Raw genomic sequence first — 139127 nt, 5'->3', positions numbered from 1 at the left:
TGAACTTTTCACCTTTCTTTCTTGCGCATGCTCTTTTATACCTTTGGCCTGGGTTTAAGCTTTGGTACTGGTTTGAGCTAGTTTTGGGGAGGGCAGGATGTCTGTCTGAGGCTCCCGCTGGTCTTATCAGCAGTCTCTTATCTTTTTTTTTCCCGCTGACCAAGCTAGATGCATTGTTCCTGACAAACGAATTCTTCTGCTCCCCATCCCCCTGATTCAGTCCCCCCTTTTCTAAAGAGTTAGTAAATTCTTTTACAAATACTTAAATTCTTTTCCTAATGAATTTTTTGGTAGGCATCTCTTAATGTTTTTCCGTGTGCGTTTGACAAAGTAGTTAGGACTGATAGCCTTTTTAGTACTCTATAGTTCCAAATAAGTAATGCGATAGACAGCGCGAGGCAGGTACTAACCAAGGTTAATAAGACAATGATGGGGTGACAGAACGTACTTAGGATACCAGTTGTGGTAGGTGACCACCCGAAAAGTGAGTCCCACCAGTTATGGCTTGCGTCTTGTTTTACTCTTTGCAAGATTCTGCTGATTTCTTGTGTGTCATAATGGACGGTGACTAAGGTCTTTTCCCCGTTTCTTTGGATTTCTCTCAAAATCTCCATGAGGTCCCGATGTTTTACTAATTGCTTTACTAATGTTAGGTCCATCCCAATAGGTGTGGGTAGCAATTTATGGTAAATGGTGTAGTTAGACCTTATTAATTGATGAGATACGACTGGTGCTAAATACGAAAAGTCACACCCAACAATCCTGGCAAAATTACAAATACAAAAATTAGAATGATTCCTGGCAGTTACATTTATAACATTGTCATCTATCATCATAGAAGTGCAGGTAGTTCTTAAGCACACACAGCCTTGACCAATATATACAAGTACAGTTTTTGGTGAAGTGTCTGGGTGGATCTCAAAGTGACATATGCCTTGTTCTGTATCAAGACATATGTCTCTGGCATCAAGCATATTACTTTCACAGATAAATCCTTGTTGTTCCCGTGTAATGCAAGATTCTAAATTTACCATTTGCCATTTTTCTCCTACCATCCAAGCCCATACTCTATGTTCAGAGGGGTAGAAAACTGTCCCTTTATGGTTTAATCCCAATGCAACAATAGGATGAATTACATAAACTGTGGCATTCCGTATCGTAAGGACAAAGGCAGTAGCTATGTTAGTCATTGGGTCATTGGTGAAATTTACCAAGGTCCACCAGGATTGGAGCTTTCTTTCTAATTTAGTAGCATTGTTCCAAACAGCCTCTCGGATCTCAATAGGAAATACACCTTCATTACCTTCTCTTATGATTAAGGAAGCTGTTGACTGCATCCATAATTGAGCTTGTATGCAGCTAAGAGCTAATGAGACATTGTCCTGAGCTGTGCCAAGTGTGTTTAATATCAGTTCGTGGTCCAGGTTGCTGATTTTCACGAGGTCTGGGAGTATTTTTGAGACTTGCCACTGGCTGTTTCCTAATGCTAATAGGGAAGATTGTAGGGGTTGTTTTAATTTGGTCACGTCACTGGTCGCTGTGGCCAATTTATTCATCAGTATCTCTGAATCAATCCCATTTATAACTCCCAGTCCTGTTCCTAGCATGCCAGTCAGGTCTCTCCGCATTCTGCCCTTGAGGGGGGTTTGCTTTTGCAGCCAGGCTGTCCACCCTTCAAGGGATGTTTGAATTAAAGGGGAGCAGGCTGGTTGGATCTCAGAAATGTTAATTTGCATTAGTAGTTCTACACGCTTAAGAGACCATTCTGGGTTAAACAGCAGTAATTGTTGGCCTGTGTTCCTTACTACATAAGGGCCAATCTCATAAACCTTTGGCTCAGATTTAAGTGGTGTGACCTGGGTTTGGATCTGATTGCCAGAGTAGGTCGTAGTAGGCCTAGCCATGGCATTTATCTGGAATTTGAATGAGAGTCCATTACTGCCTTGGCCCCAAAGACAAACCACTTCAACAGTCTGTACTAATGTAAAATTATACCAACAATCTGCTTCACTTGAGTAACTACAGATTTCACGGTGTTTGTCTGTAGGAGTAGTTGAGACACTGATTTGGGCTGCTTTTCTATGAGTAGTCCCGTTAATCATTCGGCATCCAATCTTGATTTTTTCTCCTACAGTCCCCTGGAGCTGCCAAGTTCTTTGTTTTTCCCATTCTTGCTTTGTATACACTTGGTTTCCGTGCATGACTACAGTCAACAGGTTTAGATTTTTAAAATCAGAATATTTCCCCATGAGTCCAGTAACCCGCATAAAGGCTTGGGACCATATGTCTTCTCTCCTATGAGTAACTTCCCGGCTGAAGGTTACAATTATAACTGTGAGAAAAACAATTTTCTGGGTTATACTTGGGTGCCACCCTAACATTTTCATTTTGTTCGGGTAAACTTCAATTTCAGTTCATCATCCCCAGGGGTCACTTTCCAAGGGGTCTCTGGAGCCTTCTTTACTCGGGTATGTTGAATCCAGGCACTCTGTTCTCTGATCTTAATCGCGGTGTAAGTGGTGAGGAGTACCTGGAATGGTCCTTCCCATTGTGGTTCCAGAGTCTTTTCTGTAAGAGACAACATATACATAATCTCCAGGCTGAATGCCATGTACAGGACCGTCCAAGCCTTGACTTCGAGTTCCAGCCACATGTTTTCCAATTTCTCTAAGCTGTTTATCTAAAGCAATCATGTAGGTGGTTAGCGTTTCTTCCCCTATTTGGGTAGATATTCCTTTCTGTACCCCATATGGTCTCCCATAAAGTATTTCAAAGGGACTTAGCTTCTCCTTAATTCTGGGCTTGGTCCGAATTTGTAACAATGCAAGTGGAAGAGATTGGGGCCAGGGTAGGTTAGCTTCTTGCCCTAATCTCACAATTTGATGTTTAATCAAATGGTTCATTTTCTCTACTTGGCCACTCGACTGGGGATGGTATGGAGTGTGGAGTTCCCAGTCTATGCCTAAATGTCGGCTAGTTTGTTGTACCACCCTTGAAATAAAATGTGGTCCCCTATCTGAGGACATTGTGGCTGGAACTCCGAAGCGCGGTATTATTTCTTGTAGTAACACCTTGGTTACTTCTCGAGCCTTAGCGGTCCTAGTAGGAAAAGCTTCTGGCCATCCTGAAAAAGTATCTGTTAGCACTAACAAATATCGATACCCCCCTTTTCTTGGAAGTTCTGTGAAATCAATTTGCCACTGCTGTCCTGGCCCATGGCCTCTCCCAATCTGGCCCATTTTTGGTTTGGGGGTGTTTTTGGGATTAGTCTGGAGGCAAAGGTTGCACTGTCGGGTTACTTGCATAACAGTTTCGTATAAGTTTCTGGCGATAATTTTCTCAATTAAGTAGTTATATAAGGCATTTGTTCCCCAGTGTGTTTTCTGGTGTTCCTCTCTAACTATGGCCCATAGCAAATGAGAGGGAATAACTACTTTTCCTCCTTCAGTGATAGCCCATCCCTCTTGGTTAAATGTTCCCTTTTCATCTTTAATCAATTTCTTGTCTTTTTTATTATATGTTGGCTTACCCTCTAGGGAAAGTTGTCCATCTGGGATCAAGGCTCCAGTTGTTGTTATTTCACCTTTTGCTGCTTCTTTTGCCTCTCTGTCCGCCAGTTCATTCCCTTCTTCTAATTCTGAGCTCACCTTTTGATGTGCCCTTATGTGCATGATTGCTACCTTCTCAGGTAGCTGGACTGCTTCCAACAGCCGCATAATTTCTTGTGCATGTTTGATGTTCTTTCCATGCGAATTTAACAGTCCTCTTTCTTTCCAAATGTGCGTGCACAACTCCAAACGCATACCTTGAGTCTGTATAGATGTTTATTTTCTTTCCTTTTGCCATCTCTAAGGCACGGGTTAGGGCGATTATTTCAGCCTTCTGCGCAGAGGTGTTTGTTGGCAGGAGTCCGGATTCTATCACCTCCCAGCAGCTGGTAACTGCATACCCAGCATGTCGCTTTCCACTGATGATGTAGCTGCTCCTGTAGATACAAAAATGCTGCTAGCGAGGATTTTCTTGTTATTTTCTAAGTCCGTGAGAGATTTTTCTCTCTCACAGAAGAGGTAGCAGGGAATGTAAACAACCCAGACACCTGCAACCTTGAAAAGTCTTGTTTATGGTATAGTAGAAAAATATTTTGACAATGGATGTTTTAGGATTTTAGCCAATCACCCCCAAGGGGTGGCTGGCCCTTTGTCCAATTAGGCTATGAAGAAAAAAGTCTATAAAAGAGTTTGTAAAATAATTAAATAAATCAATCTTGCTGCACAACTCCTGCCTGCTGGATCTTCTCCTCCTCCTCCTCCCTATGGCTGCGGGACACGGTGCTATACCGTAGGAACCAGGCCGGCGGTAATATTTGGTGCTGCCCGACGTGATCTGCACTCTCTGACGTGTCCTGCTGCTGCGAGCCAAGCCGAATCCCTCTAGAGGTACGCTGTTCTCCTTTGCCCCCCGGGACCGGGAGGTCCGACAGAACTGAGAAACGGCAAACAGCAGCTCACAAACCGAAGCTGCGATGCTGGTCTGGAAAGGTGTGTTTAGTATAATGCATACCTCCATTCCTGAAAACTCAGTTCGGGAATTATTAGACTGGGCTACTTTAAAAGGGATTTCCATGGACAGAGATACTGCCCTGGACTTTGCCTTATGGCAGGAACTCGGATGCGCTGTCCGACAGGAGCTCCCGACTGGGGACTCAGCAGCGTTAGAATTATACAAAACCTGGCGTTCATTATTTTTCCTGCTGACAGACCTTGACTGTGATAGCAGGGCTGGCTCGCCTATCTCGGTGATGAGTGACGGAGGAATGTCCGAGGGGGGCCCCGTTGACTGGGTTTCCGGGGAAAATGATAATGGATTCAGAAAACCCCCCCCGGCTCCACAGGCAGAGCTTGCGCCGGCTCACCCTGCACAATCGCAGGACTCCGCAGCCCCCAGGAACCCCGCGCCGCCAGAGGCGGGGGGGTCAGGGCAGCGGGAGGGCGCACAGCCTGCCTTGCCTTTCGGCTGGGGGGTGGTCACGGCTTATCCAGGGCCGCAGATCAGCGGCTTAGCCACTTGGATGCCCAGAGAGGCTCCTAGCTCGGTTCCGTATGGACCTGGATCTAACTTCTTAGCCGGCGTAGCACCAGGCATGCCTGCCCCGGGACTCCTGGGTGTGGTCCGCTGGCCTCCCTGGCGCTGGACTGTTCTGCGCAGTCGCAGAACCGAGCCATCGACCTTTTAGTGCAGCATTTGCCTTTGCTGATGGAGCTGCCAAACTTATCCCGAAGGCTGGAGGAACTCTTCACCCTGCTAGATCGGCGAATGCCCGAACCAGCGCCGCCCGCGCCGCCCGCGCCCCCCCCGCCATCCGCGGGAGATGCGGCTCCGAGCCGAGAAACGGCGCGGCCGGCGGCGAACCGGAAAGCGGCGCAGCCGCGGCAAAACCCGGCAGCGGCTGCGGAGACGCGGCCAGAGACGGCGGCTGCGGAGCAGCGGGCAGGGGCAGCGGCACCCAGAGCGACCCCCGAGAACGGGCCGGCGGCGGCAGCGCCGGGCGCGGCTGGGGAGCGCGAAACAGCAGCGGCAGCGGCGACCGCGCCGAACGCAGCTGCTGTGCCAGAGGCGGCGGCGCCGAGAGCGGCTGTAGCCCCAGGGACGGCGGCAGCGGTTCCAGTACCAGTTCGGTCGGGGCTGGCCGAGACGGCCTCCCGTATAGAAACTGGTGCAAAAACTGCCGCGCAGCCAGCTGCAGTCTGTCCTGTCTGTTCTGCCTCTAGCGAACTTAGCCAAAGTGCCCCTCCACGTACATTTCTGTTCACTCCCAGCACCCCAAAGTTGCCTTTGCCTGATGATTCCTCGTCAGGCAGTGAGGCAGATGAGGCGCTGGCCCCAGGTCGTCAGGCGGCTGTAGCCGCGCGGCGAAGAAAAAGGCTGCGCCGGTCTCGCCCCTGGACCTTTCAGGACTGCACAGTAACAGTGCGTCCGACGCATTATAATCGCTTCTTAGAGTCCCTTAAGATGCGAGCATTGGAGGAGGGTGACTGGAGGTCATTAGAAATCCTTGGAATGCCATATAGATCTGAGGATTCTGGGGGTAACGGGGGAGCTGTTACACTCCATCCACAGGCGGTGCCAGAAGTTCAGGATGGTAGTGCTTCCCCTAAAGGGGAGATCCAAGCTTTCCCAGTGTATAAGGCTCTCCCAGATTCAGGAGAGCATGACAAGCATGAGGTAATTGCCTGGAAAGTTGCCCAGGACCTCCAATCCAAGGTGGCACAATATGGGCTAGGTTCTGCTGAGGTTATGCAGATAATAAGGGTGATAAATACAGATTTGCTTTCTCCATTTGATGTCAGACACTTAGGTCAAATTCTATTTCAACCTGTACAATTTACAGTTTTTGAGAAAACCTGGAGAAAGCTGGCCGGCAAGACTGCATTAGCAAATATGCAGCTCCCTGCTGCTGATCCTAGACAGACAGCAGGAGTGGATGCTTTGATGGGGACTGGTCCCTTCTCTGATCCCAGTCTACCGGGTAACTTGCCCTCTAGCATCCTGCAGCAAGCTCAACAGGTCGGCATGGCTGCCCTGTTGAAAACCATAGAGTTGTCTGCGCCCAGAAAGCGATATACTGAAATAGTTCAAGGCAAGTCAGAGTCATTCCTCTCTTTTGTAGAGAAAGTCGCTGCTTCTCTTGAGAAGCAGGTTGAGGATGACGGGTTAAGACAGTTGTTGTTAAGGCAGTTAGTGAGAGATAATGCAAACGAGGAGTGCAGAAAAATCATAGATGCCTTACCAGGGGATCCTGAGGTCACAGACATGGTCGAAGCCTGCGCTAAGGTGGGATCTGGGAACCAGAAAAGGTCTGCTTTGGCTGCGTTCCTGCAGCCTGTTCACACATCTTCTGGTCGTGAACCAAAGCCACCAAAACAGGTGAAGAAACGGAAGCGGCCTAAGCCGAGCCAAAAAGAAAACACACCGATCCCCCAGTGCAAGAGGTGTGGCAGGCCAGGCCATTGTACGGGCTACTGTAGATCCCGGACTCATGCCGATGGTCGGCCTTTGTCGGGAAACTTCCGCCGGGGTGCAAGGAGGGGGAATTGCTCTCTGATGCAGTCGCTCCCCCAGAGAGTGGCACAGGTACAGGCACAGGCCTACCCAGCCACCCTAGAGACAGCACCCACGGATCAGACGGTCCCCACAGATCAGACGGGTTTGATGTCCACACGGCAGCCGCAGTCGTCTTAGACTCTAGTGGTATTTATAAGGTTCCCTTGGATGCATATGGACCCTTAGCCCAGGGATCCAGTGCGATGCTGGTGGGAAAACCTGATGTTGCCCATCAAGGAATCTTAGTGCACTCAGGAGTTATTGATTCTGACTTTAAAGGTCAGATTTGCGCTATGGTCTCCACGCAAAAACCCCCTGTGACTATTCCTGAAAAGACCTGCCTTGCTAAATTAGTGCCTTTTAAGTCTTGTGTCCCCAGGGTAGAACAAATTCAGGAAGATAACGGCAGTGGATCTACGGGACTTCCACAGGCCTTCTGGACTGCAGACATCTCTGACCAAAGGCCACAGATGACATGTACCCTGGTCCTGCCAAGCGCCCAACCACCCCGGATTCAGCTTCGAGGTTTGATTGATACGGGTGCTGATGTAACTATCATCTCCTTCCCTGCATGGCCTCCCTCATGGCCTTTAGCCCCGGTGGGATCGGCCATTGCAGGAATAGGAGGAACCACACAGAGCTATTTAAGCGAACGGCCTGTGATGGTGAAGGATTCAGAGGGACACACAGCTACAATTAGGCCTTATATTGCTACCACTTCCCATAACCTTTGGGGACGGGATGCGTTGGCAGTTTGGGGCGTACGGATTGGGACAAAATTTTAGCAGGGGTCACTGTGTGTAAGAGCACACAGTATCCTACACTGCCTTTGTGGTGGTTCATCAACACACCAATCCGAGTCAGACTCTGCTCAGTTAGTTGAATTAAGGACTGTTACCATGGCTTTTCAGCGATTCTCACAGGAACCTTTGAATTTGGTTACTGACTCTGCTTATGTAGCAGATATAACCCAACGCTTAGATTATTCCCTTCTGAAGGAGGTGAACAATGCGGCTCTGTTTTCGCTGTTGCAAACCTTGTGGTCTGCAATTCAGGCTCGAGTGCATCCGTATTACATTCTGCACATTCGAAGCCACACCAATTTACCAGGGTTTCTAACAGAAGGCAATGCCAGGGCTGACATGCTGGCCAACCCTGCGTGGGTAGGGCCTCAGCCTGACAGAATTGCACAAGCCAAGGCATTGCACGGTTTCTTCCATCAAAGTGCACATACCCTGCAGAAGCAGTTTCATTTAACGCCAACCGAGGCGCGCGACATTGTCAGCGCTTGTGCTGACTGTCATGGACTCGCTGCACCTTTGCCAGCGGGGGTAAACCCCAGAGGGCTAAAAGCCTTGCAGATTTGGCAAACGGATGTAACTCACATCCCTGAATTTGGTCGGCTGAAATATGTGCACGTGTCTATTGACACTTTCTCCTCGGCTATGTGGGCTACTGCTCACACTGGAGAGAAGGGCCGTGATGTCATTGCCCATTGGAAATTGGCTTTCTCAGTCCTGGGCGTGCCAGCTTCTGTGAAAACCGATCATGGTCCTGCCTACGCCTCGGAGAAGACGTGGCAGTTTTTACACCTATGGGGTATAGACCATACCTTTGGTATCCCACATTCTCCTACTGGCCAAGCCATTGTTGAACACGCTCATGGTACCTTGAAGCGTGTTTTGGACAAACAGAAAAGGGGAATGCATGGAGAAACCCCACAGAGCCGACTAGCAAAAGCTTTGTATACAATTAATCACCTTACAGTACCACAAAATTCAAATAATCCTGTTATTCTGAATCATTTTTTCTCATTGCAGTCTGCAGGCGACAGACAACTGCCCCGGGCAAGAGTCTGGGTGCGAAATTTACTCACTAACCAGTGGGAAGGCCCACATGAGCTTATCGTTTGGGGTCGTGGGTATGCTTGCGTTTCCACAGATACTGGGATACGGTGGCTACCTTCAAAATGCGTTCGCCCTGACCTACGGCACCAGAGTCAGAACAGGCAACCTCCAAATGATGACCAGAACGCCAATCATCCAAATGGCGACCAGAATGTAGATCATCAGCCTAATGACTCTTCTGATGATGACCAGGATGTCAACCATCAGGCAGATGGTCCTTCTACAAGCAGAGACTGGGATGGTCCTTCCACAAGCAGAGACTGAACTTTAAATTTCTTGTTATGGAGTCAGATAGTTAAAGCCTTAAGGACATATTTAGAATTAATAACTGATGTAGATTTCTATTTGGCATTAATAGTAGAGTTGTTATCTTATAAAACAAAAAGGGGGAATTGTAGATACAAAAATGCTGCTAGCGAGGATTTTCTTGTTATTTTCTAAGTCCGTGAGAGATTTTTCTCTCTCACAGAAGAGGTAGCAGGGAATGTAAACAACCCAGACACCTGCAACCTTGAAAAGTCTTGTTTATGGTATAGTAGAAAAATATTTTGACAATGGATGTTTTAGGATTCTAGCCAATCTACCCAGGGGGTGGCTGATCCTTTGTCCAATTAGGCTATGAAGAAAAAAGTCTATAAAAGAGTTTGTAAAATAATTAAATAAATCAATCTTGCTGCACAACTCCTGCCTGCTGGATCTTCTCCTCCTCCTCCTCCCTATGGCTGCGGGACACGGTGCTATACCGTAGGAACCAGGCCGGCGGTAATACTGCTCCCATCAGTAAACCAGGTCTCTGTGTTGTCTAAAGGGGTATCCTTTAGATCCGGGCGGCTGGAGTAGGTGGCTTCGATAGTCTCCAGGCAATCATGGCGTACCGGTTCCCCTTGATTTCCACTGAGAAAGGAAGCTGGGTTGACAATGTTAGTTACCACTATTTCTACATCATCTTGTTCCACCATGATGGCTTGATATTTCAGGAACCTTTGTGGGGAGAGCCAGTGCCCACCTTTCACTTCCAGCACTGCAGACACTGTGTGGGATACCAGTACAGTCATTTTTTGACCCAAGGTGAACTTGTGTGCTTCCTGGATGTTTAGCACGACTGCTGCAACAGCTCTGAGGCACCCAGGCCATCCTTTGGCTGCTGCATCTAGCTGCTTAGAGAAATAAGCAACTGCCCGTCGGTATGGGCCCAGGTCCTGTGCTAGTATTCCCAGGGCGATCCCTTGCTTCTCATGGGAAAATAGAAAGAATGGCTTACTCACGTCTGGGAGTCCTAGAGCTGGAGCTGACATGAGGGCATTCTTTAGCTGGCTGAAGGCCCACGTGGCCTCCTTTGTCCACTGGAGATCTCTGCTTTCCTTTGTAATGAGTTCATATAGTGGTTTCACGAGCAGCCCATAATTGTAAGTCCACAGTCTGCACCACCCTGTCATCCCCAGAAAAGTCCGTAACTCTTTCGCTGTCTGGGGTTTGGGGGTTTGGCATATCGCTTCTTTGCGATCTTGCCCCAAAGTTCGTTGCCCAGCACTGACTTCATAGCCTAGATAGATCACTTTCTGTTTCACCACCTGAGCCTTTTTCTTGGATACCCTGTACCCTTGGAGTCCCAGGAAGTTTAAGAGGCTTACCGTCTAGGCTGTGCAAGCTTCTTCTGTTCGGGTAGCTATTAGGAGATCATCCACGTACTGCAATAGTTTCCCTTCTCCTGGTGGGGCTTCCCAGGACTCTATGTCTTTTGTGAGCTGTTCTCCAAACAAGGTGGGACTGTTCTTAAATCCCTGAGGCAACACCGTGCATGTGAGCTGGGTTTTGTGCCCACTCTTAGGGCTTTCCCATTCGAATGCAAAAATTTTCTGGCTGGCTTCATGGAGAGGGAGGCAAAAGAAGGCATCCTTTAGATCTAAAACGGCAAACCAAGTTAGCTCTGGTTTTAAGCATGTTAACAGAGTGTAAGGGTTTGCCACCACAGGATAGAGGTCGTCAGTTATCTTGTTAACAGCCCGTAAATCCTGTACCACCATATAAGATCCATCAGGTTTACGGACAGGCAGGATAGGAGTATTAAAATCAGATTGGCACTCTTTTAACAATCCCAACTGTAAGAATTTTTCAATTATTGGGCCAATTCCTTCCCTGTCTTCCCTTTTAAGGGGATACTGTTTAATTCTATCTGGTTGTTTCCCTTCTTTGAGTTTGATCTGTATTGGGGTTGCATTTTTGGCTCTCCCAGGTACATCTGTGGCCCAGACTCCTGGGAACACTTGGCTTATTATCTCTTCCCTAATTTCCTCCGCAGGGCCTTTGGTTGTTAATATTAGGCTCAGTATTTCTACGTACTGTTGGTCATTTACCTCCAGAATAACTTCCCCATTCCTAAAAATAATGGTTGCTTGTAATTGTTCTAATAAATCTCTTCCCAAGAGTGCTTTTGGAGAATTGGGTAAATATAGAAACTTGTGAATACCCCATTGTTTCCCAATTTTATATTTCAATGGCTTACAAAAATAAGCTTTTTCAGATTGGCCAGTTGCTCCATGTACCACAATGTAGTCATCCCCCACAGGCATTAAAGCTTTATTTAAAACTGAATATGCTGCCCCCGTATCCACCAAAAATTCTATTTCTTTTTCCTTGTCCCCTAGCTTCATTATAACCAGTGGATCTGCTAGGGTGGAATCCCCCGGTCCTCTTCAATCTTCTTTCACATGTGCAACCACCCTCCCCCTTCCTCGGTTTCCTCTGTTCTGGCAGTCTTCTTGTCTTCTTTCTGGGCACTCATTTTTACAATGGCCGGACCTTCCACAAATCGCGCATTGGTCTCTACCTAGCCGGGGTGGGCCTTGTCTGGGAGGTCCTCGTCTGGGAGGTCCTTGTCTAAGTTTTCCTCTATTCCCTTCTTCTACTACTGCTACTAATCTCCTCATCCCTTGCTTGTAACTTTCTTCTCGATTACTGAATACCCTCCAAGCTGCATCTAATAGAGTTTCCAAGTTCCTCCCTTCTGGCCCCTGAAGTTTCTGCAATTTACGTCTGATATCTCCTGTGGATTGCCCTAGAAACAACGATACCAGCTGTTGTACCCCTACCTCGGTCCCAGGATCCAGCGATGTGTTACGGCGCATTGCATCCCTCAGATGATCCAGGAATTCGGATGGTGACTCGGAAGGACCCTGTCTTATTGCGTACAAAGCTGACCGGTTTAGGGTCTTGGGAATAGCCCTTTCCACCCTTTTTGCTATCCATTCTTGATAACCTTTTAATTTCTTTAATTCAGCTGTTCTATTCGGATTCCAGTGTGGTTCCTGGAGTGGGAAGTAATCTTTTACATCTAATTGTTGCGTTTTGTAATAATCCTCTGCCAAGTCTCGAGCTGTTTTCAAAACTAACTGTCTTTCTGTCTCTGTTAGTCCACCCAATAATAATTGTATATCAGCCCAATCTGGATTATGCTGTTTAATTATAAGTCGCAAGTGCTCAGCAGTACCCGCTGGATCATTTCGGTAATTTTTGGCAATATTATACCATGCATCTAGGTCAGCAGTAGAGAAAGGTACTCTAATCAACATTGTATCCCCATCAGGTGCCACCGCCTCTCTCAGGGGTGCCATCAGTACCTGTTTCCTGGTTTGGGACGAGACAGGACTGCCCGGGGGAGAGGGGGTTGGCGTTGGTGTTCCTTCCAAGTCCGCATCCTCTTCCTGTCTCCTAAGGGGAGGCTTAAGCAAATTGGTTAATTCATCATCATCTTGTCCCTGAGCTGCTGCTTGATAGACTTTGTCTGACCTTGTGCATATCTGGCCTATGCTGCATGAAGAACAGCAGCGCTTAATTCTTCTTTGGCCCTTTTTATTCTCTTTTTCCAGGGCTAGCACCATAGGATCACTGCGGGGTTTGATTCCACAGTCTCTCTGCCATTCAGGGTGTTTTCGGAGAGAGAAAAATGCATCAGTGTAGGAAACTTCTTCCCATTTGCCTTCCCGCCTCAGAAACAGCATTAGCTGAAGCAAAGTATTATAATCTAAAGTTCCATTAGATGGCCATTTGGCTTCATTTTCTAATTTATACAGTGGCCACCACTGGGTACAATATTTTATAAGGGTTCTTTTATTTTCTGTGCCTCCAGCTCCTACTATCTCTTTCCAATGGGCTAGAATACAGCCGAGCGGGCTTGCTCTGGGGATTTCCTTACTTTGTCTGGTTCCCATCCTATTTGAGCTTACTCAAATACTGTGCCACCCTCTTCGGGTCACCTGTATCCTATGCTTTTTGCCAAGCCTGTTTTGCTGCTTCAAATCTCCCTTTTTTTTTTTTATTTTTTTTTTTTTCCCAACTTCCACAAAATCTGCACTGAGCTTACACCCACACACAAAGCAGGGAGTCCTTTCTATCACTCAAGCAGATAGGACACATGAATGGAGAGAGTTTCGTCCCCTAGTGTTATCTCGTTTCCACCCAAATCTTTCTTCACACTCTCTCACAGTTCTTTCCCAATTTTCTTCCCGAACCTCCCAAACCTCAGGCACCAAATGCGACTTCCCACACACAACCTTTAAAATCTCAGGCTCAAAATACAAACTTTACACTGCATTAATACCCATGCAACCTGCCACCCTCCCGTTGAATCAAAGGTTCTGATACATCCACAAGAACAAGCTATTCCACGTACTCTTTCAAACTCTAAATTTTCTGCTGCTGGTTGTTCTCAATCAAGAGCTACTAATCTTCCTGCAGAGGTTCTCCCAGTCAAGATTCCAAATTCAACAAGCAAGCACTCTCCCAAACAAATGTCTCAATATCGCACTCTCAAGCAACACACGGCAACACGCACGCTTCCTGTTTTACAAACGAATAGGTGACCTAATACACATCCACACCCATAAAAGCAGTCCGACAACAACCAATGTCTGCACAGACATATAAGCAACACAACATTCAAACCAGCTACTAGTAGCAAAAATGTTCGCAACACTCGCTTGTAATAGTTTCAGGGTCCCGCTTATATTTTCCCAACGCAGTAACAAGTTCCACCGGGACCCCCCCTTTGGAATCACCCAATCCGCCCTCAGGATCGCTAGCGGCCGCCCTATCGGTCGGCGATTCCCCCTTGCCGGCTCTGGTAGCCGGTTGCTTGCAAGCCCCACCTTTACCCTCACAGGGACTACGCTGTGCGTGGGACGTCTCCTCACGGCTTACCAGCAGCCCTGGCCACGCGTACGACTTACAGGCACCCTAAATGCAAAACATACCGTTTGTCTGCAGCTCAGCAGGTCGTTGTCTGTCCGCTGCAGTGAGCGAGCTGAGGGGAGGAGATCCTCCAGGAAAGCCCTGGGGCGCGCCTAGGATGTCCGCTCCTCAGTCGATCCTGCAGCCGGGCAGAGTTTCTCCTGGCTGCTCGCCAAATGAAAAGCGGAAAGGACTCCACTACTAGAATAAGAATGTCATAGGTTAGCAAGCATAGTCCCGGAAGGGATATCCTTGCTAAGGGGTGCTTACAGCTTCCTCTGGGACCTGATAGAACCTATCAGCTGGCCAGTTTGAATATGGACAATTCTTTAAGCCACTTAAAGTTGTGACCGCCTCTGTGATACACACTTAAGAATAGACAAACTCCCCCCCCAAGCTCTCTCTCGTTTCCGGCGCTGGCACAGGTGGCTGCGGGCCCCGTGCGGGGGCCAGCAGGCCCGGCCAGGCCCTGCTTGGGCCAGGCCGGGCCAGGCCACGGCCAGCCTGGAGCCATGGGTCTGTTCCAGCCATGGAACCCCCCCCCACTGCCTTGCCGTGGGCAGCCGGAGCGGCTCGGAACCCCCCCCTCTCCACTGCGGCCGAGATTCAGCAAAGCGGCACCTCTGTCCGGCAGAGGTCAGGTGACCAACTGCGATAAGCCACATTCCAGCTGCAAGGCCGAGGTGAGATTAACCCTTTTATTGCTGTGAAGAGCTGAAAACCTGAGGGAAGAGAGAGAGGAGATGCTTAAAGCTGAAAGTCTGTTGTGAAGCTATGATATATCAGAGTATCCTGTTGTAATTTCATGAAGATGTGGGGGGTGGAGTGTTCAACTCATAAGCAGAAGCACCTGCGCTGAGATAGGCAGATGCTGACGCAGCTGTAATTTCATGAGAAGTTTGGACAGAGAGAGATGAACCAGATGAACCAGATGAGGACTTTTGCTCCAAAGAGGAAAGGAGAAAAACCTCAATTCCTAGAGATGCTTCCAGAGATAGTCTTAAAGATGAAGATGACCCTTTGCTCCCAGGGAAGGAGAAGGGCCTCTGTTTTTTTGTTTCTGAACAGCTCAACCTTAAAATTGTACCCCAGAAAACTTGCAAGAGTGGACCCTCGAAAGCAGTTGCGGGAAAAGCTGCAAGTCGGGGGAAGGGACTCACATCGTAAGCAGAGAGACTCCTCTTCCTGAATGGACTGAACAATATTTGGAAGTGGGTGGCTGTCTCGGTGTGATACTGTTTTCATAGCATGAGCAAAAAGAGACTTCTCTTTCTAAATGGACTGAACCAGGTTATTATGGAAGTGGTAAACAGACTGAACATCTTAAGGGTTGTCTTTACATTGTCAGTGGGAGACGGGAGGAAGGTGGGGGGAGGAGGAGAGTTCTAAAGGTGGTATAATTTTTTTCTTTTCTTCTTTTAGGTCTGTTAATAAACTTCTTTATATTCATTCAAGTTGGTGCCTGCTTTGCATTTCTCCTAATTCTTATCTCACAGAAGATAAACAGTAATGAGTATTTTAGACCAAACCACTACACTAAATTGGTGTTTCCGCCCGGTTACAAACCCAACCCGCGACAAAGTAGTAAAGTAGGTATGCTTTATTCCAGCGCTGGGACGCACAGGGGATCGCTCCTCCAAAATCATGCGTGCCTACAGCTGCATTCAGCTCGGTATTTATCGGGTTACAAGTTCCATATTCATTAAGTTTCCTAACAAACTCATACATATTCATCACCTAGCCCCGCCCAGCCTCGCTTCATATTATAATGAACTCAAAAGTCATTTACATCCGCATAGCGCTTGCGCAGTGTTGTTTGGTGGTTGTGATAGGGGTCTCCCGGGGGTCTTGTGATGAAGTCAGGGGAGTCTTCCTGGTCTGAACTTTTCACCTTTCTTTCTTGCGCATGCTCTTTTATACCTTTGGCCTGGGTTTAAGCTTTGGTACTGGTTTGAGCTAGTTTTGGGGAGGGCAGGATGTCTGTCTGAGGCTCCCGCTGGTCTTATCAGCAGTCTCTTATCTTTTTTCTTCCTGCTCTGGTATGCTGACCAAGCTAGATGCATTGTTCCTGACAAACGAATTCTTCTGCTCCCCATCCCCCTGATTCAGGGGGTGTGTAGCTACAGTGTAGCGAAGACTCAGGGCAGCGGCAAATGAATGGCAGGGGCAGGGCAGCGGCGGCCCAGCTCTGAGCAGGGCAGGGAAAGGCAGGCTCAGTATCCCAGGGTTTTCCCCTGAGGCACCCGAGCAGATGGTGAAAAAAGTCCCACTTTTAGTGAGGTAGGGTGTTAAATAGGGTCCCAGTACAATGGCTGCTCCAGCAAGCAGAGCTCCACTCACGGTAGAAGGAAGGCAGCAGAAGGCAGAACCCCACAGTGGTGATGAATTCTCCCCACAGCAACTGCAGCTTCTCTCCCCTCCAAATGCTGAGAGCACAAGAGAGCTAGGGGCTCCACCCAACCCCTTTTTCCCAGTCCAAATCTCACAGCATCTCTGCCCTAAACAAGAAAACCCCCGGTAAAAGAGTATCCAGATGGACCCCTCCCCCGAGCTGTCTTTTGTCTCTCTTAAGTATCCAGTCATTATTGTCTCCTAGCAACACTATGGGGTAAAATTCCTTAAGAGAAAAAAGAAAACAAAAACAAAAGGAGAACTCCCAACACCCCAACAAACTACTAGTTTTTTTAACCGATATAATCATGTTAGTCTTCCTAGGATATACCATTGTAGTTCCTGCCAAATTCAGTTGTATTTCTTCCTATTACCTGTTATTGGTTAGACTGAGTAGAACCCCTTATCAAAAGCAAATGGGAAATATTTCCCAAAAGGCTATTGTAAAGAACATGCGTTATAAATATGCATGTAAATTATTTTTACTCATTTGGTGAAATTACTTGTGCATCTGCTAATACAGTGAGTACTGACTGTTCTCTGGGTGTTTATTTAACATACTCATTTAGGTTGAAGTTTTGGAAAAAAAAATTAACCAGTTTTGTTTCCTTTGGAATAGCTTTCACTATCTTGTGGTTTTGCTTTAAAATTTTTTATTTATTTATTTAAATATGCATTTACTCTGGTTGCAGAGAGGAGGTGGAGTTTAGAGCCATGTGGGCATGGCTAGGTTGCTATTCTATATCAGCTACATCATTACTGGGGGGTGTAGCTTTGGGGGGGAAGAAAAGGTGAGCACACCCCTGGAAATGGCACCATTTGTCTCCCTCTCTTCATTGGAGGGGGTTGCTGGGATCAGCCCTTTGCACCTCGTCCTCTGCCACTGCTGCCGCCCATTCCCTTCCCACTCCTCTGAGACCAGCTCTGGAATGTGGTTCTGAAAAGCAGCAAATGCGGCTCTGGGACATAACTCTGAAAAGCAGCAACAGCCACACGGAATGGAGCCTAGCAGAGCGGTCCAAAGCAGTAGTGAAACAGAGTGGAGCCAAGCCCAGTGCAGCAGTCTGAAGCGGCAGCATGTTGCAGCACGGATGATCTAGCTTTTAGGGGTTTTTCCCATCACTGTTATCCATTCTCGCAAGCTCAGGGACGGGGAGAGCCAGGTGCAGGGAGTGCCTGCCATCTTGTCTTTGTCCCAGGGGGCCACATGGACAACCTCTACCACCCCTAGTTCTCTCAGGCACTGGATCGCTTGTTCTATGGCCTTCCACTGGGTTTGCTGCATGTAGCGTTCATCTCCACACATATATCTTTCAATCACGCCTGTCAAAACCCGTCTACAGAGACTGGCAGAGTCAGCCCCCCTTTTCATCGCTTGGTCGATCACTGGATCATGTGACAGGGATCCCAAATGCCTTGCTTCAGCACCATCCAGCATCATATCATCACCTGCAGCATCCCAAATACGGACCATCCAACTTATAATGGATTCATCAGACCATTGGGTGTAATCCTTTCTTAGGCTGTGAAGGTCCTTTATGGACATGGACTCAGTAATGGTTTCTGTGCCTGAGTCAGTTGGTGGTTTTGAGGTTCCTTCCCCTGCATCTTTTGAGGTCCCTTCCCCTGCATCATCATCATCTTTCACTGGGCGATCAGTTTTGGTTGTGTGTTTTTTCCTCGTGACAGGAGCCACTGTCAGTGGCTTAGACTCTCCATCTGGTTTGGGCTTGCTGTCTGGTGTGGCTGCAGTCTTAGTGACTGGGGTATCTGCAGGCTTTGCTGATTTATCTTCCTGTCTCTCTACCATTACCTGCTGCAGTGTGCGATAGGCATATGCCAAAGCCCAACATATTGCAAGGAGCTTGTTCTCATTAGAATTGTCATTGTATTTCTCTTTCAGATATTTCCCCACCTCAGCTGTTTTCTGAACTTGTTCAGGGGGAAACTTGCAAACCATTGGGTCAGAGAATTTCTTCAGGATTTGGCATATATCTTCCCATTCTCCGCACCACTCAGGATTTTTCACCTCTGGGTCAGGTGTCTCATCAGTCACCCTGGAAATCTGAGCTCTCATTCTAGACAAGCTGCGAGACATATGGAGGAAGATTACCAGTTTAAATACCAGGAGGATGGTTTCTTTAACATCCAGGGAAAACTGAATACTCTCAAAGGATAACCTATCAAATTTAAAGGGAAGAGAAACCCCGTCTCCTCCTCCTCTAACAATCTGGGTGCAATTACTAATAAATTCCCAAAACAGGCTACTGAAGCTAGGACTGGGGTTAGGACGGAGAAACCACTTATCATACACACCTCGAACAGCTGCTTGTACCTCTGTCAACTTCTTATAAATCATTATCACCGAGCACAAGAAGATATAAATCCTGATTCGTCTCCCTTCTCTGTAAAATTTATATATCAGGGACAAGATTGGAGCAAGTTGTGGATAGGCAAACAACCCTAGGGACCAAAAAAGCACTAGTACCTCAATGAAGCCTAAGGACCAGAAAGACATGAGTACATCAAGCCAGAGAGACATGAACTCAACCAACATGGTGACTACTTTACTCCAACACAGAATAAGTAAATTCAAACCAAAATGTAATTAGCACAGGTTTTATCACTTTCCTTCGAGCCCGACATTGGGCGCCACTAAATTTGTTCAGGTTTGGCCAAATTTAGAAATATATCCTCTGAGAGAAGGCACAACCACCCCTCCCCCACCAGGTTCGGGAAAAATAAATTTTCCGCAAAGGAAAGGGAAGGAGATAAAACCATTTATTTACCAAACAAATGGGAAAAGGAAAATAATGCTGAATAATAAAATCTCTTGCTGTGGAGGAAAAAACCTGGGAAAGTGTTAGAGTCCTCCCTTTGGTCTCCTCGGAGCTGGGGCTTGGCCCAGGGCCAGGCCCTTTGTGCCTGGTGGAAAGTCCTCCTGATGTGCTCTTAGGTTGAAAGCAGTCCAGTAGAAAAGGGAGAAAATCTGAAATTCCAGGGAAGGAAAAGCAAAGTTCACCTCTCAGTCTCTCTCTCCGGAGAACAAGAAACTGAAACAACTGGCCAAAAGCTGACTGGAAAGCAGCAAGCCGGGTGCTTCCTCCCTCCCCTGCCACAGCTGGGGAAAAAAAACCTGCTATCTCTGGGTGACCTTGAACAAGCTGCAAACTGCTTTGAAATAAAAACTAGGGTGCAGAGCAACCAATGGGTCTACTCACGAAAAACCCCCTGCAATTAAAATATACCATACTGATTTTGCTAAACCAAATAACAACAAAAAATCCTGTTATCAGATATCAGAATCAAATTGTTAATACAATTTTACTTTTATACAACCCAGGCTTGCATTTTGTTCATGGGGAAAACAGGGTGTAGAAATATAGTTTGATTTTCCTAACTATAGAATGAAAATTGTGAAATTTGTGTATGATGGTGTAGTGGGTTGACACTGACCAGTTGCCAGGCACCCATGAAAGATGCTTACTCACCCTCCCCTGCCACAGCTGAGCAGAGGAGAGAAAATTTAATGAAGGGTTCATGAGTTGAGACAAGAACTGGGAGAAAACAGTCCAAGGGCAAAACAGGCTCAATTTAGAGATACTAAGTGAATTAATTACTAACAAAATCAGAGCAGGATAATGAGAAGTAAAATAAGCCCTTAAAAACACCTTTTCTTCCCCCAACCCCTCCCTCCTTCCCACTGACAGCACAGGGAGACGGGGTGGGGTTTTGGTCAGTTTATCACCCATGATTTCTCTCACTGCTCAGGGAGAGGAGTCATTCCCCTGCTGCACTGTGGGGTCCCTTCCCACAGGAGATAGTTCTCCATGAACTTCTCCGACATGGCTCCATGTCACGAGCAAAAGTCCTCCCAAAACTGCTTCAATGTGAATCCATCCCATGGGCAACAGTCCTCCCAAAACTGCTGTGACATGGGTCAGTCTTCCACAGGGTGCAGTCCTCCAAGGACAGGCTGCTCCAACATGGAAGCAAGGCCCCTCTCTCTACAGGTCTCCCATAAGACTACAGCCTCCTCTGATGCCTTAGGTTTTAACTTTCATATTTTTCAAATCCTGTACTGCTTAGTGTGTAGCTCTGAAGTTTTTTGTAGCCTGTTAACTTCTGCTCTCTCATGCTAGGTAGACATAACAAAGCCTCTCCAGGCCTGCTCTCCAAGGACAGTCAGACCATCCTAGGCCCAAAATGTGTAAACCAAGAGCCTCTAAAGGGGGGGGGCAAGCTTGGGGAAACTACATCATTAACTGAAGCATTAATTGGAGAATTAACCCTGATATGCAAATGAACCAAACTTATAGAAGTGTGAAGAACTCATGACCTGTTGTCCATCTTGGGGTCCATCTTGGCAGTAGCCTCTGGCTCCCCAGGGTGTACCTTTGAAGGACTTTCAAATAAATACCTACCTTTATTCCCTTATTCTTGTCTAGTCTCTGTTTTCAGGTGGCCTCTCAAGGCATCACCTCCAGGCATCTAACAACTCTGGCATGGGCACCTCCCCAACAGGCTACGAGTGGATCTCTGCATCCCCCGTGGTCCTCCATGTGCTGCAGGGGGACAACCTGCTTCACTGTGGTCCTTACCATGGCCTGCAGAGGAATTTCGGCTCTGGCACATGGAGCACCTCCTCTGCCTCCTTCTCCACTGACCTTGGTGCCTGCATTTTGTTCTCCTCTCACATATTCCCACTCCTACTCTGGCTGGAATTAAAACTGCGCAAACACCTTTGTTTTCATTTCTTCTTAAATATGTTATCAAAGAGGCGTTACCACCATCTCTGGCCCAGCCTTGGCCAGCAGGACATCCATCTTCAGAGCCATCAGGGATTGGCTCTGCCAGAAATGGTGGAAGCTTCTAGCAGCTTCTCACAGAAGCCACATCTGTGGCCCCCACTGCTACCAAAACTAGGCCATGTGTAGTGGTTTGGTCCAAGATACTCATTACTGTTTACCTTCTGTGAGATAAGAATTAGGAGACATGCAAAGCAGGCACCAAACTTGAAAGAATATAAAGAAGTTTATTAACAGACCTAAAAGAAGAAAAAAAATTATACCACACCTTCAGAACTCTTCTTCTCCCCCCACCTTTCTCCCTTCTCCCACTGACAATGTAAAAAGACAACCCTTAAGATGTTCAGTCTGTTTATTACTTCCATAATAACCTTGTTCAGTCCATTTAGAAAGAGAAGTCTCTTCTTGCTCGTGCTATGAAAACATTATCACAACGAGACAGCCGCCCACTTCCAAATAACTCTGTTCAGTCCATTTAGGAAGAGGGGTCTCTCTGCTCGCATGTGAGTCCCTTCCCCCAACTTGCAGCTTTCCCACAACTGCTTTCAAGGGTCCACTCTTGAAGTTTTTTGGGGTACAATTTTAAGGTTGAGCCGTTCAGAAACAAAAGTTCTCTTCACCCATCTCTGGGAGCATTTCATCTCTAAGAAGAGAAGCCCTTGTCCTTCCCTGGGAGCAAAGGGTCTTCCTCATCTTCATCTTTAGGACTATCTCTGGGAGCATCTCTAGGAACTGAGGTTTTCTCCTTTCCCATTTGGGGCAAAAGTCCTCATTGCTTCCATCTCTCCCTGTTCAAACTATTCATCAATTTACAGCTGCGTCAGCATCTGCCTATCTCAGCACAGGTGCTTTTGCTTACCAGTTGAACACTCCACCCCCCATATCTTCATGAAATTACAATGGGATACTCTGATATATCATAGATTCACAACAGACTTTCAGCTTTAAGCATCTCCTCTTTCTCTTCCCTCAGGTTTTCAGCTCTTCACAGCACTAAAAGGGTTAATCTCACCTAGGCCTTTCAGCTGGAATGTGGCTTATCACTTTTGGTCACCTGACCTCTGCCAGACAGTGATGCAGCTTCAGCTCAATCTTGGCAGCACTGGAGAGGCGGGAGAAGCCGAGCCGCTCCGTCTGCCCACAGCAGGGCTGTGGGGGGGAACCGCGGGTGGAACAGGGCCCATCAGCTCCAGGATGGCCATGGCCCGGCCCGGCCTGGCCCAAGCAGGGCCTGGGCTGAGCCCGCTAGCCCCCGCATGGGGCCCACAGCCACCTGTCCCAGCACTGGAGACGAGACAGAGAGGGTCTGCCTCGGAGTTTCCTATTCTTAAGTGCGCATCACAGAGGCGGTCACAACTTTAAGTGGCTCAAAGAATTGTCCATATTCAAACTGGCCAGCTGATAGGTTCTGTCAGGTCAGGTCACAGAGGAAGCTGTAAGCACCCCTTTGCAAGAACATCACTTCTGGGACTGTGCTTGCTAACGCATGACACCATGCAAAAACAACACCTTCCCCCCACCTGTTTTGGGTTACAATGGAAGATGTAACCAAAAGTATGTATTCTATTACCATCTATGTAAGATGTTAAGATAGGAGGGGCAGAGTTCTTTATCTTCTCCATGATTCGGCCCTGATAACACCCTCCGGGGAAACAGCTGCCACCCTGAGGGGGCCATCTACACTAATGGGCCATCAAGGTCTCCCAGCATGACTCATAGAATTACATCATCCCATTGTGACATGCTCTGCGGAGGGGGAGGAACCAAACATTCCTACCTGTATATAATCTGAGGCTTGGAAAACCACGGGCAGCACTACCCACTGGATTCCCAGAGGACAAGAGCTCCATAACCACTACTGGACCTCCAGAGAAGGACCAGATCTTTCTAGAAGATCACCGCTTCGACAAAACCACCTCCATCACTCCAAAAGGACTGTAGCCACCATGTAATCGGACTGCTACCACCACCCTGACCAACAGGTTGTCAGGTCATATTGTGACTGTCAGTTTAAGCCAGTGTTTCTGTACTATTGCCTCTATTTTTAATTTTCCTATTAAATTGTAGTTCTGACTTGGAATCTCCCACTGGTTTCTTGCAAACTAGTATACCACACCTCCCTCCTTCCCAGCTCTACCTCGTCCCATCAACAGCGCAGGGAGGCAGGGAATGGGGGTTATGGTCCGTTCATCACCCATGGTTTTGTTATGAATGTATTGTGATGTTGGCTTTTTTTTCATGTTCCTTAATGTTAGAAAAACTTTACCTAGGTTCTGTAATGTAATACATGATATAGAATGTCTATTGTTTATGTAGTCAATTTAGAAAAGATAGGCAGAGAAAGCCTTCACATTCCTGGAGTGTCTTATCAGAGAAGAAGAAGACCCAAAACCAGAGAGAAGAATTTATGGAGGGAGCAGAGACGGAATGGAGCCAAGGAGGAAGATAAGGCTGATGGGATGATACACAGAAACTCCAAAGAATTTATGAATCACGCATGATTGTGATGAATATGCAATAAGAGATGTACTTTTAAAGACGATCTTTTGGATGTAGAGGTGTGCCTTTGGATCTCTGCCAAAGCACCTGGCCGTAATACCCTTTTTGCTATTGTCTCCTAATTGTCCCTTTCATTAAACTTTTCTTAAAATTTTACTAAGAGTGAACCTCGTTTTTCGCAGTTTCTTCTGTTGCTCAAGGAGAGGAGTCATTCCCCTGCTGCACCATGGGGTCCCTCCCATGAGAGACAGTTCTCCACTAACTTCTCTGACATGAGTCCATCTCATGAGCAACAGCTCTGCAAACTGCTGCAATGTGAATCCATCCCATGGGCAACAGTCCTCCTCAAACTGCTGCAGCGTGGGTCACTCTTCCATGGGGTGCAATCCTCCAAGAACAGATTGCTCCAGCATGGACCCCTCTCTCCATGGGTCTCACATGGGCTCACAGCCTCCTCTAGGCATCCATCTGCTCTGGGATGAGGCTCCTCCATGGGCTTCGGGTGTATCTCTGTATCCCTGTGGATCTCCATGGGCTGCAGGGGCACAGCTGCTTCACCATGGTCTTCACCATGGGCTACAGAGGAATCTCGGCTCAGGTGCCTGGAGCACCTCCTCCCCCTCTTTCTTCACTGACCTTGCTGTCTGCATAGTTGCTCCTCTCACATGTTCTCATTCCACTCTTCTCTGGCTGCAAAAACAACTGTGCAGCAATGTCCTAGGTTACAATGTAAGATGTGCCCACAAGCATGTATTCTATCACAATCTTCATGAGCTGTTAAAACCAGGTGGGGCAGTGCTCCCTGCCTCCTCCCTCAAGACTATGTCCTGTTAATGGCCCATCAGTGCCTTATCTCATGACTCATCATTCCATTGTGAGGTGCTCCACCCAGAGGGAGAAACCAAGCATCCCATCCTGGATATAAACTGTGATTTTTGAAGACCACAAGCAGCCTTTTTCCCACTGGATTTTCCAGAGGACAAGAGCTACATACCTACCTCTGGACCTTCTGAGGAAGACCAGATCTTTCTACACAGGATCACCGCTTCAACAGAACAACATCCATTCACTTCAGGAGGACTGCAGCCACCACCTTATCGGACTGCTCCTGCTACCCTGACTAACAGGGTCAGGTCATATCGGACTCTGTCAGTTTAAATCAGTTTTGTTCTGGTTTTTTTCCTGCCTTTTTTTTTTTTTTATATATATTAGTAAAGAACTGTTATTCCTATTTCCCCTATCTTTGCCTGAAAGCCCCCTGATTTCAAAATTATAATAATTTGGAGGGAAGGGGGGTTGCATCTGCAATTCCAAGGGAGGCTCCTGCCTTCCTTTGAACCAGGGGGATGGGGAGCAGAAGAATTAGTTTTTTAGGAACAATGCATCAAGCTTGGTCAGCATACCAAGGCAGGAAGAAAAGATAAGAGACCACTGATAAGACCAGCGGGAGTCTCGGACAGACATCCTGTGCTCAACCCAAAACTAGCTCAAACCAGTCTCAAAGCCTGAACTCAGGCCAGGGGTATAAAGAGCATGCGCAGGGAGGAAAGGTGAAAAGTTCAGGATGAGGAAGACTCCGGACTTCATCGGAGGAAGACCCTTGGAGAGCCCTACCAAAGCCACCAAAAAACACTGGGCAAGCGCAACGCAGATGTAAATGACTTTTGGGTTCATTATAATACGAAGCGAGGCTGGGCAGGGCTAGGTAATGAATATGTATAGGCGTATTAGGAAACTTAATGAATATGGAACTTGCAACCCGATAAATACCAAGCATAATGCAGCTGTCGGCTGTCTTGGGGCACGCATGGTTTTGGAGGAATTATCCCCCATGTGTCCCAGCACTGGAATAGACATACTTACTTTACTACTTATTTAGTAGTGGAGTCTTTTCCGCTCATCACCTTAGCAGACACCTGTCTTTCAAACCAAGACAAGCAACTTTTTGTTTTTCTTTCTTCTTAAATATGTTATCACAGAGGGATTACCACCATTTCTAATTGGCCTAGCCTTGGCCAGTGGCATGTCCATCTTTGGAGCCGCCAGGGATTGGCTCTGCCAGACATGGAGGAAGGTTCCTGCAGCTTCTCTCAGAAGCCACCCCTGTAACCCCTCCACTACCAAAACCAGGCCATGCAAATCCAATACAGAGAGGGTAGCCATGAATAGAAGAGTATATACTTCTAGACATACCCATGCCTAACCTAAATTTGTTTACAGTGGCACTGCACAACAACATGATCTTTTATGGGCAAGAATGGATCATCACAGATGAGAGTGGAAATCAACACATACCATCTCTAAAGGGAATTAAAGGAGACATCATTTTGATAGGATGCCAAATTCAAAATAACCCTAAATGCATGACAGCAGTCTTACACATTGTTGTAATGTTGAAGGAAAAAGTGTTGTAAACTACACCGAAGGGAAAAACAGTGTACATACCTGCTCTTTTAAGCATAAGGGCTGGCATACCTTTAAAATACCCCATCCAACACTTGTAATATTTCTTTGGACAGATCCCAACTCTCAATCGAGCTTGGGCCTTCAATTCAAAATTGTTGTTGAAGAGCCATACTTAACGACTCAGCCTCCAACAACTCAGCCTCCTATCGAACTGTCTCCTCACATCTATAACATTGGCCCCTACTTAATCAAAAATACAGGTCAACAGCAAATGTTATTTAACCCAACATGGGCTCTCAAACAAATATAGCTGTTGATGTAGAATAATGTTTCCACAATCCAACCAGCTTGCTCCCCATTCCTGAAAACCTCTTATGCAGGATGGACAGTATGGTTGCATAAATGAGCTTTCACTTCCTCCAGGCAAACCAGAAGGGATGTGACTGACATCCTGGGAACAGGATTGGGAGTTCTAAATGGCATAGAATCTGAGGTACTAATGAACAAACTAGTCACAATAACTAGTGACCTAAATAAACTGAGACACCCTCTATGATCTTCCCTTTTGGCTTTGGGAACCAATCAATGGTTTCTAACTGTTGGGAAACAGAATTATTGGGATCAATAAAAGAAGTGTACAAGCAATAGGCCTAGAAGCAAAACGCCTGTGTGTGAGAAACTACTCTCCATGGGAAAGTCCCTGTGTGAAAAATAACAAGCAGGGCTGGGAACAAAGAAGGAGTTTTTGAAACGGTGCAGCTGTCTTGATAAGCTGTGCTATCCGGGAGTGAACGAGGGGAGATGAACACTGAATTCTTTAAATCATAACATGACTATGGAAGCTTGCCAATGTAAGTCCAATTATGTAGAAGTAGAAATGTGTTTTGATATTACTGCAGGCCTGGTTCCTACAGTATAGCACCGTGTCCCGCAGCCATAGGGAGGAGGAGGAGGAGAAGATCCAGCAGGCAGGAGTTGTGCAGCAAGATTGATTTATTTAATTATTTTACAAACTCTTTATAGACTTTTTTCTTCTTAGTCTAATTGGACAAAGGACCAGCCACCCCTTGGGGGTGATTGGCTAAAATCCTAAAACATCCACTGTCAAAATATTTTTCTACTATACCATAAACAAGACTTTTCAAGGTTGCAGGTGTCTGGGTTGTTTACATTCCCTGCCACCTCTTCTGTGAGAGAGAAAAGTCTCTCACGGACTTAGAAAATAGCAAGAAAATCCTTGCCAGCAGCATTTTTGTATCTACAATTCCCCCTTTTTGTTTTATAAGATAACAACTCTACTATTAATGCCAAATAGAAATCTACATCAGTTATTAATTCTAAATATGTCCTTAAGGCTTTAACTATCTGACTCCATAACAAGAAATTTAAAGTTCAGTCTCTGCTTGTAGAAAGACCATCCCAGTCTCTGCTTGTAGAAGGACCATCTGCCTGATGGTTGACATACTGGTCATCATCAGAAGAGTCATTAGGCTGATGATCCACATTCTGGTCGCCATTTGGATGATTGGCGTTCTGGCCATAACTTGGAGGTTGCCTGTTCTGCCTCTGGTGCCGTAGGTCAGGGCAAATGCATTTTGAAGGTAGCCACCGTATCCCAGTATCTGTGGAAACGCAAGCATACCCACGACCTCAAACAATAAGCTCATGAGGGCCTTCCCACTGGTTAGTGAGTAAATTCCGCACCCAGACTTTTGCCCAGGGCAGTTGTCTGTTGCCTGCAGACTGCAATGAGAGAAAATGATTCAGAATAACAGGATTATTTGAATTTTGTGGTACTGTAAGGTGATTAATTGTATACAAAGCTTTTGCTAGCTGGCCCTGTGGGGTTTCTCCATGCATTCCCCTTTTCTGCTTGCCCAAAACACGCTTCAAGGTACCATGAGCGTGTTCAACAATGGCTTCGCCAGTAGGAGAATGTGGGATACCAAAGGTATGGTCTATACCCCATAGGTGTAAAACCTGCCGCGTCTTCTCTGAGGCGTAGGCAGGACCATTATCGGTTTTCACAGAAGCTGGCACGCCCAGGACTGAGAAAGCCAATTTCCAATGGGCAATGACATCACGGCCCTTCTCTCCAGTGTGAGCAGTAGCCCACATAGCCGAGGAGAAAGTGTCAATAGACACGTGCACATATTTGAGCCGACCAAATTCTGGGATGTGAGTTACATCCGTTTGCCAAATCTGCAAGGCTTTTAGCCCTCTGGGGTTTACCCCCGCTGGCAAAGGCGCAGCGAGTCCATGACAGTCAGCACAAGCGCTGACAGTGTCGCGCGCCTCGGATGGCGTTAAATGAAACTGCTTCCGCAGGGTATGTGCGCTTTGATGGAAGAAACCGTGCGATACCTTTGCTTGTGCAATTCTGTCAGGCTGAAGCCCTACCCACGCAGGGTTGGGCAGCCTGTCAGCCCTGGCATTGCCTTCTGTTAGAAAACCTGGTAAATTGGTGTGGCTTCGAATGTGCAGAATGTAATACGGATGCACTCGAGCCTGAATTGCAGACCACAAGGTTTGCAACCGTGAAAACAGAGCTGCATTGTTCACCTCCTTCAGAAGGGAACAATCTAAGCGTTGGGTGATATCTGCTACATAAGCAGTCAGTAACCAAATTCAAAGGTTCCTGTGAGAATCGCTGAAAAGCCATGGTAACAGCCCTTAATGCAACTAACTGAGCAGAGTATGACTCGGATTGGTGTGTTAATCAACCACCTCAAAGGCAGTGTAGGATGCTGTGCGCCCTTACACACAGTGTCCCCTGCTAAAAATTTGTCCCAATCCGTACGCCCCAAGCTGCCAGCACATCCCGTCCCCAAAGATTAAGGGAAGTGGTAGCAACATAAGGCCTAATCATAGCTGGGTGTCCCTCTGAATCCTTCACCACCACAGGCCGTTCGCTTAAATAGCTCTGTGTGGTTCCTCCTAATCCTGCAATGGCCGATCCCACAGGGGCTAAAGGCCATGAGGGAGGCCATGCAGAGAAGGAGATGATAGTTACATCAGCACTCGTATCAATCAAACCTCGAAGCTGAATCCGGGGTGGTTGGGCGCTTGGCAGGACCAGGGTACATGTCATCTGTGGCCTTTGGTCAGAGATGTCTGCAGTCCAGAAGGCCTGCGGAAGTCCCGTAGATCCACTGCCGTTATCTTCCTGAGTTTGTTCTACCCTGGGGACACAAGACTTAAAAGGCACTAATTTAGCAAGGCAGGTCTTTTCAGGAATAGTTACAGGGGGTTTTTGCGTGGAGACCATAGCGCAAATCTGACCTTTAAAGTCAGCATCAATAACTCCTGAGTGCACTAAGATTCCTTGATGGGCAACATCAGGTTTTCCCACCAGCATCACACTGGATCCCTGGGCTAAGTGTCCATATGCATCCAAGGGAACCTTATAAATACCGCTAGAGTCTAAGACGACTGTGGCTGCGGTGTGGACGTCAAACCCATCTGATCCGTGGGTGCCGTCTCTAGGGTGGCTGGGTAGGCCTGTGCATGTACCTGTGCCACTCTCTGGGGAAGCGACTGCATCGGAGAGCAATTCCCCCTCCTTGCACCCCGGTGGAAGTTTCCCGACAAAGGCCGACCATCAGCATGAGTCCGGGATCTACAGTAGCCCGTACAACGGCCGGGCCTGCCACACCTCTTGCACTGGGGGATCGGTGTGTTTTCTTTTTGGCTCGGCTTAGGCCGCTTTCGTTTCTTCACCTGTTTTGGTGGCTTTGGTTCACGACCAGAAGATGTGTGAACAGGCTGCAGGAACGCAGCCAAAGCAGACCTTTTCTGGTTCCCAGATCCCACCTTAGCGCAGGCTTCGACCATGTCTGTGACCTCAGGATCCCCTGGTAAGGCATCTATGATTTTTCTGCACTCCTCGTTTGCGTTATCTCTCACTAACTGCCTTAACAACATCTGTCTTAACCCGTCATCCTCAACCTGCTTCTCGAGAGAAGCAGCGACTTTCTCTACAAAACAGAGGAATGACTCTGATTTGCCTTGAACTATTTCAGTATATCGCTTTCTGGGCGCAGACAACTCTATGGTTTTCAACAGGGCAGCCATGCCGACCTGTTGAGCTTGCTGCAGGACGCTAGAGGACAAGGTACCCTGTAGACTGGGATCAGAGAAGGGACCAGTCCCCATCAAAGCATCCATTCCTGCTGTCCGTCTAGGATCCTCAGCAGGGAGCTGCAAATTTGCTAATGCAGCCTTGCCAGCCAGCTTTCTCCAGGTTTTCTCAAAAACTGTAAATTGTATGGGTTGAAATAGAATTTGACCTAAGTGTCTGACATCAAATGGAGAAAGCAAATCTGTATTTATCACCCTTATTATCTGCATAACCTCAGCAGAACCTAGCCCATGTTGTGCCACCTTGGATTGGAGGTCCTGGGCAACTTTCCAGGCAATTACCTCATGCTTGTCATGCTCCCCTGAATCTGAGAGAGCCTTATACACTGGGAAAGCTCGGATCTCCCCTTTAGGGAAAGCACTACCATCCTGAACTTTTGGCACAGCCTGTGGATGAAGTGTAACAGCTCCCCGGTTACCCCCAGAATCCTCAGATCTATATGGCATTCCAAGGATTTCTAATGACCTCCAGTCACCCTCCTCCAATGCTCGCATCTTAAGGGACTCCAAGAAGCGATTATAATGCGTCGGACGCACTGTTACTGTGCAGTCTTGAAAGGTCCAGGGGCGAGACCGGCGCAGCCTTTTTCTTCACCGCGCGGCTACAGCCGCATGACGACCTGGGGCCAGAACCTCAGCTGCCTCACTGCCTGACGAGGAATCATCAGGCAAAGGCAACTTTGGGGTGCTGGAAGTGAACAGAAATGTACGGAGAGGGGCACTTTGGCTAAGTTCGCTAGAGGCAGAACAGACAGGACAGACTGCAGCTGGCTGCGCGGCAGTTTTTACACCAGTTTCTATACGGGAGGCCGAACTGGTACTGGAACCGCTGCCGCTGTCTCTGGGGCTACAGCTGCTCTCGGCGCCGCCGCCGCTGGCACAGCAGCTGCGTTCGGCGCGGTCGCTCCTGCCGCTGCTGTTTTGCGCTCCCCAGCCGCGCCCAGCGCTGCCGCCACTGGCCCGTTCTCGGGGGTCGCTCTGGGCGCCGCCACCACTGCCCGCTGCTCCGCAGCCGCCGTCTCTGGCCGCGTCTCCGCAGCCGACGCCGCTGCCGGGTTTTCCCGTGGCTGCGCCGCTGCCGGGTTTTCCCGTGGCTGTGCCGCTTCCAGGTTCGCCGCCGGCCACGCCGTTTCTCGGCTCGGAGCCGCGTCTCCCGCAGATGGCGGGGCCGGCGCGGCCGGCGCTGGTTCGGGCATTCGCTGCTCTAGCAGGGTGAGGAGTTCCTCCATCCTTCGGGATAGGTTTGGCAGCTCCATCAGTAAAGGCAGATGCTGCACTAAAAGGTCGATGGCTCGGTTCTGCGACTGCGCAGAACAGTCCAGCGCCAGGGAGGGCAGCGGACCACACCCAGGGAGTCCCGGGGCAGGCACGCCTGGTGCTACGCCGGCTAAGAAGTTAGATCCAGGTCCATACGGAACCGAGCTAGGAGCCTCTCTGGGCATCCAAGTGGCTAAGCCGCTGATCTGCGGCCCTGGATAAGCCGTGACCACCCCCCAGCCGAACGGCAAGGCAGGCTGTGAGCCCTGCCTCTGCCCCAACCTCCCCGCCTCCTGGAGGCTGTGGAATCCTGAGATTGTGCAGGGTGAGCCGTCGCAGGCTCTGCCTGTGGAGCCAGGGGGGATTTTCTGAATCCATTATCATTTTCCCCAGAAACCCAGTCAACGGGGCCCCCCTCGGACATTCCTCCGTCACTCATCACCGAGATAGGCGAGCCAGCCCTGCTATCACAGTCAAGGTCTGTCAGCAGGATAAATAATGAACGCCAGGTTTTGTATAATTCTAACGCTGCTGAGTCCCCAGTCGGGAGCTCCTGTCGGACAGCACATCCGAGTTCCTGCCATAAGGCAAAGTCCAGGGCAGTATCTCTGTCCATGGAAATCCCTTTTAAAGTAGCCCAGTCTAATAATTCCCGAACTGAGTTTTCAGGAATGGAGGTATGCATTATACTAAACACACCTTTCCAGACCAGCATCGCAGCTTCGGTTTGTGAGCTGCTGTTTGCCATTTCTCAGTTCTGTCGGACCTCCCGGTCCCAGGGGGGCAAAGGGGAGCAGCGTACCTCTAGAGGAATTCGGCTTGGCTCGCAGCAACAGGACACATCAGAGAGTGCAGATCACGTCGGGCATCACCAAATATTACTGCAGGCCTGGTTCCTACGGTATAGCACCGTGTCCCGCAGCCATTGGGAGGAGGAGGAGGAGAAGATCCAGCAGGCAGGAGTTGTGCAGCAAGATTGATTTATTTAATTATTTTACACACTCTTTATAGACTTTTTTCTTCATAGTCTAATTGGACAAAGGACCAGCCACCCCTTGGGGGTGATTGGCTAAAATCCTAAAACATCCATTGTCAAAATATTTTTCTGCTATACCATAAACCAGACTTTTTAAGGTTGCAGGTGTCTGGGTTGTTTACATTCCCTGCCACCTCTTCTGTGAGAGAGAAAAGTGTCTCACGGACTTAGAAAATAGCAAGAAAATCCTTGCTAGCAGCATTTTTGTATCTACATTTTGATAAGCTTTAAGCCACTTAGGAGTTAACAAGCTGGTATAGTATATAAGTGCCTTTGGGTTGCTAATAAACTGAGTTTACTCTTATCAATCATATTGGTTGAACTGCATCTCCCCCCCCGCCGGGGGCCCGGGCTTGTTACACTTCTAACATCTAACAAACATATTAACTCAGTGGGAGGAAATTAATGAAAAAGCCCATCAATTGATACAGCTGCAATCATAAGGGAAGGTGAAGAATATACCTTACCCATTGAAAGTCAAAAACCAATTTGGGATAATACGATTGAATTTAAAAAGAAATTCCAGTCTTGGTGGTACCTAGTCAATTTTACCTATGATCCCATCAGCAGCACAGCCACAGCTTTTGTGTTATCAATACACAATGCTTTGGTATATGAAATATACCAAACCATTTCATTAGGATTAAATCACAATGGAACTATATCCTCTGGAGCATAGAGTATGGGCCCAAAAAGATGGAAATAAATACCAGACTATTGATGTCAATGAGTGCATTGCACAAAAACAACAAGGATTCATTTGTGCAAATAACACCATTAAAACTCAAGACATTTTTCTTGACACTGAGCAAAATGTTTGTCATTTTGAGATTCATTCCAATGAAAACCTGGAAATGGTACTTGTGTATATTGGTAAAGGATGCGCTTGCATGAGAACCCCTTATGATTTTGTATTTGTGGATAATGTTACTGTAGGTACAAGTAATCACTCTAATATCTGTGCTTGCAACTTTGTTGAAATTACAGGATGTGATTTTAGTTATTCAGCTCCTGTTATATCCTATCAATTATTAGAATCTAACTATACTGTGTGTCTTGGGGTGATTCCTAATGATAATGTATCCCAAAATCATCTGGGCCCAAAAATTATTACCTTAAGACTCCACAGCCAGGGATCTTGGTGAGGTGGGGGGGGGGGGGGGGGGGGGGGGGGGGAAGGGGGGAGTTTGCTTGGGCACGTGCATTTTTTTCAAAAGCTGCCTGCCCAGGCTTGCTCTTGTGCTTTCGTGGTTCAGGGTGGCATGGTGTTTGTTTCGCTGGCAGTTCAATCTGTGCTTTGGCAAAGGTTGCTTTTTTCTTCTTTGCCCCTGGCTTGGAAAAAAAAGCAGTGGCAATCTTTGGGCTGCTCAAGGGGGAAATCCGCAGCTGCTGTCAGAGAGCCAGAGGCATCGTGCCGAGAGAAAGTGGAGCAGAGCGACCCCACTCCAGCTCAAGCTGCCATTTACCACGTTGAGCTGGGAGGAGGACACACGGAGTGACCCCAGCCCAGCCACCCTACCTTGACTTCTCCTGCTGGATGGTCACCAACAGCTACTGGAATTCTCAACTGAGTGCTTCACCCCGTTGTCATTTTGTTGATGTTAACCCTTTTGCTTTTTGTTCTAATAATTGTATTGTATGTTAAAGTTTGGATGATTATGAAACAATTAGCCTACAGGCTAGCCCCAGTAATACTAGACAACCCAAGCACCACAAACGTGCTAGACAATCCACGTAGTAATAAAGTGTGAAACATTCTCAAAATCCATTTGGATATTGTGGAACTTGAATGATTATAGTCACAGGGTGGATTATGTGGAAAGATGGCTGGGGGTAAAATTAGAGATAACTGAGAAGTTATATTCACATCCTAACAGAAGTTATAATGGTATGGAAATTATAGGGTAAAATACAGTTGTTGGTCCCTGGATGGAATGCGGTTGGAATGCTCGAAACCTATTCCACAATGATTCCCCACAACATGCAGCCATAGCACCTGCTCAGGGAGGTGGAACAGAGGGTGGAGCAGAGTGGAGACACCGTGGTCAGGGTCTGTTGGAATCCTTGCAGGGAGGGGAACTTGATAGTACTTTGCAGATGAGAAACTGCATTGCACCTGTCCACCAAAGGAGAGAGGAGATGTCTTGCTGCTGAGCCAACAACTGTAGCAGAACAGGGACGATGGTCAAAATATAAATATGGGGAGGCCTGGCAGATTGATTACATCACACTGCTGCAAACCTGCCAAGGCAAGCACTATGTGCTGATGATGGTGGAAACAACCACTGGATGGCTGGAGACATACCCTGTGCCTCATGCCACTGCCTGGAACACCATCTTGAAAAGCAAGTCCTGTGGCAACATGGCACCCTGGAAAGAATTGAATCAGACAACGAGACTGCGGGGAAGAAAGGGTTGAAAAACGGAAGATTGGCAAAGACAGAGAAAAATAAGTTGGTTTTAGAATTGTTTTCCCTCAGAGACCAACCTTGCACCTGGGAGATGTTAGAAAATATTCAGTGTGAGAGAATTCATGTATTTGTGTTTGCTTTGGGTTGTTTTCTGTTGTTAGTGTTTTAGGAGTTCTCCTTTTGTTTTTTTTTCTCTTAAGGAATTTTCCCCATACGTGTTGCTAGGAGACAATAATGACTGGATATTTAAGAGAGACAAAAGACCTGGCCACAGCTCAGGGGAGGGGTCCAGCTGGCTACTCTCTTTTACCTGGGGTTTTCTCGTGTAGGGCAGAGATGCTGAGAGATTTGGACTGGGAAAATGGGGTTGGGTGGAGCCCCTAGTTCTCTTGTTCTCTCAGCATTTGGAGGGGAGAGAGGCTGTGGTTGCTGTGGGGAGAATTCATCACCACTGCAGGATTCTGCCTTCTGCTGCCTTCCTTCTACTGTGAGTGGAGCTTGCTCGCTGGAGCGGCCATTGCACTGGGACCTTGTTAACACCCTACCTCACTAAAAGAGGGACTTTTCACCATCTGCTCAGGTGCCTCAGGGGAAAAAATCCTGAGATCCTGAGCCCGCTTTTCCCTACCCTGCTGGGAGCCGGGCCGCCACTGCCCTGCTCCTGCTGTTCCTTTGCCACTGCTCTGAGTCTTTGCTACACTGTAGCTCCGCACCCCCTGCCTGTCAAGACCTCCGGGGGGGGTTCCCGCTGCAGCTGTGGAGTTTGATACATCTCGTCTGCCACCTGGGATTTTGTGCTCATTCCTGCTGTTCCAGTTTGCTGCTCCCAAGAGTCCTACTGAGGCACCGGGATCGGCTGCCCCAGGGGGTTTGTGAAGCCTTTCTTCCATCCCTTCCTGGCTCGGCCAAGCCGCCATTACAGTGTGCTCCCTGAGCTCACGCCGGAGCTCCTCCTGCAGCCGTAGGGGAACCATCTCACCTGCCCTGCTCACCGGGAGCTGCCAGCACCCCTGCCGGCTGTGACCATCCGTGCACCAAAGGGGAAAGTGCCTGACAGCTGAGAAGGCTGTCACTGGCTTACTGGTTCTGTTTGTTGTTACTGCCATAGTTATTGTTGTTTGTTTGCCTTGTTATATATATATTAGCAAAGAACTGTTATTCCTATTTCTCACATCTTTGCCTGAAAGCTCCTTAATTTCAAAATTATAATAATTCAGAGGGGAGGGGGTTACATTTTCCATTCCAAGGGAGGCTCCTGTATTCCTTAGCAGACACCTATCTTTCAAACCAAGACATCTGTCTACTAAAGAAGTGAAATTTTCTCAAAAAGATAACAGGACGTTGTTACAATTTGCTTAATTATAGAGGAGCACAGAGAGCTCTCTGTGAATTGCAGAAAAAGTTCAGGTTCAAATATTCCCCGAAACAAGATTAAAACTCAAACAAGGTTATATGTTGGCACCAAAAAATCAATACTTTTACTTTATTAATGGTAAAAGAGGCAAAGAGAAAGAAAGGGGAAAAGTAGAGAAAAGTTGGAGAGAGCTAAGATTATTTTATTTAACAGTAAATGAGAGAGAAATAAAGAGAAATAAAGAAATAGAAAAAAAAGTGGGGGGGGGGGGGGGGCAGAAAGAGTGACAGAGACAAATTAAGTAGAAAATATCACCACTCTGTGGGTCCCAATGGTGTCCTGTTGATCCTCTCCATCTGGTCTTCTTGGTGGTGAGGGTCCCCCGAAAAACATAGAGTTCAGTGGATTAATATATGTTTAGGCCAGGTAGGAATGCCCAGGTACCTCCCTGGGCAGGGGGGGTGGGTATTACAGCTGGTGATGGGGTCAGTGGCTCTGACCCAGGAAGAGGTGACTGGTCCAGAGAGATGGTCCCAAAAGGAATCACCTTCCCGAGGCCCGGTGTCTTCCCTCAGCTGCTAGCCAGGAGGGCCCTTGCAGAGACTGTCAGCTCCTTAGTGATTATCAGCTCGTGATTCCAGCTCAGCTCTGCAGGGCAGTCTCCAGGCCAAGCCAGACCAGAGAGAGAGAGACAAGAGGCTTGTGTAGCTGGTTCCGCACGGAAGGTAGCTTTATTGCTGGTCCGGACTCTGGCGAAGGGGAAAGCCAGGGACGAGAGCTCTCTCCCTCACAGGGACAGAGGCCTAGCTTTTATAGGGATACAGGGGATGGGTAAAGGCCAATGGGTTACAAAGGATCTGCATAGGGTCTCCTAAAGGATTGTGGGTCTGTCTTTTCTTGCCATGACTAAAGAAGTGGTTGCCTTCCCAGGGAGCCCTGCTGGGCGATTGGAAATCTCTTATCTCAGCAGAGATCCCTCCAGGGCAGGGGCTGGGCATACCCCACAGACGGGGGCAAGTTTGACACTGTCTCCTGCAACAGACTCCGGATCAGTTGCATCACTTTGCATCATGTGCAGTCATCTGGTGCAAGGCCTCAGGAATGAGTCTGGGTAACACTTCAGGGGGTCTTTGATGGATTATGATACCCTCAGCTGCCTCTCACGTGAATATCCCATGGATGGAGTCTTCCCGGGGTGAGGGGGTTTTACAGCTGAGCCAGTTTGTGCAACAGAGGATGGGTGTTCACTGCCTCTGACCAGAGGTTATGCCACACACCCAAAACTCTCCTCCTCCCCCTTTGGTTGGGGGGGAGTCTGTGCAAACCTGGCCTCATCAGATAAGCCTGCGGGCTATGGCCTCCCATACCCCAAATCCAGCCAGGGATGATTTTCAGCCCAGCTTGGCCCTCCAGCGGATGCATTCTTCTTCCCCAGCCTTATCTGCTCCTTCCCAGACTGAGATGATTGAACAACAGTGCCACCTTGAGGAAGGGGCAGTCAATAGCTCTCATGTAAGCACAACTGAACTATTGGGAGACAGCAAATGTTAGTTCAGACAGCAGATGTTAATTACAAAACCTAAGAAACCGAATTTGCCCTAATCTTGTCAAGATAGAGGGGACAAGGATCATCTCAGAGACCGTTCTGAGGATGACGCATGCCCAGGGAGAAAGGTGAAAAGTGCACTGTGAGGAAGACTACTGGTCTTCATCAGAAAGACCCCGGAGGAAGAGGAGAGGCCTTCCTCAGCATGACCACCAGGACACACAGTGCACGCGTGACCTGTATGCTAATGATATTAATGACTTCCGAGAAATAATTTGTATAACCACACCTGTCCCAAAGAATGTGATGAATATTCATAATTTAACCCATAATACTGTGTTGTAGGGAGCACCGGTGTGTGTGTTTGGAGGAGCGATCCCCACACACCTGGTACGCTGAATAAAGAAAATACCCACTTCTCTGACTCTGTCTCTGAAGCGTCTCCTGGCCCGGTTTCGGCGTGATTCAACCTTTATCTTACCTAAAGTTCCCTTAGGCGGCTTAACTCACAGTCTAAGGTTCCAGTCAGGAGGCATATTCAGGGTGGGGCGGGCTTCCTTGGGACAGCTCCGTTATATAGTGTTGCTATAATAGGCAAAAGTCCTTCATAACAATGTTTAAGCCATGAACCATAACATTTCAGTCTCTGACAGTTGTTAAAGACTTCAAAGCATTCTTCCCATAGGCTTGGGGCTTCTTTGTAAGGGGGGGAGGGAGATAAGAAGTTTGGAGATTGTAAAACACAGCCTGGTGAAGATTTGCGCATGCTCTGGGCCCTTTGATATATGTAATGCAGGGCTCAGGCTCCACCACTTTTTGCCCCTGCTAAAATGAGTTTAGCAGTGTGTGTGTGTCTCCATTTGTTTTTGGAATCCTCCAGCCAGCGAGATGATGGAATAAATCTACTCTGCACTTCAGCTGTGGGTCGTGGTTGCCTTAGTGTTACCTGCATATATATCGGAAGCCGCGGCGGGACGGGGTGCTCGGATCCCCAGCGGGGGGAGAAGAATAGACACCAGCCAATATGGTTGAAAAATATACTCCGCTTTATTAGCAGTCTAGAGGCACTTAAATAGTATACCAGCTTGTTAGCTCCTAAGTGGCTTACTTATCAGGACATATTTCTATTTCTACACAATCAGACTACATTGGCAGTTTTCCACAGTCTTATGTTCAAAAGAATGTTGTCCTTGCCTCCCCATTGCACCTGCAAGTCCAGCACTCCCTGAAATTTCTCAGGCTGAAACTGTTTTGCTTTTCACAGAGACTTTCCCATGGAAAGTGTCTCACACACACAGGCCCAAAAACCTCCAGCTCAATAGCTTGCACAGTTCTTTTATTGATCCCAATAACTCCATTCTCCAACACATATATTTGGTTCACACAGGGACTCATTTCAAAAACAGCCTCATAGACAGCTGGGCCAGAGAGCATGGTATTGAGTGGGTGTATCATATTCCCTATCATGCACCAGCCTCTGCAAAAATTGAATGGTACTGTTGGGAGGAAAGGGTTAAAATCAGAAGATTTGGTGAGAAGGGAGAAATAGTTATTTTTGCTCAAGATGACCTTGCAGCTGGGGGATGCTAAGAATATTTGATGGGGAAATTTCATGTTTTTTTCTGCCTGTTGAGAAGTGGAATTTCTGTAGAAGAGAACAGAATGCTGTAAAAGACCTAAAAAACATTCTTCACAGGCAAAGTCCTCCCAGTAGGGGGAAAGAGAGATAAGAAGCTTAAAGATTGTAAAACACAGCATTGTGAAGGACTGTGCCTGCGCCAGACCTTTTTGAAATGTGAGGCCTGGAACAGCCCAAGTGTTTTTTGCCCCTGCTAAGATGAAATAAGCTTAGCAGTGTATGTGTCCCCATTTTGCCAGAGTGGTGATGGAACAAATCTGCTCTTTACACTTCAGCTGTGGATTTTGGCCATCTTGGTTACCTACATATATTTCAGTTCACAAAAGTACAATGGACTGGTAAAAACCACATTGGAAGCAATGGGTGGTGGAACCTTCAAACATTGGGACCTACATTTAGCGAAGGCCACCTGGTTAGTTAACACCAGAGGCTCTACCAGTCGAGCTGGCCCTGTCCAATCAAAACCTCCACATACTGTAGAAGGGAATAAAGTCCCTGTGGTGCATATGAGGAATATGTTAGAGAAGAGAGTTTGGATTAGTCCTGCCTCAAGCAAAGGCAAACCCATCTATGTGATTGTTTTTCCTCAAGGAACAGGGTACACTTGGTGGGTAATGCAGAGGGATGGGGAAATGCAATGTGTACCTCAAGGGGATTGGATTTTTGGGTGAGAACAGTCTGTAATGTTGAATTTTATGATATTGGTTGCTAAATGACACTGCCACTGTGTGCCATAACTACCATGGACAATGAGGATGGACTGCTCCAGATACACCAGTTGGGAGCTCCTGATGCAGCAACCAGCCAACAGCACACCAGCCCTCCTGCCCTGGAAGACACCTAGGACAGATAGAACCCACAGTCATGGACTAAATGAACTCAACAGACATCTTGGAGGGACAGCCAATTACTATGGAAATTATACCTGTGCTTGGGTATATTTATATATATGGATATAGGGGGAAGGTGTAGGATCTGGGGGTGAGTAGATGGTATAAAATAAGGGGTGAATAATGTCCTGGTTCCAGCCCAGATCAGTGGGAGGGGGTATAGCCAAGACTGTGTTATTCAATACCACATTACATCATTGGCAGGGGAAAGGGGCTCTCTTCCAGGAAGGAGTGGCATACCTTTCCAGTGGAACAAATTGTGACAGGGTGGGGAACCCATGTACCAGAAAACAAGAATAGGTGTGGCAGACAATTGTCTGAACAGAACTATTGACAGGAAAATTAACATTATTACATTAGCAAAGCTATTAAGCAATAGCATGAGGAAATAAAAGCACTGTAAATTTAATTTCAATTTTTTTATATTAAATTAAAAACCACCAGTATTGATGAAATTGGCAATCTTTCTTTATTACTGTATTATAAAACACTGCACAGACGCTTGGGAATTTCTATATTAAAGACTATATAAAATGAATTTTAACTGGACTGAAGGTTTATGATTAGTTTTGTTTAATGTAGGATTTCTATGCTGAATGACTGCCTTAATTTCATAGGCACTTACCCTTTTAGCAGAAGACAAACATGGTAAAGGTAGTCATAGATTCAGCATTAAGGAAAAGTGTTGAAAAAGTTAATAATACAAGTTCATTCACAGGAATTACATGGCAAGCTCATAAGAACATATAGTCATTGCATGCAGCAACTCTTCTGTTGTCATGATTGACATAAAGGCTGTCGAAGAGGTGAACATCGTGTCTGTTTTGACAAATTAAATTATTATGCTTGTTTATTTGGATTAATGTTTTCATCTGGTGACAACACACGAAGCCTGGCTAACTATGGATGCCCCTGAAGACTGTGGCCTAGAAGAGAATTTGCATTTCATGTTGCCAACATTCAGACAGGAGGGCCTAGTTACAGCCAGTGCTGCTCACTTGTTATCTTTTCCTAAGGTGCCTCAGCCAAATAAACCAGCAGCTCTGTTGTAGCTGTTAGGTGTTGCTCAGCTGTTTTCTTCAGCTATGGGGATTTGGAGCTACAGGAGCCAAGCTGGGCACCACTGAAAGGAACATTTAGACTTGCTGAGTAGTATTTCAGTGCAGTTTTTGACAGCACTTAACGATATTCAAGTACCATTGAAATGATAAAAGAAAAACAACACTGTGTGCATGCCCTGCATATAAGGATGGTTATGTAATGAAGGGAGCTGAAGAGAATCATATGTACTGATTTGTGTTGGTAAGGGTTGAGGGTCCCAGGCCCTCCACCAGTTAGGCTTCCAGAATATTTTGGCAGATCACATTAAGCTACATATTCACTTGCACAAAATACAGCAACATAGCTTTCCAAATCACATCTATAAGAGCAAACATATGTATCTGCCTTCAGCAATCAGAATGCACCCATGTATTTGTTTTGATTTCACAGTTGTGTGATTTGATATACTACTTATATAGAGCTTGTTTGAATCAGGGGGATGGGAAGCAGAAGAATTAGTTTGTTAGGAACAATGCATCAAGCTTGGTCAGCATACCAAAGCAGGAAGAAAAGATAAGAGACCACTGATAAGACCAGCGGGAGTCTCGGACAGACATCCTGTGCTCAACCCAAAACTAGCTCAAACCAGTCTCGAAGCTTGAACTGGGGCCAGGGGTATAAAGAGCATGCGCAGGGAGGAAAGGTGAAAAGTTCAGGATGAGGAAGACTCTGGACTTCAGCGGAGGAAGACCCTCGGAGAGCCCTACCAAAGCCACCAAAAAACACTGGGCAAGCGCAACGCAGATGTAAATGACTTTTGGGTTCATTATAATACGAAGCGAGGCTGGGCAGGGCTAGGTGATGAATATGTATAGGCGTATTAGGAAACTTAATGAATATGGAACTTGTAACCCGATAAATACCAAGCTGAATGCAGCTGTCAGCTGTCTTGGGGCACGCATGGTTTTGGAGGAGCTATCCCCCATGTGTCCCAGCGCTGGAATAAACATACCTACTTTACTACTTATTTAGTAGTGGAGTCTTTTCCACTCATCAGTTTAGCATAACTTGCTTAGCATTAGTAGCTAAATTTGCTGAAGCCTCAGGTCACAGGCCATAAACTTTCACCTAGGTATGTTGAACTTTTACCTAGATAAGTAAAAGAAGGCCCCAGAGCCAGTTCAAGCCAGATGATAAGGAAGCTACATTCCTTAACAGAAGCTGCAACCTTAGAGAGAAGAAATGGCCCACCTAGAGACAATGAAATGTCTCGATGAAGAACCAGAAGACACAAGAGCCTAATATTACTACTGGTCTGAACTGTTGCATTGTTACAAAAAGGATAGGATATTGGATTTTAGAAGTAGTAAGGCTAAGGCTCTGCTAGGCTGTAAGGCCTCAGGTGTAGAAATAGTTCTCTTGGGAAACAGGAATGGAATGTGCTGGGTGGGGAAGTTAGGAGTAGTAAATTAGCTGGGCATGGAGAACATGTCTAAAAGTAAATAGTTCTGGGTCGATATATGTTGCATGCAAGGGGGATTTCAGTGGTGGGAGTTCGATTGAGCATTATCTAAGACTAGACAACCATGAAGATATACGGCTTGGGGTATGATTATCAATTGTTAATGTTTTGTATGTGTGCCAATGTTTGAAACTGTATAAAGAGCTGAGTGAAACGATAGGTCTTTGGGAAGCCTGATTTGGGACACCAGTCCCCAGGTCCCCGGGCCCTGAATAAAGCACCGCATAAACTGACTCTCTGTTGGTTTGTGTTTGTGGTCGGTGGGCAACAGTTTTCTGGCGACCCAGATGGGACTCCGGGGGGTCGTAGGGGCGGTTCGCGGGGTGATCTGCTCCGTGCCGGCACCAGGTGATTTCTGGGGAGACATCAGCCCGTGCCCGACCCCGCGTCCGACGGACAACCGTGAGGTAAGCCCACAAGGTGCTTTATTCCTTTTAAACCGGTGGTGGTAGCCTGCCCGGTAAGACGAGTCTCTACTCGCAGGGTTGGGGCATTGGTTTGGGATTATAAAGCCTAGGCGCTGGCCGTCAGACAGAGCGAAAGCTTTGCAGAGCCAGCCCTTGCTTCTCGCGGCGACGAGATAAGCAAGGAGGGAATTGGATATTGTGGTAATTGGTATTGGTATTAGTCTGTGTGTTATTAGTTGTGTGCGTTATTGTGTGGTTGCATACCTCTGGAATGATGCCGTTGCGGGTGTTTCGGGCTTTGTCAAGTTCAGATAAGGATATTCCGGAGGATTCTCCCCTCGGGTGTTTGCTAAGTCATTGGAAGGAGGGTAAATTGGGACGGGAACTGCGGAAAAGAGAATTGATTGATTATTGTAATAAGGTATGGCCTGAATATGAAACTGGGGGGATGCAGTGGCCGTGGAATGGCACTATTAATTCTGAAATTATAACCCCCATGATGCGGTATTTACGGGAAAATGAGAAGTGGGATGAGATACCCTATTTGGATTTGTTTTATCAGCTAATAGGAAAAAAGGACTGGCAGAGGAAATGTGGAATGATGGTGTTAGAAACGGAACCAGAGGAAACGGGGGCAGGGGAAGAAGTGGTTTTGGAGGTTTTGTGAATCAGAATGTAGGGAACCAGATGATGGGTAGGGGTAGAGGTAAATTGGGGCCCAATCAGTGCGCCCGATGCTTCGCCGAAGGTCATTAGAAGAATGAGTGCCCCCTCAATTTGGGGATGGGGACACCGATGAGTAACTTTCCAGGAGGGAATCCCATGAATCAGGGAATGAATGCGAATGATGGGTTAAACCCTTTCGCGCCAGGACCACAAGGTGTCGCTCAAGCCTTTATGATGGGGAGCTATCAAAATCAGAGCTGACTAGATAAAGATCTAAAAGTGGTCCTGGAAGTTGACGGGGGCCCAGGGAATTTAAGGTAGATACAGGAGCCACTTTCTCTGCAATCAATGAACAAATAGGACCGTTAAGTGATTCAGTTGTGAAAGTAGTAGGGGTGTCGGGGGAGGTGGTGGAGAGGTCATTCTTGCGGCCACTGGAAATCAAATTTGGAAACAAAGAATTGGATCACCAGTTTTTATATATGCCAAGCAGCCCGGAATGCTTGTTGGGGCGAGATTTATTATCGGCACTGGATGCAAAAATCATATTTGAGAAAGGGCGTGCTAAACTAGAAATCCCGGAGGGGAATCTGGCAAAACTTTTTGTGATTAAAGAGACAAAGACAGAGGAGATACCCCAGGAAATAGAACAGGCAGTAGTCCCGTGGGTATGGGAAACAGGGACCCCGGGCAGATCCAGGGTAGCCGTTCCTGTGAAAATTGAATTAAAGGAAGGGGCACACCCGGTAAGAGTTCGACAGTACCCTATCAGTTTGGAAGCCAGGAAAGGAATTGCCCCAATGATCACGCAATTTATAGCATTAGGGATTTTACAAGAATGCGAATCGGAATTTAATACTCCAATCTTTCCGGTAAGGAAACCAAATGGGAAATACAGGTTGGTGCAGGACCTGAGAGCAGTAAATGCAATTGCCAAAGATATACACCCGGTGGTGGCCAATCCATATACATTGTTAACATCGATTTCTGAGAATTTTCAGTGGTTCACAGTGATTGATCTAAAAGACGCCTTCTTCTGCATCCCACTGGCCCCCGAGAGTCGACACATTTTCGCCTTTGAATGGGAAAGCCCAGACACTCGCCGCAAGCGACAGTTAACATGGACCAGGTTGCCACAAGGATTTAAGTGTTCACCCACCATTTTTGGAAACCAGCTAGCAAAGGAGTTAGAGGAATGGAAAACTACCAAGGTAAAAGATTCTCCTTTTTCTTATGTTGTTTTACAATATGTGGATGACATACTCCTGGGAACAGAGGAGCGGGGACTGTGCTCAAAGTTAACAATTGAACTATTAAACATGTTGGGTCAGGCAGGATACCGAGTATCCAAGGAAAAAGCGCAGCTGGTGCAACAGAAGGTGATTTATCTGGGATGTGAAATATCACAAGGAGTCAGGAGAATAGGGGTGAACCGCATTCAAGCCATCTGTGCAATCCCTGTACCACGAAATAATCAGGAACTAAGATCTTTTCTAGGAATGGTCGGCTGGTGTCGCCTGTGGATTCCGAATTTCGGACTTATGGCCAAACCACTATATGAAACAATCAAGGAACCCGAATTCAAGTGGGGTAAGACACAGCACAAGGCCTTTCAGGAATTGAAGCAAGCACTCAAAGAGGCCCCCGCTCTGGGTCTGCCTGACCTGACAAAAGACTTTCAATTGTATGTGCATGAAAGGCAGAGATTAGCTTTAGGAGTACTCACACAGCGATTGGGGTCATGGAAGAGGCCCGTGGGGTACTTCTCGAAACAGCTGGACATGGTGAGCGGAGGGTGGCCAGGGTGCTTGCGAGCAGTGGCTGCTACGGTAATCCTAATTCAGGAGGCACGGAAACTGACACTGGGAAAACACATCACGGTATATGTACCTCACATGGTCATAGCCGTCTTGGAACAAAAAGGGGGGCATTGGCTCTCCTCCAGCAGAATGATGCAGTACCAGGCTCAGTTGCGGGAACAAGATGATGTTGAATTGAAAATAACCAACCATCTCAATCCAGCAGAATTCCTTAGGTCCACCCAAGAGGAAGGAGAACTGGAGCATGACTGCGTGGAGGTGATCGAACAAGTGTATGCCAGCCGTGAAGATCTGAAAGATGTCCCGATGGCAGATCCCGATGTGGAGCTGTTTACGGACGGATCCAGTTTCATGGAGCATGGAACCAGGTATGCAGGGTATGCTGTGGTGACACTCCAGGAAATAGTGGAAGCTAAAGCACTGCCTCCGGAAACTTCAGCGCAAAAAGCAGAAGTATGGGCGTTGGTAAGGGCATTGGTCCTTAGTAGAGACAGGAAAGTGAACATTTGGACTGATTCAAAGTATGCATTTGGTGTAGTTCACATCCATGGGGCTCTGTGGAAAGAAAGAGGACTTTTGACCTCTCAAGGCTCACAGATCAAACATAAGGAAGTAATAATTCAGTTGTTGGAAGCTGTACACTTACCTACAGCAGTAGCGATCATGCATGTCCGAGGTCATCAAGCAGACTCCGGGAAGGAATTTCAGGGGAATCGGATGGCAGATGAAGCTGCGAAAAGGGCAGCCAGATTGGTCTGGACTCAAATGGCTCTGATACCGACAAGAGAAAATCCCGCTGCACCTTATTTGGAAGAGAAACCGTGCTACTCTCCGGAGGATGAACGATTGGCACAATTCACTGGAGCAAGAAGGAATGTTGTAGGATGGTATGTAACACCGGTCGGACAAGTTATACTGCCAGTGGAATTAATGAAAGTAGTCATGAAAACTGAACATAACAAACTCCACTGTGGTGCAGAAGCATTGGTAGAACATCTAAAGAAAATAGTACTCTCTAATTCGATGATAACAATGGCCAAAAGAATAAATGCCACCTGCCCGATTTGCATTAAAAATAACCCGTTGGTTAGAAGACAGGTCCAAATGGGGAAAATACGTGTAGGGCCACAACCAGGGGATTATTGGCAAATAGATTTTTCCGAGTTACCAAAATCTCAGGCATACAAGTACTTACTAGTTTATGTGTGCACCTTTTCAGGATGGCCCGAAGCTTTCCCTTGCAGGACGAACCAGGCCAAGGAGGTAGTGAAAACCCTTCTCAAGGAAATTATTCCAAGGTTTGGGGTTCCTTTAGGAATATCATCAGATAGAGGACCACATTTTACTGCAGGAATCGTGCAGGAAGTTTCTACTATTCTGGGAATTCAGTGGCACTTACACACCCCCTGGAGACCTCAATCTAGTGGTCAGGTGGAACGAATGAATCAAACTCTGAAAAATCAAATTAAAAAGATTTGTCAAGAAGCTAAAATACCGTGGCCCCAAGCATTGCCTCTAGCCCTTCTGAGGATTAGGATTAAACCACGAGAAAGGATAGGGGTAAGTCCGTATGAAATTTTGTACGGCAAACCATATCATGCTATAACCTATCAAGGGGACCCACATGTAATTGGGGATCAGATGATTGTAAATTATGTTTTGTCTTTAAATAAGACCCTTGCAGCACTGAGATCCACGCTGGAGTGGAATCGACCGTTACCTCTGGACACTCCTGCTCACGATATTCACCCAGGAGACCAAGTTTATGTGAAGAACTGGTCGGTGGAGCCTCTGAAGGAAACATGGGACGGCCCCCATCAAGTGATAATGACAACTTACACCGCCGTCAAGGTCGACGGGATCAACAGCTGGATCCATTACACACGGGTCAAAAAGGTCCCCTCCCGATGGTCGGTGGAACCCCTATCTCCCACAAGAATGGTGTTCAAAGCCAAAAATTAATGCTGTTGTTGTTACTCTTGAGTAAAATAATAATTGTTGAAACCTTTGTTAAAATCACAATACCTGAATCAAGGGTGTGGGTACCGGAGAATTCAAATGTAAATCTCACATGTTTGTTTGTCGATGACCAGGGAGCTGGATGGGACAGAGTCGGGGCACGATGGAAATGGATCACCAAGGATCAAATTCAAGATAAAGGAGTAGAAACGGTCTGGGATGAGAAGCAGCAAAAAGGTAGGACTACCCTGCAGATATCCAATGTAACAAAGGCCAGAACAGGAAAATATGCTTGTATAGTTTGGATAAAAGTGAGTTATGATTATGGATTCGTAAATCTTGACATTTTAAATATCTCCCAAACAGAACCGGAAAATAAGGTCCAGGTGACTCTCCCAAATGGGAAAGTAGATATGTGGGACGGACCTCCTCTCAGAATAAAATGTACTCATAAAATTGAGACAGGGTGTCAGAAACAGATTGGAATGAAATGGTGGAAATGGAACATGACACAGGAAATGTGGAATCCACAGGTACAAGGGACAAGTTGGTGGACGCAGGGAAATGAAAGCAGAGGATGGTTGAATACAACGAACTCAGAGATTGGTAGATCGGAGGGTAAATACCTTTGTGTTCTCGTTTGTGGTAATAGGGGAGGTTATGGGGTCAGGAAGGTAGAAGTGGTATTACAACAGGATCGAGGAATCGAGCCTGAACAGGAAATATATAACGCAAAGGAAGGGCAGGATTTGGTTTTAAGATGTAGGATACCAACTGAAAGCTACACTGAGTATGAATGGTGGTTTGGAGGACAGAACTTGGTGGCTCAAGGGAAATATCAAATTAGAAGAAAACCCCAAGAAATAGTGTTAGTAATTAAAGAGGTCCTGGAACAGCAAGATAATGGACAATACTGGTGTTGGGTTGCTCGAGATGATTGGTGGGCAACCGGGATGATTAGTGTTTATGTTGAAAGAACAAGGGTGACTCGGCAGGTACCAGAGGATGAAATCCGAACCAAACCAGAGAATCTGATTGTGGGTTTAATTAGGGATTTTGGGCAAACACAAAATGTATCAGCAATCACTGCATGTCTGCCTTTGCCCCATGCGGCAGGAGATCCTATACCATGGGGAATTATACCAGCTCCAGACATGCCTGCCTCTAATCGAACAGTTACCTTAAGTTGTACCCAGGAGACTAGGATCCGAACCAAATTGGTTAATCGGACAAATGTGATAAGGAAACACTAGAAAACCCCGGGGAACAGAGCAGATTGTTACAAGCTTCTGAATGCTGTATTTACCAAAATCGGAAGATTCCATGGAGTAGGATGGTGTGAATACGATGAGAGGCAAACGCTAGAAGTCCCGGCAACTGAACAATATTTTGAAATAATATGCCAGAATGTTACAAACACAACTACCATGGAGCAATGGCAGACAATCTGGGGACCTAGTTTGTTAGAAACCTATAGTTACATAGGAACAGTTCAATGGTGTATTTATTGGAAGGGACGGAAAAATCAAACTTACTCAAAGACCTATCAAGGACAGGGTAGTTGGAGAAAAGATGCACCTGGAATGACCGATTGGAATTGCACTAAGGTCTTCACTTGTGACAGCCCAAGTGAGTCTGTGAGTCTACTGCCTGTAAAGGTACTTTTGAGATTTGGCTGTGAATGTAGGGGATATAACCACACGATAAAAGACAAAAATACAGAAGGAGAGTTAAACTGTAAAACTACATCAATCCGAGCTCCAGGAAATTTAGTTTGGGTAATGGGTCACGGACACTGGACCACTCATATGCCGGTAGATGGTCCAACTACACAAATTACTTTAGGAGTTCCAACTCTTTGTCCTTTTTGGAAATCGACAAAATTGACGGCCTCAGAAATACAAATGAGACATAAGCGAGATATAAGTCAGGAAATTGGAGACATAGGGTTAGAAGAAGGGGAAGATTGGCATGGACCTTCTTCAGGAGTTAAATTTGGGTGGGTATTAGAATCTCTCTTTGCACCAATATCATCATATCGAAACAGGGAAATGTTGTACAAATTGTTGGGGCAAACAGAAAGGTTGGCGGCTGTGACCAAGAAGGGATTCAAGGACTTAAATCTGCAGTTACAAGCTTCGTCTAGGATGACAATTCAAAATCGGATGGCTTTAGATATGATATTGTTGAAGGAGCATGGCATATGTGGATATCTGCATGGTAGAGATGATCATTGCTGCATTCACATCCCGAATGTTACACAGGAAGTAGAAAAGGATATAAGTCAATTAGAACAGATTGAAGGAAAGGTGAATAATATTCAGAAAGAGGCAGAACATAATTGAGTTGGAGAACTGTTCAGCTCCCTGGGAATTCGGATGTCCGGATGGATATCCTCAATTGTACAGTATGGAATCATGATTGTTATAATCATTTTAGTTGCCTTAATAGTATATAAGTGTCTTTTAGGAATGATTGTCAAGGAAGGTCAACACTCTCGGCGAATAATGAAGGCGATAATGCGAAGAGAAGTTCTGGCAGAACCAGCCACTCCACCTCCTGCTTATCGCGAAAAGGCAACATGAATTGTTGAGCATCCTTGCGAACCCAGAAGAAGCTCGAAGGATGCTCAAAAGGGGGGACTTGTTACAAAAAGGATAGGATATTGGATTTTAGAAGTAGTAAGGCTAAGGCTCTGCTAGGCTGTAAGGCCTCAGGTGTAGAAATAGTTCTCTTGGGAAACAGGAATGGAATGTGCTGGGTGGGGAAGTTAGGAGTAGTGAATTAGCTGGGCATAGAGAACATGTCTAAAAGTAAATAGTTCTGGGTCGATATATGTTGCATGCAAGGGGGATTTCAGTGGTGGGAGTTCGATTGAGCATTATCTAAGACTAGACAACCATGAAGATATACGGCTTGGGGTATGATTATCAATTGTTAATGTTTTGTATGTGTGCCAATGTTTGAAACTGTATAAAGAGCTGAGTGAAACGATAGGTCTTTGGGAAGCCTGATTTGGGACACCAGTCCCCAGGTCCCCGGGCCCTGAATAAAGCACCGCATAAACTGACTCTCTGTTGGTTTGTGTTTGTGGTCGGTGGGCAACAGCATGAGGGGTGGGGAATTGAGATTATAAGGGTATAATTGCCCAGTGATTTTTTTTGTTCGAGGTCCCTCTTCAGACACATCCAGCTTAAGCTATAGTGCTATTAATAAAAAGGACTACATAGAAGAAGCTCCTTTCGACTTATTGATTCAGCAGAAACCTAGAATTGAACCCTATTATGGCGGTTAGCATATATAATTTCCATAACACAGTAAAGGCAGTCAATTATTGCCAACACTTGGTTACAAGTAATTTGCACGTACTTGTTGGTTCATTTATGAAACTGGCAAACGTAGAGACTTTTAAGTCTGGGGAAAAAAACGACGGTGCTTAATCTTATCCTAATGATGAATTAAATTGCATTTTTCTTTCACGTTCAGAAAGCACCCGTGTTCCTCCCAGGGGTGGAACAGTCGAAGCCACTCCCACAAGCCAACCGTCCTGCCAGGCGCAATGGCCACCCACCGGCGCTAGGACTCCCGCCACAGCTCAGGACTGGGACTGCACGAAATAACCGTCGGAGCCGCAGGTTCCCACGGCTGCCCCACCCCGCGTGGGCACTATCTGCTCCCCTGCGGAGAGAGCTAGCGACGCGGAGGCGGGTCAATCCTAGGGGAAGTAGCCCCCCTGCCCCCTCCCCCTGCCGTTCCCAAGCCCAACCCGGCTGCGGCGCTTCACGGCGGCGCCACCCACCCCCAACGGCCGCTCTCCACCCGCAGCCATACGGTGCTGACACACGCACGCATCCCAGACAAACTCTCAGAATGCTCCGAGCAGTCGAACCCCGCCCCTCACTACCTGCGCACCCTGTCGTGTGAAAGGTAACCCTATCGTCACTTCCGCACGCTGTGCAGGCCGGGAATGCGAGTAGCGATTGGCCGGCGCCTGCCCCGCTTTTCAACGTGCAGGGGAGCAGGAAGCGGTAACGGCAGAGCAAGCGCGGCAGGGTGAGTGGCTCCTTACGGTGAGTGGCTCCTTACGGTGAGTTACCCAGTAGAACTGCCTCCAGTGTGACCCGCTCGGGAATTGAAAAGGAATCGACTTAATGCGCCCTTTGATGACGCAATAACGACTAATGAGGTGGCGGTGTTGCTAAACGCATGGTTTGGGCCGGCACTGGTCGGGTTCCCTCCTCAGGGGTGTCCTCATGGGATACTCGTGCCTGCCGGCGGTTGCGCACACCTCTCTCGGAATGCCCGTGTCCGGCAGGCACTTAGCGCTGACTAGGCCTTCTGCCACTTCTGAGACTCGGCGGGCGCACATTTGTTTCTCCACCTGAGGCGGGCTCTGCTGCCGCCTTACGATTGGCGGGGTTCGCGCAGACTACTGTCAGCGCCCGCCGGTGGGACTGCGACTGTCCGCGGGGCTGTGAGGGGCTTTGACAGGGCTGGGCCTTGGCCTGGCTTTCGAGAGCTCCGCGCAGACTCGAGCCGGCGGGAACTACAAGGGGTTTTGGTGGCGGGTCGCAGTTCCGCCTCTCAGCCGCTATGGACAACGTGAGGCCTCTCCTGCCCCTTGGAAGTGCGACACCTAATGTGTGCCCTGCCCTGCTTGTCAGGGCGTGGGTGCCTTGGTCGCCTCTGTCTTAGCGATAGTGAGGCCTCGTATGTGATTGAGAGGGAACGGAGGGGCTGGCTCGTGTCCTTTCTCTGTGGTTGCTATCTTTGAAGAAAAATAAATAGAAAAGTGCACAAGAAGTTCTCATGTCTGTGTTATTTTGAAGCAACTACTGCTGTTACCCACCAAACACCCCTCATTCGCCTTTCCTGATGTGGCTACAATGAGATGGCAGTGGTTTGGCCAGTGCTCAGTCTGCTGTTCTGTGTTGTCTGCTTTGCCTGCCTGCATTTGTGTACAATACATATAGACAAAGAAAAAAAATATCTTGTGCCTGAAATAAGAGGAGTTCCTGTTGAAGTCCAGGAGTGTGGAAGTAATAAGATGGCTTCACTGAGGTAGATTTATAAGAACAAATTTGCTAATTGTGTGTATATTGTGTGAGATGTGTCTAGTGTCAGAAGTTAATAAGGTTAAGTCAGTAGTCAACTGGGTCTACTGAAAAATCCAGGTAAATATCTGAATTAATCCAGTTTTCATCACTCATGAATGAGTCTGCATGTAAGTGTCAACTTGGATCACTTCTGTCTGCCTTCCTTGGCATCTTGGTTTTTCTCTGAGGACTGCATTTCGCTTCTTGCTCCAAAGTAGTCATGCTCTCATTGAACATATGCTGTTCTGTTGGGCTTTCTTCTGCAATATCACTGAGTTTAAAATTAGAAGGTTCAATGAATGGTGCAACTGTATTTAGATGGGTGATAAATTCACTTTTTTTTTACTAGTCTTGTGTTAATTCAGGACAATAAATTATCTATCATAAGTTGGTTTTTTATTTGTGATTTTTAGTGTTCTGAGAGACTGAAACTTTTTAAAATTTCTTCGATTGGGGGGCTTGCTCTGTTATTTTGGGGGGTGTAAGATCTCCCTATAAACACAATTTGGAAGTAAATTCTGGATAGGTGGAAATAATGAGATTTGAGGTTGAAATTTTGTTTGGTTTAACTTTTAGGGAATTACACTTTTAACTGCAAGTCATCTATCAATGTACAATGTGCCAAAAATGGGCAAGAAAAATTAAACAGTGAAGTAAATGGCTGACAACTTTCTACATAAAACTTCATAGAATGATGGATGGAAGAAAGATGCTGATCATCTGTCTTAGACCCATCATAGATGAGGTGAAGGCAGCAGCATTCTTTTCCTTCAACCTCACTTTCTCTTGCCCTCACAAGATCCTGATATGTATTTCAACATCTGCTTGGCAAAGCAGTGATAGCAGATAGAACTAGACTTCCATAAGCAGTTGCTTCTGCTCTTTTCCATCTCTTGGCAAAATGATTTCTCTGTGGGACAGTTTTTCTGAGATGCAAGAGTGTGTTTTGTGGTAATAATAGGAATTCCACAATTTCCTTTACTTGATGTCTGTTAGTCATAAGAGAATAACTTTGCTTTTATCATAACCAGGTAATTCTTCTTCAGTATGTGTTTGTTGGAAGCAAGGTAGAATTTACACAGCTGCACAGGGGTGTTAGCAACCATGGTGGCATCAGCTCAGGACTTTTCAATTCAAATCACATACAAAAAATCTGCACAAGTTAGGGAACACCTGCTATCTAGTTTCTTCTAGCACTCTAAAGAAAACTTCTTTGCCACACCTTAATTTTCCATCTCTATATTCAATGTTTGGCTTATTACTAGATGCTCTCCTAACTTTCTTCCTTTTGTCCATACTAAGTACAAAAATAAAGGAATTTGAGACATACCCTTCACTATAAAACTCATTCAAGCCTAATGACCATCTCTCAGAAACCATATGCTCTTCAAAGTGAGTTAGACTATGACAAGAAACAAAGTTTCTGCATTAATGTGACTTTGAAATCTTTGCTTTTTCTGTGGCATTCTCAGTGTGAGCCATGTGAATGTAGAAGTTGAAGATGAGTGCTGCTGCACAGATCTGAAGTAATTTTGCCCAGAGTTAATTTGTGAAATGCTTTCATTGAAGCATTTGAACTCTCTCCAGAGATTCTTTTGCATCAGCAGTACACCATTCATGTCTCATCCACAGGCTCAGGCTTCTGCTAAACTTTTTCAAGTTTGAGGATCTCTGCAACTCCTACCTCCAGCTATGTTTGTTGTATAAGTAAGGGAGGAAGAGTCATGAGATTACAAGCCTACATGTCTCTTTTAAAAGTTGGCAAAGAATATTTCACCTTGTAGGGGGAGAAGTGTAAGAAGCCTGGGTGAATAAGAAGCTCTTTGCTCCTGGGTGTGACAACACATTAAATCCCTGGCAACTCCTGTGTACCCAGAAGCTGAAAAGTGCTTTTATTACATCCTTATTTAAAGGAAGTAAACATCTTGTGTTTACTAGATACAAAATGTGACTTAAGTATGAAAAGTTTTAGAACCATTCTTTCACAAAGAGAATTGGTAGAATTGCAAGAAGTAACTATAAAGATTCTGACATTATGTTGCCGAGATGGAGAATAGTTAGCTGTGGAGATGTTACACCCCTGCAGTATTTGCTTCAAGGGAGGTGGGTCCCTGCTGAATTTGTAGAATAAAGAAATGCATTTACCAACTTTGACTGTTTCTTCATGTGTATAAATAAGGCCATACTTCATTAACCCTCATGTTTCCTACCTGACAACTAAAATCAGATAAACCTGTTACCAAGACAGTATGGTGTTTCCATTGGTTTTGTAGTCTCTAAAAAGTGCTAGTTAGTTCATGTTTGTATAATAAGCTGACTGTGCATAGTACTTTCTAAGTGGCACAGTATTCTTACTGTCCTACCACATCTTTTGCAGACTAATCCTTTTGCCATGGAAGCCGAAGAAATTATGGAATGTATCCAGGAATTCCCTGAACACTATAAAGTTATTTTGGATAGACTGAATGAACAACGTGAACAGGACCAGTTTACAGATATCACGCTGATTGTTGATGGTATGTATACACCTGAGAACCAGTTGGTATCCAGAGAATTCTGAAAGCTATGCTGGGAAGCTGTTGGGTTTGTCACAGGTCAACTGTCAAACTGCGCTGCGAACATTCTTGGCTCTGTATTGGTGTGTGAGTTGCTTGCAGAGTTTCAGTTATTAATCTTGGGCTGAACAGAGTCTCCAGCAGAGATTAATAATTTTGCTTCTGCTTTTTATAGAATCCCAGAATGGCCTGGATTGAAAGGGACCTTAAAGCTCATCTGGTTCTAACCCCCTGCCATGGGCAGGGACACCTTCCACTAGACCAGGTTGCTCAAAGCCCCATCCAACCTGGCCTTGAACACTTCCAGGGATGGGGCAGCCACAGGTTCTCTGGGCAGCCTGTGCCAGGGCCTCACCGCCCTTACAGGGAAGAATTTATTCCTAAACCATTAAAACCATTAGTATTAAAACCATTCCCATTTGTCCTATCACTATCTGTTCATGTAAAAAGTCAGTCTCTTTTTTTATAAGCCCCCTTTAAGCACTGGAAGGTGCTCTAAGGTCTCCTCAGAGCCTTTTCTTCTCCAGGCTGAACAGCTCCAACTCTCTCTGCCTGTCTTCATAGGAGAGGTGTTTCAGCCCTGTGAGCATCTTTGTGGCCTCCTCTGGACCTGCTATAACAAGTCCACATTATTCTTGTGCTGAGGACTCCAGACCTGGATGCAGTGCTCCAGGTGGGGTTTCATGAGAGCAGAGTAGAGGGGGAGAGTAGGGAGCTCCTTCCAAACAAGGAGCTGAACTTGTACAAATATTGGTTGATTATTTAAAAAAAAAAAAAAGAAAAACCAGCTTGAAATAAGGTCGCCTTCTTGCTTCTTGGGTATCTGCCTACTATTTTAGTCTATAATTAAAATAGTGTAGAACAACTCACTTATCTTTTTCTACGTGTTCTAAAGACATAAGTATTAGTTTAAAAGGAAGATGGACATGCAAATGCTTATTATCTCATTAGAAAAGGTGGTGTCTGATAGGTCACCTAAGATAGCTTCTTATCCCAAACATGTCTTAGAATGGATGAGCACTTCAATGAAGATAGGCAGTGTCCACTAGGACAGACCTAGCTAAAGGATCCTTAAAAAGATAGCAAGAATTCACTTGAAAGAAAACGTACCTACAGAGCCTGGATTAGAAAAAAGTAAGCAAATGAAGAAAAAAATTATTCTTTGGAATCACCGTAGTTTTACTGATGCTTGTACAAAACTTATCCTGAATGTTTGTTCCTGCTCTAGTATTACCACAGCCACGTGTTGAGCTCAAAACTTTTCTTGTGCAGCTGTGTAGTTCTAATACGTGTTGGTTCTCTTACCTGTGTTCCACGGAGCCTTCTGGGTGTTCATGCCTGCACCAGGGAGAAGGCAACACAGTGATGGAGAATACACAGTCTGGAAAACAGGAAGAACAGAGCTAAACCACTTTTGTTCTGCAGGGATCTTTATGCTGGCAGAAGTGATGATTGAATACATCCATATGTAAGAGCAGCAAAAACCAAGGAGAGCTTGGATAAAATCTGAGATCTGAGCCCAAGACACACAGGAAAAAGTTTGAACAGGAATTTCCCACAACTTAAATATTTGAAGAGAGAAACACTCTTGAGTGAGTCATTCAGCTGACTGAATTGCAGAGCTTCAACAAGGTCAATGATGTCAGCAAGGATCTGCATAAGATAGGACAGGCTAGCTGCAGTGGTATCCCATGTTACAAGGAGACATGCTAAGTGACTATGTGCTGCTGGAATAGATTTGTAGACTGGATGATTCTGCAGCTGTTCTCTTCTCTGCATCTGCACTTATTCTGCACCATGAGTAAAGAAGGTGTTATCCTAAATCAAACTTTTTGTCTCTCTTTGTAGGTCACCATTTCAAAGCTCATAAGGCTGTTCTTGCTGCCTGTAGCCAGTTCTTCTACAAATTCTTCCAAGATTTCACTCAGGAGCCCTTGGTGGAGATTGAAGGTAGTCTGATTCATGCAAATTAAAACCTTCAGAGTTGTGTGCCCATGCTCAAAATGAATGTAGTATCCCTGGTATGGGCTTAAATGCATGCTTGATCATATTGATTAGCTTTCTAGATATCAGCTCTTGAGTTGTGAGGTAATGTTGTGGTTTAACCCTGACTGGCAACCAAGCACCACAGAGCCAGGCTGGCTCATTTTCCACCAGTGGGATGGGGGGGGGAGAATCAGAAGGGTAAAAGTGAGAAAGGACCTCACGGACTGAGATAAAACCAGTTTAATAATTAAAAAGAAATTGTAATTTTGTAAAAATTATAAGTAAAAGAGAAAAGAAAGAGGAAAAAACCAAGGAAGACAAGTGATGCAAATTAAAACAGTTGCTTGCCACCAACTGACCAATGCCCAACCAATCCCCTAACAGTGGCCCCTCCACCTGCCTCCCACACACACTATATACTGAGCATGATGTCATATGGTCTGGAATATCCCTTTGGTCAGTTGGAGTCACCTGTCCTGGCTGTGTCTCCTACCAACCGCCCACACACCCTCAGCCCACTTGCTGTCAGGGCAGTGTGAGAAGCAGAAAAGGCCTTGGCTCTGTGTAAGTGCTGCTCAGCAGTAACTGGAACATCAGTGTGTTATCAACACTGTTTCAGCACAGGAAGGACATCGACCTGTTGGAGCAAGTCCAGAGGAGGCCACCAGGATGATCAGAGGGCTGGAGCACCTCTGCTATGAGGAAAGGCTGGGAGAATTGGGATTGTTCAGCCTGGAGAAGAGAAGCTTCAGGGTGACCTAATTGGGGCCTTCCAGTACCTGAAGGGAGTCTACGGGAAAGATGGAGAGAGACTATTTACAAAGGTCTGGAGTGACAAGACAAGGGGGAATGGCTTCACACTGACAGACAGTAGGTTTAGATTAGATATTAGGAAAAAATTCTTTACTGTGAGGGTAATGATGCCCTGGCACAGGTTGCCCAGAGAAGTTGTAGACTCTTCATCCCTGGAAGTGTTCAAGGCCAGGTTGGATGGGGCTTTGAGCAACCTGGTCTAGTGGAAGGTGTCCCTGCCCATGGCAGGGGGTTGAAACTAGATGATCTTTAAAGTCCCTTCCAACCCAAGCCATTCTATGATTGAGCACAGATCCAAAACATAGCCCCATGCTAGCTACTATGAAGAAATTTAACTCTGTCCCAACCAAAACCAGTACAGGTAGCTATTGCCACTGGAAAAGAACTTCCCCTGAAGAAAAATTAAAAATAAAAAGATACCTTGGCTGGGGTGCAAGAACAGGATAGATGTGGAGCAATACCTGCCTGGTAGGTAAGAAGAAATTTCCTGGAGCAATTCAGCTTCTGGTAACTTGCTGCTCAGAGATCTCTTGAAAGAGAGAGATCATATTTTTATGTTTAAATTTGAACTTTTTAATTTTATACAAGTAGCTTTTTGTTCATCTTATCCTTCTTTTTATCTTTGTCATGGAATGACTGTAGTTGTCCCATATTCACCTGTTTCTATAGACTTTTTACTCCAATGTGAGCCTTTCAAGGGTGGCATCTTCTTGAAACTGGCTATTGGAGTACTGTGAGCAGGCAAGTGTGAAAGACTGAGGAATTGTTAAAAGAAGCTGTTTTTCTTGCTTGTAAACAGGTGTAAGTAACATGGCATTTCGTCACCTAATTGAGTTCACCTATACAGCAAAACTAATGGTCCAAGGTGAGGAAGAAGCAAATGATGTTTGGAAAGCAGCTGAGTATCTACAGATGTTAGAAGCGATCAAAGCACTTGAAATCAGGTAAACACATAAGTCTTTTTTTCTTCCCAACACTGAAATGTAGAGTCTTAAGAATCCTTGTATGAGAGCTGCCAGTATTTTGCAGTGCTCTTCTTTATCCTGAAACCTTCTAAACTCATGTGGTATCATATACTCTTCTACTATAAGATATGGGTCAGAATTATACAGGCTAAAAAAATGAATGTCACATTCTTTGGGCTAGAACTCGATGACAAGTGACATGGCTGGTAAATGTTGCAGACATTGTAGGGCTGTGACTTTGTGATAACTAATATCAGGACTCTGTACTGACTGCCTGCACCTGATTGACAGCTGGCTGTACAGTGATGATATCTCTCAGGTAATTAGACCACATTAACAAGTTTGCACTGCTCTTTTGATTTCATGCAGCTTTCTGCTTTCAAGAGAATAGGCAGTGATTTTAAAGCTTCTTGTTGCAAATTTAGTCTCTCAAACTTCTTGAACAAACATAGTTGTTATAATTGGTTTTATATGGGATCAGTACTTAATCAAATGTTGCTGTAGCACCTTTTATCCAGTACAAAGAACTGTAATCCATTACCAAATTCCAACCTGAGAAAAGCAGGTGCCATTCCCATCATGCTATTTTTCTTCCCCTTCTTTCTCTTTCACGAAGTGCTGTCATGTTCTCATTTCTTCTGTATGCTATACTGTTCTTCTGTCATGAAGCAGGGGGAGGGGCAATAAATACCTCTGAGCATTACCGTTATCCTTGCTTTCTCTTCTAGACATGCTGAAAGGTCTTTGTGTTCAGGCTAAGGAAAGACTGTTGTTTTTTCTTTATCTCCACATAGACACACTAAGCTGAGTGGCATTGACACTGAGTTCCTCTAGTAGCCAAACAAATTATAAAACTTCCATTGACATGGTACCCTGGAAACTTGGTTTTCAACATCAGTGGTTTTTTTGTTTTTTGGAATCAAGTTATTCTGTTGATTGGTAGCAGAGCTGAATAACTATGTTGGGGGTTTTTTAATAGAAAAGATAGGATTGTGCCTTTCTAGTTCTACTCTCCAACCCAACAATACCCTTTTTTGACATTATTGAAATTAAACATGGTATCACCAAAAGAACTTTTTTTTTTTTATATTTAGGGAAAAGCAGACCTTTGCTGTCTGTTTAAAAAAATTAAGACACTTGAAATTGAAAAACTATGTTCTAATTGGTATCATTTTGAGTCTGTGTACACTGGTAGAGCTGTTTAACCAGGATTCAGATCAGTCCGTCAAGCTAAACTGTCTAGTCTGCAATTAATTCCCACTATTGTATAATGTTTGTTGGTTATGCATCACTAGTAAATGCTGTAATTCTCATGTTACAAGGAAATAAATGTTTGGCTTAACACACACATGTGCAAGCCAGTTTATTCTTAGAATTATTTCCATTGTTCATAGATTTTTGGTTGGGTGTTTTTGGTTAGGAAAACAAACTTGAGTACCACTGTCAGTCTCAGTTTTCTCCTTCACAGTAGGAAGGGGATGAATTGCAATACAGTGCCTGTATCTGAGCTTTGACTAAAAGCGGCAAACATCAGAAACTTCAGCTAAAGTAGAGGTTATTATAGAACTAACCATTTGTGTAATGCATCAGAGTTGCACAGCACATAATCTAGACTTGAAAGAAAACAACTAGCTGTTATTCCTTCAAGTACAGTGTATTGTATGTGTGTATCCCCATTCAGTTTCACACCTGAGCCACACAATGTACTCAAGGACAGTAGTCTCCTCTTTGCTGAGCAGATTATTATTTTTGTATGTGGTCCTGGAGCTCCTTGCAGTAATGTGCAAAGTAACTGTCACCTTCTAGGCATCAGAAATATGGCCTAGATGAAACTCTTTAAGTTTAGCTGCTGTGTCTTCCTCTGTCTGAATATAGTAAGGTGCAGTTTAATAAGCTGTATCCTGCATTAGGTTATTAGCCACACATCTCTGCTGTATGACATCCCAATACTGGAGAAAAACCTTATCACCCCTATTACTAGAAAACCTGAAAGTGATAGGGAGTAGGTACATAAAAGGATTTATCAGGCTGCAAAGGAAGGTAAAAGTACAAATTACTGATTACAGTCTGATTTGAGGAGAAGATAGCCACTCATTTTCAAAACTGATAATCAGTAGTAAAACCTCCAGCATGTAAGTGCTGTGGATAATCATGAGTGTGTGATTTGAAAGCATTGGCCCAGTCAGCTCTGTCCATGTTTGAGATGGGATGCTATCTCTGACATCTTGGAGGAAGGGGGTTGTGTATTTATGGTGCAAGGAAAAGAAGAACAGAGCTGGGGGCCATGCTTAAGCCCAGATAAATTAAATTAAAATACTCTTTTCACATCCCAGTGGCTTTTTTTTTACTACAACTGTTAGCTGTGTGTTTTCCTGAAGTACGAGATGATATAGTAATCATTGTGTGAAGTCACAGCTGTAGTGTTTTATAAGAAGCTGTAAGTGCTGCAGGCAATTGCATGCACTCCAGAGCTTGAGAGTTGAATAGTGTAGGAAGAACTTGAATCTTATTTCTGAGTAGGCAGGCCAAAGTACAGAATTTTGCATTTCTTATATAAACCTATGTCATTAGACTAACTGGCCTTTCTTCTTGATAGGTGCTTTGTATCATTCAAGTGGAGCTATTTAAAACACTTTAATAACTGTATGTTAAAGGCTCCACAGCTTTAACTGTGCTATTCTACAGCTCTAAGGAGTATAGATTAAGGACAAATTAACATCTGAAATGAGTGCAGGTTATGTGGTCACTCATCATTCAGCTTCTTTGAGAAACATCTAGCTAGTATTTAATGCAGAAGCTCAGCATCAGGCAGGGATTGTTATGTAAGTACTTATGGATCTTTACTATGTTTATGTAAATCTTTTGCAGGAACAAAGAGAATTCATCACCCTTAGAATCAAATCAAAGGCAAGGTAAAAATAAAGCAAAAAAGAGGAAGATTGCTGAAACATCTAATGTTATCACAGAAACACTGCCATCTGCAGAATCAGAGCCGGTTGAAATTGAGGTTGAGATTGCTGAAGGAACGATTGAAGTGGAAGATGACAGCATTGAAACACTTGAAGTAGCTTCTGCAGAGCAATCTATAAAGTACATACATACAACAGGTACATCAGATGAATCTGCTTTGGCTCTTTTGGCAGATATCACCAGTAAGTATCGTCAAGGAGAGACAAAATGCCAGATTCAAGAAGGTGGTAGTGCAACTGATCCCTCGTGCAAACAGGTAGAAGATATTGAAATTGTGGAACTTCAGCTGTCACATGTGAAGAATTTATTCCACTGTGAAAAATGTAACCGTTCATTTAAATTGTTTTACCATTTTAAGGAACACATGAAAACACACTCTGCTGAGAGTTACAAGTGTGACATATGCAGTAAAAGGTACCTACGAGAGAGTGCTTTAAAACAACACCTCACCTGTCACCACCTTGATGAAGGTGGTGCTAGCAAGAAGCAAAGACCTGGCAAGAAAATACATATATGCCAATACTGTGATAAGCAGTTTGATCACTTTGGACATTTTAAAGAGCACCTCCGAAAGCACACAGGTAAGAACTGTACTTGTGGCTTTGGCTCTAGCATTTTGGGGTTTTGCATGTTTTGGGGAAATAGAAAATATGCTGAAGAAAAGGCATGAGTCCTGAGTGCTAGAAATACTTGGCTTGTAGTTGCAACTAAAATGCTGGTTTGGTTTTTTAATTTAATTTAATTTAATTTAATTTTTTTGTTTTACATTGGTATAAACTTTGAGGGATTGAGGTGGCTAAAAATAGATGCCTAAAACCAGAAAGCACTAATGAAGCTTCTCTCTTCAGTCTATTAAATCTTAAAATATTTATTTTAAAATAATTTCTTAAAGCACGTTTTTTTTTTTCTTGAAAAGTACCAAACTGAGGAGCTGCTTTTATTTTCACAATTCTACTAGTAAATGTTTCTGTTGAAATATGATCTAAACCATGAGCTTCTCAGTGGAATATACATTTTAAAGAGTTTCTTTAACTAACAGAACGTATGAGTAAATGCCTATTAATGCATTAGGCATAAAATACCCCCTTGCTCTTGACTTCTCATCTGATTTAATTTTCTTTGTTAATTAACAAAGCAAAACATTTCTAGTGACTATAGTAGACTTTTGTTACTGTAAAATCTGCCTCTTTGAAAGCTGAACAGTATCTTTTGAGTATAAAATTACTTGTGCTTCTTCTATATAATATGGGAGGTTAAGATGCTATTTCTTCATGTCACTGAAAAGTCTGTACTATCTGAATAGGTACTGAGCATTACATAGATAGCTCTCTGAATATAAAATATATGTTGTCCTGATCTTTCAGATGTTTTTTTTAATGTCAGTCATGAGTCATCAGTAAGAATTTAATAGAGGGTAGCAGTCTTATTTCTTTTGCAGCTTGCTGTTGCAAAAACCTTTTAATTGGAACTTCTTTGCATCTGTATATGATACGGCATCAAATCTACTCCAAATAGCCCCTTAAAAGTTGCATTTATGAAAACTCTTTGGCAAATCCTTATTCCCTATGAAGGAGGCAGTGTTTTTCCATTATGACCAAGCCAAATGCAAGCTACCTAACAAAAGTCTTTTCAGAGAAAATTTGTGGAGGATTAACAGAATAAACCAAATACAACAGTATATTCGTTGCTGTTGTGACAGAATGATTTTGGGGATGAAGCAACTTAACATATCACAGGAGGTGCAGAGTACTTTCTAAATATTTATTGATGCAAGTATCACACATGGAATCGAATTACTTCCAGTTCCAGTGATATGCTTGAAGCAGCCAAATTAATCAGCCCATGTCTGAAAACTCTGTAATTGAAGTAATTTGTATGCAGATTATACAAACTTCTTGGGAAAAATTCATCAAGGTCTTTGCCATTCTTCATTAATCCAAAATATGTTTCACAGGAAGTGTACTTTGAACTGCAAATAACATCTTCCATAGGAGTGAATAAATGGACTCTATTTACATACCATGAATAACTGATCCCAAGAAGTTCATTTGATAAATGCCTGTTCCGGTTTGGCCAAATTTAGAAATATATCCTCTGAGAGAAGGCACAACCACCCCTCCCCCACCAGGTTCGGGAAAAAATAAATTTTCCTTGAAGGAAAGTGAAGGAGATAAAACTATTTATTTAACAAACACACGGGAAAGGAAAATAATGTTAAATGGTAAAATCTTTCGCTGTAGAGGAAAAACCTGGGAAAGCGTTAAAGTCCTCCCTTTGGTCTCCTTGGAGCTGGGGCTTGGGCCGGGGCCAGGCCCTCTGTGCCCGGTGGAAAGTCCTCCCGATGTGCTCTGATGTTACAGCAATCAAGCAGTCCAGTAGAAAAGGGAGAAAATCCAAAATTCCAGAGAAGGAAAAGTTCAACTCGCAGTCTCTCTCTGGAGAACAAGAAACTGGAAAAACTGGCCAAAAAGCTGACTGGAAAACAGCAAGCCGGGTGCTTCCTCGCTCCCCTGCCGCAGCTGGGGGAAAAAAAAATCTGCTATCTTTATGTGACTTTGAACAAGCTGCAAACTGCTTTGAGAAAGTTTTGCTCAGTTTTTTCCTTCCCCCTCTCAGGCTCAGTTTAGAGGCATAGAAAGGCACAAAAATTAATTTCTGGGCATAGGCAGCGATATGGGATACACATCATAAGGTCACCCCAAGACATTCCACCCCTTATCCCATATTGTTGGCTCAATGCCCAAACTAAGATATTCTAATTCTACACACACATTAATACATATATATATATATATATATATATATATATATATATATATACACAGCCATATATGAGCAGTGACAGTGACAATCAGCAAGCAGGGGTATACAAGCATTTCACACTACAGGTGGTTCCCATACAATAATCAGATCTCCCTGTGGTACACAACGTGTTGTTCCATCTTTCTGCATTACCCACCATGTGCAACCAGGTCCCTGAGCAAAGACAACCCCACGGATGGGTTTGTCTATACTCGAGGCAGAATTTATCCACACAGTCTTTCCTAACAGACTTCTGACATGCACTACTGGGACCTTATCTCCATCTACTGTATGCAGGGACTCAGATTGGGCTGGACCAGCTCTATTGGTGGAACCTCGCGTGTTAACTAACCAGGTGGCCTTTGCTAGATGCTGTTCCCAATTTTTGAAAGTTCCCCCACCTAGTGCCTTCAGGGTGGTTTTCAACAATCCATTGCACCGTTCCACTTTGCCTGCAGCTGGTGCATGGTAAGGGATATGGTACACACACTCAATGCCGTGTTCCCTAGCCCAGGTGTTTATAAGGCTATTCTTAAAATGAGTCCCATTGTCAGATTCAATTCTCTCAGGGGTGCCACGCCTCCAAAGGACTTGCTTTTCAAGGCCCAGGATGGTGTTCCGGGCAGTAGCGTGAGGCACAGGGTAGGTCTCCAGCCATCCTGTGGTGGCTTCTACCATTGTGAGCACATAGCGCTTGCCTTGGCGGGTTTGGGGCAGTGGGATGTAATCAATCTGCCAGGCCTCTCTTGTATTTGGGCCATCACCCACCATACCACAGTGGCTTCACCCGCTTGGCCTGCTTGATCGCAGTGCATGTCTCACAATCATGGATCACCTAGGAGATACTGTCCATGGTTAGGTCTACCCCTCAGTCTCGTGCCCACTTATAGGTGGCATCTCTGCCCTGATGGCCTGAGGCATCAGGGGCCCATCGAGCTAGGAACAACTCTCCCTTGTGTTTCCAGTTCAAGTCTACCTGTGACACTTCTATCTTTGCAGCCGGATCGACCTGCTTGTTGTTTTGGTGTTCTTCATTAGCCCTACTCTTGGGGACATGGGCATCTAGATGGCGGACTTTCACAACCAGCTTCCTTACTTGGGCAGCGATGTCTTTCCACTCTTCAGCAGCCCAGATTGGTTTTCCCCTACGCTGCCAATTAGCTTTTTCCCACTTTTCTAACCATCCCCACAGAGCATTGGCTACCATCCATGAATCAGTGTAGAGGTAGAGCTTTGGCCACTTCTGTCTTTCAGCAATGTCGAGGGCTAGTTGAACAGCTTTGAGTTCAGCGAGTTGGCTTGATCCACCTTCTCCCTCAGTAGCTTCTGCAACCCGTCGTATGAGACTCCATACGGCTGCTTTCCACTTTCGTTTCATCCCTATGATGCGACAAGAACCATCGGTGAAAAGAGCGTAGCGTGTGTCTTCTGATGGCAGTTGGTTGTACGGTGGAGCTTCTTCAGCGCGTGTCACTTGTTCTTCTTCATCAGAGAGACCAAAGTTTTCACCTTCAGGCCAGTTTGTAATTATTTCCAAAATCCCAGGGCGATTCAGTTTTCCGATACAGGCGCGCTGTGTGATGAGAGCATCCACGTGGCATTGGTGGCATGGTGGGTAGAGGGAACCTCTGCTTTGAACATCCACCCCAGCACTGGTAGTCAGGGTGCCAGGAGGAGTTGTGCCTCAGTGCCAATTACCTCTGAGGCGGCTTGGATTCCTTCATAGGCTGCTAAGATTTCCTTCTCTGTTGGGGTGTAGTTGGCTTCAGACCCTCTGTACCTTCGGCTCCAAAATCCCAGTGATCGACCTCGAGTCTCACCAGACACCTTCTGCCAAAGGCTCCAGGACAGACCATGGCTCCCAGCTGCAGATTAGAGCACGTTCTTCACCTCTGGTCCTGTCCTAACTGGGCCAAGGGCTACCGCATGAGCGATTTCCTGCTTGATCTGGGCAAAAGCTTGTTGCTGTGCGGGGCCCCAATGGAAATCGTTCTTCTTGCAGGTAACCAGGTAAAGAGGACTCACAATCTGGCTGTACTCAGGAATATGCATCCTCCAAAAGCCTATAGCACCTAGGAAAGCTTGTGTTTCCTTCTTGTTGGTTGGTGGAGACATTGCTGTGATCTTATTGATGACCTCAGTGGGAATCTGATGCCGTTCATCTTGCCATTTCACTCCCAGGAACTGGATCTCTTGAGCAGGTCCCTTGACTTTGCTCTTCTTGATGGCAAAACCAGCTTCCAGGAGAATCCGGATAACTTTCTCTCCTTTCTCAAACACTTCAGTTGCGGTGTTCCCCCACACAATGATGTCATCAATGTACTGCAGATGTTCTGGAGCCTCACCCTTTTCTAGTGCATTCTGGATCAGTCCATGGCAGATGGTGGGACTGTGCTTCCACCCCTGGGGCAGTCGGTTCCAGGTGTACTGCACACCCCTCCAGGTGAAAGCAAACTGGGGCCTGCACTCTGCTGCCAGAGGAATGGAGAAAAATGCATTAGCAATGTCAATAGTGGCATACCACTTCGCTGCTTTGGACTCCAGCTCGTACTGCAGCTCCAACATGTCCGGCACAGCAGCGCTCAGTGGTGGAGTCACTTCATTCAAGGCACGATAGTCCACAGTCAATCTCCATTCTCCTTCAGATTTGCGCACAGGCCAGATGGGGCTGTTGAAGGGTGAGTGGGTCTTGCTTACCACCCCTTGGCTCTCCAGCTCACGGATCATCTTGTGGATGGGGATCACAGCATCTCGAGTTGTCCGGTACTGTCGGCGATGCGCTGTCAAGGTAGCAATTGGTACTCTTTGTTCTTCCACCTTCAGAAGGCCAACTGCAGATGGGTTCTCTGATAGCCCAGGCAAAGTGTTCAATTGCTTAATGCCCTCTGTCTCCACAGCAGCTATTCCAAAAGCCCACTTGAGTCCCTTTGGGTCTCTAAAATACCCGTTCTGGAGGAAGTCTATGCCCAAAATGCATGGGGCCTCTGGGCCACTCAAAATGAGATGTCTCTTCCACTCATTTCCAGTCAGGCTCACCTCGGCTTCCACCAAGGTCAAATTTTGTGATCCACCTGTTACACCAGAAATAGAAACAGATTCTACCCCCACATGCTGCCATGGAATTATTGTACACTGCGCACCAGTGTCAACCAAGGCATCATATTTTTGTGGTTCTGATGTACCAGCCCAACAAATCCACACAGTCCAAAAACCACGGTTTTCCCTGACCTCTACCTGGCTAGACGCAGGGCCCCTCTATGCCTGGTTATCCGTCTTTCCCTGGGCCTGCATCTTAGAGGTTCCTTCATGGGAATTGGGCATGTCATCGTCTTTTTCATCATTTCTGGCAGTTTGGCTACAGGCAGCTGGAGCTACTTCCTTTTTGGTAGATCCTCCTTTCTGAGACTTGCGCTCCTTCAATTCACGCACTCGTGCTGCCAGAGCAGAAGTGGGTTGTCCACCCCACTTCCTCATGTTTTCCCCACTGTCACACAGGAAATTCCACACCTCACTTCATGGGATGTACCTTCTCTCTGGGGAACATCCGCGGAGAAGGCACTCTTTAATCTCCTGGTGATTCTTCTCCATCTTATCTTCCAATTTCTGCACCTGTGTTTCCACAGCTGCGATTCTTGCATGTGTTGGGCCATGCACCGGGTCTGCATATGCTCGGAGCTTCACTGCCATATCCTTCACAGTCTCATTCGCACCGTAGTCTGGTTTCATTATTGCTAAAGCAGAAGCGTATTCTGGTGGCCCAAGCTGTATGAGTTTTCGCCACATGTATGGAATAACTCTGGCCCGGTCTGGACTCCTCAATCCTGGGTCATTTGCGAAGACAACCTCTACCACCCCTAGTTCTCTGAGGCATTGGATCCCTTGTTCTATGGTCTTCCACGGCATTTGCTGCATGTAGAGGTCATCTCCACACATATATCTTTCCGTCACGCCTGTCAAAACTCATCTCCAGACACTGGTAGAGTCAGTCCCCCTTTTCATCGCTTGGTCGATCACTGGATCATGTGACAGGGATCCCAAATGCCTCGCTTCAGCACCGTCCAGCATCACATCATCACCTGCCGCATCCCAAATACGGACCATCCAACTTATTATGGATTCATCGGATCGTCGGGTGTAATCCTTTCTTAGGCTGTGAAGGTCCTTTATGGACATGGACTCAGTAATGATTTCTGTGCCTGAGTCCATTGGTGGTTTTGAGGTTCCTTTCCCTGCATCTTTTGAGGTTCCTTCCCCTGCATTATCCTCATCTTTCACTGGGCGATCAGTTTTGGTGGTGTGATTCTTCCTCGTGACAGGAGCCACTGTCAGTGGCTTAAACTCTCCATGTGGTTTGGGCTTGCTGTCTGGTTTATCTGAAGCCTGAGTGACTGGGGTATCTGCAGGCTTTGCTGATTTATCTTCCTGTCTCTCTACCATTACATGCTGCAGTGTGCGATAGGCATATGCCAAAGCCCAACATATTGCAAGGAGCTTGTTCTCATTGGAATTGTCATTGTATTTCTCTTTCAGATATTTCCCCACCTCAGCTGGTTTCTGAACTTGTTCAGATGGGAAACTTGCAAACCATTGGGTCAGAGAATTTCTTCAAGATTTGGCCCATGTCCTCCCATTCCCCACACCATTCAGGATGCTCCACCTCTGGGTCAGGTGCCTCAGCAGTCACCCTGGAAATCTGAGCTCTCATTCTAGAGAAGTTGCGAATCATATAGAGGATGCTTACCAGATTAAATACCAGGAGGGTGGTCTCTTTAACATCCAGGGAAAACTGAACATTCTCAAAAGATAACCTATCAAATTTAAAGGGAAGGGAAACCCCGTCTCCTCCTCCTCTAACAATCTGGGTGCAATTACTAATAAATTCCCAAAACAGGCTACTGAAGCTAGGACTGGGGTTAGGACAGAGAAACCACTTATCATACACACCTCGAACAGCTGCTTGTACCTCTGTCAACTTCTTATAAATCATTATCACCGAGCACAAGAAGATATAAATCCTGATTCGTCTCCCTTCTCTGTAAAATTTACATATCAGGGACAAGATTGGAGCAAGTTGTGGATAGGCAAACAACCCTAGGGACCAAAAATAAACCAGTACCTCAATGAAGCCTAAAGACCAAAAAGACATGAATACAGCAAGCCAGAGAGACATTATGAACACAACCACCATGGTGATTACTTTACCCCAACACAGAATAAGTAAATTCAAACCAAAATGTAATTAGCACAGGTTTTTTCACTTTCCTTCGAGCCCGACATTGGGCGCCACTAAATTTGTTCCGGTTTGGCCAAATTTAGAAATATATCCTCTGAGAGAAGGCACAACCACCCCTTCCCCCCCCCAGGTTCGGGAAAAAAAAAATTTTCCTCGAAGGAAAGTGAAAGAGATAAAACTATTTATTTACCAAACACACGGGAAAAGGAAAATAAGGCTAAATAATAAAATGTTTCACTGTGAAGGAAAAACCTGGGAAAGTGTTAAGAGTCCTCCCTTTGGTCTCCTCGGAGCTGGGGCTTGGCCCAGGGCCAGGCCCTCTGTGCCCGGTGGAAAGTCCTCCCGATGTGTTCTGAGGTTGAAAAGCAGTCCAGTATAAAAGGGAGAAAATCCGGAATTCCAGAGAAGGAAAAGCAAAGTCCAACTCTCAGTCTCTCTCTCCAGAGAACAAGAAACTAAAACAACTGGCCAAAAGCTTACTGGAAAGCAGCAAGCCGGGTGCTTCCTCGCTCCCCTGCCACAGCTGGGAAAAGAAAACCTGCTATCTCTGTGTGACCTTGAACAAGCTGCAAACTGCCCTGAAAAAGTTTTGCTCAGTTTTTTCCTTCCCCCTCTCAGGCTCAGTTTAGAGACATAGAAAGACAGAGAAATTAATTTCTGGGCAGCGGCAGCGATATGGGATACACATCATAAGGTCACCCCAAGACACCCAACATATTGCAAGGAGCTTGTTCTCATTAGAATTGTCATTGTATTTCTCTTTCAGATATTTCCCCACCTCAGCTGGTTTCTGAATTTGTTCAGATGGGAAGTCCCAAACTATCAGGTCAGAGAATTTCTTTAGGGTTTGGCCGATGTCCTCCCATTCCCCACACCACTCAGGATTTTTGACCTCTGGGTCACGTGTCTCAGCAGTCACCCTGGAAATCTGAGCTCTCATTCTAGAGAAGCTGTGAATCATATAGAGGAAGCTTACCAGATTAAATACCAGGAGGGTGGTCTCTTTAACATCCAGGGGAAGCTGAACATTCTCAAAAGATAACCTATCAAATTTAAAGGGAAGGGAAACCCCGTCTCCTCCTCCTCTAACAATCTGGGTGCAATTACTAATAAATTCCCAAAACAGGCTACTGAAGCTAGGACTGGGGTTAGGACGGAGAAACCACTTATCATACACACCTCGAACAGCTGCTTGTACCTCTGTCAACTTCTTATAAATCATTATCACCGAGCACAGCAAGATAGAAATCCTGATTCGTCTCCCTTCTCTGTAAAATTTACATATCAAGGACAAGATTGGAGCAAGTTGTGGATAGGCAAACAACCCTAGGGACCAAAAAAGCACTAGTACCTCAATGAAGCCTAAGGACCAGAAAGACATTAATACATCGAGCCAGAGAGACATTATGAACTCAACCACCATGGTGATTACTTTACCCCAACACAGAATAAGTAAATTCAAACCAAAATGTAATTAGCACAGGTTTTTTCACTTTCCTTCGAGCCACACAGTTGGGCACCACTAAATTTGTTCCAGTTTGGCCAAATTTAGAAATATATCCTCTGAGAGAAGGCACAACCACCCCTCCCCCACCAGGTTCGGGAAAAAATAAATTTTCCTTGAAGGAAAGTGAAAGAGATAAAAGCTATTTATTTACCAAACACATGGGAAAAGGAAAATAATGTTAAATGGTAAAATCTTTCGCTGTAGAGGAAAAACCTGGGAAAGCGTTAAAGTCCTCCCTTTGGTCTCCTTGGAGCTGGGGCTTGGGCCGTGGCCAGGCCCTCTGTGCCTGGTGGAAAGTCCTCCCGATGTGCTCTGATGTTACAGCAATCAAGCAGTCCAGTAGAAAAGGGAGAAAATCCAAAATTCCAGAGAAGGAAAAGTTCAACTCGCAGTCTCTCTCTGGAGAACAAGAAACTGGAAAAACTGGCCAAAAAGCTGACTGGAAAACAGCAAGCCGGGTGCTTCCTCGCTCCCCTGCCACAGCTGGGGAAAAAAAAAAAAAATCTGCTATCTTTATGTGACTTTGAACAAGCTGCAAACTGCTTTGAGAAAGTTTTGCTCAGTTTTTTCCTTCCCCCTCTCAGGCTCAGTTTAGAGGCATAGAAAGGCACAAAAATTAATTTCTGGGCATAGGCAGTGATATGGGATACACATCATAAGGTCACCCCAAGACAATGCCTGCCTTTGTGTTTCTGGGGGAGGAAAAAAGAATGAAAGCCAAACAAAGAACCCCAACAAACCTTTCTATTTCTCTCTAAGCCCAATCTAAATAATGATATGGCAGCTTTATGGTTATGGGTGAATTCCCTGGTATTTCTTACATATTGGGCAAATAGAAGTCTCTGTGTTATTATCAATCTTTGGGTTAAAAAATATTTATTTTGGGTGGTTCCCTTCCTGTGGCTGCAGGATTGTAAAGGTCCAGCAAAATATTGGACTATCTTAGACCAGAATTTCTGTCCTGTGAGTTACTTGTGAATGGCAAGTGAAATCTTGCCTGTTCTCATAAATGGAAAAAAATTGTTAGATCAGGCTGAGAACCCTGCCTCTTTAGCCTTATCTGAGATTTTATAAACTCATAGTTTAATGACACCCGGGGGAAGAGAAGCAAGTTGTCACCTTTAGCAGAGGAGTTCAAGTCCCACCTCAACAGTGTACTTCTCGAGCTAGAGGCAGGCTGATACACTCGCTGTTTTCCATTGCTGCTGCTGTAGTCACAGCATTGATTTGCACTGTGCAATAACACAGCGTTTGGTGCTTGAGGCATGAGCTCTGGCGTGCCCCAGGTCAGAGACAGTCCAGCTGCGTTACTTCGGCCCGTTGCTGAAGCGACTTCGGGATCAGGAAAAGAGCTACTTGCTGGGCTAGCTAGCTGGCTTCTCGGCAAAGGAAACATGGCAGGAGCCGACGGGATCAGCTCACGTTAGCTCGGAGACAAAGGAAGAGAGAGGCTGTTCAGGTCTGGCTTCCAACAAGTTTAATGCCATGGGATCATGATGAGGTTGGATTGATGGGATGGGAATCGATGGGAATCGATGGGATGGGATGGGATGGGATGGGATGGGATGGGATGGGATGGGATGGGATGGGATGGGATGGGATGGGATGGGATGGGATGGCTCCTTGGAGCCTTGTCCTCAGTTTTATAGGCAATTTGAAAACCCCGGTGAAAGGGGAAACCAACCAATGAGTTACAAGCCAGGGGGAGGATACAATTTAACAAGAACCACTGGGGGAAACCGAGAGGCGGGAGTTATAACAGAACCAATGAATGACCGAGTAACTGAGAATTTTCCCGAACTGGGGGAGGGGGCTTGTACCCGGGCACTGCCCGGGGGGGTGCGGCTTAGGCTTCTGAGCTGCCCCCTGAGTCTGACTCTTCGGGGAACTTGATCCAGGGGAGGGGCTGGGATTGATTGGCATCACAGAGCCCCAGCCCCGCAGTGGGCTGTCACCCCAACAGTGCAAGAAGTCACACAATGTCTTTTTGACCTTTGGATATTGCCACTGTTGTCTTTGAGTTGTCAGTTTCAGATACTTTGGGCAGAATATGAAGATTGTTGAAGAATTTGGGAAAAAATAGAATAAATCTGTCCTTAACTGGGCAGTGAATCGCTTCAAGTAACTCTTTAAATGTGACCAGATCGCAGAGCAGGTGAAGGTTTGTGGTGTGAGTTTTGTTCTGTAATATTCATAGAATCATAGAATGGCCTGGATTGGAAGGGACCTTAAAGCTCATCTCATTCCAGCCCCTCCTGCCATAAGCGCCTTCCACTAGACCAGATTGTTCCAAGCCCTGTCCAACCTGGCCTTGAACACCTCCAGGGATGGGACAGCCACAGCTTCTCTGGGCAACCTGTGCCAGGGCCTCAACCTCCTTACAATAGTTTTTTCCTAATATCTAATCTAAACCTACTCCTTTTCAGTTTGAAACCATTCCCCCTTGTCCTCTCACTCCAGGCCTTTGTAAATAGTCTCTCTCCATCTTTCTTGTCAGCTCCCTTTAGAACCTGGAAGGTCACAATTAGGTCACCCTGGAGCCTCTCTTCTCCAGGCTGAACAATCACAATTCTCTCAGCCTTTCATAGGAAAGTGTCTTGGTTTAAAAGACGGATGTTGGGCAAAGAAGGTGGGAATCTTCCCAGAATGGAAAAGATGACCCTCTCCCTCCAAATTATTATAGCTTCAAAATTATGGGGTTTCCAGGCAAAAATATGGGAAAAGGAATAACAGTTCTTTACTGGCAAATATATATATACATAAAAAACAGAACAAACAGCAACAACAAAAAGAAACAATAACAGAAGTTTCCCCACCTGTAAATTTTTGCCTTGGGTGTAGTTACAACCACAACTGGCAGGGGGCACTGTTGGCTCCTGGCAGGGCAGAGAGGCTGCAGTGACTCCCCCAAAGCTTCAGGGGTGCTCTGACACGAGCTTGGCAACCTCTTCAGGTGGTGGTGAGTGCTTGGGTGAAGAGGATGGGAGATTGCTCCTTTTGCAAAGCTCACGGACAGCAGTTGGTCCCAGTACCCCCACCGGCAGCCGGCATATTCTGGGGAGGTGGGTGTAGGGTAGGTGGGCAGGGCTTGGTCGCAATGTCAGGCTACTGTGCAGAGAAGTGGCCCGGTGGGGGCAGCCCCAGTCCTGGCGGCACCCCACACATTTGCTCTAGACCCCCAAACGGCTGGGAAACAGGGAAAAAATGAGCAGGCTTGCAGTGTAGAAACCTCAGCGGATCGAAGTCCTGGAGCCTAACACACAGGAGTAGCCGCGGCCACCACACTGCAGGCCAGGGTCCGGTGGAACATGGTCCCGGTCCCAGGTGGCACCACACGCACTGGCTCTAGGCTCCTGAATGACAGGGAAGCAGGGAAGCAAGCAGGCAGGCCCTGGTTGCAGTGCCGGGAAAAAAACACAGGGCAACAGTATTTCAAGCCAGATGCACTCACTGTGCCTCCACGTGGCCGCTGCCTCGATCCTGAACCAGAAGAGCGCAAGAGCGAGAGCCCCCGGCCTCAACCACCCCCCCCCCCCCAGGTCCTGGGCCGAGCTTACACCTCTCATGATATCCCCATAGCTGCGGAAAACCTGGACAGCAAGGCTTTTAAAAATGCCCTCGCAGAAACAGGGGCTCTCCCCAGCCCCACACACATCCAGTCCATTGCCTTAAAGATACAGCAACTATTTTTTGGGCACAAAGCAGAGGATCAGGAAATATGCTATCATAATAACTCACTCCAGGACAGAAAGATGCTCCATCCCTTTGATCATCTTGGTGCCTCCTCTGGACTTGCTCCAACAGGTCCGTGTCCCTTCGTTGCTGGGGGCCCCAGAGCTGGGGGCAGCACTGCAGGTGGGGTCTCACCAGAGCAGAGGGGCAGAATCCCCTCCTCCTCTGCTGCCCACACTGTGGGATCAGCCCAGCATGCGGGGGGTTTCTGGGTGCCAGTGCACATGGCCAGGGCACGTCCAGCCTCTCACCCACCAGTACCCCCAGGTCCTTCTCCCCAGGGCTGCTCTCGATCTGTTCATCCCTCAGCCTGGATTGATCCTGGGAGTTGGCCCCACCCAGGTACATCACCAGCACTTGGTCTTTTTAAACCTCATGAGATTCCCATGGGCCACTTCTTAAGCTTGTCCAGGTCCCTCTGGATGACCCCGTCCTTCAGGTGTGTCACCTGCACCACTCAGCTTCGTGTCATCTGCAAACCTGCTGAGGGTGCCCTTGACTCCTTTGTCTGTGTCAATAATGAAGATATTAAATAACACTGGTCCCAATACAGACCCCTGAGGGACACCACTTGTCACTGATGTCCATTGGGACTTGGAGCTATTGACTACAACCCTCTGGATGAGACCGTCCAACCACTTTCTTACCCATCTAAGGGTCCACCCATCTAATCTATCTCTCTCCAATTTAGAGAGAATGATGTTGTGGGGCTCCATGTCAAAGGCTTTATAGAAGTCCACAGAAAGGACATCTGTAGCCCTTCCCTTGTCCACTGATGGAGTGACTCCATCAGAGGAGGCCACTGGGTTGGTCAGGCAGGACTTGCCCTTGGTGAAGCCATGCTGGCTGTCCCAAATCACCTCCCTGTCCTCCATGTGCCTTCGCAGAGCTTCCAGGAGGATCTGTTCCATGATCTTCCCAGGCACAGGGGTGAGGCTGACAGGGCGGTGGTTCCCAGGGTCCTCCTGTCTACACTTTTTAAAGATGGGGACAATGTTTCTCTTTTTCCAGTCACCTGGGACTTCACCTGACTGCTATGGCTTTTCAAATATCATAGAGAGTGACTTGGCAAGTACATCAGCCAATTCCCTCAGGACTCTGGGATGCATTTTATCAGGTCCCATGGACTTATGTATGTTCAGGTTCCTCAGGTGGTCATGAGCCTGATCTTCACTTAGAGTGGGAGGGACTTTGCTCCCCCAGTCCCCATCCTGCTGTCCATCCATTCAACAGGTGTGGGAAGAGAGGTGGCATTGAAGACTGAGGGAAAAAAGTAGAGTACCTCAGTCTTCTCCTTGTCCATTGTTACCAGTTTTTCAGCACTGTTTATCAGAGGGTAACACCTTCTTTGACCTTCCTTTTCTGGCTGACAGACCAGTAGAAGCCCTTACTGTTATTCTTTGTGTCCCTTGTCAGGTTCAGTTCCAGCTTCACCTTGGCCTTCCTCACCCTATCCCTACACAACCAAACTCTATCTCTATACTCTTCCCAGGATAGCTGTCCTTGTTCCCACTGCCTGTGCATTTCCTTCTTTCCCTTTAGTTTGTCCAGCAGCTCCCCAGTCAGCCATGCCAGTCTCTTGCCTTCCTTGTCCAGTTTTTTACTCCTGGGGATCACCTCCTGGGGTATTCTTTAGGCTCACCAATGTATTTGGTTGCTCGTGCAATGTCTGTGATTTTTGATCTGCGAGACAGATGGTAGTTCAGCATACTCTGCATTACCTGTACAAAAGTTTCCAAAAATGTAGCCTTTTATAACCATTAAGGGGAATGTTCCCTCTATTTAATGTTTTTCTGTGGCCTTTAGGTGTATAAGTGAGAATTATAGGCTACTTGTGGATTTCTTTTGAAAAGTTAGTTAGGTGCTGCTGAATGTCTTTATTTCTGAAAATACAGGTTTATTTGCTTTCCATCTCAGTTGTCAATAATTACTACATCCCTGAAAATGTAGGCTTTTAAACTGAATCAAGCTAGAATAGATTCTTATGTTATTCAGTGAAATGTCTCAGCCTCTTTTGGAGTCCATTAAATAGTTTGTTTCAATAGTGATGTCAGTATCAGTACCTCCACAAATTATCAGACTTAGAAGAAACATACTGTTACTAATTTTTTGTACTTTAATTCCCTAGAACTTCATTGTATTTGTGAATGATGAAATTAGTAAACAGATACAACAGTTGTTCTTTACTGTTTGATGATGGTAACAGTATACTACTTCGAATTAAAGTTTCTGGGCTTGGTTTGTTTTAATACCAATGCATTGTTACTTCATGGTCATTCTGTGCCAACTTCTTTTTCTGGAGCTTAGTTTCAGCTCTCAAGCATAAGCTGTCATTGTTCTTGAAAATAAAACTTTGCATTATTTAAATACCTCCTTCTTTAATGTGTCACTTTGTATATAGTAATGTTGAGTCTTTAACTGTTATCAGGTGAAAGGAGAGAAATAACTCCTATTTCTTTAAGATATTTCATCAGAATAATAGCCTAACTTTCATAAAAACCTGAATATACCTTAAATGACACTGGGAATTATGTTACATTATCATGTCTGTGGATTTTGTTTTGTTCAGTTTATTTTGTTTTGTTTTTATAAATGAGAGTTGTGACTCCACATTAGGTTTTTGCCATTTTATTTACATAAAATTTACATAGAATGTCTTTTTCTTCTGTAGAATAGTCCAGTTGGCCACATCTTTACAGCATATTTATCAACCTACACAAAAGGAAGAGCTGACAAAAAACTGGCTGTTTTTATACACTTACAAATCCCTGTGTCTGTCTTAACAGGTGAAAAGCCATTTGAATGTCCAAACTGCCATGAGCATTTTGCTAGGAATAGTACACTCAAATGTCACCTGACGGCCTGTCAGTCTGGAGCTGGAGCTAAAAAGGGAAGAAAGAAACTGTATGAATGTCAGGTGGGTAATAGAAGTAGCAGAGTCTGAGGCTAGTCACCTCCTTCCTGTGCTGAGGGAAGGAGTGTGAGAGTACTGAGCAGGAAAGGCATAAAGGGTGGACTTTTGTCTCCAAGAACTATTTTTAGTAAAATAAATTATAAAGGTTGCATTCAACCATGACATGAGGGTAAATTCTTATATTTAAGTAGTTCCATTGAAAATATGAAATTACTGATATGTAGCTTCATAATAGTTAATCAGAGAGATTCTTGTGAGTAGGTAAGTGTTCATCTGCATCTTACTGATCTTTCTGCTTCCTTTTCAAGGTTCTTGATGCACAGACCTAGGCCTTTCCTGCTTGTGAGCATGCTTCACTAAAGTCCAAAATACAAAGTACTATTTTATTTCCTAATTTATTATTTTTCTGCTTAATACCAATATATTGACTGGCTGGAAAGCCATTTCAACTTATGATGACAATCTGTAATGTCTTTTAAGCAAATATAAATGCTGTAGATGGATAGCTAGGGTACTTGGTCACTACACAAGTGGCATGTGAAAAGCTGTTCAGAAGAATATTACTTAGCTTTTAAAAGTTGATTCTGAAAAGCTAGAAAATATGCGAGCTGAGGTTGGTTGTAGCATTTTTATTTGCCATTTTGCTGCCCCAGAGCTGTGACAGTCTCAAATAAGGCTCTCACCTTATTCAGTTCACAGAATTGCTGTGGTTTGAGGTTAAATTGGGTCATGTAGTAAAGAAAACTGTTGGATATTGGCTTTATTTGTTCAAAAAAAAATAGTGATCTTATTCACAGAAAGCAGCAAATACTGCAGGAGGTGAATAAATTAATTTAATCATTTAATCAGAAGTTTCACCAATGCTGTGGCATTGCTTAGTTGTTATGCTAGACTGAAGTTAATTCTTGGGAGCATGCCTTTGTCTTAAAGATAAGTTTGTTTTGAACATGAGAACTACTATATAATGCAAAACTGTACCTGGTAGCTTCATTGAAGATATTGTTTTGTCTTTGTGACCCTTTGGTTTAATTACTTCACCTTGTAGCTTTCTCTGTAAGAGATAACTGTGAATGTGGGTTAGTGTTATTTCAGCCTGCAGCAACTGCAAGAATTCTTGGATAAATTCTTCTTGATTTTTTTTTTCTCTTTAGAACTGAATAGTGTTCCGTAAATAAAATCTTGGCTCATTGAACAAGGAAAAAACAAAATTGCACTTGCTTGATGAGCACTTTTGCTGCTCTTCAGTAAATGCCTTGAGTATTGAATTAGGCTCCACATGGCAAGAACAGTAATAATGTGCTTAGGCATTACTGATAGTCATTATCTATATGTATGACTAATTAATTTTGAGTGCTTATCTATAAGGTTAGTATTTTAAGAAGTCTGTGTGTACAACTTCTTTCTAAAGCATGAGCCTAGGGGACACATATACAAAAAGCATGTTACTAGCATCACAAATGTGGTTTTAAGATTTCAACAGCAAAATGGGGATATTCAGCTCCATTACACAGACCTGTTCCTTGAGTTAATCCCTGTCAGATACTCCATCATCATTTTGTACTTTTACTGTAAATTGAGGAGATGGAACATTCTGTTTCAAAATTATTTGCCAACAGTGAAGAGGTTCTGTACTAGTTTGAAAGCAAACCAGTGAGAGACTCTAAATCAGAACTACAATTTAATAGGAAAATTAAAAATAAATACAGTAGTACAGAAACATTGACAGAGTCAGAATACAACCTGACACCCTGCTGGGCAGGGTGGTGGTAGCAGTCCAATTAAATGGTGGCTGCAGTCCTCCTGAAGTGATAGATGTGGTTCTGTTGAAGCAATGATCCTGTAGAAGGGTCTGGTCTTCCTCTGAAGGTCCATTGGTGGTTATGTAGCTCTTGTCCTCTGGGAATCCAGTAGGTAAGGGCTGAGTGTGGTGTTCCAAACCTCAGATTATATCCAGGTAGGAATGCTTGGTTCCTCCCCCCCCCCCCCCCCGGGTGGAGCATCTCACAATGGGATGATGTAATTTTATGTCATGCAGTGAGGCTAGATGGCCCATTAACAGAAGATATCCCTCTGGAGAGAGTTATCAGGGATGTGTCCTGGAAGAGATAAAGAACATTGCCCCACCTGGTTTCAACAGATGGTGATAGAATACATACTTTTGGTTACATCTTACCATTGTAGCCTAAGACAGGTTCGAACAGTGAAATGCATGTTCTTTGCTTCTTTTTGAAGCCAAGAGCACTTGCATGGACAAAGACCCCTGACCCTGTTTCTTTACTCCAAACCTGACTCTACCCCACTCTTCTCTCTCTTCTACCCTGGCACCTCATTCATTCCTGCAGTCTTTGTGTATTGTTTTCAAGGTTCTTACCTCACAGCCAGCTGAAGGGAAGGAAGTGTGCTCATGTGCTTTATGAAAATAGTATGTCTGCAGTCAAAGCAGTACTTTTAGCTGGAAGAGACTTGAAAAGATGGAGTTTTAAGAGATTTTTATCTGCTAAAATTGCTTAAATATTTTTTTTTGAAATGGCAAAATGTGAGAGTTTAGTCTATCCAGGTAAATCATACAATGCCGTGAACAAATGAAAACTGATAAGTAAAAGTAGGCTATTAGTATTTGTCCTGGGGTGACTGTATGATACTGTATTCCCTACCTCTAAAATGTATGCCCAGGGAAGGAAGAATAATCAGGACATTATTGCATCTAGAACTTCAGTAAAAGGACAGTTTGAATTGCACTTTGATCATATGATATTATTACATAAATAGATTTCCACTCAAAATTCTAGCACCAGACATTTATTGCAGTGTGAATCTATATGTGAATTTCACATAAAGTTAAAATAAGAAAGCTTTTACATGCTGTATTGACTCATTAATTTTGTAGGTATCCTCTGTATGCACAACTCAAAATGGCACACTATATCTTAAAAATAAATAAATACCAGGTCTTCTGTTCATTGGAAGCTGACTTTTCAGCTTTTACTTCTAACATACATGGTGGGGTTTTTTAATCCAAGTAGCAAGAAGCTACACTATGTGAAGCCATGATCTGAAATAGGCACTATACTTTGTTATATTTCTGTTGGCACTGTTTAACACACTGTATGTTTTATTTTAGGTTTGTAACAGCATGTTTAACAGCTGGGATCAATTTAAAAATCATTTGGTAATACACACTGGTGACAAACCCAACCACTGTACCTTATGTGATTTGTGGTTTATGCAAGGCAGTGAGCTGAGAAGGCATCTCAAAGACATGCACAATATTTCAGAACGAATAGTGACAGAAGAGATTCTTCCAGTGGAAGCTATGGAAGCGGAACCAGTAACGTCAATGACAATAATAGAACAAGTGGAGCAAGTCCATGTCCTACCAGTAATTCAGGTACAAGTGGATCCTGCACAGGTAACTGTGGAACAGATGCCCCAGGACCTCGTACAGGACAATCAAGTGAAAGGCACACAGATGGAGGAACTGCAAGAACAGGTGCAAATTAGTTATTTAGAAGTTGAACACATTCAGACTGAACAAGGTGCTGAAGTTCATGTGGAGCAATTACATGTTGGGCATGTAAATCGAATACAGATGGAAGAAGTACAGGCAGAACTTATAGATGGAACAAACCTTGAACAAGTAGAATACAAAAGTGTTGATCAAAGAGAAGCAGAAGAAAATGAAACTAGTCAAGTAGATGATACAGATATGGAAGATCATGAACAAGCTGAAGACTTAAAAACTCAACAATTAGTGGACACACAGAATGAAAAGGTGGATAACTAGGACAAATAACCACACTGTGCAGCTTTAGGAATGAAGTACCCAATTATTTTTGCTAGCTTTTACATTGGTTTTTGAACCAATGGTCAGTGGTCACCTTTCCAATATTCTGTCCTTAGGAAGCTGGACAAGTGGACCAAAGTTAGTTTTCTTCATGTACAACTAAACTTCTCATATGTGAAAAATAACTTTACCATTCATGTAATGCCATGGAACAGAAACCACCACAGCTTTGTGAGGATTTTAATAATGAATAGCTTGTATCATTTACATCATCCCTGGGTATATGTAACAGTAACTTTACCTCTTTTCCTCTTGCTATAGAAGCAAACTTGTTATAGATTTGCAGAGTGTCTGTGGCAGAAGAATCAGTAAAATCTGGTGGGTTCTAATGTAAGTGGATAATCAGGTACCTGTGAATTTTCTGGGCAGACTATTTCTTTGCTGTTTCCTAACAGCAGTCCCTAACTTTCAGGCTGAGGAAAAAACATTGTTGCTGGAGGTCTCAGAGCACAAAAATACTGTGCCTTTTAGACAGGGGTGAAATTTCCACAAAGCTCCTTGTAGTGGTTTGGTCCAAAATACTCGTTACTGTTTACCTTCAGTGAGATAAGAATTAGGAGAAACGCAAAGCAGGCACCAAACTTGAAAGAATATAAAGAAGTTTATTACCAGACCTAAAAGAAGAAAAAAAATTATACCACACCTTCAGAACTCTTCTCCTCCCCCCACCTTCCTCCCTTCTCCCACTGACAATGTGAAAAGACAACCCTTGAGATGTTCAGTCTGTTTACCACTTCCATAACAACCTTGTTCAGTCCATTTAGGAAGGGGAGTCTCTCTTGCTCATGCTATGAACACATTATCACAACGAGACAGCCACCCACTTCCAAATAACTTTGTTCAGTCCATTTAGGAAGAGGGGTCTCTCTGCTCACATGCGAGTCCCTTCCCCCAACTTGCAGCTTTTCCCACAACTGCTTTCGAGGGTCCACTCTTGAAGTTTTTTGGGGTACAATTTTAAGGTTGAGCCGTTCAGAAACACAAGTTCTCTTCACCCATCTCTGGGAGCATTTCATCTCTAAGAAATCTTTGGGAGCATCTCTAGGAACTGAGGTTTTCTCCTTTCCCATTTGGAGCAAAAGTCCTCATCGCTTCCACCTCTCCCTGTCCAAACGTCTCATGAAATTACAGCTGTGTCAGCATCTGCTTATCTCAGCGCAGGTGCTTTTGCTTACAAGTTAAATTGAACACTCCACCCCCCATGCCTTCATAAAATTACAACGGGATACTCTGATATATCATAGCTTCACAACAGACTTTCAGCTTTAAGCATCTCCTCTTTTTCTTCCCTCAGGTTTTCCGCTCTTCACAGCACTAAAAGGGTTAATCTCACCTAGGCCTTGCAGCTGGAATGTGGCTTATCGAAGTGGAGGGGGGGGGAGCCGAGCTGCTCCATCTGCCCACAGCAGGGCTATGGGGGGGGTTCCACGGGTGGAACAGGGCCCATTGGCTTCAGGATGGCCGTGGCCCGGCCTGGCCCGGCCCGAGCAGGGCCTGGGCCGGGCCCACTGGCCCCCCCCACGGGCCCGCAGCCACCTGTCCCAGCACCGGAAACGAGACAGAGAGCCTCTGCCTCAGGGTTTCTATTTTTAAGTGTGCATCACAGAGGCGGTCACAACTTTAAGTGGCTTAAAGAATTGTCCATATTCAAACAGGCCAGCTGATAGGTTCTATCAGGTCATAGAGGAAGCTGTAAGCACCTCTTTGCAAGAACATCACTTCTGGGACTATGCTTGCTAACCCATGACACTCCTAGAGAGAGTGTTCAACCTAGTTCAATAAAAGGCAATGTGGGTAATGTTATAGCACTTCATATTTTTGCTTAAAACTGTCAGCTACTGATTTAGGATTTTTTTTCCAATAAATTTAGGAGGGGATGAGGAAGGAAACAGATTCCATGTGGAGGCAGCAGGACACTAAAAGGGACACTTTAAATTAGGAAAAGCTCAGTAGAATCTGTGGTAAACATGAGCTGGAAGAAAGCTACCAGCAGACACTTTTATAAATTGTCATTTTTGAAAAGGAATATTTTTAAACATAGAGAAGGCTTGTCTAGATGGTATCAGGTTCCTGACTTTTTAAAATGAAATTCTGACACTTGACACAGACATTGTACTAAAAGTAAAAGCCATAGGTATGAATGCTAAAATGTGACTTGAAAAGTAGGAGTGTAAATATTTTAATTAGTATTAGACAACAAAACAATAGCATCCATGAAATATTGCATTATTTGCTTAATCCAATAAATTAGGAACAACTGAGTGACTGTCAATTACAGTGCCAGATCCCAGTGGCAAGAATCAACATAATTTTAATAACTTTACAGTAATGACCTATTAATCTTAAGTTTGTTTAGAAAACACTTTTCTGGCTCTATGTTTAAGGATGCTAAGAACTTCCAATTCTCAATTATTGCCTTCAGATTAGAGGTGCCTCCCTACTTCTGAAAAACTTTGTTTTCAAAGCCCTAAGTAAAGGGAGGAATTTTTGCAAGGATGTTCCCTAATGCTCTTGGTATTCCTGTAGATCTTGCTTAAAATCAGGCTTTTCTATTCAGTCTTCTCCAAATACAAAATTATTTCTTGCGATTTGTGCTTTTATTTAGTATCATTCAAAATGATTCTTGTGTTTCCTTGTAGCTAGCCTTGGAGAAACTGTTGCCAAACAAACATGAATCTCAATTAAAATTTTGAACAATTTAATTAACGTAACTTGCATTCTTTTTTTATGATGTTTTGTATTTTCTGAGATGCAAGTAATATGGGATGAAATAATGTGCAGAGGAAAGAATGTGGCCTGATGTTAATCATGAAAGTAAAAGTTAGCTATTGGATTTATACCTGGCTTCTGATAAGAAGCCTGTCTTTTGATAACATGGAGGGGATGCAACTTGCTTAGCTGCATAACTCTAAATTTTTAGGCATTTATGCATATAGATACCAGATCTGTATCAGTGGAATTAAAGGAACAATCTGGTTGTGTCTAATTAATGAAACTAACTTAGGCAATTTAAGTCCAATGTAAATTGAGCAGTTAGGTGATATTGATAGCAGAGCTGTAATTTGGTAAGCGCAGTTGGGCTATTTTTTTGTTCTGTTTGATCTCCCCTTTTTAACAACAGCTTGCAAATTTGGTAGGAGAGAAATGATGCTTTGTTGTTGTTGTGCCCAGTGCTGCCTCTATCCAGACTTCTGTTGAGCCTGGGTGGGAATGCAGTGGGGGCATGACCAATCCCCTCCTCACCCCAAGGGACAGGGTGAAAGGCTCTTCTCAAGTAATAACTCCACGGGAAAGTGTTTCCCTTTGCAACCCCCTCTTCCCTAGAATTTACTTCCCAAATTGCTTCTACCAGTGGAGTCCCCTATGCCTCCTTACTGCAACAGCAACTGCAACTGTGGGAGGGATGACGGAATTGGAGAGTCAGAAGTTCTGGTTGCCCTCTGTAACAGCCACCTTGCCATTCTCTTTCTGCCACAAATGTTTGTATAGACACAGAGAGCTCTCCAAACTATATACCTATGCACCATTGGAGGAGTTCTTCCCTTTAAATAAATATATACTGCTGGTCCCCAGAGTGCCCCATGTTATGCAGGTACTGGTCTGTAGCTTGCAATGAGGCAGCATGCAGCTGCACTTGTTCTAACTGCTAGACTCTGCCTAGCAGGCTGCTGCTCTCTGAAAGCTCAGCGAGGGTTTCCTAGGGCCATGCGACTAGTCGCATCCCGGAGTCCATTTCGGACAGCCCCGCGATCTGGCTCCGGCAGCTGGCAGCGTTACAACGCAGTGGATGGCAAAGGAGGCGAGAAGGGTCTCTCATGAGGGTTTAAGATGGCTTTAATCACATCTTGTCCCGACGCCCTTGGTGGCAGAGACCCCCGTGGTCTGGGTGAGGGGTGGTTTTTTCAGGGTCCCAAGGGCGGTCCCTGGGCAGGGTTGGGGTACAGGAGCAAATAGGGAGAAACCGAGGGAGTGGCCAGGGCTAGGGCAGGGAACAGGGGGAACATGTGGAATAGGAAAACCAATGGATTAACAGATCCCCACATCTCACCCTTTTCAATTTAAAATGAAAAGGGAAGGGCTTCATTTTTATACAATATAAAAATGGTAAAATAATGCAAAATAATTGAATTATAAATGATGCAGCTGGTTGTTGTCTTTGGGGATCGGTGCTGGCTGGGTTCTCACACAGCAGTTGCTTTCTTGGCTTGTTCTGCTGAGGCTGCTAGGATAGCATCTTTTGGTTACTGCTTTCTTCACTTCTCGTCAAGGTGGCGTGGCGAACGGGGAAGGGGGCTGCTGCGCTGCTCTTTCTGCGTCGTCCGCAGCTGCTGATCGGGTCAGACCGGGTCGCATGATCCCCGGGCCGGGTCCGCTCGGCGGGTCCGATCCGGGGCTGGGGCTCCCCCCAGGCGCAGGCACCGCTCCTGCTGCCGACACTGCCCGGGGCCGGGGCGGCCCCACGCAGTCCCGGGGCTGGGACAGCCCTGTGCAGTCCCGGGACCGGGGCGCCTCGCCGCTTTTTTTTTTTTTTTTTTTTTTTTTTTTTTTTTTTTTTTTTTTTTTTGCGGCGCAGCGCGGTGCTGCGGTCACGGCGTGGCCGGAGCCGGCTGCCAGGGAGGGGCGGGGCATGATGGCTCGGAGCAGGGGCGGGACGGGCTCACCGGTGAATGGGGGCGTGCCGGGAAGGGAGAAGCCGCCGCGGCAGCCCACGCAGGCACGAGGGGGGGGTAGGGGAGTGTGCAGCTGGAATGGACCACGCGCTGACGGGGGAGAGGGGCTGCCGGGGGCGCACGCGGCGCTGCAGGGACAAGGACTCGGCAGAAAGGCACTCCGCGCATCGGGGGGGGGGGAGGGAGCCGACGCAGCATAGCGAGCGACGCAGGGGGTGGGGTTAGGGAGGAGCCAAAGGTTTTCGCGCGCGCGGGAAGATACAAGAAGAAGAAGAAGAAGGCAAAGTGGCCGGGCCGAACCACGCGGCGGCGGCCATCTTGGCTGCTACTTAGAGCCGGCACAGCGGGGGTTTTGGGGGGTCAAGATAAGGGTTTAGGGGAGCTCCCGGATCAGGGTGATCAGCCTTAGCACGGTAAGGGGACAGGGGAGGCACGGGAGGGTCGGAACATTTTCCAATCTCTCCTGAGGGTCAGAGGGATGTTTCCAGATGTGAAAAACGAGGTTCACTTTCCTGTGAGAATTTAAAAAGTTTAATATAAAGACAATAAGAGACACATAAAATAAAGCAAAGAGGTAACGGCCGGGTGCCTTGGCACTCTGCCAAGAGCACACGGTGCTCGAGGATAGTCCTTTTTATACCATTTTTACTGTCTGTTCTTTATGCATATTCAAACTTTTACACGAGCTGTTCTGCATGGCCACTCCTGGGTCCCGCCTTTTTAGAGCATGCGTATTCTTCTGCCTTGTGGTTTTATTTCTTTTAATTCTTGGGCCTGGGCTCGCTATGTGAGAGTTGATAGTTGAGTGGATCTCTTAATTCTCCAGACAGTAAGGGTTGATAGCAGTTTTGGGCCTCTTTGCCCCCCGGGCAGAGTGGTGATTAGCCGCTTTGGGCCTCATCCTCTGTTCGCTTGGAAGTTATCTTACTTGCTCACACTTGCTAACATTCTTGCTAAAAAGAAAGAAAACTACATCCACACAGCAAAAGCATTTCTAACATTATATAATATCTACCTTAATACTTGCGAGAAGCCAATATTACAATATATGTTTATAACAATCCCCCCTTTTTCTATTTTATAAATCATTTGGCTTGAGCAATATTCTTTTCTTCTTGGCTTCTAATGTTCGTTCGTTCTTTTCACAGATCAATTTGGCTTCTTCAAGAGGGTCTTTTATATCACTTTGTCTTTGAAAAGCAGAAAGAACTCCACTACTAAATAAGTAGTAAAGTAGGTATGCTTTATTCCAGCGCTGGGACGCACAGGGAATCACTCCTCCAAAATCATGCGTGCCGACAGCTGCATTCAGCTTGGTATTTATCGGGTTACAAGTTCCATATTCATTAAGTTTCCTAACAAACTTATACATATTCATCACCTAGCCCCGCTCAGCCTCGCTTCGTATTATAATGAACTCAAAAGTCATTTACATCTGCGTAGCACTTGCGCAGTGTTGTTTGGTGGTTGTGGTAGGGGTCTTCCGAGGGTCTTTTGATGAAGTCAGGGGAGTCTTCCTCATCCTGAACTTTTCACCTTTCTTTCCTGCGCATGCTCTTTTATACCTTTGGCCTGGGTTTAAGCTTTGGCACTGGTTTGAGCTAGTTTTGGGATGAGGCAGGATGTCTGTCTGAGGCTCCCTCTGGTCTTATCAGTGGTCTCTTATCTTTTCTTCCTGCTCTGGTATGCTGACCAAGCTAGATGCATTGTTCCTGACAAACGAATTCTTCTGCTCCCCATCCCCCTGATTCAGTCCCCCCTTTTCTAAAGCGTTAGTAAATTCTTTTACTAATACTTAAATTCTTTTCCTAATGAATTTTTTGGTGGGCATCTCTTAATGTTTTTCCGTGTGCGTTTGACAAAGTAGTTAGGACTGATAGCCTTTTTAGTACTCTATAGTTCCAAATAAGTAATGCGATAGACAGCGCGAGGCAGGTACTAACCAAGGTTAATAAGACAATGATGGGGTGACATAACGTTTTTAGGATACCAGTTGTGGTAGGTGACCACCCGAAAAGTGAGTCCCACCAGTTATGGCTTGTTTCTTGTTTTACTCTTTGCAAGATTCTGCTGATTTCTTGTGTGTCATAATGGACGGTGACTAAGGTCTTTTCCCCGTTTCTTTGGATTTCTCTCAAAATCTCCATGAGGTCCCGATGTTTTACTAATTGCTTTACTAATGTTAGGTCCATCCCAATAGGTGTGGGTAGCAATTTATGGTAAATGGTATAGTTAGACCTTATTAATTGATGAGATACAACTAGTGCTAAATACGAAAAGTCACAACCAACAATCCTGGCAAAATTACAAATACAAAAATTAAAATGATTCCTGGCAGTTACATTTATAACATTGTCATCTATCATCATAGAAGTGCAGGTAGTTCTTAAGCACACACAGCCTTGACCAATATATACAAGTACAGTTTTTGATGAAGTGTCTGGGTGGATCTCAAAGTGACATATGCTTTGTTCTGTATCAAGACATATGTCTCTGGCATCAAGCATATTACTTTCACAGATAAATCCTTGTTGTTCCCGTGTGATGCAAGATTCTAAATTTACCGTTTGCCATTTTTCTCCTACCATCTGAGCCCATACTCTATGTTCAGAGGGGTAGAAAACTGTCCCTTTATTGTTTAATCCCAATGCAACAATAGGATGAATTACATAAACTATGGCATTCCGTATCGTAAGGACAAAGGCAGTAGCTATGTTAGTCATTGGGTCATAGGTGAAATTTACCAAGGTCCACCAGGATTGGAGCTTTCTTTCTAATTTAGTAGCATTGTTCCAAACAGCCTCTCGGATTTCAATAGGAAATACACCTTCATTACCTTCTCTTATGATTAAGGAAGCTGTGGACTGCATCCATAATTGAGCTTGTATGCAGCTAAGGGCTAATGAGACATTGTCCTGAGCTGTGCCAAGTGTGTTTAATATCAGTTCGTGGTCCAGGTTGCTGATTTTCGCGAGGTCTGGGAGTATTTTTGAGACTCACCACTGGCTGTTTCCTAATGCTAATAGGGAAGATTGTAGGGGTTGTTTTAATTTGGTCAGGTCACTGGTCGCTGTGGCCAATTTATTCATCAGTATCTCTGAATCAATCCCATTTATAACTCCCAGTCCTGTTCCTAGCATGCCAGTCAGGTCTCTCCGCATTCTGCCCTTGAGGGGTGTTTGCTTTTGCAGCCAGGCTGTCCACCCTTCAAGGGATGTTTGAATTAAAGGGGAGCAGGCTGGTTGGATCTCAGAAATGTTAATTTGCAGTAGTAGTTCTACACGCTTAAGAGACCATTCTGGGTTAAACAGCAGTAATTGTTGGCCTGTGTTCCTTACTACATAAGGGCCAATCTCATAAACCTTTGGCTCAGATTTAAGTGGTGTGACCTGGGTTTGGATCTGATTGCCAGAGTAGGTCGTAGTAGGCCTAGCCATGGCATTTATCTGGAATTTGAATGAGAGTCCATTACTGCCTTGGCCCCAAAGACAAACCACTTCAACAGTCTGTACTAATGTAAAATTATACCAACAATCTGCTTCACTTGAGTAACTACAGATTTCACAGTGTTTGTCTGTAGGAGTAGTTGAGACACTGATTTGGGTTGCTTTTCTATGAGTAGTCCCGTTAATCATTCGGCATCCAATCTTGATTTTTTCTCCTACAGTCCCCTGGAGCTGCCAAGTTCTTTGTTTTTCCCATTCTTGCTTTGTATACACTTGGTTTCCGTGCATGACTACAGTCAACAGGTTTAAATTTTTAAAATCAGAATATTTCCCCATGAGTCCAGTAACCCGCATAAAGGCTTGGGACCATATGTCTTCTCTCCTATGAATAACTTCCCGGCTGAAGGTTACAATTATAACTGTGAGAAAAACAATTTTCTGGGTTATACTTGGGTGCCACCCTAACATTTTCATTTTGTTCGGGTAAACTTCAATTTCAGTTCATCATCCCCAGGGGTCACTTTCCAAGGGGTCTCTGGAGCCTTCTTTACTCGGGTATGTTGAATCCAGGCACTCTGTTCTCTGATCTTAATCGCGGTGTAAGTGGTGAGGAGTACCTGGAATGGTCCTTCCCATTGTGGTTCCAGAGTCTTTTCTGTAAGAGACAACATATACATAATCTCCAGGCTGAATGCCATGTACAGGACCGTCCAAGCCTTGACTTCGAGTTCCAGCCACATGTTTTCCAATTTCTCTAAGCTGTTTATCTAAAGCAATCATGTAGGTGGTTAGCGTTTCTTCCCCTATTTGGGTAGATATTCCTTTCTGTACCCCATATGGTCTCCCATAAAGTATTTCAAAGGGACTTAGCTTCTCCTTAATTCTGGGCTTGGTCCGAATTCGTAACAATGCAAGTGGAAGAGATTGGGGCCAGGGTAGGTTGGCTTCTTGCCCTAATCTCACAATTTGATGTTTAATCAAATGGTTCATTTTCTCTACTTGGCCACTCGACTGGGGATGGTATGGAGTGTGGAGTTCCCAGTCTATGCCTAAATGTCGGCTAGTTTGTTGTACCACCCTTGAAATAAAATGTGGTCCCCTATCTGAGGACATTGTGGCTGGAACTCCGAAGCGCGGTATTATTTCTTGTAGTAACACCTTGGTTACTTCTCGAGCCTTAGCGGTCCTAGTAGGAAAAGCTTCTGGCCATCCTGAAAAAGTATCTGTTAGCACTAATAAATATCGATACCCCCCTTTTCTTGGAAGTTCTGTGAAATCAATTTGCCACTGCTGTCCTGGCCCATGGCCTCTCCCAATCTGGCCCATTTTTGGTTTGGGGGTATTTTTGGGATTAGTCTGGAGGCAAAGGTTGCACTGTCGAGTTACTTGCATAACAGTTTCGTATAAGTTTCTGGCGATAATTTTCTCAATTAAGTAGTTATATAAGGCATTTGTTCCCCAGTGTGTTTTCTGGTGTTCCTCTCTAACTATGGCCCATAGCAAATGAGAGGGAATAACTACTTTTCCTCCTTCAGTGATAGCCCATCCCTCTTGGTTAAATGTTCCCCTTTCATCTTTAATCAATTTCTTGTCTTTTTTATTATATGTTGGCTTACCCTCTAGGGAAAGTTGTCCATCTGGGATCAAGGCTCCAGTTGTTGTTATTTCACCTTTTGCTGCTTCTTTTGCCTCTCTGTCCGCCAGTTCATTCCCTTCTTCTAATTCTGAGCTCACCTTTTGATGTGCCCTTATGTGCATGATTGCTACCTTCTCAGGTAGCTGGACTGCTTCCAACAGCCGCATAATTTCTTGTGCATGTTTGATGTTCTTTCCATGCGAATTTAACAGTCCTCTTTCTTTCCAAATGGCCCCGTGTGCGTGCACAACTCCAAACGCATACCTTGAGTCTGTATAGATGTTTATTTTCTTTCCTTTTGCCATCTCTAAGGCACGGGTTAGGGCGATTATTTCAGCCTTCTGTGCAGAGGTGTTTGTTGGCAGGGGTCCGGATTCTATCACCTCCCGGCAGGTGGTAACTGCATACCCAGCATGTCGCTTTCCACTGATGATGTAGCTGCTCCCATCAGTAAACCAGGTCTCTGTGTTGTCTAAAGGGGTATCCTTTAGATCCGGGCGGCTGGAGTAGGTAGCTTCGATAGTCTCCAGGCAATCATGGCGTACCGGTTCCCCTTGATTTCCACTGAGAAAGGAAGCTGGGTTGACGATGTTAGTTACCACTATTCTTGTTCCACCATGATGGCTTGATATTTCAGGAACCTTTGTGGGGAGAGCCAGTGCCCACCTTTCACTTCCAGCACTGCGGACACCGTGTGGGATACCAGTACAGTCATTCTCTGACCCAAGGTGAACTTGTGTGCTTCCTGGATGTTTAGCACGACTGCTGCAACAGCTCTGAGGCACCCAGGCCATCCTTTGGCTGCTGCATCTAGCTGCTTAGAGAAATAAGCAACTGCCCGTCGGTATGGGCCCAGGTCCTGTGCTAGTATTCCCAGGGCGATCCCTTGCTTCTCATGGGAAAATAGAAAGAATGGCTTACTCACGTCTGGGAGTCCTAGAGCTGGAGCTGACATGAGGGCATTCTTTAGCTGGCTGAAGGCCCACGTGGCCTCCTTTGTCCGCTGGAGATCTCTGCTTTCCTTTGTAATGAGTTCATATAGTGGTTTCACGAGCAGCCCATAATTGTAAATCCAGTCTGCACCACCCTGTCATCCCCAGAAAAGTCCGTAACTCTTTCGCTGTCTGGGGTTTGGGGGTTTGGCATATCGCTTCTTTGCGATCTTGCCCCAAAGTTCGTTGTCCAGCACTGACTTCATAGCCCAGATATATCACTTTCTGTTTCACCACCTGAGCCTTTTTCTTGGATACCCTGTACCCTTGGAGTCCCAGGAAGTTTAAAAGGCTTACCGTCCAGGCTGTGCAAGCTTCCTCTGTTCGGGTAGCTATTAGGAGATCATCCACGTACTGCAATAGTTTCCCTTCTCCTGGTGGGGCTTCCCAGGACTCTATGTCTTTTGTGAGCTGTTCTCCAAACAAGGTGGGACTGTTCTTAAATCCCTGAGGCAACACCGTGCATGTGAGCTGGGTTTTGTGCCCACTCTTAGGGCTTTCCCATTCGAATGCAAAAATTTTCTGGCTGGCTTCATGGAGAGGGAGGCAAAAGAAGGCATCCTTTAGATCTAAAACAGTAAACCAAGTTAGCTCTGGTGTTAAGTGTCTGTCATAGGTTAGCAAGCCTAGTCCCGGAAGGGATATCCTTGCTAAGGGGTGCTTACAGTTTCCTCTGGGACCTGATAGAACCTATCAGATGGCCAGTTTGAATATGGACAATTCTTTAAGCCACTTAAAGTTGTGACCGCCTCTGTGATACACACTTAAGAATAGACAAACTCCCCCCCAAGCTCTCTCTCGTTTCCGGCGCTGGGACAGGTGGCTGCAGGCCCCGTGCAGGGGCCAGCAGGCCCAGCCAGGCCCTGCTTGGGCCAGGCCAGGCCAGGCCATGGCCAGCCTGGAGCCATGGGCCTGTTCCAGCCATGGAACCCCCCCCCACTGCCTTGCCGTGGGCGGCCAGAGAGGCTCGGAACCCCCCCCTCTCCGCTGCAGCCAAGATTTCAGCAAAGCAGCACCTCTGTCCGGCAGAGGTCAGGTGACCAACTGCGATAAGCCACATTCCAGCTGCAAGGCCGAGGTGAGATTAACCCTTTTATTGCTGTGAAGAGCTGAAAACCTGAGGGAAGAGAGAGAGGAGATGCTTAAAGCTGAAAGTCTGTTCTGAAGCTATGATATATCAGAGTATCCCGTTGTAATTTCATGAAGATATGGGGGGTGGAGTGTTCAACTCGTAAGCAATAGGCAGATGCTGACGCAGCTGTAATTTCATGAGAAGTTTGGACAGAGAGAGATGAACCAGATGAACTAGATGAGGACTTTTGCTCCAAAGAGGAAAGGAGAAAAACCTCAATTCCTAGAGATGCTCCCAGAGATAGTTCTAATGATGAAGATGAGGAAGACCCTTTGCTCCCAGGGAAGGAGAAGGGCCTCTGTTTCTTTGTTTCTGAACAGCTCAACCTTAAAATTGTACCCCAAAAAACTTTCAAGAGTGGACCCTCGAAAGCAGTTGTGTGAAAAGCTGCAAGTCGGGGGAAGGGACTCACATCGCAAGCAGAGAGACTCCTCTTCCTAAATGGACTGAACAATATTTGGAAGTGGGTGGCTGTCTCGTTGTGATACTGTTTTCATAGCATGAGCAAGAAGAGACTTCTCTTTCTAAATGGACTGAACAAGGTTATTATGGAAGTGGTAAACAGACTGAACATCTTAAGGGTTGTCTTTACATTGTCAGTGGGAGAAGGGAGGAAGGTGGGGGGAGGAGGAGAGTTCTGAAGGTGGTATAATTTTTTTCCTTTTCTTCTTTTAGGTCTGTTAATAAAGTTCTTTATATTCCTTCAAGTTTGGTGCCTGCTTTGCATTTCTCCTAATTCTTATCTCACAGAAGATAAACAGTAATGAGTATTTTAGACCAAACCACTACACTAAATTGGTGTTTCTGCCCGGTTACAAACCCAACCCGCGACAGTGTCATACATGAAATCCCTATTTGTGCTTGGTCTTTGCATATTAAGTGCTCTAATTAATTAATTTTGAGTTAAATATTTTTGAATTGAATGTTAAAATTAACCCATCAGCCCAGGTACCAAAAATTAAGTTCCATTAATCACTTGTACACCATAAGAGTTATCTTTCCTGTGTTTACTGTATACTTTTACAAGTGTTTTAAGATGTTGGATGTATTTTAGTACCTTTTTTAGGTGTTTTTACTTGTACTTTGGTTCCAAGGCAGATTTCAAAACCCCAGTTCCAACAAACAGCCCAGCCCCCATAGCCATTACCCTGTAAGCTCCATGGCAACCTGAATTTTAATGACCCTTTTCTCAACTAATACCACCCCTCTGACAAGGATGAGCCATTGGTGGACAGAGATAATCTGTCAAAGGGAAAACACCAATCACCTTGAACCGAAGGGCTGGGCTGTGGGTGGAGCAAAGGCACTATAAAACAAGGCGTCCGAGAAAGGCACGCCCCTTCTCCCCAGCCTTGAGGTGGAGTTCAGTGCTGGGAAGGCGTACTCCTATCAAGGAACTTTTAGTAATTTTTTTTGGCTTTTGGACCAGCCAAAAGCCAGCCTAGCACTGCAAGCCCTTTTTCTCTACCTGAGGACCAGTGCTGTTTCAGCCAGAAGATCAAAAATCCCTGTGCTCCTGGGGCATACCATCTATCGAGCCATAGGATCCCAAATTTTTATATTTTGCTAATCTTTGCAATTTTTCAATTTTTCCGTTTTTTAATAAATTATCTTAATTTTCAACTAAGAGTTGTCTCATTTCTCACATTAAGCATGTTAACAGAGTGTAAGGGTTTGCCACCACAGGATAGAGGTCCTCAGTTATCTTGTTAACAGCCCGTAAATCCTGTACCACCATATAAGATCCATCAGGTTTACGGACAGGCAGGATAGGAGTATTAAAATCAGATTGGCACTCTTTTAACAATCCCAACTGTAAGAATTTTTCAATTATTGGGCCAATTCCTTCCCTGTCTTCCCTTTTAAGGAGATACTGTTTAATTCTAACTGGTTGTTTCCCTTCTTTGAGTTTGATCTGTATTGGGGTTGCATTTTTGGCTCTCCCAGGTACATCTGTGGCCCAGACTCCTGGGAACACTTGGCTTATTATCTCTTCCCTAATTTCCTCCGCAGGGCCTTTGGTTGTTAATATTAGGCTCAGTATTTCTACGTACTGTTGGTCATTTACCTCCAGAATAACTTCCCCATTCCTAAAAATAATGGTTGCTTGTAATTGTTCTAATAAATCTCTTCCCAAGAGTGCTTTTGGAGAATTGGGTAAATATAGAAACTTGTGAATACCCCATTGCTTCCCAATTTTATATTTCAATGGCTTACAAAAATAAGCTTTTTCAGATTGGCCAGTTGCTCCATGTACCACAATATAGTCATCCCCCACAGGCATTAAAGCTTTATTTAAAACTGAATATGCTGCCCCCGTATCCACCAAAAATTCTATTTCTTTTTCCTTGTCCCCTAGCTTCATTATAACCAGTGGATCTGCTAGGGTGGAATCCCCCGGTCCTCTTCAATCTTCTTTCACATGTGCAACCACCCTCCCCCTTCCTCGGTTTCCTCTGTTCTGGCGGTCTTCTTGTCTTCTTTCTGGGCACTCATTTTTACAATGGCCGGACCTTCCACAAATCGCGCATTGGTCTCTACCTAGCCGGGGTGGGCCTTGTCTGGGAGGTCCTCGTCTGGGGGGTCCTTGTCTAAGTTTTCCTCTATTCCCTTCTTCTACTACTGCTACTAATCTCCTCATCCCTTGCTTGTAACTTTCTTCTTGATTACTGAATACCCTCCAAGCTGCATCTAATAGAGTTTCCAGGTTCCTCCCTTCTGGCCCCTGAAGTTTCTGCAATTTACGTCTGATATCTCCTGTGGATTGCCCTAGAAACAACGATACCAGCTGTTGTACCCCTACCTCGGTCCCAGGATCCAGCGATGTGTTACGGCGCATTGCATCCCTCAGACGATCCAGGAATTCGGATGGTGACTCGGAAGGACCCTGTCTTATTGCGTACAAAGCTGACCGGTTTAGGGTCTTGGGAATAGCCCTTTCCACCCCTTTTGCTATCCATTCTTGATAACCTTTTAATTTCTTTAATTCAGCTGTTCTATTCGGATTCCAGTGTGGTTCCTGGAGTGGGAAGTAATCTTTTACATCTAATTGTTGCGTTTTGTAATAATCCTCTGCCAAGTCTCGAGCTGTTTTCAAAACTAACTGTCTTTCTGTCTCTGTTAGTCCACCCAATAATAATTGTATATCAGCCCAATCTGGATTATGCTGTTTAATTATAAGTCGCAAGCGCTCAGCAGTACTTGCTGGATCATTTCGGTAATTTTTGGCAATATTATACCATGCATCTAGGTCAGCAGTAGAGAAAGGTACTCTAATCAACATTGTATCCCCATCAGGTGCCACCGCCTCTCTCAGGGGTGCCATCAGTACCTGTTTCCTGGTTCGGGACGAGACAGGACTGCCCGGGGGAGAGGGGGTTGGCGTTGGTGTTCCTTCCGAGTCTGCATCCTCTTCCTGTCTCCTAAGGGGAGGCTTAAGCAAATCGGTTAGTTCATCATCATCTTGTCCCTGAGCTGCTGCTTGATAGACTTTGTCTGACCTTGTACATCTCTGGCCTATGCTGCACGACGAACAGCAGCGCTTAATTCTTCTTTGGCCCTTTTTATTCTCTTTTTCCAGGGCTAACACCATAGGATCACTGGGGGGTTTGATTCCACAATCTCTCTGCCATTCAGGGTGTTTTTGGAGAGAGAAAAATGCATCAGTGTAGGAAACTTCTTCCCATTTGCCTTCCCGCCTCAGAAACAGCATTAGCTGAAGCAAAGTATTATAATCTAAAGTTCCATTAGATGGCCATTTGGCTTCATTTTCTAATTTATACAGTGGCCACCACTGGGTACAATATTTTATAAGGGTTCTTTTATTTTCTGTGCCTCCAGCTCCTACTATCTCTTTCCAATGGGCTAGAATACAGCCGAGCGGGCTTGCTCTGGGGATTTCCTTACTTTGTCTGGTTCCCATCCTATTTGAGTTTACTCAAATACTGTGCCACTCCCTTCGGGTCACCTGTATCCTATGCCTTTTGCCAAGCCAGCTTTGCTGCTTGAAATCTCCTCTTTTTTTTTTTTTTTTTTTTTTTTTTTTTTTTTTTTTTCTGAAGTCTTTACTATCTCCTCCCAATCTGGGCACAGATCTCTTGTTTGCCAAATAAATAGAATTATAACCTTTCCAACTTCCACAAAATCTGCACTGAGCTTACACCCACACACAAAGCAGGGAGTCCTTTCTATCACTCAAGCAGATAGGACACATGAACGGAGAGAGTTTCTATCTCCGTCCCCTAGTGTTATCCCGTTTCCACCCAAATCTTTCTCCACACTCTCTCACAGTTCTTTCCCAATTTTCTTCCCGAACCTCCCAAATCTCAGGTACCAAATGCGACTTCCCACACACAATCTTTAAAATCTCAGGCTCAAAATCAGCTTCAGCGTACCCCTGATAGCACTGAGAACGCAGGCTCTGCCACCTGGCAGAAGAACACAGGCTCTGCCGCCTGGCAGAAGAACAGTACCATCTTCTCTTACAAACTTTACACTGCAATAATACCCATGCAACATGCCACCCTCCCGTTGAATCAAAGGTTCTGATACATCCACAAGAACAAGCTATTCCACGTACTCTTTCAAACTCTAAATTTTCTGCTGCTGGTTGTTCTCAATCAAGAGCTACTAATCTTCCTGCAGAGGTTCTCCCAGTCAAGATTCCAAATTCAACAAGCAAGCACTCTCCCAAACAAATGTCTCAATATCGCACTCTCAAGCAACACACGGCAACACGCACGCTTCCTGTTTTACAAACGAATAGGCGACCTAATACACATCCACACCCATAAAAGCAGTCCGACAACAACCAATGTCTGCACAGACATATAAGCAACACAACATTCAAACCAGCTACTAGTAGCAAAAATGTTCGCAACACTCGCTTGTAATAGTTTCAGGGTCCCGCTTACATTTTCCCAACACAGTAACAAGTTCCACCGGGACCCCCCTTGGAATCACCCGATCCGCCCTCAGGATCGCTAGCGGCCGCTCTATCGGTCGGCGATTCCCCCTTGCCGGCTCTGGTAGCCGGTTGCTTGCAAGCCCCACCTTTACCCTCACAGGGACTGCGCTGTGCGCGGGACGTCTCCTCGTGGCTTACCAGCAGCCCTGGCCACGCGTACGACTTACAGGCACCCTAAATGCAAAACATACTGTTTATCTGCAGCTTCAGCAGGTCATTGTCTGTCCGCCGCAGTGAGCGAGCCAAGGGGCGGAGATCCTCCAGGAAAGCCCTGGGGTGCACCTAGGATGTCCGCTCCTCAGCCGATCCTGCAGCCGGACAGAGTTTCTCCTGGCTGGCTCGCCAAATGAAAAGCAGAAAGAACTCCACTACTAAATAAGTAGTAAAGTAGGTATGCTTTATTCCAGCGCTGGGACGCACAGGGGATCGCTCCTCCAAAATCATGCGTGCCAACAGCTGCATTGAGCTCGGTATTTATTGGGTTACAAGTTCCATATTCATTAAGTTTCCTAACAAACTTATACATATTCATCACCTAGCCCCGCCCAGCCTCGCTTTGTATTATAATGAACTCAAAAGTCATTTACATCCGCGTAGCACTTGCGCAGTGTTGTTTGGTGGTCTTTTGATGAAGTCAGGGGAGTCTTCCTCATCCTGAACTTTTCACCTTTCTTTCCTGCGCATGCTCTTTTATACCTTTGGCCTGGGTTTAAGCTTTGGCACTGGTTTGAGCTAGTTTTGGGATGAGGCAGGATGTCTGTCTGAGGCTCCCTCTGGTCTTATCAGTGGTCTCTTATATTTTCTTCCTGCTCTGGTATGCTGACCAAGCTAGATGCATTGTTCCTGACAAACGAATTCTTCTGCTCCCCATCCCCCTGATTCATCTTTTTAATACCATAATTTTTTGTGCTGTTCCAGACATAGCCAACTTTGGGTCTGTAGGCATTGCCACAACTTGCATGCCTTGAACTATGCTGATTATTAGCCGAATAAAACAGGGGATCAAGCAAGGGAGAAATATTAGACCAGCTGTAACACATAAGAGGAAGAAACCTAGCTTATTCCACCATTCTTTCCCCAATATGCCATCCCACCAGTTAGCAGTCATCATTGATTCCCATTTTTGGCCTGGTACATGGGCTATTTTTCTGATATTGTTGGCGATATTTAGAACGGCATCCCCATTGTCATCGATTTTTAAACAACAATCCGATATATTAAACTTCCCACATACACCCCCTTCTTCAGCCAATAAATAGTCTAAAGCCAGCCTATTTTGATATACTGCAGCTTTGGTTTGGCGTTGCTGGCTGGCTATTAATTCCATAGCCCCAGCTGTTTCATTGGTTATGATTTCTGCAAGAGCTTGGAGTCTGATGATACGATTCAGCATGTAAATTGGGGTTCGATATCCCCAACTTCCATCTTGTGCCCAGGTAGCTGGCCCATATGTTTCTAATATTCGTTCAGGGGGCCATTCCTTATCTTTCCATTTTTTAAATCCTCCAATCAAATCTCTTTTATTTCTTTTGAAGTCCTCATAGACGGGTATTCCTAATTGATCTCCCTCTGGTTCTGGTAGAAGGAAAAACCCTGGTTGAATGACTCCTAGTGTACAACTCCCTTTCCAATGTGAAGGGAGTCTCGGGTATGCCCTTTTCCCACATATCTAAAATAAGCCATCTGGTGCTTTCCAATAATCGTCTTTTTGTTGATTTATATTCTCCCAAAATTTGGATATTTCTGGGATTCCAAAATAAGGATTTTTCCCTGTGTCATTACATTGAAAGAGTCCGATTTCACTATCATATACACAGTCCTTTCTTTTTTTCTGGGCCCAATACCAACTTGGTTTTTCTGGGACCTACCACGTCGAAGTTTTATTACTTACGTCATACCTTTTACAGGGAGTGTTTCCTACTTCATTAAGAAAATTTTTCCATGTTCACCAGAGGCATTCTTCTTCTATCACCGTTGAACTTAAAACCCAACCTTCATGTCGGTTCCCCCTTCTTATATTTGTCCGATTCCATTTAAGGAGTTCTACTGGGCCTACGCTGCTACCTTTCCATGGCCATTCTTTTGCCATTAAAGCTCCTCCACAGACCCAACAGTTGGTTATGTTAAGTTCTTTACCTATCCTCTCCCCCAATTCCACAAACAGGTTTTTTCCCAACCTTGGGGTTTTTTCCTCTTTTAACTGTTGTTTAAGCTTTGCATACAGGTCCTGACGTGAGTTGAATATTGTGAGAAATGAGACAACTCTTAGTTAAAAAAAAAATTAAATAATTTATTGAAAACAGAAAAGTGAAAAAATACAGAAATTAGAAAAATATACAAATTTGGGATCCTATGGCTCGATAGATGGTATGCCCCAGGAGCACAGGGATTTTTGATCTTCTGGATGAAACAGCACTGGACCTCAGGTAGAGAAAAAGGACTTACAGTGCTAGGCTGGCTTTTGGCTGGTCCAAAAGCAAAAAAAATATTTCTAAAGGCTCCTTAATAGGAGTAGGCTTTCCCAGCAATGACCTCCACCTCAGCAAGGCTGGAGGGAGAAAAGGGGCGTGTCTCTGTCTGGCCCATTGTTTTATAGTGCCTTTGCTCTGCCCCAGTCCACCCACAGCCCGCCCACAGCCCACCCCTTCGGTTTAAAGTGATTGGTGTTTTCCCTTTGACAGATTATCTCTGTCCACCAATGGCTCATCCTTGTCAGAGGGGTGGTACTAGTTGAGATAAGGGTGCTACAATGCCTTCATTAAAATTCAGGTTGCCATGGAGCTTGCCTACAGGATAATGGCAATGGGGCTGGGCTGGCTGTTGGAACTGGGGTTTTGAAATTTGCGTTGGAACCAAAGTACAAGTAAAACCACCTAAAAAAAGTAGTAAAATACATCCAACACATCTTAAAACACTTGTAAAAGTATACAGTAAACACAGGAAAGATAACTCTTATGGTGTACAAGTGGTTTGAAGTTTGAAAAGGGAGCACTAAGTTGGGAATTTTAACTGGGGAATTTTTACTGGGAAGGGTGCAACTCTCTCTTAATAAAATACTTTGAACAATTGAAAACACTGATAATAGAACTTGATTTTTGTACCTGGGCTGATGGGTTAATTTTAACATTCAATTTAAAAATATTTAACTCAAAATTAATTAATTAAAGCACTTAATATGCAAAGACCAAGCACAAATAGGGATTTCATGTATGACAAATATAGGGCGAGGTTGCTGTGCTGGCTTTGTATTTTTACTTACCACTTGTTCTTTTACCAAATCTTGGACTGTTCCCCTGGTGGCAGCTGTGAAGCAAATCCATTTTTCTCCTTTTGGACAATTACTTCCCAGTCTGTTTTCATTTGTTCCTAAATTTTCTGTAATCCAATATTTTTCCCCTTTATGCATGCAAATACCTAATTTGGATGAGTCATAACAGTGACTGTTGATATGGATATGAGTAATAAGAAAGAAACCCCAGTGTCTTTTCATGTAGAGCTTTTGATAGCATTTGTAACATGGTCTTGCCGGTGTCCCGAAAGGGACCAGGATAACTGACAAAAGAAGGAATAACAGAGGTCTGTCATGGCTTATACTCCCACCTCCCTTGCCTATGAGGTTGCAACCCATAGCAGGTGTATTGGATCTTCTAGGTGGGGAGTACAGTGGTCAACCCGGTCTTGCCCTCTATTTCCTTGTCACTTCCCTTTTTGTAGCTTTTAGGCAAATCTCTTCTGGCACTTTTTAACTATAATATCCCACTGTACCTCAGGTATTTCCCATTCAACAGGCACTAGTAATTCTCATCTGCAGAGCAAAGTTATTATTTCTGTTGCTTGTAATTCTGCCTGGATAGAGGGTCGATTTTGTGCTTGACACTCCTTACAACTAGGGCGTCGATGGTGTGAAATGCCAATTTTCCCACAGATTAAACACTTATATTTGACCTAGCTGGCATGCCCCATGTTAGAATAATTCAAGCAGGGTATATGATGTGGCACTGTTGGAAGTTGTGATTCTCCCCCTTCCTAATACAAGTCACAGGCTAGAATCAGAACATGAGAATCCCCTGTCTGATACAGTCCCAACCCTCCCATTTGAAGTGGGAGTATTCCTCCCCAAGATGTCTCAGAATTTGTCCAGGAGGCACTTGAAACCACTGATATAAATTTGGCTTTACTTCTCAGTTAGGTGTGATTCTTTGCACATCCCTTGGATTATTTAGATTGTTCCAGTTCATTGCCACCTGGTCTCCATTGAAGAGTCAATTTGGTATCACCTGGTTTGGATATTACAGTCCACTCTTCAGGTTCTTTTACAGGTCCTTTGATTCTGCTGGCATGGATCCACCCTCGTTCCCTGGTCCGGATTGCAGCCTTGGTTGTCAGCAGTACCTGAAAAGGACTCTCCCATTGTGGAGTCAAAGATTGTTCTTTCCATGTTTTTATTAGTACCCATTCCCCCAGATGGATATTATGAATTTTGAAGTCCAAAGTTGTGGTTTGAGGGATCATTCCTTTCAGCCGCAAATTTTCAAGTGTTCTGGCAATTGTGGTGACATATTTTCTGACACTTACTTCCCCTACTTCATAAGTGGCTGTTTCCTGTTGAGTGGTAAGGAAGGGTAATGCGAACATCATCTCATAAGGTGTTACTCCCAGATCTGACCTGGGCTGTGTTCGGACTCTCAACAGAGCCAAAGGTAAGCACTTTACCCATGACATTTGAGTTTCAGTCATTAATTTTGTCAAAGTTCTTTTCAAAGTCTGGTGCATTCTTTCTACTCGGCCTGAACTTTGTGGGTGCTAGGGGGTATGTAATTCCCATTTTATTCCTAAGGCTTGAGTTATTTGTTGTAAGACTTTGGATGTAAAATGTGTTCCTCTATCTGAGTCTATTTTATTAACCATTCCATACCTGGGAATAATTTGTTCTAAAAGGGTTTTGCATACTACATTAGTTGTAGCTCTAGTGGCAGGAACTGCTTCCACCCAATGAGTTAAATGGTCCACTATTACCAATAGGAACTTCCATCTCTGTACTTGGGGAAGTTCAGTAAAATCTGCTTGGATACTTTGGAACAGTCGCAGAGCGAACCCACAGCCACCTAATGTTGTTTTTCTCATTATTTTCCTATTCACTTTTTGGCAAGTTATACAGTTCTCAGTTATTTGTTTTGCTACCCCAAAGATTCCAATACACCCATAATTTCTTAAAAAATGATCACACAAAGCCTGAGTACCCCAATGAGTTTTTTGATGCATATCTTCTAATATTCTCTTAGTGAGTGGCTTATTAAGTAACTGTCTCCCATCAGGGAGTTTCCATTTTCCAGATTGATCTTGTTCTCCCCCTATCTTAGATAATTCCTTTTCTTCTTCTTCACTAAATTTAGGGATTTCCAATTCTTCCCTCTCTGGGGTCAAGATTAACAGAATTCGTTTAGTCCCATTTTCTGCTGCATCTTTGGCTTCTTGATCTGCCAGATTATTCCCTCTTATTTCTGGGGTCATCCCCTTTTGGTGTCCTTTGATATGCACTACGGCTATTTCTTCAGGCAGTTTTAATGCCTCCAAAACTTCTGAAATCAGGCCTTCATGTATCAGTTCCTTCCCCTTTGAATTTAGTAAACCTCTTTCTTCCCAGATCTTCCCAAAGGTATGTACTACCCCAAAGGCATACTTTGAATCAGTATAGATGGTCCCCTTTTTGTGTGCTAAATGCTCCAGTGCTCTCTTTAGAGCGTATAATTCACAAGATTGCGCCGACCAATTTGAAGGTAGTTTTCCTTTTTCGATGGTCTGCATATTTATCCCATCGACTAAGACATATCCTGGCATTCTTTTTCCTTGCAAGCATCTGGATGAACCATCAACATATATTCTTTCCCCTTCTAAGAGGGCTTGTTCTGCTAGATCTTCCCGAACTTTTGTTTGGTATTGAATAATTTCTCAAGCAATTATGTGCCAGGTCATCTTTTGGTTCTCCATACAGGAATTGGGCCGGATTGAGGCTTTTGCTCATTTCTATAGTTAAATTGTCACTGTCAATTAGGATTGCTTCATATTTTAATATCCTGGAGTCTGTTAACTATTTTTCAGCTTTTTGATTTAGCACATTTCGGACCGTGTGGGGTGTGTATACAACTAGTTTACTTCCAAAGGTGAGCTTACGGCTCTCCTCCACCAAAATAGCAGTAGCTGCTATGGCTTGAATGCATACTGGCCAGCCACGGCTTACTGGATCCAATAATTTAGATAAATAAGCTATTGGTCTTCTCACCCCTTCTCATTCCTGGACTAAAACACCATGAGCTACTCCATTTTCTGCATTCACATATAAATGAAAGGGCTTTTCTAGTGAGGGTAAGCTCAGGGCTGGTACCGAGGCTAGTTTCAACTTCAGTTTTTCTAATTTATCATCATCATTTTTGGTCTATTGTATATTGTCTCCTCCTGTTAATTTTTCATATAAAAATTTTACTGCTTGTGTATATCCTTCAATCCATAGTCTGCAATATCCCAGTAGCCCTAGCAGTCTCCTAACCTCCTTCTTTGAAGAGGGAGGAGGGAGGGATAAAATCCCTGTAATTCTTTCAGGACTTAGTTTTCGGCTACCTTTGCTTATCAGGTGGCCAAGATATTTTACTTCTGATTCCACAAACTGTAGTTTCCCTTTTGATGCCTTTAGTCCCTTTTCCCCAAGAAAATTTAGAAGTTTTATAGTAGCTTCTTTAATTTCAACTTCTCCTGATATTAGAAGATCATCTACATTTTGGATAATTTGTATTCCTGGGGGAGTGGGGAAGGTTTGTAGTATTTCTCTCAAGGCTTGCCCAAATAAATTTGGGGCCTCACAATACCCCTGTGGCAGTTTAGTCCACCTCAATTGGTTCTTTTTCCCCGTGTTTGGATCTTCCCATTCAAAGGTGAAAATATTCCGGCTTTCCTCTGCCAGTGGGCAGGCCCAAAAGGCATCTTTAAGATCCACCACGCTAAACCACTGATGTTGAGGTGGAATTTTGCTTAAAAGAGTGTAGGGATTAGGAACCATAGGGTAGCAGGCCCGTGTTCTTTTGTTTACTTCTCTTAAATCTTGCACTAATCTATAATTTCCATCAGATTTCTTTACTGGGAGAATAGGGGTATTATGAGGGGATTTACAAGGTTCTAGTGTCCCATCCTTTATTAATTCTTCTATTACTGGTTTTAAGCCTTTTCTCCCTTCTAAAGATATAGAGTACTGACATACACAAATGGGACATTCTTCTTTTTCAATTGTGACCCTTATGGGGTCAATATCTAGTCCACCCCTATTCCCTTCCCCAGCCCAAACCTCTCTGTTAATTTTTCCCTCATCTTCTTGGCTAAGTTTTAACACTTTGGCCGTCATTTTCCCTTCTTCTGGTATGACTCCAATCCCCAGCTGTATCTGTAAATCCCTTCCCAATAAATTGCTGCCAGCCCCAGTAACTAGTAAAACATCCCCTATTCCTATTTTTGTTTCCCCTTCAATGACCACATTTTTAATGACAGGGACCTTAAATCCTTCCCCCTTTGCTCCCGTTACTTTTACCATATCATTACTTACATCACACCCTTTTGGAATATTCATCACACAAGTCCTTTCTGCCCCAGTGTCAACTATAAATTCTAATACCTCCTCTTGGGGGCCTACTTTTAACGTTATCAAAGGCTCCAGATGGTATTTATCCCCCAAAAAATAGAGCCCACGACTTCCCTATTTTTCTTCTGTGTGTGTCTCTTGAAATATTTTCAGATCCCTCCTCAGGTGGGGGTATTCCCTTTTATAATGCCCCTCTTCCTTGCAATAGAAACAGGTATCCCTGGGTTGTTCCTGGAATTTTGACCGTGCTGAAGTTTTCTTTTTCTCCCTTCCCCCATTTTTGAATCCTGAGTGTTTTGGAGTAGTACCTGAGAGCTTTTGATTTAGATTTTTTTGGAAGGTACTCTCCCGCATAGTGGCTATCATAATCATTGCTTCCACTTTGGCTTTTTCTTCATCCCTCCGAACATATATCTTCTGAGCTTCCCTTACTAGATCTTGTAATGGTTTTTCATACCAGTCTTCTATTTTTTCCAGTTTTTTCCTAATATCTGGCCAGGCATAAGTGACAAAGTTAACTCTTAGCAGGGCTTGCCCTGCTAGGGACTCCGGGTCTATCCCAGAATATTGTTTCATATTCTTTCAGAGCCTCTCCAGCCACTCAGTCGGGGTTTCCTCCTTCCCTTGCTGCCCCTCAACGGCTTTTCTGACATTTTTTCCTCGGGGTGCCCCCTCTTTTATTCCCTTGATTTTCAAATTACGATAATCATTCATATGTCCCCTCCCAGCTTCATCATTTTGGTTCCAGTTAGGAGGTGTAATGGGCATTTTCTGATCCCCGGGTGGGCCCTGTTGGTTTTCCCTTTCCCAAATTTTTATTCCAGCAATTCTAATCATCTCTCTTTTCTCTTGGGAGAATATTATTTTCATTATTGATTGCATTTCTTCCCAAGTGAAAATGTTGGGACCTAAGAACTGGTCCAACTGTTCAGCTGTACCTATGGGGTCTTCTAATAATCCTTTAATTTCCTTTTTGGAATTCCTAACCTCTGTAGAGGTTAGAGGGGCATTCACAAAGCCGGTTCCCCCTCCTCCCATAGGCACTTCTCTTAATGGTAATAAATGAATTTCTCGGCTTCCCTCTGTTTGTTTAGCAACGGAGGGATTGTTGGGCTGCCTCTGAGCCTTAATGGCACCTCTTGTATTCTGGTATGGTGCTCCTTCGTTAAGAAGAGGGTTTATTTGGGAAGAAAGCACTGAACTCCCCTGGGGAGGAGGGGCAGATTCAGAGTCTGGCGCTGAAGCCAAGTATTCCGAAGCGCAAGGGGTGGAGGTGGGGTCTGGCACTGAAGCCGAGTGTTCCGGAGCGCAAGGCGTGGAGGCAGGGTCTGGCACTGAAGCCGGGTTTCTTAAGGCAGGAGGGGTGGGCTCTGAAGTCGGGACGTGTGACGTTTCCCTTGATTCAATTGCGGGTGCGGGGATCCCCAAGATATATGGGAAGGGTGGGATCCCCAGCTCCATTGGGGCGGGAGGGCTGTCAGGGTAAAGGCCCCCGGTGCAGGCAAAGGGATGGCTGGCGGAGGAAACCCTGGAGCCGAGGGGAGGGCTGCTCCCAGCACCAGTGGCGATGGTAATATTTCTAAGGGGTCTCACCCTTTTTTCTCTTCTGTTTGCTTCTCCTCTGGGGTTTCTGATATTTTAAAGACTTTGGTTCCCAGAGGTTCTGTAACTCCTGTCCAGCAAGAAGCATATTCTCCCTCCTCAGAGTTAGATGGCTCTTTTGAATTCACAAACACATTTAGAGCCTGGCAAATCCATGCCTCGTCAGACCCATATTTTGGCCAGTAAACATGATCAGGTCTGATTTCCTTTTTTCCTCACTCTTTCATGCAGAATTGAATCATTTTTACTTTATCTTTTCCTTTTGTAGAAGGATCAGTTTCCCAATTTGCCAGTTTGACTCCCGGGGGGCTGTCTTGGGGTATATCCTCTGGTACCCTTTTATAATTTGAACTTAATTTACTAAATTGTTGTCCCATTTTTCCAGGGGTTCTCTATTCCAACTTACTCGTTTCAAAATATCAATTTATCCCCCCCTTTGAAATACCAACTCACTCCTTTAAAACGCCAACTTCACTGCTGTAAAATACTACTCACCCTTTCATAGTACAAAAAAAATAAATTATTATAGCCCACCTTCCCCAAAAACAAAGTTACTTCTAATTACACAGTTTTTCATTCACACATTCACTCTTATTATTTTTTTTTAATTTTTTTTTATTTTTGTTCACTTATTCTTACTCACAGCAGAATAATAAAGTACCTTTTTCAAGTCACTTGTTAGTATTCACCCATGGGTATTATATAATCTTTAGGATCCTGGGTGTTCTTTGATTTCCCTCAACCCAGCATTGCTAGCATCTAACCCCAAATTCTCTTGGGGTACGTTTAGACCCTGGGTGCTCTTGGATTTTTCCTCAACCCAGCATATGGGGGGGTGGCTCCCACTTTGTAACCCCTTCCCTGGGACCCCGTCCCAGTCACCCCGGGAGATTCTTTCACTCTTTTTATCTCTCGCTTAGTCTCCTCGCTGGCCCCTGTTCTCGCGAACAAAGACAGAACCGCAGCTCTCAGAGACTACCGCACTTGCTTCGCAGATCTGGGGGTAACCCGCCCGCGTCTCATTCACACACACTCATCTCCCGTAACCACCCCCTTTTTCTTTGGACAATACTTACCAGTCCTGTTTCTTTTCCAGTGTCCATGGGGCTTCTATTGAGAGCGCTCTCTTTCATTTGCTTTATTTTTGTGTCTTTCTTGTCCTTCGGCTGCCACCGATCCACGCCCGAGGATACGGAGCAGGGACCCGCTGAAAACTGGGCGGTGGGCGCCTTACCCTTGCTCTGAATTCCCTCACGCTTTTCAGAGGCAAGGTGTAGATCCTGGACGAGGCCCCAATTGTGAAAAACGAGGTTCACTCTCCTGTGAGAATTTAAAAAGTTTAATATAAAGACAATAAGAGACACATAAAATAAAGCAAAGGGGTAACGGCCAGGTGCCTTGGTGCTCTGCCAAGAGCACACCTGGTGCTCAAGGATAGTCCTTTTTCTACCATTTTTACTGTCTGTTCTTTATGCATATTCAAACTTTTACACGAGCTTTTCTGCATGGCCTCTCCTTGGTTCCACCTTTTTAGAGCATGCGTATTCTTCTGCCTTGTGGTTTTATTTCTTTTAATTCTTGGGCCTGGGCTTGCTAGGTGAGAGTTGATAGTTGAGTGGGCCTCTTAATTCTCCAGACAGTAAGGGTTGATAGCAGTTTTGGGCCTCTTTGCCCCCCGGGCAGAGTGGTGATTAGCCGCTTTGGGCCCCTTTCTTCTCCGGGCAGTGTTGATTAGCCGCTCTTGGGCCTCATCCTCTGTTTGCTTGGAAGTTATCTTACTCGCTCACACTTCCTAAATTCTTGCTAAAAAGAAAGAAAACTACATCCACACAGCAGAAGCATTTCTAACATTATATAATATCTACCTTAATACTTGCGAGAAGCCAATATTACAATATATGTTTATAACACAGATGACTGAGCGAAACAAAACAAAGGTTAGTCCTCTCGCGCGCAAAGACCCCTCACACACTGCTAAAATTAACTCCCAAAACTGGGGGCACTAACTTGTATCTTGTCTTGTTAGGGATGGTGGTTTTTTTTCTTGCTGAAGCTTCCATGAGGCATGACCTCCTTCCCCTAGACAAGAACCCACCCCCAACCCTCCACCCAAACCGAGGCAAAAGGATTAAACTAAAAAGAAAAATGACCCCCCGAACCAGGCCATTCCTGGCTCCCTTCTGAGGCTTACCAGCAACAAAGAGTCTCCCACTCTTTTTACCAGGCCTACCAGGCTCTTCTTCAGGGCTTTCCAGAACAGAGAATAAACAAAAAGCATTCGGTTTAGTCCATCACTGCCAGCCGACCTCTATCAAAAGCGCTACTCTTCTCCAGAGGCTACTGGCTGTCCCTTTAGTCGGGGAAATAGCTTCCCAAAGGCGACTAGGCTCTCCAGGGCACATATTGCCTCACATTGGGTGCCATTTGTTGTAACCCCTAGACTCTGCCTAGCAGGCTGCTGCTCCCTGAGAGCTCAGCGAGGGTTTCCTAGGGCCATGCGACTAGTCGCATCCCAGAGTCCATTTCGGACAGCCCCACGATCTGGCTCCGGCAGCTAGCAGCGTTACAATGCAGTGGATGGCAAAGGAGGCGAGAAGGGTCTCTCATGAGGGTTTAAGATGGCTTTAATCACATCTTGTCCCAGTGCCCTCAGTGGCAGAGACCCCGTGGTCTGGGTGCGGGGTGGTTTTCTCAGGGGCCCAAGTGTGGTCCCTGGGCAGGGTTGGGGTACAGGAGCAAATAGGGAGAAACCGAGGGAGTGGCCAGGGCTAGGGCAGGGAACAGGGGGAACATGTGGAATAGGAAAAGCAATGGATTAACAGATCCCCACAACTTGTTGCCTGGGGCCTACAGTGGGCCGTATGACATGAGGTGAATGCTTGAATTTATGCTGAATGAAACTAATTGGCTAAAGCAGTGGGGTCTAGGCAGTGAGAAATGGAAAAGCTGGAATGAACAAAAACCTGTGAGGTGTGTCTGGATACAAAATAAAAAGGGAACATTAAATTGAGACTTGTGGATTTATATATGTCTTGGGGTGACTTTATGATGTGTATCTCGTGTCGCTGCCCTATGCCCAGAAATTAACTTTGTGCCTTTCTATGCCTCTAAACTGAGCCTGAGAGGGGGAAGGAAAAACTGAGCAAAACTTTTTCAAAGCAGTTTGCAGCTTGTTCAAGGTCACACAGAGATAGCAACTTTTTTTTGGTTTTTTTCCCCAGCTGTGGCAGGGGAGGGAGAAAGCACCCAGCTTGCTGTTTTCCAGTCAGCTTTTGGCCAGTTGTTCAGTTTCTTTTTCTCTGAAGAGAGACTGAGAGTTGAACTTTGCTTTTCCTTCCCTGGAATTTCGGATTTTCTCCCTTTTCTACTGGACTGCTTCAACCTCCAAGCACATCAGGAGGACTTTCCACCGGGCACAGAGGGCCTGGCCCTGGGCCAAGCCCCAGCTCCGAGGAGACCAAAGGGAGGAGTCTAACACTTTTCCCAGGTTTTTTCTCCACAGCGAGAGATTTTATTATTTAGCATTATTATCCTTTTCCCGTGTGTTTGTTAAATAAATAGTTTTTATCTCCTTCACTTTCCTTTGAGGAAAATTTATTTTTCCTGAACCTGGTGGGGGAGGGGTGGTTGTGCCTTTTCTCAGAGTATATATTTCTAAATTTGGCCAAACCGGAACAATATACAATATTCATGAGAGGCCACAAGCTACTTCTGAAAGAAGGGCAGGGAGAGGAAAGGGAGCTGATCAATAGTTTGAGATCTGATGAGTTATTCACACAATATAAAAAGGATTAGCTGTGTTTTTTGAAAACAGTTGCAAAAGCCTGTTTCAGCTGCAGGCTTATGACGATGGAATTGGATGTCAGTCCTGTGTGAGATGGTCACTAGAGGAGGATCTTGCAGCTTCTGCTGTTTCATGCCTGCAGTGGAGTTTTTAATTAGCTAGTGGTGCAGCATATGGTTGTCTCTTACACAAATTCTGTAACTCAGTATTATTTTGGAAGAGGAAACATTTAAATAGATATTTAATTTGATTGCTTACTTTTAAGGACTGAAGTATCTGTTCTATAAGGGACTATTATGAAAATGTAACATGCAGCTAAAATTTTTTTTGTGTTATTTCTACCAACTTCCTTCTTAAACTGTAGTGTTTGCTTTTAGAAAATAATTTTAAAATTAAAGCAACCTGTTTACAATGAAAATACAAATAATTTGTAGCTTGTTAAACACTTGGCAGCTCAGGCAGGTACAACAGAAGCTGGAGCTCACTAGCTCAGATCTCGTCAAGCTTCAGCCATGGCTGGACCTAACTATGGGAGCATGCCTGTGTTTGCATCCTGGCCACAGCTTTGCATGCAGTGTGAGTAATGCTCTCACAGCTCCCTCAAACTTTTTCCCCTAACTGGAACCTTGACATCTATAAATGTCTCTGCTGGGACTTGTCTTTCCAATTCCTTTGAGAGCTTGGTGGCCTGTTAAGGAAATAATTTGTGCCATTAATAATCTGAAACTAGAAAGGGGGGTGCAGCATGTAGATCCTAGGGTGAGGGTCTCTAACGTGGGGGTACAAGGAGCCGGAGGGTGTAAGTGGTGTGCAGGGAGCTGTGCCTGGCAGGTGCTAGCCGGTCATGGGATTGCAGCCCATTGCCACCAGAGCTGTCCAAGGTTTCATAACAGATGGCTGCAGTAGCTGCCTAGCCTGGACTGCCAGCCCTCTCAGCCAGGGTGTTGGGAGTTGGGCAAGCAGGGGACATGGTGAGGCAGAGAGGCCCATCTCCATCTCATGAGGAGAAGAGTGATGGTGGGTGGTTGGCAGGGGCTGCAGTGGTGCTGAGGCCCATGATCCCAGGCAGGCCTCCTCTGCCCAGAGTTAGCCTGCTGGAAGGGTGAAAGAGGCAGTGAAGCACTGCAGAGCTGAGGCTGGAGGGAGACAGTTTTCAGGTACAGCGGTGGAACCATGGCACCAGTGGTGGCTGGCTATGTCCCCTGCTCGGGTGGAGATCTGGCCCCTGGAGGTGGCACTGCCTCAGCCAAGCATCCCAGGCTGGTCCTTGTCAGATTCTGCCAATGGATTGTTGTGGGAAACGGAGGCTGAGCCACCGCACGTTGCCAGCTTGCTGTGAACATGCATGGACTCTCCACACCCGTATGTGCTAAGTTTTATAATTCTGGTGCTCTTCCAGCACAGCTGGGTCTTAAAGTTTTTGCCAAGGTGTTATGGGTTGACTCTGGCTGAACAGGTACCCACCAAGACACTCTATCACTCCACTTCTCAACTGGACAAGGGAGAGAAAATATAATGAAAGGCTCATGAGTGGAGATAAGGGCACAGGGAGATCACTCACCGAATACCGTCACAGGCAAAACAGCTCAACTTGGGGAAACTAGCTTAATTTATTATCAATCAAATCAAAGTAGGATAGCAAGAAAATAAAAACTAAATCTTAAAACACCTTCCCCCAACCCCTTCTTTCTTTCTGGGCCTAACTTTACACCCAAATTCTTTACCTCCTCCCCCTCAGCAGTGCAAGGGGAGAGGGAATAGGGCTGCGGTCAGTTCACACGTTGTCTCTGTTGCTGTTGTACCAAGAATGGCAAAGAACGACACAAGTCCAGTTTCAGGATAAGTGGCTAAAATGGCCCATATTTAATTATATAAATCAGTTTATATAGCTTTGTTTGCAATGGTGGCATGACACCATTGGCCGCTTGACCATCCACCTCTCAGAGTGATTGGTGGAAAGCTATAACACCCATTCAAAATATTTTTTCCAGTGTAGCATAATGTTACTGTATCCCGCAGCCGTAGGGAGGAGAGGAGAGATCCAACAGGCAGGAATTGTGCAGCAAGATTGATTTATTTAATTATTATACAAACTCTTTTATAGACTTTTTTCTTCATAGTCTAATTGGACAAAGGATCAGCCACCCCCTGGGTGGATTGGCTAGAAATCCTAAACATCCATTGTCAAAATATTTTTCTACTGTACCATAAACATAGTTCTACAAGGTCACAGGTGTTCATAGTTTACAGAACTTCTGCTAATCTCTTCGTGAGAGAGAAAAGTATCTCATGGCTTACAAAGACGCAAGAAAATTCTTGCTAGCAGCAATATTGTATCTACACCATAACAATACTTGGAAAACAAGTTTGCAGCTGTGAGATAAAATCTTGGTTTACAAAAACCTCAAACTGTTTCTCAGCTAGCTTGCATGAGAAAGAAAAACTTCACAGGATGCTGCAGCAGCTGGAAAAATCCTCTGCTCCTAGCTTTTTAGTATCCACATGTCTCTACTACTCCTTCTTCCTCAGGGGAGGACTCTTCCCCTGCTCCAACATGGGTCCCTTTCCACAAAGTCAGTCCTCCAGGGGCTGCAGGTACACAGCTGCCTCACCGTGGGCTGCACCACAGGCTGCAGGGGAATCTCAGCTTTGGCACCTGGAGCACCTCCTGCCCCTCCTTCTGCACTGACCTGGGTGTCTGCAGAGTTGTTCCTCTCACATATTCTCACCCTGCTCTCCCAGCTGCTGTTGTCTCACAATTTTTCTTCCCTTCTTAAATATGTTGTCCCAGAGGCACTGCCACTGGAGAAGTTTCAATAATTTCAGTAATATTTTGTTGCTGCTGTTTTAATTTGTATGCTAATTTGCTTAGAGAAAGTATACTGCTAAAGGGAACTTTTTTCTTTGTAAAGTTACTTTTATAAGATCCCACATTTTTCTAATGCTGACTTTTCTTTAACATATTTTAAACAAAATAAAGTGTTTCCAATTGTTCTCTTCAGATGGAGGTCTTATTCTGCATATCCTTTGCTGGGGCTGTAATCTGATTCATGAAAACGCTGTCATATCCTGGTGCTTTGTCCTGAAAAAGGAGCAGAGAAACCCACTGGCTTTCAGGGGCCATGCTGCAAGAATGGTGCTTCATGGTCAGACTTGCCTAAGGGGTGCACAAATGAACTACACAGAGGGGAGAAGAGGGGTTTTTCTTGTTAAAATTGAATAAACAAGAGAGTGCCAATGTGTAACGCAGCGCTAGTGCTCTAGGCACGAGCTCTGGTGAGCCCCTGGTCAGAGAGAGTCCAACTGCGTTACTTCTGTGGGTCGCTGAAGCGACTTCGGCATCAGGAAGGGTGCTGCTGGCTGAGCTAGCTAGCTGGCTTCTTTGCAGAGGGAACACGGCAGGAGCCGATGGTATCGGCTCATGTTAGCTCGGAGACAAAGGAAGAGAGAGGCTGTTCTGGTCTGACTCCTAACAGGTTTATTGTTAGAAGTTTTGCAACCAGAACAAGCTCAGAAGGGATGGAATGCGATGGGATGCTTCCCCGAGGCTTGTCCTCAGTTTTATAGGGAATTTGAAAACCGCGGCAAAAGGGGAAAACAACCAATGAGTTACAAGCCAGGGTGAGGATACAATTTAACAAGAACCACTGGGGGAAACCGAGAGGCGGGAGTTATAACAGAGAACCAGTGAACAACCAAGTAACTGAGAATTTTCCCGAACCAGGGGAGGCGGCTTGTACCGGGGCACAGCCCAGGAGGGGTGCGGCTTAGGCTTCTGAACCGCCCCTCGACCCATCCTCTGAGTCTGCCTCTTCGGGAAACTCGATCCAGGGGATGGGCTGGGATTGATTGGCATCGCGCTGCCACAGCCTCACAGTGGGATGGGTCACAGCAACAAATGTTGGTGTTTTTAAATTATTTACATGCAGATTATTTGAAAGACATGTATTTTATCTGACACCCTCTTCTTATGCTAGGGCTAATTGGAGCCTGAAGCCAAAACATTTTCCGTCTAAGAAATCCTATACTGTATTTAACATAAGAAGCATATGAATAATTCCATGGAAGAAGCCAGAACATGCTTCTGTGTTTTCTGGATTGGGGTATTATTCCTTATTTTTTTAATCTGTTCATATAGCTTTAGAGTGGCTGGCACAGTTATTGATAAACAGAATAGCATGTGTCACGAGAAATTTGTAGTTTCAGGGCTTTCTTCTTTAAGGATGTAGACTGATGTTTCATTTGATTCACACCAAATAGATTTGTTGAAGTCATGGGGATGCATATATGTTACAGCATGTTTAGATTGCCCTCCTCCACAGTTAAGGAGGGAAATATAGTAAACTAAAAATTGGTACTCATTATCATGGAGAGAAGGGCGTTTGTGCATGTGTGTGTAAAAAAAAACAGAATTAAAAAGAATTGTTCTATCAAAAAGAGTCCTAAACGATATATATAGCCATGTCTTCATTCCCTATTACATCTCGTTTACTAACATGACCACAGGGAAACATATTTTTTTCTACTGTTTTTCTTCTTATGATTTTTTAAACTATTTTTACTTGCACTAATTTTTTAAAAATATATTCTCAGATATAAAGCAATTTCCGGGGCTGAGCAACCCCATTGGTGTATGTAGTGGTTTTGGTTCGAAATATCCATTACCTACTTATTTTCCTTCTGTGAGATAAGAATTAGAAGAAAGTAAAGCAGGCACAAAACTTAAAAGAATATAAAGAAGTTTATTAACAGAAATAAAAGAAAAAAGTCAGAATCAGACTAAACCCTCAGAACACTTCTCCCCCCACCTTTCTCCCTTCTCCCACTGACAATGTAAAAAGACAACCCTTGAGATTTTCAATCAGTTTACCACCTCTATAATAATCTTTTTCTCAGTTCACTTAGGGAGAGGAGTCTCTCTTGCTCATGCTATGGAGACATCTCCACAAGAAACAGTTCTCTCATGGCTTCAATGTCACAGCAAGACAGCCACCCGGGTTGGTTCTCTGCTCGCATGTGTAAGTCCCTTCCCTCAAATTACAGCTTTCCCCACAACTGCTTTTGAGGGTTCAATCTTGAGCTAATGGGGTACCATTTTAAGGATGAGCTGTTCAGAAGCAAAGGTTCTCTTCATCTATCTCTGGGAGCATCTTCATCTCTAGGAACAGAGGTCTTTTTCTTCCCTGGGAGCAAGGGTCTTCATCACTATCATCTCTCTCTCTTATTACCGCAGGCCTGGTTTCTACGGTATAGCACCGTGTCCCGCAGCCATAGGGAGGAGGAGGAGAGAAGATCCAGCAGGCAGGAATTGTGCAGCAAGATTGATTTATTTAATTATTTTACAAACTCTTTTATAGACTTTTTTCTTCTTAGTCTAATTGGACAAAGGACCAACCACCCCTTGGGGGTGATTGGCTAAAATCCTAAATCATCCATTGTCAAAATATTTTTCTACTATACCATAAACAAGACTTTTCAAGGTTGCAGGTGTCTGGGTTGTTTACATTCCCTGCTACCTCTTCTGTGAGAGAGAAAAGTCTCTCACGGACTTAGAAAATAGCAAGAAAATCCTTGCTAGCAGCATTTTTTGTATCTACAATTCCCTCTTTTTGTTTTATAAGATAACAATTCTACTATTAATCCTAAATAGAAATCTACATCAGTTATTCATTCTAAATATGTCCTTAAGGCTTTAACTATCTGACTCCATAACAAGAAATTTAAAGTTCCGTCTCTGCTTCTAGAAGGACGATCTGCCTGATGGTTGACATCTTGGTCATCATCAGAAGAGTCATTAGGCTGATGATCTACATTCTGGTCGCCATTTGGATGGTTGGTGTTCTGGCCATCATTTGGAGGTTGCCTGTTCTGCCTCTGGTGCCATAGGTAAGGGTGAACGCATTTTGAAGGTAGCCACCGTATCCCAGTATCTGTGGAAACGCAAGCATACCCACGACCCCAAACGATAAGCTCATGCGGGCCTTCCCACTGGTTAGTGCGTGAATTCCGCACCCAGACTTTTGCCCGGGGCAGTTGTGACTGCAACGAGGGAAAATGATTCAGAATAACAGGATTATTTGAATTTTGTGGTACTGTAAGGTGATTAATTGTATATAAAGCTTTTGCTAGTCGGCTCTGTGGGGTTTCTCCATGCATTCCCCTTTTCTGTTTGTCCAAAACACGCTTCAAGGTACCATGAGCGTGTTCAACAATGGCTTCGCCAGTAGGAGAATGTGGGATACCAAAGGTATGGTCTACACCCCATAGGTGTAAAAACTGCCGTGTCTTCTCCGAGGCATTGGCAGGACCATTATCGGTTTTCACAGAAGCTGGCACGCCCAGGACTGAGAAAGCCAATTTCCAATAGGCAATGACATCATGGCCCTTCTCTCCAGTGTGAGCAGTAGCCCACATAGCCGAGGAGAAAGTGTCAATAGACACGTGCACATATTTTAGCCAACCAAATTCTGGGATGTGAGTTACATCCGTTTGCCAAATCTGCAAGGCTTTTAGCCCTCTGGGGTTTACCCCCACTGGCAAAGGCGCAGCGAGTCTGTGACAGTCAGCACAATCGCTGAAAATGTCGCGTGCCTCGGTTGGCGTTAAATGAAACTGCTTCCGCAGGGTATGTGCACTTTGATGGAAGAAACCGTGCGATGCCTTGGCTTGTGCAATTTTGTCAGGCTGAGGCCCCAGCCACGCAGGGTTGGCCAGCATGTCAGCCCTGGCATTGCCTTCTGTTAGAAAACCTGGTAAATTGGTGTGGCTTCGAATGTGCAAAATGTGATATGGATGCACTCGAGCCTGAATTGCAGACCACAAGGACTGCAACAGTGAAAACAGAGCCGCATTGTTCACCTCCTTCAGAAGGGAACAATCTAAGCGTTGGGTGATATCTGCTACATAAGCAGAGTCAGTAACCAAATTCAAAGGTTCCTGTGAGAATAGTTGAAAAGCCATGGTAACAGCCCTTAATTCAACTAACTGAGCAGAGTCTTACTCGTATGGGTACATTCATGAACCACCTCAAAGGCAGTGTAGGATACTGTGCGCCCTTGCACACAGTGACCCCTTCTAAAACTTTGTTCCAATCCGTATCCCCCAAGCTGCCTACACATCCCGTCCCCAAAGGTTACGGGAAGTGGTAGTAACATAAGGCCTAATCGTAGCTCTGTGCCCCTCTGAGTCACTCAGCACCACAGGCCGTACGCTTGAATAGCTCTGTGTGGTTCCTCCTACTCCTGCCATGGCTGATCCCACTGGGGCTAAAGGCCACGAGGGAGGCCATGCAGAGAAGGAGATAATAGTTACATCAGCACCCGTATCAATCAAACCTCGAAGCTGAATCCGGGGTGGACAGGCGTTCCGCAGGACCAGGGTACATGTCATCTGTGGCCTTTGGTCAGAGATGTCTGCAGTCCAGAAGGCCTGCGGAAGTCCCGTAGATCCACTGCCGTTTTCTTCGTGAGTTTGCTCTACCCTGGGGACACAAGACTTAAAAGGCACTAATTTAGCAAGGCAGGTCTTTTCAGGAATAGTTACAGGGGGTTTTTGCATGGAGACCATAGCGCAAATCTGACCTTTAAATTCAGCGTCAATAACTCCTGAGTGCACTAAGATTCCTTGATGGGCAACGTCAGGTTTTCCCACCAGCATTGCACTGGATCCCGGGGCTAAGGGTCCATATGCATCCAAGGGAACCTTATAAATACCGCTAGAGTCTAAGACGACTGCGGCTGAGGTGTGGACGTCAAACCCATCTGATCCGTGGGTGCCATCTGATCCCTGGGTGCTGTCTCTAGGGTGGCTGAGTAGGCCTGTGCCTGTACCTGTGCCACTCTCTGGGGGAGTGACTGCATCGGAGAGCAATTCCCCCTCCTTGCACCCCGGCGGAAGTTTCCCGACAAAGGCCGACCATCGGCATGACTCCGGGATCCACAATAGTCCGAGCAATGCCCTGGCCTGCCACACCTCTTGCACTGGGGGCTCGCTGTATTCTCTTTTTGGCTCGGTTTAGGCCGCTTCCGTTCCTTCACCTGTTTTGGTTGCTTTGGTTCACGACCAGAAGATGCGTGCACAGGCTGCAGGAACGCAGCCAAAACAGGCCTTTTCTGGTTCCCAGATCCCACCTTAGCACAGGCTTCGACCGTGTCTGTTACCTCAGGATCCCCTGGTAAGGCATCTATGATTTTTCTGCACTCCTTGTTCGCGTTATCTCTCACTAACTGCCTTAACAACAACTGTCTTAACCCGTCATCCTCAACCTGCTTCTCGAGAGAAGCAGCGACTTTCTCTACAAAAGAGAGGAATGACTCTGATTTGCCTTGAACTATTTCAGTATATCGCTTTCTGGGCGCAGACAACTCCATGGTTTTCAACAGGGCAGCCATGCCGACCTGTTGAACTTGCTGCAGGACGCTAGAGGACAAGTTACTCTGTAGACTGGGATCAGAGAAGGGACCAGTCCCCATCAAAGCATCCACTCCTGGTGTCTGTCTAGGATCAGCAGCAGGGAGCTGCATATTCCCTAATGCAGTCTTGCCGGCCAGCTTTCTCCAGGTTTTCTCAAAAACTGTAAATTGTACAGGTTGAAATAGAATTTGACCTAAGCGCCTGATATCAAATGGAGAAAGCAAATCTGTATTTATCACCCTTATTATCTGCATAACCTCAGCAGAACCTAGCCCATATTGTGCCACCTTGGATTGGAGGTCCTGGGCAACTTTCCAAGCAATTACCTCATGCTTGTCATGCTCCCCTGAATCTGAGAGAGCCTTATACACTGGGAAAGCTTGGATCTCCCCTTTTGGGGAATCACTGCCATCCTGAACTTCTGGCACAGCCTGCGGATGGAGTGTAACAGCTTCTCGCTTACCCCCAGAATCCTCAGATCTATTTGGCATTCCAAGGGTTTCTAATAACCTCAAGTCACCCTCCTCCAATGCTCACATCTTAACTGACTCTAAGAAGTGATTGTAGTGGGTCGGACGCACTGTTACTGTGCAGTCCTGAAAGGTCCAGGGGCGAGACCAGCGCAGCCTTTTCCTTCGCCGCGCGGCTACAGCCGCCTGACGACCTGGGGCCAGAACCTCATCTGCCTCACTGCCTGACGAGGAATCATCAGGCAAAGGCAACTCAGAGACCCTGGGAGTGAATAGAAATGGACGGGGAGGGGCACTTTGGCTAGTTTGCTAGAGCCAGAACAGACAGTACAAACTGCAGTTTCCTGTGCTGCAGTTTGAACAGCAGTTTCCTTACGGGATGCTCTCTTGGCCAGTCCCGACTGAGCCGGTACTGAAGCTGCTGCCACTGTCTCTGGGGCTACAGCTGCTCTCGGCGCCGCGCTCTCCTCTTGCACAGCAGCCGTGTTCGGCGCAGTCGCAGCATCCGCTGCTGTTTCGCACTCCCCGGCGGTGCCTGGCGCCGCCATCTCTGGCCCGCGCTCTGCGGACGCGCTCGGCTCCGCCGCTGGCCCGTTCTCTGTGGCCGTGCCCGGCGCCGCCGCCCCTGCCTGCCGCTCCGCAGCCACCGTCGCTTCCGGGTTTTCCTGCGGCCGCGCCATTTCTTGGCTCGGAGCCGTGTCTCCCGCGGCTGGCAGGGGGGGCGCGGGCGGCGCGGGCACAGCGCGCCTCGCACGGCAGGGTGCCTTGGGCATTCGCTGCAGTAGCAGGCTGAACAGGTCCTCCATCCTTCGGGATAGGTTCCGTAGCTCTGTCAGCAAGGGCAGCTGCTGTATTAAAAGGTCGATGGCTTGGTTCTGCGACTGCGCAGAACAGTCCAGCGCCAAGGAGGGCAGCGGACCACACCCAGGCAGTCTCCGGGCAGGCACGCCCGGCGCTACGCCAGCTATGAAGTTAGATCCAGGTACATACACAACCGAGCTAGGAGCCGCTCTGGGGGTCCAGTTGGCTAAGACGCTAATTTGCGGCCCTGGATAAGCCGTGGCCGCTGCCCAGCCGAACAGCAAGGCAGGCTGTGCACCCTCTCGCTGCCCCGACCCCCCCGCCTCTGCTGGCACGGGGTCCCTGGGGGCCGCAGAGTCCTGCGATTGTTCAGGGTGAGCCGGTGCAGGCTCTGCCTGTAGAGCCGGGGAGGGGGTTTCCGAATCCACCATCATTTGCCCTGGAAGCCCAGTCAACGGGGCCCCCCGCGGACATTCGTCCATCACTCATCACCGAGATAGGCAATCCAGCCTGGCTATCACAGTCAAGGTCTGTCAGCAGGATAAATAATGAACGCCAGGTTTTGTATAATTCTAACGCTGCTGGGTCCCCAGTCGGGAGCTCGTGTCGGACAGCACAGCCAAGTTCCTGCCATAAGGCAAAGTCCAGGGCAGTATCTCTTTCCATGGAAATCCCTTTTAAAGTAGCCCAGTCTAATAATTCCTGAACTGAGTTTTCAGGAACGGAGGTGTGCATTATACTGAACACACCTTTCCAGACCAGTACCGCAGCATCGGTTTGTGAGCCTCTGTTCGCCATTTCTCATTTCTGTCGGACTTCCCGGTCCCAGGGGGGAAGGGGAACAGCGTACCTCTAGAGAATTTCGGCTTGGCTCTCAGCGTGCAGGACACGTCAGAGAGTGCAGATCACGTCAGGCAGCACCAAATATTACCGCAGGCCTGGTTCCTACGGTATATCACCGTGTCCTGCAGCCATAGGGTGGAGGAGGAGAGAAGATCCAGCAGGCAGGAATTGTGCAGCAAGATTGATTTATTTAATTATTTTACACACTCTTTTATAGACTTTTTTCTTCTTAGTCTAATTGGACAAAGGACCAGCCACCCCTTGGGGGTGATTGGCTAAAATCCTAAAACATCCATTGTCAAAATAGTTTTCTGCTATACCATAAACAAGACTTTTTAAGGTTGCAGGTGGTTTGGTTGTTTACATTCCCTGCTACCTCTTCTGTGAGAGAGAAAAGTCTCTCACGGACTTAGAAACTAGCAAGAAAATCCTTGCTAGCAGCATTTTTGTATCTACACTCTCTCTGTTCAAGCTTCTCACCAGATCACACTTACTTCAACATTTACTTATTTCAGCACAGGTACTTTTGCTCATGATTATGGTTTGAAAGCTCCACCCCCCATGCTTTCATGAAATTAAAATGGGTACTCTGATGTATCATAGTTCATCACCATAGCTTTACAACAGAATTTCAGCTTCTAGGTTTGAGGCATCTCCTCTTTCTCCTCTCTTGGGGTTTCAGCTCTTCCTTCTTCACTGACTTTGGTGTCTTTATGGTGTTTTCTTCACGTGCCTTCACCTTTCCCTTTCCTTTGACTTGGGAGAGGATTGATGCCTCCAAGCTTCATCTGTTCTGGAGGAATCTTACAGCACTAAGAGAGTTAATCTCACCCTGGCCTTGCAGCTGGAATTTGCCTTTTGCTGATGGTCACCTAATCTCTGCTGCGCGGTGGCTGGAGCTCATTTCAGTGTAGCATTTCATTTCAGCAGCTGCACTGGGAGGGGGCCTGGTCGAGCCGCACCACAGGCCCGCCCGCATGGAGCAGGGCCGCGGGTGGAACACAGCCACGCAGCTCCAGGGTGGCTGTCTCCTGGCCAGCCCAGCCCACAGTGAGGGGGCTGCACCGGATGTCCAGCAAAGCAGAAGCAGCTGAGATCTTAGCCAAGCTGTGCCGCGGCCGACCTGGCCGGGCCGTGCCGCGGGCCCCCAAGTTACCTGTCCATAAGCTGGAAGCAAAAGAGGTTTCCTGGGGTTTGTTCATTCTTAAATGTGGATCACAGAGGCATGTCAAGCTTCTTAAGTGGCTTAAAAAAGTTGCCAATATTCAAACTAGCCAGTTGATTGGTTCTGTTGGGTCTAGAGGAAGCTGTAAGCACCTCTTTGCAAAAGAATCACTTCCGTGGCTGATGGAGCCCTCCTTAACTAAAAACCCAAGCTATGCTAAACCATGACAGTGTAAATGGCAGGCAATAAATTGGCTGAGTTTATTTTTCCTGACCACTTAAATATTATCACCCATCTTCTAGTGCCTTTAATTCAACTGATGCTTCTTTTCTAAATAGTATCTTATCCCACAAATAGATGCAAGGACTTTAGAATTTTAGTTAGCTCTAGACAGTTGATCTGTTTTGGACTCAGAAACTAAAGCCTTGTGGAGAAGAACTTGGGGATTCTTGTGGATGAAAAGCGGAACATGAGCCAACAGTGTGCGCCCGCAGCCCAGAAGGCCAACCATATCCTGGGCTGCATCAAAAGAGGTGTGGCCGGCAGGTTGAGGGAGAGTGTGGGATATGCCCAGCCCTTGCCCTGGAGGGATCTCTGCTGAGACCAGAGATTTCGCAATCGCCCAGCAGGACTCCCTGGGAAGGCAACCACCTCTTGGGTCATGGTGAGAAAAGGTGGACCTACAATCCTTTGTAAGACACTATGCAGATCTTTCTGTAACCCATTGGTCTGTCCCAGACCCTCTGTAACCCATTGGTCCCCCACTGATCCCCTGTATCCCTATAAAAGGAAGCCCCCTGGCTCTGTGGGGGAGAGAGCTTGTCCCTGGCTTTCCCCTTCGCTGGAGGGGACCAACAATAAAGCTACCTTCTTGCGGAACCAGCCACACGGGCCTTCTCGTCTCTCTCTGGTCTGGTTTGGCCTGGAGGTGCCCTGCAGAGCTGAGCTGAAATCACAAGCTGATAATCACTAAAGAGCTGATAGCCTCTGCAAGGGCCCCTCTGCCAGCAGCTGAGAGGAAGACACTGGACCTCGGGAAGGCGATTCCTTTCGGGACCATCTCCCCGGACCGGCCACCTCTTCCTGGGTCAGAGCTACTGACCCCACCACCAGCTGTAATAGGAGAGGATTCTTCCCCTCTACTCTACCCTTGTGAATCACAGAATCATAGAATGGTTTGAGTTGGAAAGCACATTAAAGATCATCTAGTTTTAACCCCCCTGCCATGGGCAGGGACACCTTCCACTAGACCACGTTGCTCCAAGCTGGCCCCATCCAACCTGGCCTTGAATACTTCCAGGGATGGGACAGCCACAGCTTCTCTGGTCAACCTGTGCAAGTGCCTCATTGCCCTCACGGGGAAGAATTTCTTCCTAATAGCTAATCTAAACCTGTTGTCCTTCACCTTAAGGCCATTCTCCCCCTTATCCTATCACTCCATGCCCTTGTCAAAAGTCCCTCTCTAGCCTTCTTGTAAGCTCCCTTTAGGTACTGGAAGGTTGCTCTAAAGTCTCTCTGGAGCCTTCATTTCTCCAAGCTGAATAACCCCAAACTGTCTCAACTTGTCTTGATAGGAGAGGTGTTTCAGCCCTGTGAGCATCTTCGTGGTCTCCTGTGGACCTACTCCAGCAAGTCCACATCCTTCCTTATGTTGGGGGGCCCCAGAACTGGATGCAGTACTCCAGGTGAGGTCTCACAAGAGCCTAGTAGAGGGGCAGAATCACCTCCCTCAACATGCTGGTCACACTTTTTCTTATCAAACCCAGAACAGGGTTGGCTTTCTGGGCTTCAAGCGCACATTGCCAGGTCATGTCATGCTTCTGATCCACCAACATTCCGAAGTCCAGCTCCTTGGGGCTACTCTCAACCCATTCTCTGCCCAGCCTGTACTGTGCTTGGGATTGCCCCAACCAGGGTGTAGAACCTTGCACTTGGTCTTGTTAAACTTCATGAGGTTCAAACTGTCCCACCTCTCAAGCCTGTCCAGGTCCCTCTGGATGGCATCCCTTCCCTCCAGCATGTCAACTGCAGCACACAGCTCGGTGTCATTGGCAAACTCGCTGAGGGTGCCCTCAATCCCACTGTCCCTGTTGCTGACAAAGATGTCAAACAGTGCTGGTCCCAATACTGACCCCTGAGGGACACAATTCGTCGCTGGTCTCCACTTGGGCATTGAGTTTTGGACAGCAACTCTTTGAGCATTACCATCAATCCAATTCCTTATCCACTGAGTGGTCCATATGTTAAATCCATGTCTCTCCAGTTTACAGACAAGGATATCATGTGGGACAGTGTCAAATGCTTTGAACATTTGCAGTCATCAGTCACCTGTAGATACAAAAATGCTGCTAGCCAGGATTTTCTTGCTATTTTCTAAGTCCGTGAGAGACTTTTCTCTCTCACAGAAGAGGTAGCAGAGTATGTAAACAACCAAACCACCTGCAACCTTGAAGTCTTGTTTATGGTATAGTAGAAAAATATTTTGACAATGGATGTTTAGGATTTCTAGCCAATCCACCCAGGGGGTGGCTGATCCTTTGTCCAATTAGACTATGAAGAAAAAAGTCTATAAAAGAGTTTGTAAAATAATTAAATAAATCAATCTTGCTGCACAATTCCTGCCTGCTGGATCTTCTCTCCTCCTCCTCCCTATGGCTGCAGAACACAGTGATATACCCTAGGGCCCAGGCCTGCAGTAATATTTGGTGCTGCCAGACGTTACCTGCACTCTCTGACGTGTCCTGCTGCTGCAAGACAAGCCGAAATTCTCTAGAGGTATGCTGTTCCCCTTCCCCCCCGGGAGGTCTGACGTGACTGAGAAATGCCGAACAGTGGCTCACAAACCGACGCTGTGGTAATGGTCTGGAAAGGTGTGTTTAGCATATTGCAAACCTCCATTTCTGAGAACTCAGTTTGAGAATTATTAGATTGGGCTACCTTAAAAGGGATTTCCATGGACAGAGATACGGCCCTGGACTTTTCCTTATGGCAGGAACTTGGCTGTGCTGTCCGGCACAAACTCCCGACTGGGGACCCATCAGTGTTAGAATTATACCAGACCTGGCGTTCGTTATTTATTCTGCTGACCGACCTCGAATGTGGCAGCAGAGCTGGCTCGCCTATTTCGGTGATGAGTGACGGAGGAATGTCCAAGGGGGACCCTGCAAACCGGGCTTCCGGGGCAAATGATGGTGGATTCGGAAAACCGCCCCCCCCCGGCTCCACAGGCAGAGCCTGAGCCGCCTCAAACTGCGCAGTTGCAGGACTCCGCAGCCCCCAGGGACCCCGCGCCGGCAGAGGCGGGGATGTTTGGGCAGCAGGAGGGCGCTCAGTATGCCTTGCCGCTTGGCTAGGCAGCGGCCATGGCTTATCCAGGGCCGTGAATTAGCGGCTTAGCGAATTGGACCCCCAGAGCAGCTCCTAGCTTGTTTGCGTATGCACCAACAGAGCCAAAATTGCCCAGATGTCCCTTCTTAGCCAGTATCGCGGGTTGGGTTTGTAACCGGGCAGAAACACCAATTTAGTGTAGTGGTTTGGCTCAAAATACTCATTAGTGTTTATCTTCTGTGAGATAGGAATTAGGAGAAATGCAAAGCAGGCACCAAACTTGAAAGAATATAAACAAGTTTATTAACAGACCTAAAAGAAGGAAAAAACTTATGCCATCTTCAGAACTCTCATTTAGAAAGATAAGTCTCTTCTTGCTCGTGCTATGAAAACAGTGTCACAATGAGACAGCCACCCACTTCCAAATATTGTTCAGTCCATTTAGGAAGAGGTCTCTATGCTCGCGATGTGAGTCCTTTGCCCCGACTTGCAGCTTTTCCCACAACTGCTTTCGAGGGTCCACTCTTCAAGGTTTTCGGGGTACAATTTTAAGGTTGAGCCGTTCAGAAACAAAAAACCAGAGGCCCTTCTCCTTCCCTGGGAGCAAAGGGTCTTCCTCATCTTCATCGTTAGGACTTTCTCTGGGAGCATCTCTAGGAACTGAGGTTTTCTCCTTTCCCGTTTGGAGCAAAAGACCTCATCTGGTTCATCTCTCTCTGTCCAAACTTCTCATGAAATTACAGCTGCGTCAGCATCTGCCTATTGCTTACGAGTTGAACACTCCACCCCCCATATCTTCATGAAATTACAACGGGATACTCTGATATATCATAGCTTCACAACAGAATTTCAGCTTTAAGCATCTCCTCTCTCTCTTCCCTCAGATTTTCAGCTCTTCACAGCAATAAAAGGGTTAATCTCATCTCGGCCTTACAGCTTTGCAGCTGGAATGTTGAATTTTTCTTATCACAGTGGAGAGGGGGGAGAGCCAAGCTGCTCCAGCTGCCCACGGCAAGGCAGTGGGGGGGTTCCACGGCTGAAACAGGTCCATCGACTCCAGGATGGCCGTGGCCCGGCCTGGCCTGGCCCAAGCAGGGCCTGGCCGGGCCCGCTAGCCCCTGCACAGGGCCTGCAGCCACCTGTCCCAGCGCCGGAAACAAGAGAGAACTTGGGGGGGGAGTTTGTCTATTCTTAAGTGTGTATCACAGAGGCGGTCACAACTTTAAGTGGCTTAAAGAATTGTCCATATTCAAACTGGCCAGCTGATAGGTTCTATCAGGTCCCAGAGGAAACTGCAAGCACCCCTTAGCAGGGACATCCCTTCTGGGACTATGCTTGCTAACCTATGACAGCCAGCGTAGCGCCAGGCGTGCCTGCACCAAGACTGCCTGGGTGTGGTCCACTGCCCTTCTTGGCGCTGGACTGTTCTGCACCGTTGCAGAACCAAGCCATCAGCCTTTTAATACAGCATCTGCCTTTGCTGACAGAGTTACCGAACATATCCCAGCAGCTGGGAGAATTGCTCAGCCGGCAAAAACAGCTGCTGCAGATAACAGAGGCACCCTGCCGTGCAGGGTGCTTGGGGCCCGCGCCGCCAGCACCACCCGCGCCGCCCGTGGGAGCCACGGATCCAAACAAAGGAGCGGTGCGGCCGGCAGCAAACCCGAAAGTAGCGATGCCGCGGGAGAACCCGAACGAGGCTGGGGAGCAAGTGACGAGCGTGGCGCTGGGCACGGCTGCAGTACAAGGGCCGGCGACAGCGCTGAATGCTGCTGCGGAGCCAGAGACAAGCGCGGCGCCAGGCGCGGCTGTTGCCCCAGAGACGGCGGCATCAGCTCCAGTACCGGTTCAGTCGGGACTGGCTGAGACGGCATCCCGTAAAGAAGCTGCTGTTCAAACTGCAGCGCAGCCAACTGCCATCTGTGCTGTCTGTTCTGGCTCTAGCGAACTTAGCCAAAGTGCCCCTCTCTGTCCACCTCTGTTCACTCCCAGCGTCTCAGAGTTGCCTTTGCCTGATGACTCGTCATCAAGAAGTGAGGCAGATGAGGTTCTGGGCCCAGGTCACAAGGCGGCTGTAGCCGCGCGGCAAAGAAAAAGGCTGCGGCCGTCTCGCCCCTGGACCTTTCAGGACTGCACAGTAGCAGTGCGTTCGACCCGCTACAATTGCTTCTTAGAGTCAGTTAAAATGCAAGCATTGGAGAAGGGTGACTGGAGTGTAGATACAAAAATGCTGCTAGCGAGGATTTTCTTGCTAGTTTCTAAGTCCGTGAGAGACTTTTCTCTCTCACAGAAGAGGTAGTAGGGAATGTAAACAACCAAGCCACCTGCAACCTTGAAAAGTCTTGTTTATGGTATAGCAGAAAAATATTTTGACAATGGATGTTTTAGGATTTTAGCCAATCACCCCCAAGGGGTGGGTGGACCTTTGTCCAATTAGACTATGAAGAAAAAAGTCTATAAAAGAGTTTGTAAAATAATTAAATAAATCAATCTTGCTGCACAATTCCTGCCTGCTGGATCTTCTCTCCTCCTCCACCCTATGGCTGCGGGACACGGTGATATACCGTAGGAACCAGGCCTGCAGTAATATTTGGTGCTGCCCGACGTGATCTGCACTCTCTGACGTGTCCTGCACGCTGCGAGTCAAGCCAAATTCCTCTAGAGGTACGCTGTTCCCCTTCCCCCCTGGGACCGGGAGGTCCGACAGAACTGAGAAATGCCGAACAGCGTCTCACAAACCGAAGCTGCAGTGCTGGTCTGGAAAAGTGTGTTTAGTATAATGCATACCTCCATTCCTGAAAACTGAGTTCGGGAATTATTAGACTGGGCTACTTTAAAAGGGATTTCCATGCACAGAGATAGTGCCCTGGACTTTGCCTTATGGCAGGAACTCAGCTCTGCTGTCTGACATGAGCTCCCGACTGGGGACCCAGCAGCAATAAAATTATACAAAACCTGGCGTTTGTTATTTATCCTGCTGACAGACCTTGACTGTGATAGCAGGGCTGGATTGCCTATCTCGGTGATGAGTGACGGAGGAATGTCCGAGGGGGGCCCTGTTGACTGGGCTTCCGGGGAAAATGATGATGGATTCAGAAAACCGCCCCCCGGCTCCACAGGCAGAGCCTGCGCCAGCTCACCCTGCACAATCGCAGGACTCTGCAGCCCCCAGAGACCCCGCGCCGCCAGAGGCGGGGGGGCCGGGGCAGCAAGAGGGCGCACAGCCTGCCTTGCCGTTCGGCTGGGCAGCGGCCACGGCTTATCCTGGGCCGCAAATCAGCTGTTTGGCCACTTGGATGCCCTGAGCGGCTCCTAGCTCGGTTGCGTATGGACCTGGATCTAACTTCTTAGCCAGCGTAGCGCCAGGTGAGCCTGCACTGAGACTGCCTGGGTGTGGTCCGCTGCCCTCCTTGGCGCTGGACTGTTCTGCACAGTCGCAGAACCGAGCCATCGACCTTTTAATGCAGCATCTGCCTTTGCTGACAGAGTTACCGAACCTATCCTGAAGGATGGAGGATCTGCTCAGCCTGTTAGAGCGGCGAATGCCCGACCCCGCACCGCCGGCACTCCCCCCCGCCCCCCCGCCAGCACAGCCCGCACCGCCCGCTCCGTCAGCACCGCCTGCGCCACCAGCACAGCCGGCGCTGCCAGCACCCCCCCCCGCCATCCGCGGGAGACCCGGCTCCGAGCCAAGAAATGGCGTGGCCGGCGGCGAGCCCGGAAGCAGCGCAGCCACGGAAAAACCTGGAAGCAGCGGCAGCTGCAGAGACGCAGCCAGAGACGGCAGCTGCACAGCCGCGGGCAGGGGCGGCGGCCCTCAGCACGACCTCCAAGAACGGGCCAGCGGTGGCAGCGCCAAAGGCCGCTGCTGTGCGAGAGACGAGCGCGGCGCTGGCCGCGGTGCAGGCCGTGGCGCCCAGAGAATCCGTAGCACCAGAGACGGCGGCAGCAGTTCCGGTACCTGTTCGGTCGGGACTGGCCGAGACAGCCTCCCGTAAAAAAACTGCTGTAAAAACTGCCGCAAAGCCAACTGCAGTCTGTCCTGTCTGTTCTACCTCTAGCGAACTTAGCCAAAGTGCTCGTCTCCATACATTTCTGTTCACTCCCAGCACCCCAAAGTTGCCTTTGCCTGATGATTCCTCGTCAGGCAGTGAGGCAGATGAGGTTCTGGCCCCAGATCATCAGGCAGCTGTAGCCGCGCGGCGAAGGAAAAGGCTGCGCCGGTCTCGCCCCTGGACCTTTCAAGACTGCACAGTAACAGTGCGTCCGACGCATTACAATCGCTTCCTAGAGTCTATTAGGATGTGAGCATTGGAGGAGGGTGACTGGAGGTTATTAGAAACCCTTGGAATGCCAAATAGATCTGAGGATTCTGGGGGTAAGCGAGAAGCTGTTACATTCCATCCGCAGGCTGTGCCAGAAGTTCAGGATGGCAGTGATTCCCCAAAAGGGGAGATCCAAGCTTTCCCAGTGTATAAGGCTCTCTCAGATTCAGGGGTGCATGACAAGCATGAGGTAATTGCTTGGAAAGTTGCCCAGGACCTCCAATCCAAGGTGGCACAATATGGGCTAGGTTCTGCTGAGGTTATGCAGATAATAAGGGTGATAAATACAGATTTGCTTTCTACATTTGATATCAGACACTTAGGTCAAATTCTATTTCAACCTGTACAATTTACAGTTTTTGAGAAAACCTGGAGAAAGCTGGCCGGCAAGACTGCATTAGGGAATATGCAGCTCCCTGCTGCTGATCCTAGACAGACACCAGGAGTGGATGCTTTGATGGGGACTGGTCCCTTCTCTGATCCCAGTCTACAGAGTAACTTGTCCTCTAGCATCCTGCAGCAAGTTCAACAGGTCGGCATGGCTGCCCTGTTGAAAACCATGAAGTTGTCTGCGCCCAGAAAGCGATATACTGAAATAGTTCAAGGCAAATCAGAGTCATTCCTCTCTTTTGTAGAGAAAGTCGCTGCTTCTCTCGAGAAGCAGGTTGAGGAGGCCGGGTTAAGACAGTTGTTGTTAATGCAGTTAGTGAGAGATAATGCAAATGAGGAGCGCAGAAAAATCATAGATGCCTTACCAGGGGATCCTGAGGTAACAGACACGGTCGAAGCCTGCGCCAAGGTGGGATCTGGGAGCCAGAAAAGGTCTGCTTTGGCTGCTTTCCTGCAGCCTGTTCACACATCTTATGGTCATGAACCAAAGCAACCAAAACAGGCGAAAAAATGGAAGGGGCCTAAGCTGAGCCAAAAAGAAAACACAGTGATCCCCCAGTGCAAGAGGTGTGGCAGACCAGGGCATTGCACGGGCTACTGTAGATCCCGGACTCATGCTGATGGTTGGCCATTGCCAGGAAACTTCCACCGGGGTGCAAGGAGGGGGAATTGCTCTCCAATGCTGTCGCTCCCCCAGAGAGTGGCACAGGTACAGGCACAGGCCTACCCAGCCACCCTAGAGACAGCACCCAGGGATCAGACGGCACCCAGGGATCAGATGGGTTTGACGTCCACACCTCAGCCGCAGTCGTCTTAGACTCTAGCAGTATTTATAAGGTTCCCTTGGATGCATATGGACCCTTAGCCCAGGGATCCAGTGCGATGCTGGTGGGAAAACCTGATGTTGCCCATCAAGGAATCTTAGTGCACTGTGAGAAATGAGACAACTCTTAGTTAAAAATTAAAACAATTTATTAAAAACGGAAAAATTGAAAAATTGCAAAAATTAGCAAAATATAAAAATTTGGGATCCTATGGCTCGGTAGGTGGTATGCCCCAGGAGCGCAGGGATTTTAGATCTTCTAGCTGAAACAGCACTAGACCTCAGGTAGAGAAAAAGGGCTTGCAGTGCTAGGCTGGCTTTTGGCTGGTCCAAAAGCCAAAAAATTACTAAAAGTTCCTTGATAGGAGTACGCCTTCCCAGCACTGAACTCCACCTCAAGGCTGGAGAGAAGGGGCGTGCCTTTCTCGGATGCCTTGTTTTATAGTGCCTTTGCTCCGCCCACAGCCCGCCCACAGCCCGCCCCTTCAGTTTAAGGTGATTGGTGTTTTCCCTTTGACAGATTGTCTCTGTCCACCAATGGCTCATCCTTGTCAGAGGGGTGGTATTAGTTGAGATAAGGGTCATTAAAATTCAGGTTGCCATGGAGCTTGCGGGGTAATGGCTATGGGGGCTGGGCTGTTTGTTGGAACTGGGGTTTTGAAATCTGCCTTGGAACCAAAGTACAAGTAAAAACATAAAAATAATACATCCAACACATCTTAAAACACTTGTAAAGGTATACAGTAAACACAGGAAAGATAACTCTTATGGTGTACAAGTGATTAATGGAACTTAATTTTTGGTACCTGGGCTGATGGGTTAATTTTAACATTCAATTTAAAAATATTTAACTCAAAATTAATTAATTAATTAAAGCACTTAATATGCAAAGACCAAACACAAAAAGGGATTTCATGTATGACATGCACTCAGGAGTTATTGACGCAGACTTTAAAGGTCAGATTTGCGCTATGGTCTCCATGCAAAAACCCCCTGTAACTATTCCTGAAAAGACCTGCCTTGCTAAATTAGTGCCTTTTAAGTCTTGTGTCCCCAGGGTAGAACAAACTCACGAAGGTAACGGCAGTGAATCTATGGGACTTCCGCAGGCCTTCTGGACTGCAGACATCTCTGACCAGAGGCCACAGATGACATGTACCCTGGTGCTGCAGAACGCCTGTCCACCCTGGATTCAGCTTCGAGGTTTGATTGAGACGGGTGCTGATGTAACTATCATCTCCTTCTCTGCATGGCCTCCCTCATGGCCTTTAGCCTCGGTGGGATCAGCCACCGCAGGATTAGGAGGAACCACACAGAGCTATTTAAGCGTACGGCCTGTGATGGTGAAGGATTCAGAGGGGCACCCAGCTATGATTAGGCCTTATGTTGCTACCACTTCCCTTAACCTTTGGGGACGGGATGTGTTGGCAGCTTGGGGAGTGCGGAGGGGGAAAATTTTAATAGGGGTCACTGTGTGGAAGGGCGCACAGTATCCTACACTGCCTTTGCAGTGTTTCATGAACACACCAATCTGAGTCAGACTCTGCTCAGTTAGTTGAATTAAGGGCTGTTACCATGGCTTTTCAACAATTCTCACAGGAACCTTTGAATTTGGTTACTGACTCTGCTTATGTAGCAGATATCACCCAACGCTTAGATTGTTCACTTCTGAAGGAGGTGAACAATGCAGCTCTGTTTTCACTGTTGCAAACCTTGTGGTCTGCAATTCAGGCTCAAGTGCATCCATATTACATTTTGCACATTTGAAGCCACACCAATTTACCAGGTTTTCTAACAGAAGGCAGTGCCAGGGCTGACATGCTGGCCAACCCTGCGTGGGTAGGGCCTCAGCCTGACAGAATTCCACAAGCCAAGGCATTGCACGGTTTCTTCCATCAAAGTGCACATACCCTGCAGAAGCAGTTTCATTTAATGCCAACCGAAGCACGTGACATTGTCAGCGATTGTGCTGACTGTCACGGACTCGCTGCGCCTTTGCCAGCGGGGGTAAACGCCAGAGAGCTAAAAGCCTTGCAGATTTGGCAAACGGATGTAACTCACATCCCAGAATTTGGTTGGCTAAAATATGTGCACGTGTCTATTGACACTTTCTCCTCGGCTGTGTGGGCTACTGCTCACACTGGAGAGAAGGGCCATGATGTCATTGCCCATTGGAAATTGGCTTTCTCAGTCCTGGGCGTGCCAGCTTCTGTGAAAACCGATAATGGTCCTGCCTACGCCTCGGAGAAGACGCGGCAGTTTTTACACCTATGGAGTGTAGACCATACCTTTGGTATCCCACATTCTCCTACTGGCCAAGCCATTGTTGAACACGCTCATGGTACCTTGAAGCGTGTTTTGGACAAACAGAAAAGGGGAATGCATGGAGAAACCCCACAGAGCCGACTAGCAAAAGCTTTGTATACAATTAATCACCTTACAGTACCACAAAATTCAAATAATCCTGTTATTCTGAATCATTTTCTCTCATTGCAGTCTGCAGGTGACAGACAACTTCCCCGGGCAAAAGTCTGGGTGCGGAATTTACTCACTAACCCGTGGGAAGGCCCTCATGAGCTTATTGTTTGGGGTCGTGGGTATGCTTGTGTTTCCACAGATACTGGGATACGGTGGCTACCTTCAAAATGCATTCGCCCTGACCTACGGCACCAGAGTCAGAACAGGCAACCTCCAAATGGTGACCAGAACGCCAACCATCCAAATGGCAACCAGAATGTAGATCATCAGCCTAATGACTCTTCTGATGATGACCAGGATGTCAACCATCAGGCAGATGGTCCTTCTACAAGCAGAGACTGGGATGGTCCTTCCACAAGCAGAGACGGAACTTTAAATTTCTTGTTATGGAGTCAGATAGTTAAAGCCTTAAGGACATATTTAGAATTAATAACTGATGTAGATTTCTATTTGGCATTAATAGTAGAGTTGTTATCTTATAAAACAAAAAGGGGGAATTGTAGATACGAAAATGCTGCTAGCAAGGATTTTCTTGCTATTTTCTAAGTCCGTGAGAGACTTTTCTCTCTCACAGAAGAGGTAGCAGAGTATGTAAACAACCAAGCGACCTGCAACCTTGAAAAGTCTTGTTTATGGTATAGTAGAAAAATATTTTGACAATGGATGTTTTAGGATTTTAGCCAATCACCCCAAGGGGTGGCTGATCCTTTGTCCAATTAGACTATGAAGAAAAAAGTCTATAAAAGAGTTTGTAAAATAACTAAATCAATCAATCTGGCTGCACAATTCCTGCCTGCTGGATCTTCTCCTCCTCCTCCTCCCTATGGCTGCGGGACACGGTGATATACCCTAGGGCCCAGGCTTGCAGTAATAGTCACCCTTCTCCCATCCACCGCTGCAGTAACCCCATAGTAGAAGGTCTCCAAATTTTTCAGGCATTATTTTTCCTTAGTGAAGCTTTGTTGGCTATCTGCAATAAGGTCATTATTTTCCATGTGCCTTATCATAGTCTCCAGGAGTATCTGCTCCACAATCTTGCCAGGCACCGAGGTGAGTGACTGGTCTGTTGTTCCCTGCGTCTTCCTTATATTCCCTTTTAAAAATGGGGTTTATATTTTCCTTTTTCCAGCAAGTGGGAACTTGACCAGAGTGCCATGATTTCCCAAATATGATAGATATTCTTAGCCACTTTCTGCGCAAGTTCCCTCAGGACCTGTGGATGCATCTAATCAGGTCCCATGGACTTTTCAGGTTCCTTAGATGATCTAAAACCTGATTATCCACAATGGGCAGTTCTTCATTTTCCAAGTCCCTCCTTTCACCTTCTGCAACTTGGGCAATGTGGCTGGAGCACTTGCAGGTGAAAACTGAGGCAAAAAAGTCCTTTGGGGCAATTTACAGGTATTTCCCTCCTGCTTCCTAAAATGTTGGTGTTTCCTGTTTCTCTGACACTCCGAAGTACATCCCCTTCCCCCCCTGAATCTAGTTTAAAGCTCTGTTAATAAGTCCAGCCAGCCAGCTTCCAGAACACTCTTTTCCCACCTGGTCATGTGTGCCTCATCAAGTGTCAATATGCCCCGTCTTTTAAAGGTGCATCCAAGATCGTAGAACTCAGAACCTTGAACATGGCACCAGCCACACAGCCAGTCATTCACCTGATCCATTTATATCCTTCTTCCTGGGTCCCAGTCTCCAGCTAGGAGGATACCAATCAAATAGCTACAATAAGAACATTTCTCTACAGTCAGCTATTTCACTTTTAATACAAAATAGATGGGTTCCACTGACCCTTCATGGAAGAGATCAGTTTGTGTCATATTATTTGATGATTAGCCTCTTAATCCCTGTAGAAATTCTAATTTCATTCCATGCAGTTGCATACAACTGCTGGCAGACATTTGGAAAACAACCATATACCTATAGAAGCTTTTTTTGTTGCCCTTGATGTCCCTGGCCATGTTTAATTCTCTCAGGGCTTTGGCTCTCCTAACCTGATCCCTGGCTGCTCAGACAATCTCTCCGTCTTCCTCCCAGGCTACCTGTTCCTGCTTCTACCCTCTGCAGGCTTCCTTTCAGTGTTTGTCCAGGAGCTCTTTGTTCATCCATGCAGATGTCTTATGGCATTTTTGCCTGATTTCCTCTTTATTGGGATGCATCACTCCTGAGCTTGGAAGAGGCGATCCTTGAATATTAACCAGCTTTCTTGAGCCCCTTTTCCCTCTAGGGCTTTATCCCACAGCACTCTACCAAGCAGACCCCTGAAGAGACCGAAGTCTGCTCTCTTGAAGTCCAGAGCAGTGAGCTTCCTGTGCACCTTCCTTGCTGCCCCAAGGAGCTCGAACTCCACCATTTCATGGTCACTGCAGCCAAGGCTGCCCTTGTGCTTCACATTCCCCACCAGCCCATCTTTGTTGGCGAGAAAAAGGTCCTGAATAGCACTTCTCCTCATTGACTCTATCACTTGGCAGAGGAAGTTATCACCAACACATTCCAGGAACCTCCTGGATTCCTTATGCCCTGCTGTACTGTCCCTTCAGCAGATGTCAGGGTGGTTGAAGTCCCCCATGAGGACCAGGGCTTGTGAACATGAGGCTGCTCCTGTCTGTCATTACAGGGCCTCATCCACTTGGTCTTCCTGGTCAGGTTGCCTGTAGTGGACCCCCACTATAACATCCCCTGTCCCTGCCCTCCCTTTAATCCTGACCCATAAACTCTCAGTCAGCTCCTCATCCATCCCCAGTGTCATGGTTTAATCCCAGCTGGCAGAGCTCCATGCACTCCAGCTGGTCACTGGCACAGAGGGAGACACCCCCTCAGCCTCTGACTCTCCCTATAAAGCAGATAAATTAATTTTTTTCCTTTTTTTAAATTTTCTGTTCCTTATTATGGTTATACATATTAAATAATACTACAAGCAGGCAGTAGTGGAACTTAAAGCACTGTCCAGCTTCCTGATTTTTTTTCCTGAAGCATAAAACCAGAGATGCTTGTGGTAGGTTGACCTTGGCTGGATGCCAGTTTTTCACCAAGCTGTTCTATCACTCCTCTCCTCAGCAGGACAAAGAAGGGAGAAAATAGGATGGAAAAAACCTCACGGGTCAAGATAAAGGGAGTTGAATAAAGCAAAACCAAAGATCCTGTGCATGCAAGCAAAGAAAAGAACAAAAGATGTTATTCTCTCCTTCCCATCAGCAAGCGATATTCATCCACTTCCCAGGAAACAAGGGTTCAGCATGTGTAGTGGCTGGGGGCAGCTGGGCTTAGATTCTAAGTGATGACCAATTAAACACTAAGCAACAGAAATGCAGAACCAATGCTGCACTATTAATCCGGTCATGTTCAATAAGAACTACCATGATTATGGATTCACAGTGAGAGACACTAAGTCTGGTCGAGCCAAATGAACTCTCACAGCCAGACTAGAAGTTCAGTTGAGTTCAATAAGCCAGATGCAAAATAGTGTTGTTTATGGAGCAACAGAAATGCAGGTTCTTATTGGATTGCCAGTGATAAATACACTGTCTGCAGAAGCACATGTGAACACCTAAAATATGAATAATACAGCTGGCAAGGAATACATTAGATTGTAAGGTGACTATATAGCACTAAAGGTGAGATCACAAACACAAGCTTGCTTTCTGAATTTCCTGAAGAAGCACTCAGTATAGCCAAGTGTTCTAGTCTTACCCAATAGGCGTCCCTATGGGAGAGGAGATGGGTACAACCCATCAACTGTCCCAGGATACACAGGTGGAATTTCCTCTCACCTCCCTCCCCACTTAAGACATATTTATGCTG

General features: G+C 46.0%; 1 protein-coding gene and 1 long non-coding RNA gene across 9 annotated transcripts; one reads left to right on the top strand and one right to left on the bottom strand.

Moving 5' to 3' along the window:
• Positions 1-39107: 39107 nt before the first annotated feature.
• LOC138102771 (uncharacterized) lies at positions 39108-46672 on the bottom strand. 2 transcript variants are annotated; one of them, XR_011147531.1, is made up of 3 exons: positions 45974-46672; positions 43846-43966; positions 39108-40561 (listed from the first exon to the last, which is right to left on the bottom strand). It is a non-coding gene; the product is annotated as an uncharacterized lncRNA (long non-coding RNA). The 2 variants fall into 2 exon arrangements; XR_011147530.1 differs by lacking the exon at positions 39108-40561 and having other exon boundaries at positions 41062-43966.
• A 5280-nt stretch (positions 46673-51952) lies between these two features.
• Positions 51953-85129, top strand: LOC138102760 (zinc finger protein 131-like). 7 transcript variants are annotated; one of them, XM_069000510.1, is made up of 8 exons: positions 51953-52096; positions 55500-55638; positions 57526-57627; positions 59276-59420; positions 62310-62992; positions 69744-69881; positions 71213-71272; positions 83738-85129. In XM_069000510.1, the coding sequence occupies exons 2-8, from the start codon at positions 55515-55517 to the stop codon at positions 84034-84036; spliced, it is 1551 nt and encodes a 516-aa protein (XP_068856611.1). In that variant the 5' UTR covers positions 51953-52096; positions 55500-55514; the 3' UTR covers positions 84037-85129. The 7 variants fall into 7 exon arrangements, with proteins under 7 accessions (XP_068856611.1, XP_068856609.1, XP_068856607.1 ...); XM_069000508.1 differs by lacking the exons at positions 69744-69881; positions 71213-71272 and adding an exon at positions 78472-78602 and having other exon boundaries at positions 62310-62353; positions 62585-62992; positions 81721-83827; XM_069000506.1 differs by lacking the exons at positions 69744-69881; positions 71213-71272 and adding an exon at positions 78472-78602 and having other exon boundaries at positions 62310-62667; positions 62770-62992; positions 81721-83827.
• Positions 85130-139127: the final 53998 nt, after the last annotated feature.

The sequence above is a fragment of the Aphelocoma coerulescens genome (assembly GCF_041296385.1).
Source record: "Aphelocoma coerulescens isolate FSJ_1873_10779 chromosome W unlocalized genomic scaffold, UR_Acoe_1.0 ChrW_unloc_scaf_1, whole genome shotgun sequence".
NCBI lineage: Eukaryota > Metazoa > Chordata > Aves > Passeriformes > Corvidae > Aphelocoma > Aphelocoma coerulescens.
The sequence above is the reverse complement of the archived record's forward strand: the minus strand, read 5'-3'. Positions and strand labels throughout refer to the sequence as shown.

Bases quoted from the DNA above. Each gene is read 5' to 3' on its own strand.
- LOC138102760 (XM_069000505.1), top strand. From the start codon at position 55,515: ATGGAAGCCGAAGAAATTATGGAATGTATCCAGGAATTCCCTGAACAC. The intron at 57,628-59,275 runs GTAGTCTGATTC...GCTTGTAAACAG, and splicing joins GCCCTTGGTGGAGATTGAAG to GTGTAAGTAACATGGCATTT. The intron at 62,993-78,471 runs GTAAGAACTGTA...CTGTCTTAACAG, and splicing joins GCACCTCCGAAAGCACACAG to GTGAAAAGCCATTTGAATGT.